Source organism: Triturus cristatus, chromosome 5_2, assembly GCF_964204655.1.
Source record: "Triturus cristatus chromosome 5_2, aTriCri1.1, whole genome shotgun sequence".
Taxonomy (NCBI): Eukaryota; Metazoa; Chordata; class Amphibia; order Caudata; family Salamandridae; genus Triturus; species Triturus cristatus.
The window spans coordinates 503202844-503347022 of NC_140588.1; the positions used below are offsets into that span (position 1 = coordinate 503202844).

Sequence of the window (144179 nt, forward strand, 5' to 3'; positions counted from 1 at the left end):
GGCTCTCCGCCATTTTGTGTACATTCCAAGGCAACACACTGAGGAAAGAAGAAATCATTAATAAATAAAGTGTGAATTCTATTTTAGTAAATTAGAAAATATATATTTTGGATTTATAAAAATGAAACCTATCATTTTCAGGTTACGTTTTTACTGGGGAAAAATACAGTCTGAGAACTGAAGAAACTGAAGAACTTTTTTCGACATTTACGTGTTACTCCACTTTTGTAAGTGATGATATAATTGAATGCGTTTTAAAGAAATAATTAGTAAAGATAGTTCAACAATTTGTTTAGGTATTCAGATGTGTGCTATTACAAAGAGAGTTGTATGGAAATGTCAGTATAGGTGACTTAAGACTGAAGAGTAGCAGTACCAAGGCACATAATTGTTTTTCCCCAGAACAATAAAAAAGCAACAGTGCATCTACACATTAAACCAAGCTTTACCGTGCTGTACTTGAAGGAGGGAAAGCAGCATATACAAAGAAAGACTGAAAAAGGTCAACTTTTAATTTTGAGATCAGTCACATTTGAGTTTTTTGCGAAAGGGAACTATCCGTCAGATAGGCATCTGTTATGTTAGCAGTGCAAATTCAAACCAAGGTCACATTTTAAAGAAAATTAGTCATTGGAAATTTCTGTTGTTTTCCAACCACAAAAAAAATAATGAAAAGGTTGAGAAATGGAGAAACCCATTTGTCTACTGGGTAAGTATATAAATTACGTATATTGGTCTTACTTGTGATGGACTGAATCAGAACAATTATTCAGATTAGTGAAGCGTGTGGAAGTTAATAATAGTCCTGCAATCGATGTAATCAGAGTTATAAAGTAATAGAGGGTAATTTGCTGATAAATGTGCATGCCAAAATGTTATTAGCTTCAGTAATAATTCATTTATGTTTAAAAATATTGGGCAGCAGCCAAAGTTTAATGATGATTTTACTTTTTCCAAAAATTGGAAAGCAGGCCAACCAAGTAGTTTTTAGTCCTGAACATTTTGTTTTTATTTCAGATCTGGAGACAACTTAGGCTTGTATATAAGGTTCACTAATGTCGCCTGCCTGCTGAACATTGTGAAAGAAAGCCACCTCCTTATATAAGTACTTTAAAACAGATAATGTTGTATAAAGCAAATATCTAAAAAATGTATTTTTAATATTAATAAGCTGCAAATAATAAGAAATCCCACTGGGACCTAGGTTAGAATCAATCTGTAAGCTTGTGCAAACCCCTGGGCAGGCGCAGGATAGTGGGCTCTGGGGCAGATGTACAATTCCAACTCTAAGTCAGTTGACATCCATCAGCTGGTGCAGGACAGTGGGCTCTTGGGCAGATTTACTATTCCAACTCCAAATCAGTGCAAACCCGTGGGCAGGCGCAGGGCAGTGGGCTCTGGGTCAGATTTCTATTCCAACACCTGGTCAGTGCAACCCCCTGAACTGGAGCTGGAGAGTGGGTTATGGGGCAGATATACTATTCCAACTCTAAGTCAGAGCAAACTCCTGGGTGGGCGTTGGACTGTGGGCTCAGGGGCAGATTTTCTATTCCAACTCCAAGTCAGTGAAAACCCCTGGACGTGCGCCGGAGAGTGGAAAAACCGCCATTGACACACAGAACGCCATTGAGAAAGGGAAAGGATTCCCGAAACCGGTCTGGCGGAGCGAACTTTGATAGCTGCATTTTAATAAATTGGAGTACTTTTACTTACCTTGTGGCTTCTTCCAGTGGGGCAACCTTTGGAAGTGGATATATATATATGTATATATATGTATATATATATATATATTCTTTCTCTCTTTCTCACACCGACAAAGATTGACGACGCTGTGTTCTGACCAAAAATGTATTATTGGAACAGCTTAGAAGGACGCGTTTCGCCTGCCCAGCAGGCTTGTTCACCAATAGTTTAACCATTTTTGAAATCAGACATTTTAAATCACAATGCATGAGTCCATAGTCACGTGATACGACTACAATTGCAGTATGTTGGAAAAAAGACTCGCAGTTCTCAATAGTGAACAACTGTCGTCTTCACTGATCAATTGATACAAAAAATGTATAATCACATGTCACGATATATTAAGTACAATATATTGACAATTATTAAAAAGCCAAATAGAACATAAAGTACAATTTTAAATTTCATCCGTAATCTTTCAATGTAACTTTATGTAAAAATTTAGGTTACAGGTGCTGTTATCATCCAATCACGCTTACATAGGTAATCAGCCCTCGCAGGAGTGATTAACTTCGAACGAGTATGGGCGTGTTTGCCCTAGTGGGTTTGACTTTTTTTTAATCCTTTCGCCCACTCCAATAACATGTTAGGATTTGGGTCCTCGTATGCTGGTGCTACCAAGATGCGCAACACCCGTGGGATTCGTTTCACTTCCAGATAACGCTGGAGGGACTTTGCCTCCCACCATTTCGAAAGTTCGCTCCGCTTTAGTTTTTCTAAGCGCTTTAGTCGCGTTAAGGTATCAGAGACTTTGGGTTCATTCTCTGTTTTCTCAAGGTGTCAAATTTTTTGGCAAAGTTATAAATCTGCCCTCGATCATAATCATTTTTATCTCTAATAAATGTTAACGCTTTTCTTTCCTTGATTGTTGTTTCCAACTTCTTTAAACGCTCAGACATTTCCTTTGTAAATTTGATGATTGGTTCTTGATCTCCTTCTTTAGACAGCATGTCAAGAATCTGAGCTATTTCCTCCAAAATTTTCTGTCTATCTATGTCAGCATACTTGATTAAAATTGCCAGCATTTTTCGCGATGCCTCTTGGTTGTTGTCTGCCCACTCCAATAACATGTTAGGATTTGGGTCCTCGTATGTTGGTGTTACCAAGATGCGCAACCCCCGTGGGATTCGTTTCACTTCCAGATAACGCTGGAGGGACTTTGCCTCCCACCATTTCGAAAGTTCGCTCCGCTTTAGTTTTTCTAAGCGCTTTAGTCGCGTTAAGGTATCAGAGACTACTTCAGTAGTTCTGTGACTTCCTGCTTGTTTGGTGGGTACACTCGTGTCATCAAAGATAGCAAGTGCAGCTTCCTCTCTCTCTTTCAGTTCTGCCGCTGACATAATTGATTGCAACTTAGGCACTAATGCCTATGGGTTGCATCATTTGTATTCTCTAGAGCAGGTTATACTCACTAGAGTTGAACTTCATATGTCAATGTGAATACATATTGAAAGGACAGGAGTGTCTGTATAAAGTTTTATTCTAAGCGAAAGGATTAAAAAAAAGTCAAACCCACTAGGGCAAACACGCCCATACTTGTTCGAAGTTAATCACTCCTGCGAGGGCTGATTACCTATGTAAGCGTGATTGGATGATAAAAGCACCTGTAACCTCAATTTTTACATAAAGTTACATTGAAAGATTACGGATGAAATTTAAAATTGTACTTTATGTTCTATTTGGCTTTTTAATAATTGTCAATATATTGTACTTTAATATATCGTGACATGTGATTATACATTTTTTGTATCAATTGATCAGTGAAGACGACAGTTGTTCACTATTGAGAACTACGAGTCTTTTTTCCAACATACTGCAATTGTAGTCGTATCACGTGACTATGGACTCATGCATTGTGATTTAAAATGTCTGATTTCAAAAATGGTTAAACTATTGGTGAACAAGCCTGCTGGGCAGGCGAAACGCGTCCTTCTAAGCTGTTCCAATAATACATTTTTGGTCAGAACACAGCGTCGTCAATCTTTGTCGGTGTGAGAAAGAGAGAAAGAATACTACGGACCTTGCCTTGGTGGTCCTTCATGACGACGCACCCGTTGGTTTGGCGAGCGGCGGCTGTACCGAGGGAAAGAAAGTTGAATATATATATATATATATATATATATATATATATATATATATATATATATATATATTTGTATATATATATATATCACAAATCAATTGAAAGACCTGGTGCAAAGTGTTGTGGTGGGATTTAATTTCCAATGCAAACCATGATTAGCATTGAAAAGTTGCCTAAAGTAACGCCAATCAGCACTATGCACTACCTTGCACCAAGGGTGCGTATCATGGGTGGTACCATGGGTGTTTCCATGCAACCACACGGGGTGCAGTATTGTGAGACTATGTGCGCTAGGACCTTTGTGGTTCTGGGTGGACTCAACAAGGAATTACGTAGCTTGCTGGGAGGTGTTAAGGTGTGATTATTAATAGGTATGACATAATAACTGTGCAGTGTGTGATTGTGTGCTGAGGAATAAAGACGTATAATACAGAGCTCTGTGTGTGCCATGTTCATTTGCATGCTCCTGGGCTGGGGAGGACGCTACACAAGGGTTCTGATGCAAATCTCTGCCTACTAAAAAAGGTGTACCAGGATTTATGCAACAAAATTACGGCTCTTGGAGGCAGGTATAATAGTGGAGCACTGTTTAAAAGTCCCTACTTTTTTCCAATTTGCATTTGAGCTGCACTGTACAGCACATTTGCAGGGTGGGAAAAGTATTAAAGCATTGTTTTTGTACCTTTCAGTACAAAACCTATGCTTGACAGAATACACACACCCTTGCTCCTTGGTGCAGGGGTGTATACATTGGTGCATGGCAGCTGAACGTGCGCTAACGCAGGCAGAGAGGAAAACAGCACAATATCTTAGTAGATATAATGCATGGCAGCCTAAAGTGAACCAGCGCAGAAAGATAGGAAAACACCTACATGTCTCAGTAGATGTTTTTATATATTTATTTATTTAATGCAATTTTATATAGTGCAAACTTTACCCAAAGGTGTCAGAGTGCTTTTCAAAAGAACCAGTTACCATACATAAGGACTTCGGAGTACATGAGTTACATAACAGTTACAAACAGGAAACCCTAATTTCACATAAGAATGGTAGTAAGTACATAGGTCTACTATAGATACGAGCGGTTAGAGTTGCATATATACAAGTTGCAAATTCACTGAAGGAAAAGATAGAAACAGAAAAACTCTAAATTCACATAAGAATGATAGTAAGTGCATACATCTACTACAGATATTAGTGGTTAGAGTTTCATATATACAAGTTGCAAATTTACTCAAGATTACATTATAAAAAATGATTGGGGTTGGACAATTATATATTACATATTTACAGAGCATGAAATTCTTACACACATATATATATATATATATATATATATATATATATATATATATATATATATATATATATATATATATATATACCCCAGAGAGAGAAATTATATTTTTTTTGTGCAAAAAATGCTTCTTTTGGCATTGTCCAACATGAAACTTCCTTCACTTTAATTGAAGTCACCGCCACTGCAAGAAAATTTTATGGTAAGACCGGAGGCTCCTATTATGCTTTCTTATCTTGCATTTATTCCAATAGCAGCCAAGATAAGTACTAAAAACTACAGTTCCCAGAGGGCCAAGCAAATAACTGGCCAATGGGAACGCACAGCATCAGAACATTATAACCAATCAGGTCGTTTTAACAGGTATAACGTCATAACAGACTGTGAACCTTCCTCTTTTCTTGCTGCTCGCAGTCAGATAAGTGCCTTCTCTTCATTGCTCCATTGTTATATGCTTCAGTTTTATCGTTATCGTTTTAACGTAGCATTTGCTGTGCGTTGTATTACTGTATTTTTAATATTGTGTCTTTACCTTTTAAAATTTTTTATGCTGTTAGCGTTTTCTCTCCCGTTTACACGCTCAGCTGTTTCCCGCTCGCTCGCATTGACTGCTGTGTCTAACGCGTCGCGCAGCAGCTGTTTTCAGCGCGCGGCGGCTGTTTTGAAGTTATTTATCCCGTTTTCGCCGAGCGTCTTCCTTCACACGACGCTTCAGGCTTCTACTACCTCACGGAGCTGCGTGCTTGATTCCCTTCAGCACCGCCTCTGGGGGAGTGACTTCTGATGGTTTCTGCCTGGTTTCCACGCCCTTTATCTCCCGGTCTTCAATTTTAACCCTTTTCTCCCCGTGTTTCACACAAAGAAATTTATTTGTAATGGAGCTGGATAGCTCTCCTACTTCAGACATGAATAATGAGGAAGGCAAGGCCTTCAAAAGTGATTTAAATGCGTTTATCAACAGTTCCGTAGAGAATGCTGTGGAAGCATCCATGAAACGTTTTTCTAAAGGCATGGAAAATTCAATGCTCAGTCTGTTGTCCAAAGCCTTGGCCCATTCTGCGGGGGATAGCAGAAAAAGGAAGTTGGTACCCTCTGTGTCTTCTAATGTCCCCAAAAGTGCGTCACGGTTGATTGGCGAATCTTCTTCGCTCCAGACTGAGGACTTTGTTCCTCCCAGGCCTCCTTCTAAGGAGGGGTTGACATCCGTTGATGGTAAAAGAAAATCAAAATCCAAACGCGTTAAGGTACCTAAAAAGTTGGTGATATCCACCAGTATGGACACAGACGATGATGTGGGTGACGCAGACGATAATTTGTTTGATGTCTTTGATGTTTCAGACCCTCCGTCTCCTCCCTCTAAGAAATTTAAATCAGACTCTTTTGCTTTTACCACGGTGTTAGACTCGGAAGGTGCCCCCATGTTTGATCCTTCTTCTATCCGCCACCCTAATTCCACGGAGTGGTTTCCGACTGTGCATGTTGGCGATTATATCTCAGCCAGGCTTCGGCTTCCCCTTGACAAGTCAGCCCATTCCAAGTTAAAATCTGAATGTCCTAAACCTTCTTTACCTTCCAACATTACCGTTGTTCCTTCCATTGACCAACCTCTTCTTATCTTTTTCTCAAAATTTGGCAAAGACCCCCGCAAAGGGGTGGATAAAGCTTGGTCCACCTGCCAGGACAAGCTTTTGGATATAGTGGGCCCTTTGGCTCACATTTTTAACCTGGCAGAAGCTGCTCGCTTGGAGGGACAGGACTTGAATGCTGAAGATGTTTCTTTGTGGGTCCAACGAGCCTTTTGTCTCTTAGGTAACGCCAACGCAGCTATCACTCATGAGCGCCGCAAAGGGCTTCTTATCAAGCTTGACCCAAAACTGGCTAATCTGGCTCCTCTTGATCCCGGCCTCAAGGAAGATGGACTTTTGTTTGGGGATTCCTTGGTTAAGGATCTCAGTAAATTTGTTACTACCTTCGCCTCTTTGGATAAGGCTCAACAATCTATTAAAAGAGTTTTTTCCCCTTGGGTTATTGGGCGGGCCGGCAGAGGCAGGAGTCGCTCTTCCGGCCGCTCCTATCCAAATCAAGGCTCCAGAGGCTCCTTCAACACAGGCTACCAGGAGTATAAGCCTCAGTTCTACCCACAACGAGGTCGTGGATACAGAGGGCGTGGACAGAAGAATTTCCGTCACAACAACAACAACCAACAAGGTAGGTCTTCCCCCGGTGGGGGGTCGTTTGAAACTCTTCATCCACAAATGGCGCACTCTCACTGCAGACCCCTGGGTTCTAAACACTGTCCAAGGTTATCTTATAGAGTTTAACCCGCCACCTTCCCAAACAGTTTTCCCTCCTCCTCTAGTCTTTTTGGAAGCCATGTCTCACCTCATTTCTGTGTAAATCCAAAACCTTCTCCAAAAAAGGCCATTCAGATCGCCCCTCTAGATCCTTCAGGTTTTCTCAGTTCCATTTTCCTTGTCTGAAAGAAAAACAAGAAAATGCACCCTGTTATATATTTAAGGTGGTTCAATCAATTTGTGGTGTATCGCCACTTCAAAATGGAAACCATCATTCATTTGCGAGACACTCTTCGCCCAAACGACTGGATGGTTAGGTTAGATTTGCAAGACGCATATCTTACCATTCCTATTCACGCTTCTCCCTCCAAGTTTCTTCAATTCCAATGGTTAGGCGTCACCTACCGATTTTGCTCCCTTCCGTTCGGCCTATCGTCAGCACCATGGTGCTTTACAAAAATCATGAAACCGTTGGTGGTGTCTTATCTACGATCCCTCGGGATCAGGCGTATCATTTACCTAGACGACATTCTTCTCATGAACACGGACAAACAGAACCTTTTGTCAGATTTGAACACCACTCGGTCTCTTCTTCTAGAGCTAGGTTTTCTCCTCAATATCGAAAAGTCTATGCTCATTCCTTTCCAGAGCATCGAATTCCTGGGCTTTCTCGTGGATTCCTCCACAGCGTCTCTTCTTCTTCTAGTCAAAGGTCTCGACCATAAAGTCAGAAATTTCTCATGTCCTTCAGACCTCTCTGATCTCCCTCAGATCTCTTGCTCTGATCGTCGGCCTACTCTCTGCTTCCATCCAGGCCATTTTTCCAGGGCCTCTTCATTATCGCACCCTTCAACGTCTAAAGATCCGGCATCTTCGCCAAGGTTTGGCCTACTGCAAACTCATCGCTCTGGATCAGGAATCTCACATCGAACTCCAATGGTGGATCGACCATTTAGATGCTTGGAACGGGCAAACTATCTTCGCTTCGGCCCCAGATCTTGTATTAGAATCCAATGCAAGCCTATCGGGTTGGAGCGCCCGTTGTGGCCCAATATCGACTGGCGGTACATGGTCGCGCGAGGAGTCGAAATTGCACATCAATTGTTTAGAGATGCTGGCAGGCTCCTTTGCAATCCAATGCCTCACGAAAAACAAAGTGCGCTGTTCCATTCTCCTTCGTATGGACAATGTTTCTGCGATCCTCTACATAAACCATCTAGGTGGCACCAAGTCCAAACCTCTAGCAGAGCTAGCAAAGAGTCTTTGGGAATACTGTCTGACAAACAAACTATCGCTCAAAGCAGAGTATCTTCCTGGAGATCTCAACTCTATAGTGGATTGGCATTCTCGCCATCTTCGAGATTCCAGCGACTGGAAGCTTCTTCCATCCGTCTTCCGATCTCTCTCTAAAGTGGGGCCCTTTTCATATCGATCTGTTTACTTCTCGCCTCAACGCCCAATTGCCTTGTTTCTACAGGTGGAGGCCGGAACCCTGGCTTTAGCGACGGACGCCTTTCTCCAGGAATGGTCCCTTCATCTCAATTATTCCTTTCCTCATGATCAACAGAGTACTTTCTCAGGTTTGTCACCAATCGACCTCCCTGGTCATGGTAGTTCCCTTCTGGCAATCACAGATTTGGTTCCCGCCTCTTCTGGAGATGACGGTGGACTTTCCGGTCTTACTCCCTCATTGCAACGATCTGCTTCTGAATCCTTGGGGTCATCCTCACAGCCTCATCCTGGACAAATCCTTGGTTCTGTCTGCTTGGAAAGTCTCCAGCCTGTCCCTCCTGACCTCCTTATTTCACAAGAAGCTTCTCTCTTCATCAGTAAAGCCTGGGCTCCGGGTACCTCAAAAGCCTACAAGTCCGCTTGGACTTTATGGTCAAGCTGGTGCCTCGAAAGACATATCGATCCCTTTTCAGCCCCTCTAAACTTTGTAGTTAATTTTCTGGCTTCCAAAGCCAGTGCAGGTAAGTCCTATGGAATGGTCAACTTGTATAGATCAGCCATTTCCCTCAATCATTGCCCTATTGATGGCAAGCCTGTCGGAGTTCATCCTCTCATTTGTTGCCTTCTTCGAGTACGATTTTCCAAACCTCTGCTGGCTAAGTATTCTAATTTATGGGATGTTAATTTGGTCCTTAAGTTATTTTCTGATTGGCCAGACAACGCCGCTCTTTCTCTGAAAATGCTCTCTGCTGAGCTTACCATGTTACTGTGTCTTGTTTCCATTAAACATGTTTCAGATGTCAAAGCACTAGATTTTTCCTTTCGCCAGTTTTCTCCTACTGGTGTATTGTTCTAAGTTAACAAACGACCTAAGACAAATTTAAACTCTGTTTTTTGTCCCTACTTCCCTTCCCATCCTAAGCTGTGTGTAGGTCAATGCCTCAAGGTTTATGAGCAAAGAACCTCCGATCTCAGAACGTCCCCTCATTCCCAACTTCTCATTTCTTTCCGTAAACCCCACCTTCCCGTTTCCTCTGCTACCCTGGCCCGTTGGGTCCGTTGGGTCATGTCCCTTGCGGGCATCGACGTCTGTGTTTGGAGCCCATTCCACCAGGGGAGCCATGGCCTTCAAAGCTTTTTGGGCAGGCTCTCGCTTGGAGGACATTCTGAGATCTGCGGATTGGTCTAACGACAATGTATTTAGAATGTTTTAATGTAAACCACTTGTTTCTGCTGTGTCTTTGGTTATTAATATGCTTTGAACAAGCATAATAGGAGCCTCCGGTCTTGCCATAAAATGTAGATTTTCCTAGTAGATTATGACGGAAAGTCTTAATTTTATTAAAGACACGGAGGCGAGTATTATCCCGCCTCACCACTTCTAATCTGTGTTTTTTCTCCCTCCCTACAGCGGCTTCAGTGTTGCCTCCCGAGAGGGTTCATAGTCCACAAGAGTGTTCTTCTCCCCTTCATGACGCCTCTTCTTCCTGTTCGACGCCCTCTTCTGGGATTCCGGCCGCTCGCGTGACCTGGTTGGATTTTGGTCAAGGATTTTTGTTCCTTGACTTTGGCCTTTTGTATTGTGTTATCAATTGTTCCTTTATTTATGGACTCTATCTGAGCTGCTCGCCAGCGAAAAGAGGAAGGTTCACAGTATGTTAGGATGTTATACCTGTTACTACGACCTGATTGGTTATAATGTTCTGATGTTGTGCGTTCCCATTGGCCAGTTCTTTGCTTGAACCTCTGGGAACTGTACTTTTTAGTACTTATCTTGGCTGCTATTGGAATAAATGCAAGATAAGAAAGCATAATACTCGCCTCCGTGTCTTCAATAAAATTAAGACTTTCTGTCATAATCTACTAGGAAAATCTATATTCAATAGGGTTATTAAAAAATGTTCCCTCAAATTTGTTTCCCTCAAAATTTAGCTATACCTAAACATTGGCATGTATACCTACACAATAAAGAACCAATACGCTTCAAGAGCTACCACAAATTACCCCAAAAAATCAAAATCATGTTAACAATCAAGACTAAACAAAATGTATACTCATGTCAATAAAATATTACTGAATTAAAAATTTGCAAACATTCGTGACAAGAATTTTCAATTCTATTAAGGACAAGGAGGCGAGGATTATGCTTTCTCATTTCTTTATTAGAAATGCCCAGCAGCCAATCAAAACCGTTTATGAAACGAAAAAACTACAGTACCCATGAGTACCCGGGTACCACGTGACAACCATAGAGTCTCTCCTATAAAAGGCACAACAGTAGATAGTACGTCCTCTTTCTTTGGTGAGGAGCAGTTCAAATGAAAACATGAAAATCCAATGGAAAAAGAAGCAAGCCAGGAACCAAGTCCATCAGCCACAGTCGGTGATCATCCTGACGTTAGAAACACAGCAAACGCCGAACAGAGGCAGGCAGCAGATGATCCAAGCGGAGTAAACAGGATAAACAGTAGAAATCACTATTTCGGGTCAGAACCTGAAAAGAAAAGTATAGCCGTAATACTCATCCAATAAAGAGAGTGAAGGCAATAAAAGGGAAGGGTAAACATGGAGAAATACAATGCATTGTCATAAATCAAATGCCACTGTGACAATGATAAACATGATAATCAGACATGAATTTGGGTGGGATAATCCTCGCCTCCTTGTCCTTAATAGAATTGAAAATTCTTGTCACGAATGTTTGCAAATTTTTAATTCTATGTCAGGACAGGAGGCTCCGATTATGCTTGTTCAAAGCTGATCCACCACAACAGAAGCAATATGTTCAATAGGCTTGTAATAAAACGTTTTGAACATAGAATCAGAAGACCAATCTGCGGTTTTCATGATGTCCAGTAATGAAACACCCATCGAGAACGCTTTAGAGGCCATGGCCCCGCGAGCCGAGTGAGCACCAAAAATGGAAACATCAATTCCAGCCTCAGATAAGAGCCATCTAACCCAGCGAGCTAATGTAGCAGGAGTAACAGGACGAAAAGGTTTTTGCAAGGCAATAAGTAGTTGACCCTGTGTATCAGAACGTAAAGGTGCAGTACATACCTCGTAATCCTTGACACATTGAACAACGCAAAGGTTGGGATGATGAGGAAAGGAAGGATAAATAACCGAAGAGGTAGCAGTCTTGGTGCGTTTAGAGATTAGAAAAGTGACACCCTCAGGTGTAAATCTTCGACCTGCCAAGTCTAACGCCCGCACGTCAGACACTCGTTTACAAGAAACGAGACATAACAGCATAGTCAATTTAGCAGAGAGCTGTTTACGAGAAAGTAATGAATTAGGAGGCCAAGCCTCCAAAAATCTCAAAACAATGGAGACATCCCAAAGCGAGACATATTTAGGGCACGGAGGGTTCGCTAGACGAATGCCCTTAAGCAACTTGGAAATTAAAGGATGTTCACCCGCCGGTTTGCCGTTAATGGGAACATGGGCGGCAGAGATGGCGGAACGGAAGTTGTTGACCGTACGATAGGCCAGACCAGAAGAAGCGAGAGAAGCTAGAAAATTAATAATCAGAGCCACATCCGCTGAAGCGGGATCAACTTCCCGCTGAACACACCAGTCACACCAACGCTTCCATGAGGCTCTATATCTTTTGTGAGTACTGGGAGACCAGGCGTCACTGATGAATTTGGAAGCGTCGCATGAAAGGCCTGGGAGCGACCAGCGATCCCCGAAATTCGGCACGCCAACAGTAGGAGATTGCCGGATAGAACCAGGGGATGCGGATCGCCTAGGGGATCCAGCAACAGATTCCACTTCTGGGGAAGAAGGAACGGAACCGCACAACACATCTCCAGAAGGTCCGGGAACCATGGTTGAGCTCTCCACAGCGGAACAATGAGAATCAGCTCCGTTTGAAAACGTTTCGAATAGGCCAGAACCCTGGGAATCAACATGAACGGGGGAAAGGCGTAGCACAGAGTGGACGGCCAAGTCTGAAGAAATGCATCTGTGGCCAGGGCTTTCGGGTCCGGCCTCCAGCTGAAGAATAGAGGGAGTTGAGTATTCAGGCGAGACGCAAACAGATCTAGGTGACAATGACCCCAAGTCCGACGGAGAATGCGAAAAATGCGCGGGTGAAGGCGCCAATCGCTGAAGTCGCGAAGATGGCGAGAGTTCCAGTCCGCAATCTGATTGCGGCAACCGGGAAGATATTCGGCAATAACTGTGATCTTCTGTTGAAGACAGAAGTGCCAAAAATCCTTGGCGATCTCCGCCAAAATCTTGGATCGTGTTCCCCCCAACTTGTTGACATACCGGACCGCTGAAACGTTGTCCATGCGGAGAAGAATACAACAATTGGTCTGATGAGGGGAGAAACACCGAATCGCAAAAGACCCCGCTAGAAGTTCTAGGCAATTGATGTGAAGAGACAGTTCCTGGGGAGACCAGCGACCCCCGGTGGAGATTGGTCCGCACCTGGCTCCCCAACCCCAAAGGCTGGCATCCGATTCTATCACCAGATCCGGAGCGGAGCCGAACAGGGCTCGTCCATTCCAGGCCTCCATGTGGTCCAACCACCATTGCATCTCGCTCTTCGCATCCTCGGAAAGAGGAATCAGATCTGAATAGCGAAGACCTTTTTGGAGGTGACGAATCTTCAATCTCTGAAGTGCTCTGTAATGCAGCGGACCTGGGAATATCGCCTGAATGGAGGACGCCAGGAGACCTACTACCCGAGCTAATGACCTCAAGGACACAATTTGTCTGGAAAGAACAGACCTCAATTCTCTCTTGATGTACCGAATCTTTTGGTGTGGTAATAAGAGTTGACAGGATAGGGAGTTCACTTGAAAACCCAGAAATTCGATTACTTGAGTAGGATTCAAGATAGACTTTTGCGGATTGACTAGGAAACCCAGGGATTGTAGAAGGTCGATAGACCATTCCAGATGGGTTAATACTGTGAGGGGTTTGTCCGCCATGAGAAGAATGTCGTCGAGATAGATTATCAGGCGGACACCCCGAGCACGCAGACATTCCACTACCGGCCTCAGAAGTTTCGTGAAGCACCAGGGTGCTGACGAGAGGCCGAATGGGAGAACTGTGTATTCGTACCATATTCCTTGCCAACTGAATTGAAGAAAACGACGATGAGGCTCGTAAATGGGAATGGAAAGATAGGCATCCTTGAGGTCGAGCCGAACCATCCAGTCCCCTTCGCGCAGAAGATCGCGCAAAAGATGGATCCCTTCCATCTTGAAGTGTCTGTAAACTACACCTCCGTTGAAATCCTTCAAGTTGAGGACCAGACGATTGCCACCCCCTTTTTTCTGAACCAGAAAAACATTGCTGATAAACCCGTGAGGGTGGGGGACAGTTGACCTGATTGCCCCTTTGGCGAGAAGGGAGTCTATCTCTGCCGAAATAAACTTTTGGTCCTGAAGAGAAAAATGGAGAGGAGGAGGGGGGAGGGATTGATGTTGGGCCTGATAGAATTCTATTTTGAAACCCTGAACAGTTTGCAGAACCCAAGCATCGTTGGAGATTTGACGCCAGTTCTGGAGAAAAGAACGTATTCTGCCCCCCAGAACCACCTCGGAAAAACAAATCAAACTCACCTGAGGTATTAGAGTCTTGGTAAGCACCTTGGTTGCCACCGGAACGGCCTTTCCGGAATTGACCTCTTCCTTTTCGGGAAGGATAGAAGTTTGAGCGGGTGTTGTAGCCGGAGTCCTGACCCCCGCCTCTCTGGGACTGATAACCTCTCTGGGAGGAGTTATTGGAGCCACGGCCGAACGAGCGTCCCCTATGTCGTCCGGCCCTGGCAAAAACCGGACGAAGTGCACGCTTGATAGAAGCTTGCGCCTTGTCCAAACCACTGAAGGTTGCTACAAATTTAGTAAGTTCCTTAAGGAACGGTTGGCCAAATAAAAGACCCTGTGCCACCGGGCCAGACTCGGAAGTGGAGAGTTCCGCCAATTTCGGGTCAATCTTTAGAAGAATAGAGCGGCGACGCTCACTAGAAATGGCACAATTTGCGTTGCCCAACTGGCAAATAGCCCTCTGAGCCCATTCTATGAGTTCATCTGGATCCACAAGAGATTCTGCTTCCTTGGCCTGAAATCCGAGATCAAGGATCTTGGTGAGGGGTCCCATTAAATCCAGCATTTTATCTTGGCAGGACCGCCAAGATCTGTCCAGACCCTTTTTAGGGTCCTTAGCAAATTTCTTGAGATAAGAAAGCATCGTGGGGTCAATTTCAGGAGTGTCTGCCAGGTGATCTGCAAGATCCGGGCGAGGGCACTCGGAGCGGAGGCGAGCTCTAACCTCTTTTTCAAAAGGTTGTCGGATGTGCGCCTGGACATATTCAGCTACTGCAGGAGAAGGAAGCCATGAAGATGAATGGGGGTGATATATCTCCGAAGGCTCAAAGGTTAGGACTTGCGGGTGAGTAGGAGCGTCCACATAATGCTCCTTGCGAGCTTTCTTGCGTGGTGGAGGGACATCCTGGTCAGATGAGGAAGAAGGAGGACCGTCAGAATCAGTGTGACAGGCTGCCGAGGTAGAAGCGCCTACCAAAGGACTTGAGGAAGCCTTTTCTGAGGCTAGAGTTTTAGCCAAACGTTTGAAATCCGCCCTGTGTGGATTTATGGGGGATTTGGAAGAGCGAGAAGAAGGCAACCAACCTTGCTGCTTTGCATATTGCGTCAAATGACGCTTCAATGGGTTAATAGCGTGGACCAGGGCTTTGGTAACGGAGTGCTGAACTCCTTGGTCCAATGCTTCGACTAAATCTTGCTCAAGGAAACCTGAGCTCTCCTCTTCGTAAGAGTAATCATCTTCATCAAAGTACTCCTCCATTATTCTTAATTTCACTGGAAAAAGTGAAAGTAATGCCCACCAAATGACAATTTAATGTCAAGTAATATTACAATGCCAAAGGCACAATTCAGGGGGAGTGAAAAAACCCCACAGCAAGCCAATTAATGGACAGAAAAAAGGCTGACCAAAAATAAATAATTAAATTAATTGTGGAGGGAGGGCTTGCTGAGTCACTCTAGGCAGAGCCTATGCGTAATTATACAGCCCCAGGCCTTTAACCAGCAAAGGGCGTCGATGGGGCTGAAAAGAAGCTGAGGCAGTGGGCAGCGGTGTGGAGAACAACCGATTCCTGTGCTCCGTGTGAAAACACGGTTTGTAAACAATGAAAATGGCCGCCGCGCATGCGCGGAACGGCCGCCTCAGTTCGTATGTAAATAGAGAAGCACGCGCGTTAGCGCGAGCTTCTCAGCCCCTATTCTCCCACTCCACTGAATTCCGGACACCGACGCTCGAGCGAGCGTCACGGCCAAGGGAGGTGAGCCCACGCTCCCTGCATGCGCGCCGCGCGAAGCGGAGCAAACGAAATAAGTGAACCGGGACAGCGCGCAACAATGTAGCAACAGCTAATACAATTTGAAAGCGAGCGCGTCCCAACAGAAGTGCACAGATAATAATGCAACAATGTAACAGTAATAAAACGAAAAAGGCACTTAACTGGCTGCGGAGCAGCAAAGAAAGAGGACGTACTATCTACTGTTGTGCCTTTTATAGGAGAGACTCTATGGTTGTCACGTGGTACCCGGGTACTCATGGGTACTGTAGTTTTTTCGTTTCATAAACGGTTTTGATTGGCTGCTGGGCATTTCTAATAAAGAAATGAGAAAGCATAATCGGAGCCTCCTGTCCTGACATAGAATTGTATTCTCATACAGATGTTTTCCCTTTCACATGCTCCGCTAGTCTGCTAGAATAAGTATTGCTTGTGGCTACCCAAGTACTAAAGCTCACAATAATCGCATGGGCAAAGCTCTAAGCAACACTGTGCATCAGTCTGGCAGGAGGCTCAAAAATCCCATGATTCTGGCTAATCACTTGGGTCCTGATTACGAACTTGGCGGATGGGCTACTCCATAACAAATGTGACGGATACGTCGGCCCTATTACGAGTTCCATTGGATATAATGGAACTTGTAAAACGGCAGACGGGGTATCCGGAGTACGCCAAACTCGTAATTAAACCCATTGTCTCCCCCTGCCTATTGAATCAAAAAAATGAATGTGTCTATCTGTAATGCAACTGGATCTCATGCAAAGCGCTCTCGGTTCGAGTTCGCGCTATGTATAAAAAGTGCACCCAAAAAATGAATAAAACGAAACCTATGTAGTTTATAACAAATTTATGCCACCCACATCCCACCATTTTGGTTTAACTTCAAGGAGGAGATAGAGCAAAACTTTAAGACCAAAGACGCACCACGTCGATGTTCTTACGTTACGTGCTTCGTTACTAAGTATCATTCCTCTAATGGGAACTTGTCACTACAGCTTCCGCTTTTCTTTTGCATACTGGTCTGCTGCAGGCTTTGTAAGTGTATTCTCTGCCGGTTTTTGCGGGAAGGCGATATGGCGGTGAACGCAACCACCAATCCCTCACAGCTGTTGCCGCTTGGTAAGAAATTGCCCTTTCTGTTTGTGAGGGTTAGGAACCTTCTAATGATGCAGTGTTTGTTTGCGCCACCCCTTTTATGTGTAAACCATGCATGGTATTTATTCTCTCTTGTACCGCAGACTGCCCCTTTAAGCTTGCTAAAAAAGTGTGGTAGACCATACCCAGTTAAGTAACATGTTACAGATGCTTCCTCTTCATCGTGCACTCTGGTCATCTAAACAACGCACGTTAAAAGACTAACAGTCCTGTTCACTAAGATATTGATGTTAGAATGCTCAAAAAAGTTAATCGTAGTACACTAAAGCCTTTGCATGTGCCACAAACTGTACTACTGAATCTTGCCTGTATTCATTTGTAGCAATTATATGCACTTAATACTAGGGTGACCAGATTCTCAAAACAAAAAACGGGGACAGGTCATAGACATAGAAGTAGGACTACGGTTTGCAGTAACCATCGACATAAAGGTAGGACTATTTGACAGCTGCCATGGACATAGAAAAAGGACTATAATGACAGCTCCCTCCACAGACCGAGATGAAGCATTACAGACGACAAATCAAAGGTCTTTTATTGGCTGTAACCATTAATTCCATTTAAACAGACTTTGCCTCAACATTTGCTATAGTTGGTGACCACGGCTTTAGTGCAGGTGGCGCCCTGTGCGACAGTGTTTGTTGGCGCCCCCCCAAGACCACCTCCACCACGGATTCTCTCACTAGCACCCTTTAACAGTGACCAAGTCTCCATAACCACACTCTCTCAGATGCATTGAATTAGTTATATAGCGCCACTCATACCAGTGTAGGGTGTCCGAGCACTTCGCATCACACACACATTACACAGAGACAATCAATCATGCATGTGTAATCAGTGTATAGGAAATGTTACATAAGCCAAAGGACTAAAAGTGTAGGGAGTCACATGTCATCCATACTGGTAGGCAGTATAGTTTAAGAGTGCTTTGTGTGGAGAAGCACAAACGCAGAGTCGAAAAAGAAACAGCATAGTTGGGAGTTTTCTTTAATAATAAGAATCGATTTCTAGCCAAATTATCCCTTTTTGCAACATTAATCAATGCTCTAATAATGTATACTTTGCAGTGTGTATGCAGTTCTAGGATGAAAGTTAATAGCTCACTATTCTATATCAGGACTTTAAGTTATAAATTGCAAGTAACAAAAGGATATCTCTTTTGAAAGCAGTTATCTGCTGATCTGTTTACATCATACGCACTCTGTAATCTACTTGGTACAGGTTCTTTGCAGCAGGCATGTTAACCCTCTACACTAACTTCACCGAAGTCAAAACCTCAACTATACAAAATGCTGATCTCTCTCCAGGAAGATTATTAATCACACGAGTTATCTTGACATTTATGTGAGGCCTGGTAATTGCTGGGGGTAAAGAAACGCTGCAGCAGGTGCTTCAAAAGCATAATAAACTTTAAAACACGGCGCCCCCAGGAAGCCAGCACCCGGTGCGGTGGCACTCGCACCGCCCTAAAGCTGGCCCTGGACACGAAGTACAAACAGGTTACTGTTTCTAAACAAGGATATAAGCAGGTCCTGCAAGTAGGCTTTTACAAAATAAAGACATTCAAAGACGCGCTGCCATCAGTAGCTGTTGGAGCAGGAGCGCTGCATTAACAAAACAAAGGTATCTCTGGAAGCACCCTAAGTGACCGGTATTCAGGTGTGAATGTATGCAGATTGCATCCTTTGACTTCTCGGCCTGGAGACAGAGGTCACATTCAAAGCGCTGAACCTCGCGCTGTGGAATGAAAGGAGCACCTCTCCCCACCCCCCATCCCATTCAAAGCCCGATTTCCCTTACTGCTACAACGCTCACCTAAACGTCACGCTTTAATCAGTGCAAAGAGAGCATGCACGCGCATGCTCCAAACAACCGAAACAAATGAAAAACCGGGACATTTGTATGTTTAACCCGGACACTGTTTAAAAACCCGGACGTTTCATTGAATTGGAGAAAAGTGTCGGGACACGGGGACACTTCTCCAAAAACGGGGACCGTCCGGGGAAAACCGGGACGTCTGGTCACCCTACTTAATACCCATATGCGGGATGCTGAAGTGCTTCCCTGCCTACATAAGTTAGACTCGCTATGGCGGGTGTGTGGTTGGAAGGGTGATGTATTTGTTATGATTGTATACATAGGTTGGGATCTGAAGGGCACGAGGTGCCCATACTTTCTAAATATAAGAACGACAGTTCGCCTTCTTTTTGTGAAAACACACCGTTCGGTTAATTCCGACAGTGAAATGCCTCAGCTAAAAGTGTAAGGCAGGTAGGATCCTGTGCTGTGAAACTGAAGGCGGGGCAGGCAGCTAAACAAGCGTTCTTGCCAGCGTGCCTGCCTGCTACCTGACAAAAATGTAAATGTGCACAACTGGTCAATCTGTAACATAATGGATGCTTGAAAGCTGGTATTTGCTTTAATTAATGGAATCACTTGAAGCTTTCTGATGACACATATTTACTCTTTTTGAGTGGTATTGCTAGGGAGTTACCAGCTTAGCCCTGTTGTGTGCTTTTAAAGGAGAGTTCTAAAAGTAAATTGCACTGTGTACAGTCTGAGTAGTGCTAAATTCTATATTTTGGAAGCATTTTTTTTTTTTTAATCTTAATAGGTAATTTTATGGTCGCCTTCAACTAAGCTGGTTACTGCATAGGGTTGTCCATTCTGAGATTTGTTGATATTTATGATTTTGGGCAGGCATAGATCTGTCTGCATTGTTTTTTTTTACAATAATCCTGTATGTGATTGTCATTGTGAGATGTCAAAAAGGGATCATAGTATGCAGTTAGTTGGGATATGCAGTGGTAGCCTACAATAGGGTTCACTTGCGATATGAGGCAGATCTCAACTGTTATTCTAATTCTATTCAGTTGGTGATTGTTGCTGCAGAGGGATACAGTACTGAAGGACAAATGTAAATTGTAGTGGCCTTCCATGTCAGTGCCAGTTCAGAAACTTACTGAACAATATGTATGAGTTGATAAAAATGAGAATTAAGATTTATTATTGTTTGGTGTAGGGAAAAGCTATATTATTGTTTTTTCAATAGTGTGGTCTTTAGTAGGGTTTTACAATGCACTTTACATTTTGTGTCTCTGCGCATAGGGCTCATTCTGTGTTGCACAACATGCTACAATGTATATAGTTATGATATACTTTTGCTGCTGGTTTAATATACTTTTGCCTCTGCGCAGAGGATGCAGAATTCATTTTCATAATCTAATGCAGTCATACTGAGGTGTAAATAGCTAGACTTGTGAGGGTGGTTGGGTACTGACTGCATGGCAAGTCTGTCTGGCTATTAGAGATAATCCTTACAGCCGACTAGTGTGCTGCTTAGTTATACCAGATGAAGCTAGGAAACTGGTTATTTCGATTTCGATTTTTTTTTTTTCTCGGAGAAATAGCATTAGTTTGTTTTTAACACTTCTAATTGTCACTTTGAAACTGAAGCGATTTATTGAAATTAAGTGTAGTGTTTACTGTGAAAAACAACACTTTTTTTCTCATATAAATAGGCTAAAAATAACTTTAATACTAGCCTTAAAAAAAAAAATACTTTTCAAACTGTGATGCTAAACGTGTTCTAGTGGTTAACCCTCCCTGTGCCCTTAACCCTACACTCAAAATTCATTGCCTTATACCTTTAACCCTATACCGTACTCTTAACCTCCCATCCCTAACCCCATACTTCCATACCTCTATATTGAAAACCCTGTATATCGTAACCCTATACCCCAAACACTATATCCTTAACCATTTGCCCTAAACATTTGATCTTCTACCCTTAACCTGTAACTCGTACTGCCAACGCTATACCCCAAAATGCTACACTCTTATACCTGTACCCTTACCTTTAACCCATGTACCTTAGCCCCATACCATAGAACCTTAACCCTGTGCTCCAAAACAATAACATTGTTCCCCAAACTTTTAACCCCATACACCAGACCTTTAATTCTAATTATGCCAAATGTATAAGCCTGTACCCTTAACCCCAATCCCTAAACCCATATATTTTACCCTGTTACGTCATATCTAGTATCCTTTTAAGCCTAACCCCAAACCCTTAACCTATATTATCCGCCTATTCCCTTAAGCCCTAACTCTAACCATAAACCCTTTTATCTGTAACTCTTAACCACTGAACCCTAACATCTAGATGCATAATTCCTTTACCTCAAACCCTTAATTTGTACCCAAGACCCTCTACCCATAACTCCTACTCTTAACTGCTTTGTCTTCAACCCGTTAGCCCTGTTCACACTGTCCTTACTTTAATCTATTTTCAGAAATAACACTTAGGAAAATGTTCCTTTTTTGAGCATTTTCTTAGAATCAAGCTGAGAGACTTGAACAAAGAATTGAGGCAAAAAAGCATGTCATCCGCAACACATCTTAACAAAGAAGATGAGCTTTCTGCCCACCCACACATAGTGTGTTTAAAACTGCATCTGAACGGAAGGCCGTGCAACAGTCCCTGTTTTGGTGGAGGTCAACTGGACCTAATGCACGTAACAATGAACAAGATTGGATGCCTTCCCTCACTATGAAGCTGCACCTTTTGAAAAACATCTCCTGAAAGATTAACTTTGTGTTGATTGATTCTCCATAGAAGTATTTAGAGATGCCATTGAATTTATCTTGCCAGTTGGCTTGGGCACAATCACCACTGTTTTCCGAAATAGTAGCTGGCCCTGTGTGCAAGGTATAAGAGTCGATTTTTATACAGCAAAGAGCTCTCTACACAAGAACTGAGGAAAGGACTCTGGTTGACCTCTCCTTCCCTGAAGGAGTAGGGACCATACTGTAAGACTAAGATTGAAAAGCCTACTGTTACTGGAGTAGCCTGCTTTGTGAGTTAATAACAAGCCATCTCTCACTGAAAGAACCACCTTCTTCTGATGCTCTAAGACGGAATGCCCGTGCCGCTGAGCTCCACTCTCCTCCTCCAGCAGAGTTGCATTGCAGCAACCTATCAACCATGTGTCTCTGCATTTTTCCTCATGCATATGGAAGACCCAGCTACGCCACTGACGAGAACTCAAGAATCCTCTACCCTGATGATGTTCCTTTCCCCATGGTCAATGTTGAATGCTCTTCCCAGAGTGTAATATTCTGCCATGTTTGTGCCTTACAAACTGCACCACCAGCCATCTATCACACCAAAGTGGGAAGTGGCACAGAACATTAAAAAAAATAATTAAGACCAAAAGATCCAATGTCTCGCAACATTTAGTCACTCGCCACCAGCCTTAAAGATACACCTATGTGAAAGTCACCAAACTTCTAAGGCAGCGCCAAAAACCTACTGCGCTTATTTCCCCGTGCTTGTTTTTTTTTCCACTTGCTGCATCTAAGTGACATGTTGGAGTGTAACATTATCAGCAAGCATCCAGTGAGGTTGTATATCGTGTGAGGTCAGCATGTATATGGTGTACATAGCTTGAGGGAGGTGTAATTACCTACTTCCACGGGCAGCAGAGCATGGTGCTCAGAAGGTTGGTACTATCCCTGAGGCTGCCAAAGTGAGGGGAACTGTAGGTGCTGTAGGACATTCCAGTGGGATCGGGCTAGTCCATCCAACTTGGAGGTGTATTACTTGGCGACCTTGGTGATGTTATTTGTACCATGCTGCCTTTGAACAGTAAAGTAGATGGTCCAATGTAATGGGGTGGGTTTAGGCTGAATGGAAAACAGATCCTTATTTAAAAGACCTGGTTACCTTTGGAATTCAGCCAATATGCCCCGTATCATCAACCAAATAAAGTGCCCCAATGGAGCTTATGGGCCTCTCTTTTTACATTCTCTCTGCCTCTTTCTTGTTGGGCGAACACAAGGAGGTGATGAATGGAGCGTTGAAATTTTTCAGACACTCACCCCCAGTCACTATTTGATCTGGGTTGAACTCATCGTCGTTCTTTAGCTCACGCCTCCCCCCAGTTGAGACCCAGCCATATGCAAATCAGTCTTGCCCTGTTCCTCGTGGGAACAGTCCAGCCCGAACTGCCTTGCCAGGTCTTCCCCAGACCAGAAACAAGCCAGGCTAGCTTGAATCCAGTGGCAAAGTGAGCGAGGGACCCACATCTGGGCATACCCTGCCAACTTAGGGCGAACAAAGCAAATACAAGGAGTTGATGAATGGAGCGCTGAAACTTTTCAGACACTCACTGTAGTCACTATTAGATCTGTTTGAATCAATCATCGTTCTTTCAGCGCCCCATCCATTATCACCGTGTTTTCTTTCTTCATCCTAAGTTGGCACGGTATGCCTAGACGTGGATCCCTTGCTCACTTTGCCACTGGATTCAAGCTAGCCTGGCTGATGAGGGGTGTTACCCCAAAACCGGTCCCAGTATGCTTGTTTCTGGTCCAGGGAAGACCTGGCTTGGTAGTTCGGGTTGGACTTGTACCTTGAGGAACCGGGTCAAGATTGATTTGCATATTGCTGGGTCTGAACTGGGGTGGCAAAGTGAGTTAAAAAACGATGATGGATTCAACCCAGATCTAATAGTGACTAGGGGTGAGTTTCTGAAAAGTTTCAGTGCTCTGTCCATCATCTCCTTGTGTTTGCTTTCTTTCTTGTTGGGGACCTGCTTTTTACTCAAGCCTACGATGCAGAGTCAACACTTTTATATGATAATGGACTGAGATGTTAACCAGGATTAATGGTGCCAACAACGTTTTTCATGTAGCTATTCTCCAGAATCCTTTTGCAGCTTCTGAATAGGTCTGAGTTTACCCTACTCCAACTTATTGCTGCCATATCTCCAGCACTCTGGAACAAACACGAGAAGGGTTGCATTAACTTGAAACCTTGGTATCAATGCTCCATATAACAGCAACCATTCTCAGTGGTTGTTTCAGAGAGAGAACACTGGTTCTCAACTCAAAGGAATGATAGAATGTCAAAGCAAAATGAAAATAAGGGTTGGGTAATTAAGGCACTTCAGTTTAACACCAATTTTCTGCCCCGGGTAGTTCTGCATTGTGGGGCCTGGTCACACCGCTTTGGCTCAAGTGATGTGCATAGATGGAGGTTGCATTGCCAGAACATAGCACTGTGAATCAGGATGCCCTGTGCTTTCTTTGATGCCAGGTGCCTCTAAAATGGACCCTTTTTTCAGAAAAAGTACAAACAGTTACTTTTGAGTGCATAACTGAAAAGGCAAAAAGGAAGTTTTTATAAATCACTATTTATGCCATTTTTGAAAAATATTTGGGTAATTTAATATGTACCCATGTAGCTTTTTTCAAAAGAGTGGTTGTTGCCCTTTGTTAATTGTATCTATGTATAAATTAGGTAGAATATGGATGACCTGCTTTGAAACCTCAGCATACTCTTAAATTATCTTCTTTAGTGTCCTATAACTTGAGAATATTTACGGCACCACAATAAGACTTCATCTCCTTCATCAGAGAAAGTAGCGTTTTGCTCCTTACCCTCTGCTGCCTTGGCCCCCCACCAATGGTAAGGGAGTGTTTTTAAGGTACCTGTCGGTTACCGGAGTACTTCATCATTGCTGATCGGGGTACTGCATTTACATTGTGTCAATATAGTGTACTCTGCCTTTGGGCCTGCCTCCTGCTAGGGCAGCCTGCTGCTGCAAGAGCACCCTCTTCATCCAGCCTGCAACCCTTGTAGCTGCTGCAGGTTGCCAGTGGGTAGGCGTAAGTCTTGACTCCCAAGTTCCTGCCTCACAATGGTGGTACTGGCTGGGATTCTTTATACCGCCATGGGCACCACCCACTCATGTTTGCACTATATGGTAGCACTGCTCCTGTCACCCACAGCACCTCACTTATCCATCTGCCTGATTGAGGCCTTGTCACAGTAAGGGTCATCTTGGGGTCTGGCATTGGGTTGTATTCTAATGAAACTGTGGCTTCCGTTTTAAACCAGCAATGCAGTTTTTTATTTGACTGGGTGTAAACTGATGATTTTGTTTCAAAAGTCTATGCGCAATGTCACTATGTTTAACTGATGTGACAAGGAAACGTAGTTAATTTGTAAAAGGGAGAGAGTCAGATGTAGGTTGAGGCATCCTCTCAGTGGCCCCAAACCATGACTCTAGGCTCTTTTTTTCACTGGATGACTGACCAGCAGGTGTAACACAAAATAATATTCGCAGCCATGTTTGCGCCCTAGGCATAACTGAGAATCAAGTTTTTTCTGGGGATTTGGATATCACAGTCCTTAGACCTTCCAATGGACCTTTTTGGAAAAGATACTCTACAATACTACTGGCTGTGCTCCCTAATCACACAAAGAGAAAGGAAGTGAAGGCCTGATGATTATGGTAATAATGATAGATCAATATCTGAATCATCCGATCCTAGTTTCTGACCAAACCTGAGCCTCATGGTCACCTTGGAGAATATCAAGCTAAAACAAGAAGATAACCATATTCAATAATTCTGAATATTAGCTTGCAAGTAATCCAGAAAGTAAGGCTTGTCACAGCCTGTGACTTATGCAAATATTCTGGTCTTTAGAAGGATGTGCGTGTACTGGAGAGTAAACTAGACACCTTGTGGATTGAATCTTCAGCTTAGATCTGTGAAGAACCACAAATGTTAGAGGAACATCTAACTCTGGAAAGAAAACTCGATGGACAAAGAGAAAACATCCTCCATCTCAACAGATAATGTGCAAGGCATTTGAATGAAGTGTTGTGGAAGTAGTTGAAAAAGCATGCACACTGGTAATGAGCAGGGTGTCGACAAGTAGATGGAAGGTTGTGTAACATTGTAGCCAAATCAATGTTCCCCACCATCTACTTTTAATTAATTGCAAACAACGATCATTAACTGTGGAGATAATGATTTTATATGGCCCATTCTCAATCTCATTTGTTCAGAAACATTTGGTGACCCCTCAGTGCTGTTGTTTTCTTGCACTTCAAGCATCCTAATGATTAAAACAGTACTTTATGTTGGCCCCATTATTTTTAATCTGTACCACCCTGTTCCACTCTTTCCTTGTGATCTCTTATAAATTGACCAACCCCTCTGTTGGCTTGCAAAGACTCTTAACAGCATTAGTTGAATGTAACAAGTCAAATCTATTCACAGTGAGCACTTCAAAAACTAAATTGAGGTTTATAACTGACACATTGTCTCTCCCCTGGTATGTAAAACACTTTTAACTTGAAGTGGTGATAGATTTGACCTACTAGAGAATGAAGGCAACCAATTCTTTGTAGTGATCTGTGCGTTTGACAGAGCAGGACTTTTAGAAATCAGGAAATGTGTGGATCTCTAGTCTTTAATGCCATTTATGCTGGGCATCATTTTTTCCATACATGCCTGCCTTCTTGGGTAATATTACTATTTCTCATCAGTGTTGTGCATTGATAATTTGTGAAAAACCTTATTAAACTGGATATGTTGGAATGTAGATTCCTATGTAATTTACAGCTAATGTTCCTCTGTTTGCTATGACTGGAACTAATTAAAACTGTGCGTTCAAAATCTGCTTTACAAACCTAAATTTTGCACATTTTCCACTTCCGTGTATTGATGAGACAGTCTTTGTCTATAGCGGGTTGGCTGGAATTCCATGTAACTTTAAAACGTTACTGGAATGCCTCTACGGAGGTCCTTGAACGATTTCAAGCAGTGGATGTCTGTAATGACTTTACCCTCTGTCTAGAAGTTTTTAGAAACTGTTTGGGAAAGATGAATTCAGTTGACCCACCAGGTAGGTCGCTCCCCCTCCGCACAGCTCCGCCTGTGTGTCCCTGCCCCAGCTCCCGCTCCTGAGGAAGTTTGAGGCCCTCCTCCACCCGCAGGCTACCACCTACGCCTCATCCCTGGTGGCTAGTGGTAGGCCGTAAGTTTGGTCATCTTCCGCCTTATTGTTTTACTGTATTGCCTGTATTTTCATTGTGTCTGTGACTGCAGTTGTCTGTCTTCCCCCGCTGCCTGTACGTGGTCCTTGCCCGTTTTCTTTCCTTCTGTACCCCTCGCTGCCCCCGTGTCCCTCTGCCCGGTTTTGCCTTCTGATTCCTAGCTGCCCCTGTATTTCTGTGCCCTTTTTGCCTTATGTGCCACTCGTTTTTAATTGATTTTGTGCCCTTTGCCCTCTGTGCCACTCGTTTCCCCCTCGTTTTCATGCCCTTTGCCTTCTGTGCTACTCGTTTCCCCCTCGTTTTCGTGCCCTTTTTGCCTTCTGTGCCACTCGTTTTCCATTGATTTTTGTGCCTTTTTGCCCTTTTTCTGTGCCCTTTTTGCATGCTGTTCCACTCGTTTTTCCCTCGTTTTTTGTGCCCTTTTCCTTCTGTTCCCTCCGTCGTCCCTCACCGCCCCGCCGCTGTGTCACCAGCCTCCGAACTGACGAACCACCCGCCAAGAAAGACCGCACCCACCTGCGATGCATAATACTGGACACCCGCTCCGCAAACACGCCGTCAAGTTATGGGACTTGCTCAACACAACATCCCCAGACGTCGCCTTCCTGACGGAGACCTGGTTGAACGTCTCCTCCGCACCCGACATCGCCATATCCATCCCAGACGGCTACAAGATCACCCGCAGAGACCGCACCTATGGAGTCGGAGGATGAATCGCCATCGTCCACAAGAACAGCATCAGGGTCTCAACTAGCACAGACGACGCACTCAGCACCGCCGAACACATGCACTTCCAGATCCACACAGACCCCAACTCCACCCTCAGAGGCACCCTTGTCTACCCCCCCCCGACCCTGCCCCCAGTTCAGCGACTCCATCGCCGACTTCATCAGCACACACACCCTGACCTCCACCGACTACATCCTCCTCGGAGACCTGAACTTTCACCTTGAGAACAACAACAACTTCCCAACGCTGATCGATAACCTCGCCAACCTCGGACTAAAGCAACTCGTCACAACGCCCACCCACTCCGCTGGCCAAACGCTCGACCCTGTCTTCTCCTCAAGCCCGCACATCTCCGTCAGCCACACCACCGAACTCCTCTGGACTGACCACCGCTGCATCCACTTCACCTTCCAGAAACCCACCGCACACCACCGCACCCAACAGATCCCCACCGCTGCTGGAGCAAAATCACCGAAGACCAACTACATGCAAACCTCGCTCTCAGCCCACCCACCGAACCCTCCAACACCGACACTGCCCACAGCCTCAGATGCTGGATCGAAGACTGCGCCAATACCCTCGCCCCGCTGAAGAACCCCCCCACAGAGACACCAGCAAGAGGGCCAGCTGGTTCATCCCAGAACTCCTAGCCTCCAAGCAAGCCTGCCGGAAACTAGAGAACAAATGGCACAGCGAACAAACTCCAGACAACCCCGCGCAGCACACAAGGACGCCATCCGTGACCACCACCACCTCATCAAGGCCGCCAAGAGAACCTCGTTTAAAGACCGCCTCGACGACAACACACACAATAGCAAGGAGCTCTTCAACATCGTGAAGGAACTCTCCAACCCCAGCTCCAACACCAACGACATCCTGCCATCACAAGCCCTGTGTGACTCCCTCGCCACCTTCTTCCACCGCAAGATAGCAGACATCCACGACCGCTTCAAAACCCAGACAGACCCAACAGACAGCAACACAACAGACCCTCCGCACACCATTGACCACTACCCCCTGCAAGCCTGGGCCAGCGTGAGCATCGATGACACCATCAAGACCATGAGCACAATCCACTCCGGCTCTCCGTCGGATCCCTTCCCGCACCACGTCTTCAACAAAGCAAGCAGCTCCATCGCACCCCACCTGCGCAACGTCATCAATCTCTCTATCGAGACCGCAACCTTCCCAGAGAGCTGGAAACACGCCGAGATCAACGCCCTACTGAAAAAACCCAAGGCTGACCCAAGAGACCTCAAGAACTGCCGGCCCAGCTCTCTGCTCCCCTTCCCGGCCAAGGTCATTGAGAAAATCGTCAACAGACAGCTAACCCGATACCTCGAAGAAAACAGAATCCTGGACCCTTCCCAGTCAGGGTTCCACAGCAACCACAGAACCGAGACCGCCCTCATCGGCGCCACCGACTACATCAGGTCCCTGCTGGACAACGGCGAGACCGCAGCACTCATCCTCCTAGACCTCTCTGCCGCCTTCGACACCGTCTGCCACCGCACACTACGCGCATGCCTCCACGCCGCAGGGATCCGAGACATGGCTCTGGACTAGACCACCTCCTTCCTCTCCGGCAGAACCCAGAGCGTCCGCCATACCCCATTCTGGTCCGAAGCCTCCGAGATCATCTGTGGCGTACCCCAGGGATCCTCCCTCAGCCCGACACTGTTCAACATTTACATGGCCCCGCTGTCACACGTCGCCCGACAGCACGACCTCAACATAATCTCCTACGCCGACGACACTCAACTGATCCTCTCCCTCACCAAGGACCCCATCACCGCCAAAGCCAACCTCCATGAAGGAATGAAGGCCGTCGCCGACTGGATGAAGACCAGCCGTGTGAAGCTGAACTTGGACAAGACGGAGGTCCTCATCCTCGGCCCCAACCCTTCAGCCTGGGACTACTCCTGGTGGCCGACTGCACTGGGAGCAGCCCAAACACCCACCGACCACGCACGCAACCTGGGGATCCTCCTCGACTCAACTCTCTCAATGACCAAGCAGGTCAACACAGTCTCCTCCTCCTGCTTCAACACCCTCCACATGCTCCGCAAGATCTACAGATGGATCCCGACAGATACAAGAAAGAAAGTCACTCAGGCCCTCGTCAGCAGCAGACTCGACTACGGAAACGCCCTCTACGCGGGAACCCCGACCAACCTCATCAAACTACTACAACGCATCAAAAAATGCCTCGGCACGACTAATCCTCGACGTACCACGCCACGGCCACATCACCCCCCACCTGAGGGACCTGCACTGGCTCCCCGTCAGCAAGAGGATATCCTTCAAGCTCCTCACCCACGCACACAAGGCACTCCACAAGACCGGCCCAGCCTACCTCTACAGATGGCTCTCCTTCTACATCCCCAACCGCCAGCTACGCTCCGCCGATCTCTCACTCGCCACCGTCCCGCGCATCCGAAGAACAACCACCAGCGGGAGATCCTTCTTCCACCTCGCTGCCAAGACATGGAACACCCTCCCACTGAGCCTACGACAGACCCAAGACCTTCTGACCTTCAGGAGGATGCTCAAGACCTGGCTGTTCGATCAGTAGGGCCCCCCCCCCCGCGCCTTGAGAGCCTCGCGGGTATGTAGTGCGCTTTACAAATGACTGATTGATTACATGAATAACCAATTAAATCTCTCTGAATTGTACAGTAGCATGCTGCTGCCCTCTCACTTTTTTGCTGCTCCAGTCTCAGCATTTTCTTTTTTCTAACCTAAAGTCATGTTCACCAAAATGTATTAAGATTACAATTTAATCATATCGACATACAATCCAGAAAGCAAAAGAAAGTGCAGACTTTATCAACTTGGTGAAAGGTTTATTTGCCATCGGGTAATTTTATGCTCTAGTCTTGCTTCTGTTATCTTCAAGAGAACTGTTTATTGAACAACACTACTTATTTACAGCTTGTGATGCACTGCAATTCATCCTTGAGGGAGGTAATAATAGCTGCAGGGTAGTAAAATTATTTGGCTTAGCAATGCTTCTCTTTTACAAAAAACATCTACATAAAACACATCCAGATTAACACCACTGAGGACGCTGTTCTACTCGTTGCAATGGTGGGGGTCTAAATACAGTTTTGCCTTCGGCTTTTGAGGGAAAATCATTATCATGGCTATTTTCTTTTTCTTTCTATTCCTAGCTGTGGGGAAATGGTGATGCTGCTCTCATAAAATCTTTGAGGCAGTCTATTTTCGCTGCCGTGAAGTGATTACCTGTTGTAAAATTTCGGTTTCTTTTTGACTGGCTTATGACTGTGCATATTGATCAACTTTGGTGGTTTGCCAATTTAATACTTTCTTCTGACTATGAATTGTATATACTGGTTAATTATATTGTTAATGGTTTGAAGTGAATTTAACATTAAATTCTTCTTACTTGTTTGTCTCTACAAATTTGGCGAGACTAATTTTGATCCTCCCACAATACCTAATACAAGTTGGCAAAATGTTGATAAAAACAAGTGTTATTGCGAGCATGTATGTTCACTAACTGACCTTTATTTCATATTTTTGTGTTTCTCTATAGAACTGGTGGACAAGTGCATTGGATCGCGAATTCACATTGTAATGAAGAGCGACAAAGAAATTGTTGGCACATTGCTTGGCTTCGATGATTTTGTCAGTATCCTTTTCAAGTATTTCAGGTCTTTTTTTAGTGCATATGTGTCAGGGACTGTCTGGGACACAGTCAGGGACTTGGGCAAGGATTGGGAAAATGGGTAGTAAAAGTATGCAGAAAGAGCGCTACTGCGCTGCCCAGGATCATACAGGGAGTCGGAGGAGAAAAGGGATCCAAAGGGTAAGCCTGCACGAAGTAACAAGATGGCTAAGACTGATAAAGGACAGGCACTCATGAGGTGATTTAGCATTCAGAAAAAATACACCCAGGAAGAATGTGCAAGACATATATGAAACAACATTAACAGTAAAGACGAGTGTGAGGTAAAGCACTCAGGAGCTCCACACGGTAAGACTGAAGCTCAGTAAGTTTCTCACCCACAATTGCTATTACAGATACTGACTGCAAATACCCACATAAAGGATATGCATGCAAAGGCAGGGTCTGTGGAGCTTATACCTATGGTGAAGTTATAAATGTAACTCAAAGACAATACTCAAAGTGAACAAGAAACACCACCTAGGTAGTCAGCTGTGCCCACGGATCCTGGCGATCAAACAGGAACACGCAAGGCAGTAACAGCAAAGGGGTAGAACTAAACACAAGCACAATAGACAAGGAGCTAGCAAGCAGGAGTGCTTAGCAGGAAAAGAAGGAAATCACAGGGCACACTTGGCAGAAAGCAAGTAACAAACATACAAGGTAACAGAAGCAAGACAGCAGAATAGAAAGACCGCAAATTAGGAACTGGAACCAAGGTAATGGGAAGAAAGGCTGGGACTGGAAACGGATATACAGAAGGGGGAGGCTACAAGGGTATACTAGAATAGTGCTGGATCAGGAGTCAAGAAAAAGTAGCACTGAAGGCTGTTCTGGAGCAAGACAATAATTTAGCAAAATCTTAAAAGCCAAGGTAGAACTGCAGGCAGTGCTAGTTCAGGAACAATTAAAACTGCTGTAGCTCAGGAACAAGGAATGCTAAGGCTCAGGAGCAGGAATTAGAATTGAGCTAAAGCTCAGGAGTCAAGTTAGCGCTGCAGGCAGTGCTAATTCAGGAACAAGGAATACGAAGGCTCAGGAGTCAAGGTAGCACTGCAGGCAGTGCTAATTCAGGCAGAAGGGAAACTGCTGCAGGTCAGGAACAGGGAATGCTAAGGCTCAGGAAACAAGGTAGCACTGCAGGCAGTGCTAATTCAAGCACAAGGAATAGCTATAGCTCAGGAATTGAGGAATATCAAACAGCTCAGGAAACAATGATGGGTGTCAGTCCCTCCTTTTGCTTTTTCATCCCCTTATCAGGAAACAAGGATCAGTCTCACTGGAATACAGCTACAATGACCAACCTTGGCCTGAAGGGAGCTGGGGCTTAAAAGAGCTCACAGTAATCGCATCCATCAGGTGTGAGCAGGCTAGCAGCAGCCAGCCACAGGTGAGCTGAATTCCTCCACTCATCCTTGGCTTGCAGGGGTAGAGACGAAGCAGTAAGCAGGGAATTCTAGGTAATGGAGTTTCAGGCATGAGCAGGATGGCTTCCACAAAACCTGGCATGGATTGGGAATGGATATGAATTCCCAAATAGTGTCCAGATGGCTGGAAGTCAGTATATACATCAAGGGAAGGGGGGGGCTCTGGAAGCTTATTAGAACACTGGTGAGTCCCACAGTTCAGCCCCCTGGTGGTGGACACGAGAACGCAGGGAGCAAGTCGAGACAGTATGTTTTTGCTGAAATGTATTAGATGCCAGTCCTATGGGAGAATCTCCAAAGCAGTTTTTCATTTGCTGGGGTTTCCCATTCTGTTAGTCACTTAATTGATGAAAGTGAAATAAATTTAAATTAAAGGTACATTTTACGTCGTTCTTCTGATGCACAGTCTTCTCCATATCCACCCTAACCCCGTGCTTTACCTTCACCTTGGGGACTGTAGCTTAAACGTCTCCTATGGAAGTGCTTTTACCCATTCCTGCCTTTCGAAGGTGCTTTTCTTTCTGATGGGTGTCAGTTACTCCTTCTTTTGCTTTTTCATCCCCTTATCCCATCCTGTAAGGCGAGTGTGTGCATTCGGTGAATATTCCCCATATGATCCTGCTTTTATGAGTTCAGTGGTTCCCTGATGATTTTTCTTCTGGATTGTTGTTGCTTCTCAAGTTGTTATATGTTGGGGCCTAGGGACAACTTCGGCATTGTCTGATCTCGAGCGGTTCAATATTAATGTTTTAGTGTGTTTTATCATTGTTTTTTCTCCACTCTTTTAAACTTTGTTAATTCATGCCATGTTCTGCTATCGGTTCCTTATGGAGAATTTCTTTTCTTCTATTCGGAGGACTGTAGCTTCCGTGTCTGCACATAGCATAACATCCTGTCACTAATTATCTAACGTGGGAATTGTGGACCCTTACGCTTCATTGTGATGGCTCTCTTGGCTAGTACCAATCGCAAGTCCATGTATTTCGTCTGGACTTTCATCTTTTTGGGTCTGCTGCGTATGCCAAGTAGAGCAGCTTCGGTAACCTCCATCTCCTATCATCCCGTTTTCTATTCACTGGTGTCAATAACAGCCTTTCAGTAATCTTGCAGCTTCGGTGAATCCCAGAGCATGCGTGAACGATGTGTCTTCGCACGTTTGGGGCAGGATGCCATGGCGCTTGAGTAAATTATTCTGAAATTGCTATGTGTGCCATATGCTCAAACACGGTACACAAACCGGGCATTCAGGATATCTTCTTTGGGCACTTTTAAACCTAGTGGCACTCTTTCTCATGAAAGACTTGACCCGCCATGTCCTCCCATTTTTCCTACAGAGTTTACACAGGATGTGCCCGTATGTTCCTATATGGCTCCAGCTAGCTTTCACTCTGTAAAGTATTTGAATCCATGCATGTGATGCAGGTTCTGCGGCATCTACATGCGGCAGTTTCGTGAGTGTATCTTGTAGTACAGCAAGAACTGGCCTTGGGCGTGGTCCCAATCGATGACTTTGGTTTCGGAAGACTAGTATTGTATTATTCCGTACTAGGTGCAGCACTGTAGTCGCACCCACTGCTTCCCAGCTGTGCAGGTTTTGGCGTGTAATGTATTCTCCTATATCTGGGAGTCCTTTCAGGGGTATTGCAGACGCCTATGGTGATACACTTTTTGTATAATTTTTGCTGGGCTTCAGCGGAAAATTATCAAACATCTGTAGCCTAGAATAAAGTTTCAAGACATTGCCAATGGCCCAGTCTTTACATTTATCGATTCCTTCCAATATTTCTGCTACACAACGTTCATTGTGTTCCAGAGTTTGTATCTTGCTAGCTGACTCCGTTTGTCATTCTAGCCATTTCAAGTGGGCTGAAAGACTTCCATCTCTCCACACTTTTCAAAGTGACTTCAACATTAGCCGTTTTCTGCAAGAGGTGAATGTGTGTTGTTAATTAAGCGTAACAACAGTCCCCGTCTTCTTCATCAGAGAAATCGCGTCATCTCCTGCCTCCCTTTCTCTGAGTAAATACCCAGAGTTTGAGGAATTCTAATTATTTCTTGTGCCAACAATAGAAGGAAGAAACTGCCACCACCAGCTTAAGAATCAGTCACTCAATAAATGCTCGAGTAAAATCCATCAAGGCTGATGGTCACTCAGGAGCTGAGACTTTCACATCTGTGCCAGCATAGTGCCCCAGCCAGATAGGAAGGAAGCTGTCCCTCGTGACAGTGGGGCAGCAATGAAAGTCTTCATGTCCCTGGAGTTCTAGGTGCTATCTTAGTCTTGACTAACTTTTGGTCAGCTGTGGCAGTCCATCCGTTCTTTCAGCTGCTGTAGCCTCAACATGCATTATTCCTTTACGGCATGGCAACTGATTCTCAGCAAAGTCCTTTGCTCGGGGGCACTACTATTGTATCTTTCATAGTTTGTGTCCAGCTGCACATCCTCTGCTTAATGGATTGGGTGATGGAGCAAACCTACCAGTGCGTGTTAGAAGAGCGGTTACATGAGACCTATGGGTCCTCTGCTGTCGTTTCTCAGAATTCCTGTATCAGCCTCTGAGCATTCCAGTGCTCGGGGTGGCCTATTTACGCTTAGAGGAAGTCCATGTTGAAAACGACTCATGAGACAGAAGATAATGTATTCATTGTGAATCTTGATTGGTTACCCCTCTCCGCATCCTCGAATATATTACACCAGAACGTCTTGTTGAAGAATGCCTCTTTTGCAGGCCAAGAATGCTTCCTTGTAGTCAGACTATCCTAGAAAGTCAACCAGTAGCTGTCACTAGAGAGCCCCTCCAGATTGTCCTCCCATCACAAATCTGATCTGTATGAAATCCACATTTTTTTTAATTGAAACGCATCCTTTTGTAATGCTCCCGTATGACAGGATTTAGTGGATTGCCTCTCATTCTATAAACTAGGTAGTGTCTCACACCTATTGCACCATGATAGAGCTAATGGTTTATCCGTTTTTTCGGACAACTAGAAATGTGATTAATGTATTAGAAGGACCGTACAATAGGGCAATCTGTTCCACTTGCATTTTTCACACCAGCTTGTCTTCTACAGCTCAGTAAGAAATTGAGGTGTGCACCATTTATCTTCCCAAATTCGGCAAGTGTTCTTATTGTCATTCTCTTTCAGAATTTTTGCTGCACTGCTAGGCCCGTGGCCTGCCTTCATGGAAGTGCAGGGGCTAGAAGATGACGCGTGGTATATCCACATCAACGACCCTGCAGAAGATACAGACACATGGGGTCAGGGGAAGTTGTGGTTATCTGTCTGTCATTTGAACTTTAAAGGCAATCTTTAAATGTATATCCACAAGCCAAGATTCTGGGCTCTAACGTACCTAATCGGCATCTGCAATCTAAAATGTTTTTACGTATAATGTATGCATGTTTTGCTGTTAATCAAGCTAAAGCAATGTTAATAATAATGTCATATATGGAGCAAACCAGTATAGCGAGTTGAAGTGACCTGGTTCCATAGGATGATGTGACACAGCAGACGTAGCCAGTATATATCTTTAGGTTATTTATTAAGATAGTAAAGTCCATAGTATAGCCCCACCAGGAGCAGCCTGCTAGCTGCTCAGCCCATCCTCCTAACTGTCTCACACCACACCAATACCCAACATTCCAGTCACGTCAACATTCCACATGGAACTTTCACACTGGCTGAGCAGCTAGTTACAAGATACAGTAATAACCTTACATGAAGATACTACAATATCTCCCTTCTTTACAATTGATGATAAAACAAACAATACTAAAAGTACAAAGCAACTAAACACAAAATATAAACAAGAGATAAATAGTCCAAGACCCAAGGGTAAGATGAATAAACAAAACCACGAAAGGGACCCAGACTATAAAACGGCAGAAAAAGGATAAGAAAAAGGATGAACAATAAGAATGAACTATCACCATCCTCCTCTTATGATAAGAAACTAAAGAGAACATTAAACTCACACACTATCACCAACCTCCTTCTTTAATAAGACACAAAAAAAACGTTAAACTACCAAACGGAGATTGGAAAGACACCACATAAGATACATATGAAAGAAAACACAGAGAATCACGATAGAGAATGACAAAAAATACTCTAGAAATTGTAGAAACATACAGGAAGAATCACTCCCAAACAAATAAACAATGGGTGGACGTCACCCATCACTAAAATGTAGGTGGGACTAACACCCCCTAAACTCTGAGTATAAGGGACTAACACCCAAATATACAGAATACAGAAATGGGACTAAAACCCACAGACTAATGAAGCAAGCATAAAAGAAATGCAGCACAGTGAGGCATCAAAAGACAGATACCCACACACACAACCGCTAATAATTAAATGAAGGGACTAAAACCCAACACTAACGTGACAAAGGTGGGACTCACACCCCCTTAACATTTAGTGAAAAGGACTAATACCCATTACTAATAACATAGGAGGGACTAACACCCCCTGTACACAAGGTAGATGAGACTAACACCCATTACCAATAACGTAGGTGGGACTACCACCCCTTAACAACTGAGTAAATGGGACTAACACCCATTAACAATGACCTAGGTGGAACTAACACCCACTAAACAGTAAGTATATAGGACTAACACCCATTACTAATTTAATAAGTGGGACTCTCACCCCCCATAACTGGGTAAATGGGACTGACACCAAACTCAAAAGCTACACCTAAGTAACTAAACAGTAACTTGCGACATGGAAATAGGACTAAAACCCATTCCAAATAACTAAATGTGGAGCACAACATCCAGAATGACCAATGTGTAGCATAACATGACAAAAACATACACACTAGAGGACCAATATGCAGCACAAAACAGAACAACAACGCAAGCGGGAAAAATTATATTAGTGCTTCAAAAGCTCTAACACATAGCTATTGTGAAACAAACACCGGTGAGCGACCTCTCACCCAAACAATGAGATACAGGGTACACTCTCAACACGTGCACTCACAGCTTTGAAAAATTTCACATATAATATAGCTCTGACTAATGCTTTTAAAAAAACAGAGACAAATCCCATCCCCATAAAATGAATTGGTGCCAAAAACACAAATTTGACAATACCACAATACCTTAAATAAGGGAAAACAGATCAGAAATACAATAATTTGTTCCAGAATGTAAACTGCAAACTTGAAATAAAATCAAAGAAGAAAAAAAACACTCCGATGCATTAAACTGTGAGCCAGTTGCGAAATGTAAATACCACAATATGGGATCATGTAGCTACAAATTACAAGGGACTGTTGTGCAGCATCACATAAAAAAACGGCATGTATATAGTTATGCAACCGAGTACAGAAGACAAACGTATAACCGACTTAAAAGTTCAATCTGGTCATAACCTCCGATGTAGCTTGTTCAAACTTTATTGCATCCAAAAAAAATGTGGTTGGCAAAGAGCAGTACGGTGATTACGTGACTGCAATACTACGAGAGAACAAACTGCAGATGTCAATCAAAAGATGGCGGCACGCCTTATGACGATAAGCCGAATGGCTAACAGCACGTCAGTGCATACAACGTCCAGAGGCAGCTAAGCACAGGAAGCAAGGTGGAACGTCACAAACGATCCATGGAAACCGAAGAAGCAGGCAAGGGTGCGCGCAAGCTGGAAAGTCACAAACGATCCATGGAAACCGAAGAAGCAGGCAAGGGTGCGCGCAAGCTGGAAATGTCACGTGCATCCATTTTCAAAGCATCCTCATGACTCGTGCCACTTTTAAAAACTGTGACGGTTGACTCCACACACTGAAGGAAATGTCCAAAATTCAAACAGTAACCAGTATAATGCCAATGCCGATGACTACAAATAACGTGTAATTTACCACCTCTGGAAGTATTCACGCAAACCCAGTAACGCTGTCTCCAAACTCAAGCCTTTCGCTCAGGCGCACAGCTCCTCGCTCTTTGTCCTCAGTCAAGCTTTTCCAAAGCTGAATTGAACCCGATCCTTGCCCCGATCACCACATCAAAAGGTGCACAGCATCTTCGAACACTCACAGTTAACACAAGGGCCCAATCCACACCCTTGAACAACCCGATGTGCTCCTTACATGGTGTACGTCATGACTGCAAAACACAATAGTTTAACACCGGGGCCCGATTTTTGCCCCCGAGCATATTTTACCAAATCAACATCACCCATTTGTTGAAGCTAAATGATTAGCCATTTCACTAGTGGGTCCTCTGGGGAACTTCTCACGATGGAGACACTCTCCCCAAGCAACAAAACAGCACAGGCAGTCACTTATACCTAGTTTGCAGAGGCACATTGTCCTTTAATACTGGAGCCTTGAAAGTTGGTTGATGTACTGGCCCTCCACAGACCAGCAAGTACATATCCTTCACGAGTGTCACAGGGCCAGCAGCAATCATAAGACACCCATCTTGGTCATGAAAAAAACAACAAGACGGCTCAGGGACCCAACACCTCGTAGTAGACACAGGATTGAGGCAAACCTCTGTGCTTCGCTAGAAAACATCTAGCAGCTCCACTCCTCACTCCAACTGGCACATGGAGGTTTGGGCGACCGGTGTTGTGGTCACTGGTGGGGCTCACGGTGCCAGGAGGTTCCGCCAGATGAGGAGTTTCTTTTCTTTAAGTCAACATCTTCAAGTCACACTAGATCAGTTACACACCAGTCTATTCAAGTTCACGCATGGTTTCTTTAGTCCAACTCGTCGCCAATTGAAGTGACCTGGTTCCATAGGATGATGTGACACAGCAGACGTAGCCAGTATATATCTTTAGGTTATTTATTAAGATAGTAAAGTCCATAGTATAGCCCCACCAGGAGCAGCCTGCTAGCTGCTCAGCCCATCCTCCTAACTGTCTCACACCACACCAATACCCAACATTCCAGTCACGTCAACATTCCACATGGAACTTTCACACTGGCTGAGCAGCTAGTTACAAGATACAGTAATAACCTTACATGAAGATACTACACGAGTGTTAGCTTGAACATTATGGGCCTCATTCACAAATAGCTTTTTAGCCATAAACCTGAGATTATAGCGAAAAATTACTTGTTTTAAGCCTGACTGATTTTAGCGGAAGGATACTTGACAGGTGTGAATTGTTTTACTACTGCGTAAATCTCTGCCATGTGAGCTTGAAATTATACAGTAGTAAACTCCACACAAGGGGTAGGGAGTGGTAGGAACAACATGTTTTGTACGTGTTCATGTAAATTTATAAACACCCACAAACATTTGAGTTTTTTAAACTAGTTTATGGTGATTCACAAACTGTGATCCTTGTCTTCTGAGGAAATAGTTTGACTGTGGCATAGGGCTGGAGTAATTCCCCCTTGCGAAGGGGAACAGATCATCTCCGAACTCTGAATGAGGAGGCAATGTAGGGGAAGGGATTTCCATGGCAGAGAAAATGTAATTGTATTTTTTTCTGGCTGCGTTTCCCAGGTACTTAATCTTGTGCTATGCACAATTATGCATTGGGAAATGGGAACCCAATGGACATGTCATGTAACACTCCCAGTGGTACTTTTGGAAAATGTGCACCTGGTGCAGCTTTCCAGAAGCACTACATGTGTGTGAATTTCCAAAAGTAATACGTCTGTACTCATTTATAGGAGCACCACTACAGATGCAGATTTACTATTTCTTTGGAAATTTGTCTCCATATATTTGTGTGAATATCATTCTATTTTTGTACTTCTTTCCTTAACTGCAAACCTAAGATATGGTTCTAGAAGATGTCACAGAATTGTAAGTATTTCATTGGGGTTTACATTCCGTATGAATTTTAGCAGATAAAGACAATGTCTTGTGGGGTTGTTTCTTTACCCGAGTGGAGTATTCAAGCTCCTCATCTCGAATATTGCTTTTGAGACTAGTACCTTGGCAAACAGGCCCATGGTTTGATAATAATTGTGCTGGTTCAGAAAACCAAAATATGAATATGAACCTTTAGTCCTTGGAGAGAATGTCTACGTCGCCATCATACTTTCTTTCAGTACTCCTATGCACTTTGATTCTTGATTGCAGATCACATGGCCTTTTTAGGTCTCGCCTACGCAGCGCGCATGCGCTGCATAGGAAAAAGACCTTTAGCCATTGATTCCCTTTTTCAGGTAAAAACGTGCACGCGTTGCATTGCTTTGAATGGCAACGCATGCATGTTTGGTGATTAACTTGCGGGAGCGAGCGGCGCCATCTGGTAGCAATTATCGCGCTTCCTCCCGCAAGGGAAACACTGCGCCTCCCTGCTCTTGGCCGCACTCCCCCACGTGTAAGTGCGAGGTGCGTGCGCTTGTTTCCTTTTATGTGCGTGTGTTTTTATTTTTTCTCTCTCATTTATGTCTGCTCTCCCATCACACGTCCACCACCTACCCCTGCGTTCTCCATTTTGTTCTCTCTGCTACTCCTCAAGCATCTCACGTCCCACTGTGCTTTTGTTTTATTTCCTCTTGTCCCATGCTCCTTCATTGCACCGCTATCCCACCGTGCTTACTGCCAGTATTGTTGATGTGCTCACCCTACCACACGTTCCTCTGTTGCTCCCTCAACATCCATTTAAAAAAAAACTTTTAAGGAAGACCCCGCAGCTGCAATTTGGTACCAGCCTCCTTCTCCTAAACGCTTCGTGACACATACTTGTGTAGACGTCATTACACTGGGACCACTGTAGCATCAAGATGCATATATTTGCATGTGTGGTGATGGAAGTACATACATACTGCACCTCACTGGGACTGAGGCTTTTTTGCTGATGCTGAACATAAAAAGTGGACTTTCTTTAAGACAATTTCTTTCAACGGTATTTGCTTACTTATATATTATGAAATACAAAATGCAATACTTACCCAATAACACTGTTCCTTGTGTATTTTTTCATGGTTATTGTGGGTCATATTCACAGGGTTTGGTCTGGAGTATCCATGTTTTACTTTATAAAATCGGCTAGTAGTGGAGCAAATCTAGGTAGATCTGGAACACCATTGAGAGGTTTAATTGCACATTTTTGGTCATTTGCTTAAGAAGATGCTGTGTACAGTCGAAGATTTGCTTCTGTGCCTTTCTTTGTGGATGCGAGCTTACTGAAGTAAGGGTCCACAGTGATTCTTCCACTTCAGATACTGTTCATGATGGCAGGTGCGTGATCTTGAGGATAATGCTGGAGAGATGCGGGCAGCATAAAAACAGATGTTTTGGCTTTGTCTTGAAGTTCAGGTCATTGGACATGAGCATTGTTTTTTTTTTTTTTTGTTCCTTACTCCGCCTCTCGGTTTACTAAACTGTATCACTGCCACTATTTCTCCTCCCTTCCAACCAATTCTGATGTCACCTCAGTCCGTGGCCAGCCACCTTCCTGTTGGTGTCTGCGGGCCCACAACATTGTTCTTGTGGAAGAGGGACAAACCACTGCTCGCCTCAATAGCATTGACTCCTGAGTGAAGTTTGGACCAGGTGGCACTGGCACAGGTGGAAATGGTACCACTGCCGTCTACACTGTTGCTACTGCTCTTCCCTATAGCATTGACCCCCCCCCCCCCCCGTCTCCTGTGAGACATCTCGACTTGGTGAAGCTGGCACAGGGGGGGATGGTACCACTGATGTCCGCTGGCACTTGAAACTCTCCCTCAGGTTCAAACTCAGGAACTCTCAAGTTTTACATCATTATTTTAAACTTGCATCACACACAGTATAAGATGGGCAAGTACAAAATGGGCAAAAAGGTTTATGATAAAGTGCTTTGAAAATGCAGATTTAAGTAATACCTAGACTTTACATAGTGCATCTTTTTTATAATTGTATTTTAAAAGCACATACTTCACAGCTTAGCCGGTGGTTCCCTTATAATACCGCTCAAAAAATAAATGCGTCAGAAAGCTTCAAGGGATTCTATCAATTAAAGCCAATAGGGCTTCCGAGGACCCTTTACGTTTGCAGATTAACCAGTTGGGCACATTCACAGTTTGATCAGGCAGCGGCACCCAGGCAAGAAGGCTCTGTCTGCGCCTCCCACAGGAGACCCCTTCCATGCCTTACACTGCAGCTGAAGCAGTTCAACTCGTGGAATTAATGGCCCCGGGCGGTTGCCTTTTCATTAAAAAAAAAAGAAAAGCATTGGCATAGCCAATAAGTCTCGTATTTGGGACCTTATAAGTGTTTAGTTATCCAGCACAATATCCTTGGTGCAACAACATCAACTGTTGCATCGCTAAACACTTATAAGGGCCCAAAGTCGAGACCTATTGGCTATGCCAATGCTTGTTATATAGGCGTACACCATTCTTTAGAGCTCTATTGATGGGGATAGGTGGGCAGTTATGTTATGTTATGTTAATAGGAGCTTATAAAGTTCGCGGTCACCGATAGGTTTCCTGGTGCTAATTGTGTGATGTGTTGGGACGGGCTAAGCGCGGATTTGCGAGTACAGCCAGGTCTTGAGAGCCTTTCTAAAACCCATCAAGTTATCCTGCATCCTGATGTCCAATGGTAAGGAGTTCCAGAGGCTTGGAGCTAGGTAAGAAAACCTGCATCCACCTTGGCGTTTGAGTTTGAAGACTGGGATGGTATGTCTTAGGTGGGCGGATCGAAGGTTGCGGCGTGGGACATGTTTGACAATCAGGTGACTGATGAATTTGGGGCTCCTGCAGTGCAAGGCCTTGAATATCAGACATCCGGTCTTAAAGACTGCACGTTGGGCGATGGGTGGTAGCCAGTGCAATTTGGCTAGCAGGGGACTGGCCGAAAGCCATTTGGGATGTTTGAATATCCGTCTCGCCGCCTGGTTTTGTACCATTTGAAGACGCTTGAGTAGATACACAGGCAGACCGAGATAGATGGAGTTGGAGAAATCGAGACGCGATAGTACAAAGGAAATCACTGCCTGAATGAGAGCCGATTGAGTCAGTAAGTGGCTGATTTTCCTTATTTTCCTCAGTTGGAAAACGCAGGATGAGACCATCGACCCCACCTGTCCTCTGAGAGAGAGGTCAGAGTTAAGGGTGACTCCCAGGCTTTTCACTGAGGGCGATTGGGTGGGGGGTGGTCCGAGGTCCTTAGGCCAGAAGTGTGGGCCCCATTTGATCTCGCTCCTTCCCGGCAAGACTAATTCTGTCTTGCCGGGATTGAGTTTAAGATGGTTAAGGTTCATCCATTGCTGGATGTGGAGCATGGTGGCTTGGAATTCTAGAGCAGAGTCCGGGGAATCCAGTGTGAAGAGGAGTTGGAGGTCGTCCGCGTAGTTGAAGGTGGTTATCTTCCTGTTTTTTAAAGAGTTAACCAAGGACTTTAGATAGAGGTTAAATGGGTGGGGTGAGAGGGAGGAGCCCTGAGGAACACCGCAGGAGGTGGCGGATCTGGGGGCAGTAAAAGGTCCGAGGCGGACCGCTTGAGTACGGCCGTCAAGGAAGGACTTGATCCAATTGTATGTAGAGCCCTGAAGGCCAGCCTACTCGACGTGGGCCAACAAGATGTTATGGTCGACCGTGTCGAACGCGGCCGACAGATCAAGAAGAACAAGGGCTTGGGGGATTCCCTTGTCTGCGTTTGCTCTCAGTAAGTTGAGCTTGGGTAGACAGAGACTGCTGTTCATGATGCCTAGCTTTTATCACTGGGTATTCATTCTTTCTACTGTATTGCATCTATATAGCTTCACATGCTTTTCATTTATTTTCCATCGTCCGCCTGGGAATTTGTGGTAATTTCTTTCAGTAACACCCCCACCTAATCACCCCCTTGCTCCTTGCTGTCCCTTTGAAATCAGACATTAATACATTTTTATATAGTGCTTCATACTAAACATCTGCTTTTTATGAGCACTGTAAATAACAGCTCTACATTTACCCTGTTTAATAGCAGTCAATTTATCAACTTCAGAAGGTTGGGAAGCTTGCATTTATTTGTACTGTGATGTGCAGATCTCTACTAATCTCAACAGTAAATAATATTTTGCTCTGAGCACGTCTGGAAAAGTGGAGATGACTCAACAGGCCTTATTTAGCCCTTGTAAAACTTGTGGGCTGAAGAAACCTATTAATAGTGGCTCTAATGAGAAGCCTGTCTATCTGTCCCTCACCACATTTTTGAAGATATCTACTGCTGCAAGATCTCCCATCCTGAGATCCACAGAGTGAGACAGAAATGATGCTCTTATTTCCCTTTTTATGGGGAGCATACCATAGTTACTTCTCTTTGTTAGCAAATCTTCTTATGTGTATTAAAAGGAAACTGGTCAGGTGAAGGATAAAGGTTTGACCCGAGTCGGCAAATCTATCTAGAGAGGCCCTTTTTATGTTTCGCTTGCACTGTGCTTGTGAGATCTATTTTATTTAATATAAAACTCAAAAGGGGCTTACATCCCGCCCCTTGCTTTCCTTGCTTTTCTTTGGTTCCTCTGTTTCTATTGGCTGTAGTATACGGTTTCCTGTTGTTCCTTGTGTTTTCTTCAAGTGCTTCTCTTATCAGTTTCCTGTCGACCAAGTACTATTTCCATCCGCTCTTGTGGAACTATTTTTAAAGATTTTGCATGCACAGCGTTTATTTTGGGTTCTTCTCCCTCGCAGCTGCTTCCTCTGTTGTCCGTTTGCTCTTGTTGTTACTTCGCTCTTTTTTTCTTGATACCCCGTCCCATGTGGATTGTTGCTGGTTATCTTCCGGTGCTCTCACGTATTCCTCTATTGCCTCATGTCTTACTCCACACTACCCGGCCCTCCTCCTTTCCCCCTCTGCTGCATCTCTAAGCACCACTCTGTAAACATGAGCTGAAAGCCACTGGTATTAACGCTGGTAATTTGTGAACGTCAAATGTCAAAGCGTACACAATGGTGACAATTGGATGCAATGGAGCGCAAATTACCGTTAAAGATGTGATTTAGGGATCGCCTCTAGCCAGCAAATGTCCGCATGATGACTTGGTGCACTAGAAACAGCACTATGTAACGCCTTGGTGTAATTAACCTGGTGTGCAAACCACCGCTAATGACTTGCAGACATCGCCGCTTACCAGCAAGATGGCTTCGAAAATGGCACCAAAAGAAAACCAATAAAACAGCTGTCTCAGCGCAGGTCTAGTCTTTTGTTTCACACTTCGACAGTAATGCTTCAGAAACAGTGAGAGCTCCAGATACTGTAGCTGCCTTACAATTGCTCTGTTGAGCTCCAACACAAAGTACTTTCTTATAAATGTTCAATAACCTTCTGCCTTTCTGGTTTTGTTCGATTTTACTTTGATGCACAGACCGAGATACTGGTTCTAATTTTGGTTCGCCTCATGTTACGTTCTTTGGTGAGTTCAGTGACTTTCATTGTTTTACACTTTTGCACGCTGTAGGCAGCGATGTATCTGCCTGTTCTGTTGTCTTTACGTACAATATGTTGTTTTTAACTCCCAAACACGCTTTATGGATACAAAGCACTTTTTAAGCTGCAAGTGTTATAAGTACTCAAACGGCACTATACTGTTCATTAATTATCTGAAGCCAACGTTTATTCGCAAGTATTCTTATTTCTTTCAGTTCTGTTGCTTTATTACAATATGTTTTTGTTTGCTTTGCACCTTTAGGCTATGATGTGCTTTCTAATTATAAGTGGATTATGTTCATAAATTCGATTTCTTATTTAAACCACACTAAATAATGTATCCATTAATCGTCTGACAGTCGCAGACATTTACCAGTAAACCTGACACCTTTCCGCTATATTGCAGCACTCTTTTATTTAAACTGTAGGGTCCATCCTTACCCAAGCGTCGTACAGGGAAACATCCTGCTGCTCTTTTATTTTATTGAATTCCTTTGGAATGACTCGGCCTCCCGGTAGCTGATGGGTTTAAGGTTTCTTGTTTCACACACTTTTTTTATTCTTCAACCCAGCTGCCTATAAAGAAACTGTCTAAAGTGTTTGTGATATCTTCAATTCATATTGCAAAGGTTAAGTACCTGCCTTGTTTCCTTCAATGTGCCATCCCTGCCTGCTTTCTTGATACTTTATCTTCAAAGTGATCCATTCCTTTGCATGCTTGGATAATTCGATCCACGCCCACTGACTTTTTCATTTTCAATTTAAATAAGCCTCTTGCCTTGCACATGATTAATTTCCTATTTAGGCAGTTTCACCCTGCACTCAGACACTTCTCAACCTTCAATCATGCACCACTCACCCTGCACAGTGAGCACTCACACTATTCTACCTGCACACATACACTGCTCCCACACCTCTTATTATTAATCACATAGGCTAAACAAAATGCATTTATCAACGCCTTCTCATTGGCATCTAAATAGTGACAGAGCCTGACCCTGCTTGTATGTCTAGGCCTACCTCATAGACCAGCTTGTTGATGATGTTCTTTATTCAGCCATCTGCTGGCCTTTTAAATGCTATTCCTTAAAGGAGCAGATGCAGTTTTCCCAGTCTTTCAGGCTTCAGCTTATTCGGCTACGTTGTCCCTGTTTTTTGTGACCCTTCCTTTATAACAGTTTTGTGAAAGAGTTTTATTGTCGTTGTTATTTGTAAGATATTCCTTTTTTGTATTTTAAATAGATTTTTTGTTTAGAGAAAATAGCTGAACATTGGCTAATATAGGCTTTGTAAGGCTGTTAAAAATACTTTAATTGGCTTTTTAGAAGAAAAACGTATTATATATTTATAAAAATAAATGCCCCTGGTTCCTTAGTGTGGGCGGCACAATTCAGTTCTTTTGGTTATAAAGGAAATTGTCGTGGTGGACGACTTGGATTACAGGTAAATAGCTTTTCATTGTGTGTTTCAGATTACGATAAAGAATAAGAAGGTAATCTTGCACAATAAATGCCAGTTCATAGCTTAATTTTAAATCTTTAAAAAAAAAAAATACGTTTTCGTTTACAAATATGAAATTAATGATGGTTAAAATAAGGTTCATTGAAGAAAACCAGTACTTGATCTGCAGGGTTTAGGCATGACCATAACCCAGAAATTATTCTGCAACTCGTGGGTATCCTAAAGGGTAATCCTTTATTAGCTCATTTAACTTATTTACAAAAGTAGCTTACACATATAATTGGATTAGTATAGTATGGACAAAATCATAAATTCAATTGCAAAGTAATTTAAGGCTTTAACAGTGCTGTTTATATTCCTTTATTTGTTATATAAGGAGGTGTGAACAGATATATTGTGATACAGTGTTATAATAATTATATTCTTTATGGTAAGAATACTGTTGTCTCAGGACAGGTGTACAGCTATGCATATTGAATAGTCTTGAATGTGTCTGTTTTGGAGTATGTGCATGTGAACTAGTAGGACCAGCCTCACAACAACAGTTATTATGCAATATCACCCATAGTCTTACATTGTGAAGATTGGATTATGGTTAATTGGTTAAGGCATGGAAGATGACAGGTGAGCAATTATAAGTATTATAAACAAAGTCTTGCTGTGTAAGAAGTGGTTTGTTGGAGTCCGATCAGTGCACTGTCCCAAGGACGAGTATAAGATTTGCACATTTCTATATCGAGCATGAACCACATAGTTATTCTCTGTAATTATAAAGTGAAATCTGGTTTACCAAGTCAAGTTAGTCTACCAGTATATCCAGAAGCTGTCAGGGCACTTCAGGTGTTTTACGATTGAATCTGTGAGCTTACTGAAAAACAAGTAAGGTAAAGGAAAATTGTAGGAAAGCACTTCATGGCTTGATGATGTACACAGCAGTACATTTTGAATTCCTGCATCTGAAAATCAGCATTTCAGTACGAGCATAAAGGATGGATTTGAGGTGAACAATGACCATAGAAAGATGGCTCTGTGAATGCTGTTGCAACAGTAAACTGATAGTTAATCGATTGAATTCAATCGACATAATAAAAGAAATAGCTGGAATCTTAAAATTGCAACTTGCCAAAGATTTGTAAGTCTCTGTGACAGACGAAGTAAAATGCATTCAAAGTACCCTTTGAAACTGATGCATTCAAAATCATGCTTTAGAGAAATTAGAAGTCCACAAGTACTCTCGCAAGGGTGAGGAAGGAACAACTTCTCAGCAATTCTGGTCTTGAGCTTGGAACTTGTGCTTAGTTCTAGGAGTGTGCAAGGCTCAAAGATTATTTGTCTAACTGCATATGCCAGAAGATAGCTGCTAAGGAGGAATAACAAGATGGTCAATACTTTCCCAAGCAAAATAAGGGCGCATAGTGGAACACTTGTTTACGCTAAATAGCATGCCATGAGGCTGTTGTTGACTGTACTAAGGCAAGTGTTAATATATTTTCGTTAAAGGTGGGTCACAACTCAATTGTGCCTCTTTTGCTTTCTTATATTATCACCATTCATTCCTTGTCACTGGGTTTGTGTTTTTTTTTTTTTACATTGTGATGCTCCGCGTTTGTGAGAGTAACAACTTTACTCTTCAATATCGGTGATCTCACCAAAGCGAAGAGCGGAAAAAAGTGCTGAGACTGATATTTATTTTCTTAGTTTTTCTACTGACCCACTCTGATGCCAGAGATGCTGATCTTCTGACAATAGTTTCGGCCACCTATGGCTTTATTTGACCTCTGATTAACCCTGCAAGAGTAAGTTACCACAGATCTAAAACTTCGCTTCCCCTCAGATGATGAATGAGATGGTCCTCTGCCAGTGAATGGCTGGAATGACTGAAGCTTTTTATATTCACTCTATATTAAATACAGGAGACTAGCTATTAGCTCTTGGTAGTTGCAATTTTGCCAGATTAGCATTGTAATGGTGATCTGGTTTTACAGCCGCTTCTAACTAATTTTACATTTTCTGAAGTGGCGATATATCTCTCTTGGAATCCTTATTTAATCACAGTTGTTAACATTTTATTAGGGTCTAAAAGATGATAGAATATTTCCTTCTGCCCGACAGTTGGGCGAAGTCTTGACTGTGCTAAAATTTAAATGTACCCATTTGTCCATTGGCTTCCTTAATAGCAACGTCATATTGACTTAATGTCGTTATCTGCCAAGGAATTTGCTCATATTAAAAATACAAAAGGAAATGGATCTTACTGAAATGTCGTTTTTACCAACGATATCTGGTCTCGGGACTACTCTCGGGTGTATGATTAAAGACCAATATTGCTAATGACCAAATATTTAAAATGCCTCTATGTTGACTCCTATTTTAAATAAGGTAGTAATTAAATATTTGGTGTTGCTGATATTTTCTTAAATCAACCCCCACCCCGCCTCAGTCAATGAACCTATGAGGTTTGGACTGATAATAGCAATTTCCTTTAGGATACTCTGCATGTGCATCTTTTTTAATTTAGATGAATAGGCTGATATTTAGATGACCCAACCTGTTCATGAGGTAATTTTACCTGATATCAGTAATATTAAGAAATGTGCATATTTGTGTTTGGCTAATCAATAACTTGTCAAATAGTATGGGAACGGCTGAAAAAAAAGGTTCAATAAAATGCAGGTTTGCTAAGGCAATCTGTGAAAACTTAAATGGGGGCATAGCATTACCGCAAATGAGGATGGCTGCCTAAATTGTGTGTGTGCTCTTGCCTTTCATCATTTTCCGTAGCTAAAATAAGACCGCCCATGTGGTCCAAGTGGACCAGACTCCATAGTGTAAGGACAGCCCAGTGCAAAGAACACAGCTGACAATGACTGAAGATGCCTGTGCACCCCGCAGCAGACCTGTGGATTCTGCATTCCCCTGTGGATTGGCATAGGCCCAAAACTGTGTTCGGTCGACAAAGCAAGACCTGTATGTTTAGCATGTTGGGGGTGCAGTTTGGTGGGAGTTGCATGCTTGGCTTCAAATCAAGGACTGGTGCATGTGTACCAAAAAACTGCCAAGCTGGTGTTAGGAGACCATTAACGATGGCCTTGAAAGGTCCAGGACCTTAATTACGGGAGTCGGATTGAGACGTTATTGCAGAAAAGTAAGAGAGTATAATTGTACAGTCAGCTCACAATACTATGCAACAACCATCACACGAGTATCAAGACCGGCAGACTCCCTGGCGCGGGGCACACAGGGCAGGAGAAAAACGTGAGACGGAAATTGACAACAGATCGTTCAATTGTCGTCTGTACGGGGTGTACAGATGGCGAAACATGCCAGGGTAAAGTAACCAGTCTGGTTGAAATTGTTTCTTTACCCCAGAAAGACAATAACCTGGAACAAGTTTTGGAAGAGCTACCTGACAAAGCATGATCTCCTAGCTATGTTACAGAAGACACTCAAGACAGAGCTCCATAATTATGTGGAAGATGCTGCACGCCCACATCGTTCCAGTGGCTCTGCTTTCAGTTAACAAAGTACGCACTGTCTACAGACCGAAGGATTACATTTGGTCGTAGGCTGTGCTTACTCGGACATTAGCACAAATTCATGGCTGCAAAAAAAAATACATAGAAAATGAGGGGGACTGATATAAAATAGAAACAAATTGAGGTAAGAGCACACATTATAAATTACAAACATGTTTTATTTACAGTGTATAGAAAAACAGAAACAACAGTTTTACAGGCAGCGTTGGTGAACCTAATTTACCACCTTCCCTGGTATGATCATCTGCTTGGTATTTTAATTAAAAAGCATGTCAGTTTGTGACAAAAGAGAAAATGAGTTATGTGTAATTATAGGTCATATTTGACCACTCAACCCTCCCCCCCCCCCCCCCCCCCCCCCGTGTGAGTACATTTATTTATGGCACTGTTGTGCTTGGAAATTTGATGATGGCACAGAACGGGTGGGGGATAACCCCATAGAAGATGCAAATAATGAGCTGGATAGGCAACGGGACTCTCCTATCCACTGTGTGCCTTTAATGCTTCTTCATCAAAACTTACTGAGAATTGCTAGTCGGGATAGAGTGCACCTAATTCAGAAACATGCAGTCCATGAAAGCTAGTTGGATAAGTGATGATAAATGTAATAGCTTCTTTTTCTAATTTTTATTTGTCATGTCGGTTTTACTGTTTGGAGTTTTTCAAACTCGGTTATGCCTGGTTGTATTTTCGACAGAAAAGTAGTTAATGATTCTTTTGATGTAGATGTTACCTGTTCAATATTTAGTGCTTTCACCTTTGCCTGTGTGCAAAATATGCCAATTTCTGATTCGGACAATGTTACCTAATTTCAAATGCCCCCCACAAACCTAAAACCACGTAACTCACTTTCTTGGAAGTTTATCATATTTTTTTCTTCTTTCTTTTTTATGGACGTCTATGTTAACGTTTTGATTCTTTTATCTACACTCTTCTGTTGTCTGGATTGGAAACGGTATGGTTTTATTTTCGTCACCGTAAACCTGTTCCTTCTTTTTTGAACAGCGAGATCACCCCTGAAGGAAGAAGAATCACAAAACTCGATCAGATTTTGCTAAATGGGAATAACATCACTATGGTAAGTAATGATGACTGAGTTTTATATTCATTTTTAAAGCTGCACTTGAACAATATTTTGTGTGAAGGACGATTTGATATCTTGGGTCTGATTAGAAGATGGCCATAAGAGGCACTTGCACTCTTATGCTTAGCTCGTTTAGCCTTGTTCCCTCCATCTGCCTATTATTCCCTTAGGTCCCTCATAACTACTCTCTTTATCCATGGTGTTAAGAATATGTGTTGGAGTCAAATTCTTGAAGTGACCAGCGTTTATGTGAAATACTAACTCTGCTCATATGAACACGTAGACATCATATTACGGTATGCTTGACAGCATGCATGTAGGTACATCGAAATGAAGTACACCCGTTTCGAGAATTTACAAGAAGCCATGTCGAATTATACAGCTTAACTCCACATTCTTTTGTTGCATTCCTCGTCTCAAGCAATTTGAAAAATAACACCACCTACAGGGATTTTTTTAAAGAAGTAAAACCTAACATTGCAGTTTATTCAGCATGGGTATGCAGTTGTAATTTATTGGCTTTAAACCACTTCTCAGAAAAGCTAGAAAGACGCTGCGTTTCTTCTGGAAGAAATGTTTAGGTGTCTTATGTTATGTTAAAAAGTATTTATACAGCGCACGTTCACCACCGGTTTCTTGGCGCTAAGTGGAGTCGGTCAGTTGCATAAGAAAGAAAAAAGGAAGGTTCAGCTGTATGCCTGGACAAACAGCCAGGTCTTGAGAGAGGTCCTAAACTGAGCATAGGAAGCGTACAAGCGCAGTTCAGGGGGAAGGGAATTCCAGAACTGTGGCGCCAGAATCGAGAAGCGAAGCCCCCCTGTTTTTGCGCTTCAACAGACAAGGGGTTAGATTCATGTTTGCAGAGCGCAAAACTCGAGAGGGGGCATAGCTTTGTAGTCTGGACATAATGAAAGCCGGGCCGTAGTCCGAGAGAGCTTTATAGACAGTGCAGCCTAGTTTGAAGAGACTGCGTGACACACGGGAAGCCAATGTAAATTTTTCAATAGCGGTTTCACTTGATGAGATTTGGGTTGACCATATACAAGCCTCGCGGCTTGGTTCTGCACCAGTTGGAGTCGGTGTAGTTGGTAAGCCGGGATACCGGCGTACAAAGAGTTAGCGTAATCAATACGCAACATCACCAGTGCAAGAACAGCTTGAATCCGGGCCTCAAAAGTCAAATATCTGCTTATTTTACGAATTCTTCGAAGATGAAAAAAACAAGCAGATACCACAGTATTAATATGTGCCTTCATCGTAAGGTTGTTACTGATTACGATTCCCAAGCTTTTGACTGATTTGACAGGAGATTGAGGGCATCCCAGAGAATGAGGCCAAAAGTTGGAATTCCAGGGATTCCCTGAGCCACCCGTAAGGATCAGCTCGGTTTTATCTGGATTTAACTTGAGGTGGTTGGCACTCATCTAATTGCTGATGAATATCATGGTGGACTGGAAACTTTCAATAGATGAGAGAGACAAATCGATGTTAAATACTAATTGGAGGTCATCAGCATAATTAAATGGAACCAACTCTCTCTTTTGAAGGGCCAAGATCAAAGGAAGAATGTATAAATTAAAAAGAAGGGGAGAGAGTGCGGAGCCCTGAGGAACCCCACACGTCAATCTCCTTTTTTGGGCCAAGAAGCTGGCGAGACGGACCGCTTGAAAGCGGTCACAAAGAAACGAGGAGATCCAATCCAAGGGAGGGCCGCGAATCCCGGCGCTCTCGACCAAAAGATGGTGGTCGACCGTATCGAACGCAGCCGAGAGGTCTAGGAGTACCAGAGCTTGCTTAGCGCTCTGGTCGGCCCCCCTTCGTAAATCATCAAGGACTGCTAGAATAACACTCAGTGGAATGTTTGGGTCTAAACCCAGCTTGATGAGGGTCCAAGTAATGTGACTTCTCACCAAAGGTGCTGAGACAATCAGCCACATGAGTTTCCAAATTTTTTCCCAAAAAGGGCAGCAATGAAATGGGTCGAAACTTGCTGAGAATGGAAGGATCAGAGCCAGTTGTTTTTAAAATAGGTACCACTTCAGCAAGCTTAAAAAGGTTGGGAACAATGCCCAGGGTGAGGGAATTATTAAGGAGAGACATAGGGGGTTCAGGACAAGAAAGGAAGATTTCCCGAAGAATAGAAGGAGGACAACTGTCAGGGGGGGATCCTGACCTAACCTTCTTGAGTAAGGAAAGGAAAACTTCTTGGGTAATAAGAGGGAAGTGGTCCAGGCGATGAGGATTGATATTTGAACTACAAAAAGCCACAGATGCAGGGGGCTGAGAAATTCTTGATTTGATGTTAACAATTTTCTCGATAAAGTAGTTATTAAGTGAGTCACATAAAGATTGTGAGGGAATGGGTTTTAAAGTAACTCAATCGGGTTTGACGAGTTTGTCCACTATTGAGAAAATATCTTTGGTCTTGTTGGTGGATGCCAGGATTTTAAAAGAAAAGTATTCAGATTTAGTTCTGATAATGGCATTTTTATAATCTTTAAGTGCTGCAATGAAAGTGAGCTGTTTATGGGGGCAATAGTCCTGTCTCCACTTCCGTTCAGTTTAACGCAGAGCCAGTTTCATGGCCTTCAGATTGTCTGAAAACCAGCGTTGTGCATCATGGGATCTTTTATTTTTAATTGTCCGTAGCGGGGCAATACTGTCTCTAGCCGATTCTAGCCAAATGTTAATGTTTTCTGCCTGGGAATGAAGGGAGACCACTGTACCGAGGGGTTGAGATGCCGCTAACATAGTACTGTATTCTTTGGTATCGACCCGGCTCAAGTTCCTGGCCATGATAGAGGCAGGGGGAGAAAGTTTAGGAGCAGGGGAACTCAAGATGGTAAAAGTAATGAGCAGGTGGTCTGACCATGAACAGGGGGAGATACCTAGGTTGGCTAATTCTAAATTAGAAGTCCAAACCTGGTCTAGGGTATTTCCCTTGGCATGAGTGGGGGCTTTAATATGCTGGGTGTAGTTCATACCTGTCAATAAATCAGTAAACTCGACCGAGTGAGGGCTTTCCGGTACATTGTTAGGCCAATAATTAAAGTCGCCAACAATCCGTACACTCGCATGATTTATGGCCAGATCAGCAATGGCTTCACTCAATAACTGCGAGAAAGTAGGCATAAGTACAGGAGGCCTATAAAATACGGCACAGACGAAGGAAGAATAGTCGTACTCAAGTTTGAACAAAAGATAATTAACTAATGGGATACGCCGAGTAGTAAAATAATTAAATTTGTGTTTGTGGGAGATAATGGCTGCCACACCACCTCCGATTCTGTTTTCTGACCTATTAGACTGGAGGATATAGTAGTTATCTGGGAGTGCAGCTAGAATGTCAGGACTAGATTCTTCCGTCAACCAGGTTTCAGATAAAAGGAGAATATCATGTTTATTGGAATCAAGAAAATAGAAGATCTCAAGTTGGTGTTTCACCATTGATCGGGTATTAAGATAACAGATGGACAACTGCTCCTGTCCCAAACATGTAGGACTGGATAGAGGAGTAGGGGGTGCGTTGGGCGTACTAAGGGTATTCAGGGCGGAGGGGATAATAGGAAATATACAATCGGCGCTTTTAATGCTTAAGATCCCCAAGGAGTCTAACCTGTTCTGAATGTGAGAGTCAAGAGCCCAGTTTCCCCAAAGGGCTTTAAGGTCAGAAGAAGAGTATTCCAGTGGGCGGGCAGAATCTGGGGCCCCAGGCTCCGACCGGCCGCGGACGGGTGTAGACGGGCTTGCCTTTGGCCCGCTGCGCGCTCGCCCTTCCATATGGTTTTTATGCTTCACCCCCCCACCCCCCACCCCCACCCCCACCCGGAAGTTAGAGGCTTTCCCCGGCTGGACCGCCAAACACCACCAAGATGGCGCTGTCCCAGCGAGAGCCCCGAACAAGCTGAATCCTAGTGACAACCCTCTCCGCTCAATCGGAATAACCGGACACACTTATTTTTAGGTCTCGCCTGAGCCAGCGCATGTGCTGCTCTGGCGAGACCTTTAGTGAGTTGGATTTTAAAAGTCCAACCACAGCTTTTTCGGTGGCATCGAGCGTGCGGTTGCGCGCACAGGCACGAGCGGAGGTGCCATCTGGTTTTCCTCTCTTGTCAGGGTGCGCGCACATCGCATAGCTCGCGGTACCCAAAAAGCTGTCGTCAGGCTTTTTAAAGCCCACTCACAGCGAGCGATAACTTTCCCGGCTGCTCACTTTCATTTTCTTCCCGCGGCCGCGTCACTTTTTCCTATCTTTTCTCTTCCAGTCGCCCCACTTTTGCTGCATATATATACTCTTTCTCCCTATGCCTCCTCTTTCTGTATCTGTCTCCTTTTCCTCGCTTGTACACCCTCCTTTCGTCCAAACTCGTTCTCCCCTCTCTCCCCCTTTCTTGTCTGGGCCTTTTACTGCCAGCAGTAAGCTAACGCCAAGCAGTCGTTGGAGTGTGCTTCTTCTCAACCTTCATATCCTTCAATAAATACATGTATTCCTCGAAATAGCAGCGTTAAAACGTCCTGGACACCTGAGAAGCCTTCAAAGCCGGACTAGGCAGCTGAGTTTGGAATCTCACCTTTCCGTGGTCTCTAAGAACGGCATTGTCTGTGTGAGTTTAGCTCAGAGACAGGCAATTGATGCCGTTGCTAAGGTCTTTAGCTGTGGTTACTTGACAATTATGGAAGTGTTGAAAATCAATTCACAAGCCACGTGGCGATAATTGCTTCTTTCTAATTAAGTGCCCTGGCAGTTTATGATAAATTAACATTTGGATCTTTGCAGTTATTGCATACATTTTAAAGCCTGTGCAATCAATCCTCAGACTCACAGCTGAAAGCGACACAGCGAAAACGATAACACTTCGCTGGTACTGTTCTTGTGCACTGTACAGTGAAGCGCTTCTCCGTGACAGCAGCAGCTTGTTTTATTTTTAACATCGATCCTCTCGGACACGTGCACACGCGCACCAGAACTACTCCGTGGTTTCCTAGCAAAGGTGGTAGGGAGACACTCGGCCTGCATGGAAGTTTGGGGGCAGTGCATCGAAAAAGTGTAATATGATAGTAACTTTTTGAAAAACGGATTCCTGTTACCATGAGCACAACGCTCCTCCCCCTCCCCCACCACAGGGCGCGTCCCGCTCCTCCCTCTGGCTGCTGCTGCTCCCTGTGCCATCTGGCTTTCCTCACACTCTCCTCTTCTTTCACTTTCCCTCTCTATTTCTTTCGTCTCTGCGTATGTCTTCTTCCTGTCTCTTTCGCTCTGTCTCTTTCCTCTTATTTGTCGTTCTCTCCGCCTCTGTCTCTCTCACTTCCTTTTCTCTGCCTACCTTCCAGTCTCTCTCTTTTTCTTTCTTTCTCTAGCTCTTTGCTCGCACTTCCTTTTTTCCTCTCATACTTGTTCTACTGAAGCGGTTTCCTATTTCTATTTGTGTTATCTATGTCCTATTTGTGCTCTCTCATTATTACTCGCCTATCTTCCCATTTTATTTCTCTCTAGAACTTGCCCCTCGGGTTGGCACCTTTCTTACCAGCCTACATTTAAAACTGCATGCCAGGCCTCTAAAAACAAGCATTGGCATAGCCAATAGGTCTCGCCTTTGGAACCTTATACGTTTTTAGCCATGCAACAGTTGATGTTATTGCACCAAGGATATTGTACTGCATAACTAAATACTTATAAGGTCCCAAAAGCGAGACCTATTGGCTATGCCAATGCTTGTTTGATTAGGCACGGTTGAAGGTCAAAGCATTTTGAAATCACCAGAGTCTGAGCATTTTTGTATTTGTTTGCACCTAGAAGACGGCTGATGGCATATAGCAAATCTGTTCCATTTTCTACACTCGATTCTCCAAGGGTAACTAGGTAGAGCAGACCAAGTTTACTCCCAAGTGCTGTTAGTGTATTTGAAACTCTAGCAAAATAAGATGCAACAATTACAGCAAGAAACTCAATGTTAATACAGATCCGCATTGTTTAAAAATAGTATATATTTATATGCATATCCTAAGAAATCGGGTTATTGGTTGAGGGGTTGTAGAAGCCGTACTCGGGCAACAACCACATTCCTTGTAAGGGTGAATCAGTGTCACTAAATTAACCTGAGCTTAACTCTCAGGTAGCTTAGCATAAAGTTGTAAGGCTTAACTTAGAGGCAATTTGTAAGGTATTTATGCAGACTGAAAGGTAATAAAGTGAAAACACAACAAGAATCCCAAACCAATTTAGAACAAGCATTTTCAATGCAATAGGTCTCACATTTGTTGTAGGTGGAGCTATTGACATTGTAAATGGCAATGTTTTTTAGGTATGTTTTTTTAGTGGAGTGATAATTTAAAGAAAAAAGTGCACACTATACCATACTATAAGCTTCTATAGCAACTGTACAGTAAAGCTAAGGCTATTTTAACGTAAAGGGGTGTAAATGGATGAATAAAAATATGAAAAAAGGATCTTAAAATGCAAGAAGGAATGTATAGATGGTGAGCATGCAGCACCACCACCCCCAGCGCCTTGGGCGCCAGGGTAGGCGCAGAACCCCCACCCCCTTGAGTGCCAGGGTAGGCGCAGCACCCCCTCCTCAAGCGCAGCACCCCCAGCGCCTTGCGGGCCAGGGTAGGCGCAGCACCCCCACCTCCAGTGCCTTGGGTGCCACGGTAGGCGCAGCACCCCCGCCTGCAGCACCTTGGGGGCCAAGGTAGGTGCAGCACCTTGGGTGCCAGGGTAGGTGCAGCACCCCTGCCTCCTGCGCCTTGGGTGCCAGGGTAGGCGCTGCAGAGCAGTGATGGACGGATTGGGGCATGCTGGGGGAGGGCCGGTGTCCCTGGGCAGGGAGAGGCTGGGGTGGGGAGTAGTGATGGGGGAGGCTGGGTGAGGATGTGGGGCAGGCTGGGGATGGGCCAGGGGATGGCCGCTGTCCCTGTGGAGAGAGAGGCTGTGGTGGGGAGCAGTGACTGGGGAGGCTGGTTGAGGTTGTGGGGCGACTGGGGATGGGCTAGGGGAGGGTCGCTGTCCCTGGGGAGGAAGAGGCTGCAGGAGGAGGGAGTGGGAGGGAGTGCCGGAGGAGGCTGGCTGAGGATGTGAGAGGAGAGCGCATTCCTCGCCTAGACCGGGGACGAGCCGGGGTCCTGCCAAGGCCGACAGACTCACAACGCAGCAGGCTGAGACACACACACACACACACACACACACACACACACCATACCTTGCACACACGCTGACTCGTGCTTACACACATTAACACACACACACAACTTGTACACAGGCTGACGCTCTCCCACACACAACATGCTGACACACACGCACACCATAACTTGCGCACACACACATACACACACGCTGACACACCCACCATAACTTGTGCACACACTGACTCGTGCTTACACGCATGCTGACACACACAACTTTCACACAGACACACACAACTTTCACACAGGCGACACTCACACCCACCACTTAATCACACGCTGATACTCATGCACACACCCATACTTACACAAGCTAACTTAAGCTTGCACATACACACACACACCGACGCGCTCATGCATGCACCCACAACTTCACACACACACTGACTCATGCTTACACATACGCTGACACACCCACATTTTGCCTACACACGGACTCCTGGAGGGCACTCTAACTACTTACTGCTTTACGTGCTAACACTTTGAAATAATGAAAGCAGCGATCAATAAAACAGCAGCACTGTCCATAGGTGGAAGCACAAGGAGAGCTCGATAGCCAATTATAAATCAGCACCAGCATTGCTGGACAATTAAACGTGAAATAAAATACAATTGTAAAGTAAGTGTAGCAGCCAGGACGAGTTTGTGCTCTGCTCACAAGAGGCGCCTGGTTCTCTTTGAAGGCAGCAAGTGTGATAATAAGTGCACGAGGTAAATAGGTTAGCGCAGGCGGGCTTGCTTAGGGAAGCTCTTGTACACCCATCCACTCTTCAACCCATCCTACCACTGATCCATTCACCCTTTCACTACTCATCCATCTACAATTCTTCCCTTTCACCCATTTATCCTTACATCCATCCTGTCACTCATTAAACCATGCATCTATCCATCCAACCTTTCACTCACCCATCAACTATTTTATTCACACATCCATCTATTTACCCTTTCACTCACCCAGCCATCATTTCACTCACCCATCCATACCCCTTTCACTCACCCGCACATACCCCTTTCACTCATCTGTCCATCCATTCACCCTTCTGTCTACCCATCATCCAGCCATACATCCATCTACACTCCCTTTCACTCTTCCATTCATAATTTCACACATCCACTCTTCTTCCCTTTCACTCATCCATCCTTTCACTCACACTATCCATCCTTACACCCCCTCGAATTAATTATGAGCTTTTGTCTACCGAGGCCCACGAGGACGCCATCCACGCTGTAGCTGATAAAGAGCGGGCGTTGACGCTCCTGAACTGTGGGCCAAGGAGGGAGATGCACAGATGGGAAGGCAACATGCAGGAGAAAGGATAGAAGCACGCACCCAGGGCAAGGAGTAAACAAAGGAGACTGCTGGAATTACAAAAATACATGTCCTCTAGATGAGTACTTAAAAAGCACCAAAAAATGGGAACATTGAAAAACCAAGTAGTTAATCCATCCTCCAGGGACAGGACAAATGTAAGATGCGTTACTTGAAGTCCACATACGGGGATGCTGGTTGAGGATGTGGGGCGACTGGGGATGGGCTAGGGGTGGGCTGCTGTCCCTGGGCAGGAAGAGGCTGTAGGAGGAGGGAGTGCCGGAGGAGCCTGGCTGAGGATGTGGGGCGACTGGGGATGGGCTAGGGGTGGGCTGCTGTCCCTGGGCAGGAAGAGGCTGTAGGAGGAGGGAGTGCCGGAGGAGGCTGGCTGAGGATGTGGGAGGAGAGCGCATTCCTCGCCTAGACCGGGGAAGAGCCGGGGTTCTGCTGGGGCCAACAGACTCGCAACACACACACACGCACACGCACACGCACACACACACTCGTGCTTACACACACACACTGCCCACACGCTGACTCGTGCTTACACACACACACTGCCCACACGCTGACTCGTGCTTACACACACACACACACACACTGCCCACATGCTGACTCGTGCTTACACACACACTGCCCACACGCTGACTCGTGCTTACACACACACACACACACACACACACACTGCCCACACGCTGACTCGTGCTTACACACACACACACACACACACACACACACACTGCCCACACGCTGACTCGTGCTTACACACACACACTGCCCACACGCTGACTCGTGCTTACACACGCACACACTGCCCACACGCTGACTCGTGCTTACACACACACACTGCCCACACGCTGACTCGTGCTTACACACACACACACACTGCCCACACGCTGACTCGTGCTTACACACACACACACTGCCCACACGCTGACTCGTGCTTACACACACACACACTGCCCACACGCTGACTCGTGCTTACACACACACACTGCCCACACGCTGACTCGTGCTTACACACACACACTGCCCACACGCTGACTCGTGCTTACACACACACACACACTGCCCACACGCTGACTCGTGCTTGCACACACACACTGCCCACACGCTGACTCGTGCTTACACACACACACACACACACTGCCCACACGCTGACTCGTGCTTACACACACACACTGCCCAGTGCTTACACACACACACTGCCCACACGATGACTCGTGCTTACACACACACACACACACACACACTGCCCACACGCTGACTCGTGCTTACACACACACTGCCCAGTGCTTACACACACACTGCCCACACACTGACTCGTGCTTACACACACACACACTGCCCACACGATGACTCGTGCTTACACACACACACACTGCCCACACGCTGACTCGTGCTTACACACACACACACACACACACACACACTGCCCACACGCTGACTCGTGCTTACACACACACACACTGCCCACACGCTGACTCGTGCTTACACACACACACACACACACACACTGCCCACACGCTGACTCGTGCTTACACACACACACACACTGCCCACACGCTGACTCGTGCTTACACACACACACACTGCCCACACGCTGACTCGTGCTTACACACACACACAAAACTTGAACACACGTTGAGACTCTCCCATACACAACATGCTGACACACGCACACCATAACTTACGCGCACACTCATACACACACACACGCTGACTCGTGCTTACACACACACACACGCTGACTCGTGCTTACACACACACACACACGCTGACTCGTGCTTACACACACACACACACACACACGCTGACTCGTGCTTACACACACACACACACACACACACACACACACACACTGCCCACAAGCTGACTCGTGCTTACACACAAACACAACTTGAACACACGTTGAGACTCTCCGATACACAACATGCTGACACACGCACTCCATAACTTACGTGCACACTCATATACACACACACACACGCTGACTCGTGCTTACACACACACACACGCTGACTCGTGCTTACACACACACACACGCTGACTCGTGCTTACACACACACACACGCTGACTCGTGCTTACACACACACACACACACACACGCTGACTCGTGCTTACACACACACGCTGACTCGTGCTTACACACACACACACGCTGACTCGTGCTTACACACACACACACGCTGACTCGTGCTTACACACACACGCTGACTCGTGCTTACAAACACACGCTGACTCGTGCTTACACACACACACACGCTGACTCGTGCTTACACACACACACTGCCCACACGCTGACTCGTGCTTACACACACACACTGCCCACACGCTGACTCGTGCTTACACACACACACACTGCCCACACGCTGACTCGTGCTTACACACACACTGCCCACACGCTGACTCGTGCTTACACACACACACTGCCCACACGCTGACTCGTGCTTACACACACACACTGCCCACACGCTGACTCGTGCTTACACACACACACACACACACGCTGACTCGTGCTTACACACACACGCTGACTCGTGCTTACACACACACACACGCTGACTCGTGCTTACACACACACACACGCTGACTCGTGCTTACACACACACGCTGACTCGTGCTTACAAACACACGCTGACTCGTGCTTACACACACACACACGCTGACTCGTGCTTACACACACACACTGCCCACACGCTGACTCGTGCTTACACACACACACTGCCCACACGCTGACTCGTGCTTACACACACACACACTGCCCACACGCTGACTCGTGCTTACACACACACACACGCTGACTCGTGCTTACACACACACGCTGACTCGTGCTTACACACACACACACGCTGACTCGTGCTTACACACACACACACGCTGACTCGTGCTTACACACACACACACGCTGACTCGTGCTTACACACACACGCTGACTCGTGCTTACAAACACACGCTGACTCGTGCTTACACACACACACACGCTGACTCGTGCTTACACACACACACTGCCCACACGCTGACTCGTGCTTACACACACACACTGCCCACACGCTGACTCGTGCTTACACACACACACACTGCCCACACGCTGACTCGTGCTTACACACACACACTGCCCACACGCTGACTCGTGCTTACACACACACACTGCCCACACGCTGACTCGTGCTTACACACACACACTGCCCACACGCTGACTCGTGCTTACACACACACACAACTTGAACACACGTTGAGACTCTCCCATACACAACATGCTGACTGTTAGACGGCGACCCCAGAGGAGCCCGGAAAGGGGTCCTGACTTCCCTGAGTCCCACCCGCGTAGTATTGTAGCCGGGCACTGGCGAGAGATTCCCCAGGGGGAGGAATCTCGCAACTAGGATCGTACTTCTGGCACCACACGACACAGAGAGACCACACTGGGTATTCTCAGAAACAAGCTTTATCAAATAGGTATCACTGCAAATATGTACAAGGTGAGCACGGGCTCAAGAGTCTCGGAAAGGTAGGGGGGTAGCGGGACTGTCTCTGGTAACGGTTCAAAGCAGGGACGTATCCGGCGCACAGCTCACAATCCTCGAGCTGGGGGATACGTGGTCGGAGTCGGGGTCCGGCGGGACCGTGAGAGTCTGGGGGAGCCGCGAGTCACTCAGCAGGGCTCAGGTACAAGTTCGGAGGTCTTCCGATCTTCAGGGAGCCGCGAGTCACTCAGCAGGGCTCAGGTACAAGTTCGGAGGTCTTACGATCTTCAGGGAGCCGCGAGTCACTCAGCAGGGCTCAGGTACAAGTTCGGAGGTCTTACGATCTTCAGGGAGCCGCGAGTCACTCAGCAGGGCTCAGGTGGGTTCCAGTTCCAGGAGCCGCGACCACGTCAGCAGGCTCTCGTTGTTCCAGCGTCGAATCTGCCGGACAGTCTCAGAGCACCCCTTGTTATAGGTCGACCCCGCTTTGATGTCCGGAGTCTGCGCAGGCAGGGGTCTTGTCACCTGGGGGCCGCTTCTCGGGGTTTCCTGCTATTGTCTTTTGATCCTTTCAGGGCCGGGTCGGGAGGAGTCCCAGACACCCAGCAGGCACGGAGCCAGCCCGCAGGGAGGCCGGAGGGCCGATCGAAACCCATCGTCCCAGGGGAGTTCAGAGGTGCGATAGAAACTGCTCCTCCCTCTCTCATCCCCTGGAAGCGTGATGTCCTCCAGCCGGAGTGGCGCCTCGAGGCCCGGGTCGCGCTGGGGCCGGACGGCCATCTTGTTGCAGGGAGTGGGCACGCGGCCCCGGGGTGGCCGAAAGGAGAGAGGCCATGGACGGGGATGTCCGGGGTTGGTGCAGGTGTCCTGGTGGGAAAGGTCGGCTGGGCCGCGTGCTTGGGCTGCAGGCACCAGGTTTCGGTGGTGCGGGGGCACGGAGGGCCATTCTACGAGGCCGGGTCCAACACTGACACACGCACACCATAACTTACGCGCACACTCATACACACACGCACGCGCACACACTCACACACACACACTCGTGCTTGCACACACACTGCCCACACGCTGACTCGTGCTTACACACACACACACTGCCCACACGCTGACTCGTGCTTACACACACACACACTGCCCACACGCTGACTCGTGCTTACACACACACACTGCCCACACGCTGACTCGTGCTTACACACACACACTGCCCACACGCTGACTCGTGCTTACACACACACACTGCCCACACGCTGACTCGTGCTTACACACACACTGCCCACATGCTGACTCGTGCTTACACACACACACACTGCCCACACGCTGACTCGTGCTTACACACACACACTGCCCACACGCTGACTCGTGCTTACACACACACACACACACTGCCCACACTCTGACTCGTGCTTACACACACACACAGCCCACAAGCTGACTCGTGCTTACACACAAACACAACTTGAACACACGTTGAGACTCTCCCATACACAACATGCTGACACACGCACTCCATAACTTACGTGCACACTCATACACACACACACACATGCTGACTCGTGCTTACACACACACAAACATGCTGACTCGTGCTTACACACACACACACGCTGACTCGTGCTCACACACACACAGACACACACACACACACGCTGACTCGTGCTTACACACACACACACACACACGCTGACTCGTGCTTACACACACACACACACTGACTCGTGCTTACACACACACACACACACACACACACTGCCCACACGCTGACTCGTGCTTACACACACACAACTTGAACACACGTTGAGACTCTCCCATACACAACATGCTGACACACGCACACCATAACTTACGCGTACACGCACACGCACACCATAACTTACGCGCACACTGACTCGTGCTTACATGCACGCTGACACACACAACTTGCACACAGGTTACACTCACACCCACCGCTTAATCACACGCTGACACTCATGCACACACCCGATACTTACACAAGCTAACTTATGCTCGCACTCCGTGATGATATTTGACTACTGATCATTATTTGTCTTATTTTGAAGAATTAATAAAGAATTGAGATACAAAAAAAAAAGGCATCAATGGACAAGGAAAAGCGTGTTATGCATTGTGGCAGGAGCTGACCATTCTCTTCCCCAGGGCAGCAGGAGATAAGTTGAGAAGTAAAGTGTCCATCCGAAAAGGAAGGATAAAGTTAGAAAAACACGTCATCAGAATGTGCAACCGTTTATACTACATTGCATTCCATAAGCACCAAATGTTAAGCAGAATTTAAACATTGGTGCTAATCCACACGGGGTGAAGCAAGCAATGACGCGCTCCTCTGAAGCAGCAGGAAGTGTACTGCAGAGGCTGCCAATTTTGGCAAGTTGCGTGAGTTTTTTTTTCCCCAAGTACGGTAACCTTCAGTACAGACAGTGAGTCACCGTCAGTAAGGCTTACAGATGATGAACAAACCCGTGTTCCCTGGAACAGGGAAAGGGAGTGCGGGCAGGAAGTAAGGGCAAAGGTAAGGAAACTAAAATCAGGCCGATTGAAACAAAATACAGTGCAAAATGACACAAAGAAGGCATCCGCAAAAAAGAACAAGTGAAAGCACGATGTTAAAACAAGCATCGATCTCTTGTCTTTATGGGGCCATGTGTTTCTAAACACATGGCACCATAAAGATAAGAAAGTGATTTGCGACACACGCAAAGAAGGCCACCGAGCCGGCTCGGAGGCGAAAGGGCGTCCACAGACAACCCTCATTTCCAATGGCAGGCCACTGTTTAGCATAAACGTGATGCCAGCCAATAGAAATGAGGGGCGGGGCTTAAAGCCCTCTTCTGAAAGTCCTCTCTTACAAAATCTCTCGCGGAGGCAGAGCAGGGGTCTGCCCTGCAACACCACGTGAGACCTAAAAATAGAGTACATTTTAATGAATAAATTATACTAGAAAGACAAAAATCCAATAAGTAGAACCAGAGATAATAGCTCCTGAAAGCACTAAGTGTCACTGGCATCATCTGATCACAGTAGACTGGGGGAAGGTCACAAGTTCAGGCCGACTGCAATGGAGTGCGAATTGGATACATGGACCCGATTAGTCCTGCTGAAAAGTTATCTTCTATTTCCAGCGTGTTGGAAAGGCGTTCGCCGGAGGGGGGTTCGATGCCCGTCTTGCCCACCCCTTTGACCCACCTCTCCCACGTAGGCCGAACTAGGCGCGCACACCCTGATATACACTACGAACAGAGTGACACCACACGTATTCTTTGTAGGACGATAGGTTCTTTTATCGATGATTTTCAAGGGATCTTTATGATCCAAGATGCAAGTAGTACAGCAGTGGCACAAAGTACCACAAATCGGTCGTGGGGAATGGGGGTAGCGGGACAGTCTTTCAAGATAGTGTCTCTGCGAAATACCCTGCGGATAACTCACAATCCTCGAGCTGGAGGGTGTCGAGTCTCTGGGCGATCTCTTACCGAGTCGTCCTCAAGGGGGAGCGCCGCGAGTCTCTCAGCAGGCACAGGTGGTTGGAGTTCGGGAGCCGCGATTCCGTCAGCAAGGCTCAGATGGTTCAATAGCTGGGGGCCGCGAGTCACTCAGCAGGCCCAGGTGACTTCAGTGTTCAGGAGCCGCGACAGCGTCAGCAGGCTCGGATGGTTCCAGGTCTTCTCTGCCTTCGTTTCTCCGGCACCCCTTGTTATACTCCGCTTGCTCTTTGAAGTCCGGGGTCCTCGCAGAGGGGGGACTGGGGTGACGGAGGGGGTTCGGCGGGATTTCCTGCCGCTCACTTCTTTCGTCTTTTCAGGTGGGTCTGGGAGGGACCCCAGACGCTCGGCAGGGGAGGCGCCTGCTCCCCAGGGGCCTGGTGGCCGATCGAGTCTTCCCGGGGAAGGCGACCCGAGGTGTGACTGGGCTGGCGCCTTTGGGTCTGGCTCGAGGGTTCCCGCTCCCTCGGTCGGACATGCGTGGTAGGGTGTCGAGTCTGTCAGGGCTCTGGCCGGCCCTCGGATCTGGGTGGCTGGGGCGGCCGGAGTCGGAGATGTCGTGTCTTGAGGGTGGTTGCAGGTTGGCTGGATGATTGGGAGGGCAACGCCGTGAGGCCGGTCTCACACAGCGCAAAGAGTTTCAGTTGTGGTGTAGGAGGCTGAGTGTTGCTGATTTTCATTGCTGTAGTCCGGAGCCATTCTGGTGCTGCTTACAGTTGTTGTTGTTGCTGTAGCTTTGATTTGGTGGTTGTCACAGGCTGTTGTGGCTGTAGCGCGAAGGGCAGGTCTTTCATTGCCGTCTGTTGCTGGTGATCACTGTCGACGCGAAGAGCAGGTCTTACTGGAACTTTGCGTTAGAGGTCGTCGCAGACAGCAGAGTCTTTGCACGAATTGGCACAGTTGCGAGGAGCCCAGACTTTAGGATATTCACCTTTTCTTCAGGAGGAGTACATTCTGATGCCATGCCAGCGAAGAGTCCAGGACCTGGAGTGGCACGTCGTAGGCATCAAAACTCGCTCCAGCAGGGCTCATGCAGGTCCAGTTGCAGCATGTCAGCTCGCCAGTTGCTGGGAGGCCTTTGTAGCTTGTTGTGTCCCTGTAGCTCACATAGGTCAGACAACTTACCCTTGGAGTCACTCTGGTTCGCCTGGGATGAAGGCAAGCAGTTCCAGTCTTCCTCCTCAGACAGCAAGGCAGTCCTTCTTCTTTAACTTTCCCAGGTCCATGAGTGTTCTGATGAATGGCTTTGGAGATTCAGTATTTATACCTGATACCAGCCTTTTTGGTGGTGGTCGGGAGGGGGTGGATGGAGGGGAGGTGGGGGGTGTCGCACACATTCCCTGTCCTACCCCACATCAGGTTCTGGAATGTTCTTGCCCTTTCAAGGCACCAAACTGTCTTGGGGAGACAAAAATTAGGGCAGGCCAGGTGTTAGATGTGTTTGTGTATGCAGGAGACAAAGTCCTCTGAAGTGTAAGTTGGTTTGGGTGCAGTTCTCCCTGGTCATCCTGCCAGGATGCCCTATCCTTTCCACACTTACGACCCCTTTGTGTCACTATCTGGAAGGAATACACAACCCCCAGCAGCAGAGCCATTCACTGCCATGTGACCCAGGTCACTGGTAGAAGTCACAGATGGCTGGTACAAGAAAATGCAATTTTCTAAAAGCTGCGCTTTCAGAATTGTGACTTAAAATCCGACTTTACTATTAAATAGGATTTTGAATTTTACTTCATTTGAGTGAATAGCTCTGCTCCCAATCCAAAGTTGGCACTTATTAAATATAATGTAACACAGTGTTGGTCAAAGGGAGAGTCCGGCCTTACAACAGTGAAAAACGTCTTTAGGAGTTTTCTACTGCTGGTCATGTAAAACTTAAGTACACATGCCCTTCCTTATCAGTACATTTCATCCTCCATGTGAGCTTTTAAGGCCTCCCTTGTTTTAAAAAAGGAAAGCTTGGGATTGGCAAAAGGTTTATTTTGCTAGGTCAAAATATTAATTTAAAATTGCCCTGCAGGACGGAATGCCACACCTCAAACATGTTTTTTTCTTTTTTTTTTTTTTTTTTGAAAACCTTTATTGACAGTTCAATCAAGAACAGGTATGGGCCTACAACCCCCCGGGGCCGGCCGCTAAGCAATCAGAGCAAAAACAGGCAAATGTAAACACAGGCAGCACTTCGGGGAGGAGAATCGTAATGCTAATACTGTGAACAGCGTAGGTAGGGCACCAGGAGAAAAAGGTTTTCATTTTATAATAAAACAAGGCAGAAGGATCAGGTGCCAGACAATTTTCAAACAGCAATTACAGATATGCAGAGTAATAGACAGAGACGATTTACAGCAATCTGTTAGGTCAATGGCGCAAACACAATAACATCAGGATGGGGAAGAATATCGTAAGCAGTGGCGCCTGCAGTCCCCCGCCAGAACTCCCGGAGAGCACCCCGGAAATTGTGGTACACATGGAGCGGCAGCGAGTCATAGCAAAGGAAGTGTATCACGCTGATCCCAGAAAAAGAAAAACAAAAAGAAACAGAGAAGAAAAAGGAGGCCATGGAAAAAGAGAGAAAAGACTAAAGAATCCCCTCCCCCAACCCCCCACCCTGCACCTCTGCAGATGAGTACGGCCCCCCCCCCCCCAGCAGTGTGCCTGTCGCCCTGGAACCAGACCCGAAATATAGGAGAATAGGGAAAAAGAAGTAGGAAAAGAACCCCACCAGACGGGGGGGTAGAGAGAGTATTAATAAACTGGAGGAGGGCCTTCAAAACATACCCCCGGCTTCTCCCTCCCGCACGGTAAGTTTCCCCCAAGGTGAACAATAAACAGCACAAAATCGATCTTCTCAAAGAAAGATGGGGAGCATTATGCACCTATTATGCTGTTAGCTATGCCAGGAGAGCACGCAACCCCTGAGCCCGCCCGTCCACTAGATGACCACCCCTGAAGGATCAGCCTTATCCCTGACCACTCTTTGGAATTCTGCCCATGCCTACCCCTCGACCCAGCACCATATCCGATGTTCCAAGGTAGAGGATTGTCCAAAAACGTCCGAGAAGCGACGCATACAGGTGGGATGGAAGTCTCTGAGCATCAACACAGTCCGCAGCGTGGACTCAAACATGTTTTTAAAGTGCTACTCTAGTGAGTGGCACAATGAGTGTTGCAAGCCCACTAGTAGCTTTTAATTTGCATGCCTTGGGTACATGTATGATTTACAAGTACAGCTGGTCGGAGGCTTTTCGCCCGATGACATGATCGGGCCCGTAGTTGGTTCAAGTGATTTTGGAATACGTGGAGAGAAATATTTGAAGAGCAGCTGTTGTGGACAAACTTGGTAGTTTAACATATATTATTTGAGGATGGTAATTCAGTATCACTTAGTGTGCTCTGCTCAGTGCTTAATCTGAGCCAGTGGTTACAGTTGGGGCCCGCCTGCACTGCTTTGGGGGGACCAGGACTTATTTTTAGTCATCAGTGCTTGAGAAAATGTATTAGAAAAGGGGGGTAAAGCAGGGAAAGAAAGGTGGGGAAAAAAGTGAATAAGGGAGAAAGAAGGGCAAGAAAAAGAACATGCAAGAGTGAAGGGGCAGTGAGAGTTTTGGTGAGAGTTTTAGTTTTGGTCAAATGAATAAGCTTGAGGTGGAATCGAGAGTAGACGGCCTTGGTATTTGGCAACCTCTACGTTGGGCACTGGCAGGCTTTTGAGGCAAAGTTGGGCCTGGCACTTATTATTTTACAAATTAATCGCAGACTCTACTAGAGGTGTCATAAGGGCAATGGGGAGGTGAAGTCTAAAGTTAAAAAAATGGTCAGGTGTATGGGCTGCTTATTGAATGGGAACTTAAAGTACCGGTCATGTAGAAATGTTTATTAAAAAAAAGTAATTAGAAAATTGCTTTCACAGATATTGCAGTCAGTAAAGATTGTTAGCTGGTGATGTCCATCCCACAATCTAGCCAGTGCATTGAGGATGCAGAAGGGTATATACGTTCTAGATTTTGGGGGCTAATATACCACTTGCAAACATCTTCTTACCATTCTTCTGTCACCTGAATGAAATGTGGAGTGATAGCCACCTCCATCAGGGACTTGATTGGTTTGTCTTAGCTTGACATAGTTTTTGGTTGCACCTTCACATGTTGTAACATTTTCAGAGCATTTCTCTTTCTTAGTGCGTTTCTGTATAGTGGACGGTGTTCTTGCATCATTACACAAACTATAGAGCCCAACTCAATTTGATCAATCTAAAAACCCTCAGTTGACCTAAGATGAAACGAATCATTTTGCTTTAAAGAACTCTCACCCACTAGGGGTGCACCTTGGTGCCTTTAGGCCCCACCACGGGTTCGGGAGGGGCCCCTACTGGATCCACGCCTTCAGTTGGGCCCAAGATATCCATACATGGATCCGGATCAGCACTGATCGTGCCATGTTGACCTTCCCTAGCTTTTGACCCGAGGCAGATACTCATCCTCATCCCCATTGTCCACCCCAACTCTGACACAGAGCCCTAGGTGCGTCGTCCTACACCGGCACCCGCGCCCACTGCAGCCATGCCTTCAAGGATGAAGCCTGAGCCCTAATCCTAGGGACTAGCACTCTGGGGAAAATGGGAGGGGTTGCTGTACCCAGAGGAATACCAGCCTACTGAATCCTTTGAATGGTGTGAGGATATGGGTTAAGCCAGTGGACTAGACACTTCTCCAGACCCTGGCATGCTTTCTACCCGTAACATGACTACGGATGAGAAAGTTTCATTCGCAATGGTGGTGCGGAGAGTGGCTGAGGTCCTGTACCTTAATTTGCCCTCGGCGGCAGGCAAGACTAATGTTTAGACGGAAGTGCTCTAGCCGGGCGTGTCCCCTTCTGAACTGCTTCTCCCATTTAAGTTAGCACTAACTGATGTCCTGCTTGGGACCTGATCCAAGCCCAGCACAGGGGACCATGAACTAAACTATTGCCTGCCGCCACCATCCCGCTCCTGGGGACCACAGATTCCTCACGGGACACCCTACCCCTGAGAGCTTGGTTGTCCAAGCCTCTATTTCTCATATAACTCCTGGTACATTCCCAACCGCCCTTCCGGATCGGGAATCCAAGAGTCTAGACAATTTAGGCAGAAAAATGTTTTCTTCCACCAGCCTGCTTTGCGGGTGGTGAACACCACATGCCTTTTGGGCTGCTATTTCCACGCCCTGTGTGGTACGGTTGCACAGGTGCTGCCAAAGGTCCTGGCGGAGACCCGGACCGTGCTCTCTCAGGCTGTTGCCGATGGGAGGGGTGCAGCTAAATTCACCATTTGCTGTGCACTAGACACCACTGACTTACTTGGCAGAGCGGTTTCGTCGACAGTAGCCCTACTTCACCATACTTGGTTGAGAACTACTGGCATTTCTGGTGATTTTCAGTCCTCACTCCTGGACATGTCCTCTTTGGAGATGAGGCGGATTCAGCACTGGAGCGCTTTAAGAACAGCAGTGCTTCGGTTCAGCCCTTGCCCCTTTCTATGGTCCATTGTCACCCTCAATCTGCCTTTCTTGGCCACAGAAGGGGCGTACAGACATGTCCTATCTCTCCCCCCCCCCCCCCCCCCCCCACCAATCCACGGTGGTGCACAATGTTTCCGCCCTCAGCGGGTCAGTCCACCCCCACCAACAGCTGCAGCCACCAAACTCTCCTATTCTGCTCATTTACCATCATGGACACCCAGTGGGCAGCAGGATTCGCAATCGCCTGCTCCGCTGGCAGTTCATAACATCGGACAGGTGGGTTTTGCAGATTGTCCAAAGAGGCCACATCCTCCCCTTCGAGACTACCCCTGCCTTCATACCAGCTACTTGCAACAGGCAGATGGAAGATCGCCTGTATCTTCTCTGCCAGGAAGTGAAGGCTCTTTTTGTCCAAGGGAGCCATAGAGAGAGTGCCGACGCCAGAAGTAGGTCGTCGTTGCTATTCCTGCTACTTTCTGTTGCCCAAGAAAAACGGAGGCCTTCGTCCTGTCTTCGACCTGCTCTCCCTCAGTTTTTTTATTGGGAAGGAGAAATTAAAAATGCTCGCTCTTGCTCTGGTTCCATCTGCCCTGGATCCCGGAGACTAGGTGTTTGCGTAGGACTTGCAAGATGCATGTTTCCACATTCCAATCCTGCCTGCCCACATGCATTACCTGCGGTTCACAAGCACGTTCAGTACCCTTTACTCCTTTTGGCCTCACCAGCGCCTTCACGGGTTTTCACCAAGGTGATGGCTGTGGTTGCAGTTCATCTGCGGAGATCAGGGGAGCCAGTCTTCCCCCTATCTCGACGACTGGCTGTTGAAGGCGTGCTTGCCCTAGCCTGTCGTCTCCCACCTCCAGACTACTGCAGACCTCTTGCATTTTCTGGGGTTCACTGTCAACGTAATGAAGTCACACCTGACTCCCTCTTAGACACTCCCTGTCGTCAGAGCTGTTCTAGAAAAGGTGCAGTTCCGGGGCTATCCTCCCGAATAGCATGTCCAGGATATTCAGGCTATGATACCGCCTCTGTTGTTGCAGCCTATATCCTTGTCGTTGGTGAGACTGACTCTGAGGCTGCTGGGCCTCCTGCATCCTCCTTGTGACAAATGACTGCTGACGTATGCGGGCTCTGCACTGGGACCTGAAGTTCCAGTGGGCACTGCATCAGGGGAGTCTTTCAGAGATGTCCAGATTTCGGAGGGAACCTTACATTGCCACAGTAGCCCCTGACACTGAACCATACTACTGTGTGTGCTGATATGCTCCTTGTGAAAGAACTGAGTGTTATTCACAGTGAAACCAGCCTATAGATAGAGAGACAGAATGTTGATCAAAACAAAAGATCTTTGTTAACTCAAGACCTAATTATGGGCCCAATTCTTAAATTGTCACAAACGTTCACAGATTGTATATATGTCCTTGCAGTAGTGTAGATTTATAGCGGTCATGAATTCACAATAATTTAGAGAAGTAGGCCCGGAAATCCTACTCCTAAAAAATATTTGCGATCTGCATATGAGCCCGAGCAAATATGCATGTGTAGATTTCCTATTATGAAAATCTGTTAAGCGTTCACTTTCTGTCCAACCACTTCTTTCCCAACCTGGAAGTAGTTTTACTTCTGCCCGGGTCAGGAGTAAATTTTCAACCTTTCTTAATATGGGGAAAGATTAGAGAAGAGCTGGTGAAAATCCCTAAAACATGCACGGTAGTAGGTTTGCACAGTCAAAAGCGCATTCAAAATGAGGAACTGTTGCTTAACAATACCTCCCGTCACAGTATGTAGATCTGTGGAAAAGTGGCAAAATATGGGAATTGATAGAATTTAAAATTTACTATAGTATTATACGTGGCATAATCAGAGTGGCTATTATCAGAGCTCTTCTATTAAGAGATTGCTGCCATAATTGGTAGCCGCACTACATGGCACCAAAGGGACAAGAGTTTTTTTTCTACTGGACAAGTAGATGTATGTAGCAACCTGTATATAGTTTGCAAAATTCCACACCCCTGTTAAGTTACTTATTCTTTCGGTCATAAAACAGCTGCCTTAATTATGCTCTGTGACCTGACCTGCTTCTCCTCACGGCTGCTGGCTCTGGCAGCAGTCATTTCGACGTCAAAACTGAACGTCTTTACTCGGTGACTGGGTGCATCACAAGTCCCTGATTTATAAATAAATTGGAAACTGGTTTTTATTCAGGGATTGCAGAATCTCATCTATTGAAAATAAATGTTGTATTGTGACGTCTATTTAGCACGCTTTATTCTTTTGTGGGATGCCAAAGCAAATTTTGGATGTTTAGTATACCATACTGTGGGGGAGTGACTGGTTGGTAGATTGTTGTAGTTGTTGTGATTCTGTACTGGTACTAATTTAGTGTTGAAGCAAGAGTGACCATAGAGGTCATCTTATTTGGTCTTTGGGTGCAGAACCTAGCAGTGTCATGAAGGAGGTGTGAGAGGCACGCACATATTATAATTTTAGGCGCCAAAGTTATTAGCAAAACAAAAATGATTTTCCTATGAAAACACTGGGCAGGCGAATGCCGCTGTGCAAAATGTATATAATTATCTATATTTCATACGGTTTCAATATTAGACTATTAGGCCCACCATCTGTCAAACCTCCCTAGTCTCAACTTGGTTGCAAAGCCCCTTTTCCATACAATCCTAGATCAAGGGGTGAAAAAGTTGATTAAGACTTTTTTCCCTGAATTGTTTCGGTGCGACCGTGTTGCAATTGTGTATTCTGATGATTACCAATTCAATATGTACTTCTTGTAGAGCTAAATTCATTTTCCTAGTAGCGGAATCGTTTTCTTCCTACAGAATCCTCATTCTTGGGATTTTAAGTATTTGACTTGACTCACCACATTCCTTTTTGTTTTGTTTTTTGTTTTTATTTATTGAACATTTTTGCAATGTCGACAACAAAAAACCACCCAACAGAACCTGCCAGTTTTCATTATAATGCAATCACATACAGTATGCTTCTAGGTGTCATATATAAACAGGAAAAATTGTAGTAGTCAACATGGCAATTGTACAGTAGGCAATGCTTACAATTTCGTTGGATGTGGGAGATCCCGGGGTCACCACACGAAGCACCCGCGCCTGCAAAAAGCAATTATACAGGACCACACAGGCACTACACAGAACTATTCTAGTGGCAGAAGCGCTACACAAGTTCATGGGAGGAAATAATGGATCCACTCGCTCTATATGCCGCCCCCACAGCCCAACCCCCCCCAGATAGATCAGCCAGTCAAGACACCCCCTTCTGATTCCAAGCTTTGTCGTTCCCGAGCCCAATTCACAAATACCAGATATCGCGAGGACGCGATGCAGGAGGCATCAGCTCCCAGAACGTGTTGAGCTGCGTATAACCATATGTGACATCAGCCAACCAGCCTTTCACTGTGGGCACCCTACGTCTACCCCAATGTATCGCCACTTGTCGTTTAGCAAACAATAGAAGCAACGCATGCAGCTTACGCGATTTCGGCGGGGTATCTCTGACATATCCCAGTATCCCAAGCATAGGGGACGGGACGGCCGAGCGACCCACTATCTGGTTTGTCATATTAAACACTTGAGACCAATAACTTTCCAACTCCGGGCAGGACCATGCTATGTGTAGAAAAGAAGCCGATGTCTGCCCACACCTCCAACACTCATCCGTCTCACGAAGCCCCATTTATCTCAGGCTAACGGGGGTTCTATAGAACCTATGCAGGTATTTAAAGTGGATTAGACGTAACTTATAGTTGGGCGAGAGCTCAGTAAGCTGCCCACAGCAGAACTCCCACTGCTCGTCAGAGATCACGGGTTGGAGCTCTTCGTTCCAATACTGTAGGGACTTGGGCGTTACCACCGGCGCCATGCTTTGCATTTGTCGATATATGCGAGTGACCAGCTTACGGGGGGACGGGGAACTCACCACCACCTCCAAAGCTGTAAAGGTTGGCGGTGCATCAGGGAAGTCCTCACTCAATGCTCGGCAGGCTGCTCTCAATTTATGATACAAAAAGAGTTCGGAGAAGGGCACCGTTTCGCCCTCCGCAGGCACCGGGGGGGGACATGAACTTGCCCTTAGGGAAGAGGTCTGCAAAAGTACGAAGATGTAGCTTCTCGACAAGGCGCCCCTCCACTCCATCCGCCAAACACGGCAGCATCGGGTTATGCGACAGTGGGATCGAGGGGGCATACATCAATGGAACCCCAGCCCTTTTACGCAGCCCCTCCCACGCCCATTGTAAGGCCCCAGCCGTGTCCACATCCGCTTTAGCGCGTTTTGCCGCATCGCATATTGCCACATTCAAGGGGAGGGGCGCCACAGCGTCCCGCTCCACCGCTACGTGGGGCTGAAAGGGATTAGGATGGGTCCAAAAATGTAGGAATTGAGCCTGAGCACAAAGGGCATATAGCCTTATTTCTGGGGCTCCCAAGCCGCCCTGTCTCAATGGCAGTGTCAGTACATCCCAAGCCACTCTAGCCTGTCCGCCCGCCCACACCAGCGACACCAGGTTGGATCTCAGAGTTGCAAAGAAATGCGACGTAAGTGGAATGGGTATATTGACAAATAGATAGAGGAACTTGGGTAGTATAATCATCTTAGTCAGCGCAATCCTCCCCGTGAGGGACAGCGGCAGGGAAGTCCAGAGCCTCCCTTTCTCACCCAGCCACACCATCGCTCTGCCAAAATTAAGATTCCAGAGTGCCTGGAGGCTTCGACTAATCCAAATCCCCAAGTATTTGACCTCATCCGCCTCCCAACGTAGGGGATATTCGGAGGCCACCGGTGTGGTACCATCTGTCAGGGGGAATATCACCGACTTAGACCAATTCACGGAGATGCCCGCAAGACCTTCAAAGCGGACAAACTTCCGCAATATGGGATCCAAGTTTTCTGCGGGATTGATAAGGTACAGAGTCACATCATCTGCGTACAGCGATATAAGGAGATTCCTAGAACTGAAACCTATCCCCCTCGCTGTATGATGTTGGCGGATTCTGGCCGCCAGTGGCTCCATAGCGATAGCGAACAGCAGCGGGGAGAGAGGACAACCCTGCCGCGTGCCCCGCGAGATGGAAAACGGTTCAGACACCAGGCCATTCACTCGCACCCTGGCTTTGGGTAAAGTGTAGAGCAAACGGATTTTCCTGAGGAGCAGTGCGCTGAAGCCCATCCTCTCCAATATAAGTAAATAAGTAGGGCCACTCGAGAGTATCAAAGGCTTTGGTGGCGTCCACAAACACCACTGCAGCCCTGACATCGGGGTGCAGGTAGTGCAGAGCGGAGAAGATCGTTCGCAGGTTGTGTGAAGTCGATCTACCCGGTATGAATCCCAATTGATCGGGGAGTGCTATCACTGGCAGCAGAGGCTGCACCCGGTTCGCGAGCAATTTAGCCAGTATCTTTACATCAACATTAATCAGGGAGAGGGGCCGATAGGAATCCAGGTCGTCGGCCGGCTTGTTCGGCTTCTGCAGTGTGATGATTAGTGCCTCACGCATGGTCGCGGGCAATACCCCCATCTCTAAGGCTTCCTCATATACCGCCAGTAACCGGGGCGACAGCTCATCCACGTACGCCTTATAGAATGCCGTGGTCAGACCATCAGGCTCCGGCGCCTTGTCGGGCGGCTGACTCTTAATGACCTGCGCCACGTCACTAGCATCTATCGGAAGGTCCATATACTCCATATGGCGATTATTAAACCACACCAGTGCAATCGAATCCAAAAAGGATTCCAGCCCCTCGGGACACTGCTCCTGGGTGCTAGTATATAAGCTGGAGTAAAACCCATAGAATGCCTCCACAATTTCTCCTCTGTCATGAATCGACTCGCCAGCCTTAGTGCGCAGTTCGTGAATGTAAGTCGCGGGACGCCGCGGTCTTATCATGCTGGCCAAGGCCTTCCCTGGTCTCCCACCCTCACCATATCGCCTAGCTTCTGCATATTTCCCTAGGAACTTCACCTCCCTCATCGCCTCCTCTTCATATGCCAAGAGCTTAGTTTTCAACAGCCCCGCCCCCTCAGGCTCTCCAGTAGCAAAGAATGCATGTTCGAGCTGTTTTATGTCCGTTTCCAGTGCCGCCAGGGTACCCCGTATTGCCTTCAGCACCCCTGCCTGTCTGGCTATACATTTGCCCCTAATAACGACCTTAAAAGCTTCCCACAGAGAAGCCTCATTGGCCACTGATCCCGCATTGAGTTCGAAGTAATCAGTGATATCCGTCCTAATCTCCTCCCTAAAGGCATCATCCAATAGAGCGTGAGGCGGGAGCCTCCACGAGTATGCCGGGCGCGAACCCCCAGGGATCAGCAATTTCAACATGCAAGGGGCGTGATCAGATGGGGAACGGGGCATATGCTCGACCTGCACAGTCCACAAGGCAACGTCCCGCGACACTAGCCAGTAATCCAGGCGCGACCAAGCGCCACAATGCGCCGATACACAGGTGCCCTCCCTTAGAGCCTCATGCCTGCTACGCCACACATCGACCAGTGCACCGTCCGCTATCCTCTCCCTCAATGCAGAGCTAGCCAGTGGGTTGAGTGTACGGGCCGCCCCTTTTCTATTTGCTTTGTCATCGAGTATCGCATTGAAGTCACCACCCCATACAACTGTACTGCAGCCAGTAGCCTTCTCCTGCCCCAAAGCTTATGAAAGAACAAGGGGGAGTCGACGTTGGGACCATATACCGCCACAAACACCACCGAGACGCCACATAGCAGGCCCTGCACTTAAACATATATGCCTTCCGGATCACACCGCACAGAGCCCTCCCTCCAGTCTTGCCCACGTCGGATCAGTACCGCAACCCCGCGGGCATAGTTAGAATAAATAGCTGAATAGACATTCCCCCACCTAGTGTGTCGCAATCTCTGAGCCGGAGCGGTATTTAAGTGCGTTTCCTGCAATAGGCAGACATCCACACAGTGTCGCACCAGGTAAGCATGCACTAACCGTGCCTTACGATGATCGTTTAACCCCCGAACATTCCAGGTCAAACACATGTCGACGATGACCACCCCGTAATTAGAGAACACCTGACTTAGAGCATACAATGGAAATTCTGGCATTCAACAAACTTACGTCCCCAACCGTCCCGCCCGCACCCATTCCAACCCCCCAACCGGGTTGTAGAATAACCATCCCCCACATTAACCCCAAAGAGACATGAAGAAAACAAGGGAACATTCCCGAGGGGGTGCAGCTATGCCGGCTTCAGCCCTGTATATAACATGGTGCCCAGAAGATCTGCAGGGGATACGAGCTGCCCAAACCAGGAGGAGTGGAAATAAACATTATATCAGACAGCATTGATTGAAGCTCCAGGGTGCCCGAATCCACACCCCACCCGGCCATACAGGAGCCCACCAAGAGTCAGGAGTAGCTACCCCCATAAATGCACCGTACGAGACTTATGGTCAATCATTGTCACTCAGCCTGCCCTCAGCCGCCTCCGCTCCACCACGGGGACGTTTTGTGGCTTTACCACCCACATGTTTGGCGAACTTCATCGCCGCTTTGGCGTCCGTGAAGACGTGGGCGGTCCCCTCAAAAGACACCTTTAGTTTAGCAGGATAGAGGAGTGAGTACAGAATCTGTGCCTGCAGGAGAACACGTTTCGCCGGAAGAAATTCCCGTCGGGCAGCTTGCACCGCCGGGGTGAAGTCAGGGTAGAAGGAAATACTATTGCCTTTATGCGTGATGCTTTCCTGTTCCCTGGCCAGTTTTAGGATCAAATCACGATCTTGGTAGTTCAATAGTCTCGCAATAATAGGCCGGGGCGGCGCCCCCACCGGGGGTTTTTGACCCAAGGACCTGTGCGCCCTCTCCACAACAAATATCGCAGATAGGATAGGGTCAAACAGCTCGTGCAAGAGATCAGTGATGTAAGTTTCCATTTTAGATATTGCAGTTGTCTCCGGAATACCCGTGACGCGGAGATTATTTCGCCGGGACCGCGCTTCTAAATCTTCGTTTTTAGCGCGGATTATACTTAACAATTTATCCATGTGAAGTAGCTGGTCCTTAGTTTCAACCTGGAAGTCATGAAACTCCGATTTGGCTAGTTTCCAATGCATCCAACCGAGTTTCATGTGTCGCTACCTGCGTCTTCACAGAGTCTAACTGACTGGTGAGGTTGTCCAGTTTAGTGTCAATAGTACGTAAGCTAGAACGCATTTCGAGCATAAGTGTGCGCAAATCTTCACCATGGTCCTCCGCCACCTGGTCGCGCCGCTCCTCCGGTCGAGATTCCGCCTCCGACTCCAACTGCCTCGTGGCTCGCTTCTGGTCAAAGTTCAGCTTCGGCTGCTTAGTCGTGCTTTCCCATTGTTAGTATAGCGCCTCCGTAACTTGCTGCGACTCTCCAGCAAGTGTCATCCACTATTTCCCCGTCAGGCGCGCTACGGCAGGTCTCCGCCACCTCGCAGGAGCCTCTCACGTTCTCTGTTCCCAACTATGGGGTCGGGAGGCGTAGTCTGCAGCCACCCCACAGCACTCTCGGTAGCAGGTCGTCAACAGCTGTCTCTGCAGCCAGCGCTCACTCCACCATCAGACAAGCACAGAGCATCGCCATCCACCAGAGCCAGGTCGCAGTCGAGCTCCCAGTAAAGCGCCGCCTAACCACACCGCTTGCAAGGGGGGGGGGGGGGGCAATATCTCATTTCCCTCCTCCAGCCGAGAAGCACCAGGCAGTGCCTCCGCCGACCCCAGCGACGTATGTGCCACCTCTGAATATGCAGCCCACTCACCGCCACCTGATCCACGAGGCCTCCGCCCAGGCCTCCAGCCGCTTCTATTGCTTTGCCCGGGTCCCAGCCAGCACAACTCGCGGGCAGCGCCGCAGCAAAGCTGAGCCACACCGGTAATCCGCAGAGTCTCCAAATCAGCTGGTATCGCCGCCGCCTTGCACACCACGCTCCCCGCAGCCGCGCCTCGGGCTCTCTTCAGGCGGCCACGCCGTTGACAAGGAGCCGCTCCGCCCCACCGTAGCCGCCCCGGCTCACCACAAAATGGCAATCACCCACTCCTCCGGTCTCCAATCACAGGGGCACAGCAGATCCCCTGCCAGCCTCCTGTGGATATCCACTCAGCACCCACCGTGCTCTCCTCGTCTGGCAGTGGGTCACGGATCCGGGCTGCTCAGCCGAGCCACGCCGCCCGGGGCAACAGGCAGCGCCCACCGGGTCGATCAGCCGCGGATCTTCGCCTCCACGGATAGCCCGCCAGGCGCCAGGCTGGGGAAACCGGCGCTATGGGCCTCCCAGGCAGCGGCAGTTAGCTTCTCCCCCTCCACACGGCCAGGGCCTCACCCCTCGATGCAGCCACGGGCTAAATTTCCTGCTCTCCGCATTCGCGCTCCTCCAGGCTCCGCCTCCAGCACCGTCCACAGGCCTCGCAGGCTTCGGCTCAGCTCCGACCGGGAGAGGGCGAAAACAGCGCACCCCTGCCGATGCCCCACCGTCTCCCCTGCGATTTCTGCCAGTCCGGGCAGCTCAGCATCGCCCCGAGTGCAGGATAATTGTAGGATCGGTATCCGGCCAGCGGAGCTCACTCAAAGAGCGGCCATCTCGCTGCACAGCAGGCCACGCCCCCCTTGACTCACCACATTCCTTAACTTCTGAGGGATTATTCTTTGTAATCTTTGCACATAAACTCTCTAATCAAATTACACCACCCTCTCAAGAAAGGACACAGCCTCCGCGTCCTCTTACAAGAATGGACACGGCCTCCGCGTCCTCTCTCAAAGGGCACAGCCTCAGTGTCCTCCCGCGAAAACGGGCACGGCATCTGCGTCCTCTCGCGAGAACGGGCACATCCTCTCGCGAGAATGGGCACGGCCTCTGTGTCCTCTCGCGAGAACGGGCTAAACTTCTTCCCCCAAAGTGAAATGGATTTGCTTACTATCGGAGAGGGTGTAAAGCACAGCTATTTTGATTTCTTGGTGGGGGGGTTGCCATTTATCAAATACATGACATCTTACTGAACACCTGCACTTCTGTATATTCACCCTGTTAACCATGTGTAGCTCTTGTCATGCCACTTACTTTGTTCTTAAACTCCATTGCAAGTGCTGCGAGGCTGAGCAGGCTTCGGAGTCTGCACTGGACTGATTGAACTAACGTATATTCAGTAATACAGTGACAGTCACTTCTACATCCGTAATGTTTTAGTCACTTTTGTCCTGGAGATGTCAAAGTAGGGGAAGAAAGGAGGGTCCAAATAACCATCAAAGTATACTGTGGATAGTTTTACTGTTTCGGAGGCGATGGCATATACAATGATTTTATAGTTATCTGATAGAGACTACTACCCTCAGATTTCTTAACATAGAATTATCCCCAGGCGTGAGACTGGACCCGGAAAACTTTCTTGTCCACCGAGGGGGTCCCTGTGGTGTAGCGGGAGGTTGCCGGGACTCGTGGCTCGTCCTAGAGTCCTCCTCTGTCCTCTGGGCAGGCGGCCTCATCGGAGGTCTAGTCGGCGCCTTTTCGGCGTGGTACTTTAGCCGCCCCAGTCCCGCCACATTCCCCCACTGTGCCGGTGGTGGTGGAGGTTGTCTCGGCATCCCATTCAGCACCGGTCGAAGTCGAGCTGGCGCCTGTTGCGGACTCCACGTCGCCGGGTCGTCTATTCGTCTTCGGAGGCCCCCTCTTTTCTCTAGAGGTTCGGCAACTTTTTGTCTCTTCTTCCCCGGGGACGGGACGCCGCGTCTTCCAAGGAGGCCTCTTCGCCGTCCCCGCACCCTCAGTCTTCCCCAGAGGTGCCTCAGGCTCCCCACTCATCTGTCCAGCATTCTCCTGTCCACGCTTGGCAGTTTCTTCCTCCGGTTGGGCTTGGGGATTCGCCGGTTTAGCTTACAGCAGTCTTTCCCACCGCCTTGCGAGTGCTGCCTTCGCCCTGGCTGTCTCCACGGCCGCTGGGATTTTGCGCATGGGCGACCCGGCTGCCCATTTCCCCGCGGACCATTTGCTTGAAGTTCTCCATCAGGGCTCTGGTGGATGGGAGCTGCTTCTTCCTTTCGAAGCTTTGCTTCATAATTCTCTCTTGGTAGCCTGGGGGCATCCTGCCCCGAGGGACCCGGTGCCCCAGTCGCTCCTGCACTGCCACCGTCCTGCTCCGCATGATGCTGTCTGCCTTCCCTTCCACCCTTCTACCAGGGGCCCACTTCTGCAGACTATCTTTCCTTCTTTGCCCTCGGTGTTGTCTCCTCCATCACGGGAGGCCCGGTGGTTAGATTCGTGGGGGCGTAACCTCTTCGCTTCCTCCAGTGCTGCCTTGCAGGCACTCAACACACTTTGTGTGTTGGCCAGAGCCACTTCCAGCTTGTGGGATTCCGCGGAGTCCCTTCTGTCTTGTGATTCTCAGGAGGGTGCCTGCGCTGATCTACGGCACCATGTGTTGGATGGCTAGGAGCTGGCCGCGTTTATTCTTCGCTCGGCACTGGATGTCTCTGAGGCTCTTGGTCGCCCTATGGCTTGTTCGGTGGCCCTCCGTCGCCATGCTTGGTTGAGGGACAGTGTTTTTCCTGAGAATGTTAGGGAGCGTCTGGTTGACCTCCCTTTTGATGGCACTCTTTTGTTTCATGCCCCGGTGGATTCTGCTATTCAGCGGTTCCTTGGGGGCTTCGTCCTCCTCCTCCCCCTCAGTAATCCTGGATGTCGGTCCTCTGCTGTGCTCTGGGAGGTGTTCTCCTCTTGTTATTCTGGGGTCTAGTGTTCGGTAGCCCTGGTTGCGTGTTCTGTCTGGTTGGTGTGCCTTCAGGGTCCTTCAGTTGGCCCTTCGGTGCTGTTGACTGCTGGTCCGGTACTTTTTTTGACTTGTGGTTTTGGCTGTTGGTCAGCCCGTGTAGGTCCTGAGATTAGGCCTTCTGTATCTTCTTTATTGGCTAATTGGCAAGCTGTCTGCGGTTCTACCCAAAGGTCTTTCTGTTTGTCTTCTGCTGTGGAAATTTCTCCTAAGAGAGTTCCCATGTTTTCTTGGGACGTAACATACCCTATGTGGGGTAATTGTAGCTATTACATAGCTCTGTCATGTGCTGGGGAGGTGTAGTCGCCCTTTTTGGGCTCCTTGCTCTCCGTGGCATCATGGAATGTCGCAGGTGCGATCTTCTTGCCGATTGTCTTGACGCAGCGTGCGTTGAGCCCAGGTCCGTCCTTCTCCATGTTAGCTATGTCGCTAGACCAGTCTGTCCTGCAATCTGCGGCATCGTGTTGTGGCGGTTCTGCACTTCTGTCCAGTGTCTCTCTCTGTCTCTCTGTCTCTCTGTCTCTCTGTCTCTCTGTCTCTCTGTCTCTCTGTCTCTCTGTCTCTCTGTCTCTCTGTCTCTCTGTCTCTCTGTCTCTCTGTCTCTCTGTCTCTCTGTCTCTCTGTCTCTCTGTCTCTCTGTCTCTCTGTCTCTCTGTCTCTCTGGCTCTCTGTCTCTCTGTCTCTCTGTCTCTCTGTCTCTCTGTCTCTCTGTCTCTCTGTCTCTCTGTCTCTCTGTCTCTCTGGCTCTCTGGCTCTCTGGCTCTCTGGCTCTCTGGCTCTCTGGCTCTCTGTCTCTCTGTCTCTCTGTCTCTCTGTCTCTCTGTCTCTCTGTCTCTCTGGCTCTCTGGCTCTCTGGCTCTCTGGCTCTCTGGCTCTCTCTTGCTCTCTCTTGCTCTCTCTTGCTCTCTCTTGCTCTCTCTTGCTCTCTCTTGCTCTCTCTTGCTCTCTCTTGCTCTCTCTTGCTCTCTCTTGCTCTCTCTTGCTCTCTTGCTCTCTCTTGCTCTCTCTCGCTCTCTCTCGCTCTCTCTCGCTCTCTCTCGCTCTCTCTCGCTCTCTCTCGCTCTCTCTCGCTCTCTCTCGCTCTCTCTCGCTCTCTCTCGCTCTCTCTCGCTCTCTCTCGCTCTCTCTCGCTCTCTCTCGCTCTCTCTCGCTCTCTCTCTCGCTCTCTCTCGCTCTCTCTCGCTCTCTCTCTCGCTCTCTCTCTCGCTCTCTCTCGCTCTCTCTCTCGCTCTCTCTCTCGCTCTCTCTCGCTCTCTCTCTCGCTCTCTCTCGCTCTCTCTCGCTCTCTCTCGCTCTCTCTCGCTCTCTCTCGCTCTCTCTCGCTCTCTCTCGCTCTCTCTCGCTCTCTCTCGCTCTCTCTCGCTCTCTCTCGCTCTCTCTCGCTCTCTCTCGCTCTCTCTCGCTCTCTCTCGCTCTCTCTCGCTCTCTCTCGCTCTCTCTCGCTCTCTCTCGCTCTCTCTCGCTCTCTTTCTTGCTCTCTCTCCTCTCGCTCTCTTTCTTGCTCTCTCTCCTCTCGCTCTCTTTCTTGCTCTCTCTCCTCTCGCTCTCTTTCTTGCTCTCTCTCCTCTCGCTCTTTCTTGCTCTCTCTCCTCTCGCTCTTTCTTGCTCTCTCTCTCGCTCTCTTTCTTGCTCTCTCTCTCGCTCTCTTTCTTGCTCTCTCTCTCGCTCTCTTTCTTGCTCTCTCTCGCTCTCTTTCTTGCTCTCTCTCGCTCTCTTTCTTGCTCTCTCTCTCCTACCCCCACGCCCCTGGTTCCACTTCTTTCATGGGTCAGTGTGTGTGTGTTTCTGGACCGGCCCCTCCTTTGGGGTGTGTCCTGGCCCTCTCGGGCCTCTGCCTCCGGCTTGCGTCTGGCTTGTTCTGGGTGCGCTGTTCCATGGTGTTGCCTGCTGCGCATGCCCGTGCAGGCCTGTTTGTTCGATCCACCGTTGTACCCTTTGATGTGTTCTCTTGTGCCCCTGCCTCTGGTTCCGCTGGGGCTTTGCGCACATGTGCCTTTCTTCTTACGCTTGCGCTATTGGCGGTGGAGCCGTTCCTGCCTTGTCCGCCGCCTGCATCCGAGGTGTGTTCATCTATTTTCTATCGCTGTGTGTGTGTTTCTTACGGTGGGCCCTGCCTCCGGTTCTGCATCTTCTCCCTGGGGTTTGAGATAGTCATTTTGTTCCTTGAGGCTTTTCGGGTGTTGGGCGGTTCTCCCTTGGTTGGGCCTAGGCTATCCTGGCCTTTCCCTTGTCCCTGTGACATGTCCCCTGCTGGGGCCCTGTGTCTCTCAGGGTGGGGAGGCTCTCTCGCAGGCCCTCCTCCGTTCTGCGTACGGTTAGGGTATCTATTCTACGTTAAGGAATCTGCGGCTAGTAGTCTCCATCTTATGTACAAGTTACTTACCTTCGGTAACGATGTATCTGGTAGAGGCGATTCTAGCCGCAGATTCCTTCATGACCCGCCCTTCCTCCCCGTTCTGCGAGGGCCCTCTGCTTGGGTTTCTGCACTCTCCTCCCTCGGGGTGGCTTGTCTTCTGTGGGTGTCCTCTTCGTTTTCTTCTGGTCAGGCATCCCTTCAGCTGGTTTCTCTCCAGTGTAGGGGTCTTCTTTTGCTCTTTTTCCCTCTGATGTTGGAGTTTCTGATCCCCTTGCGGTCTTTTACGTTGGGGATTCTTTTGCCTGTCCCTTGGCCTCCTGCTCCTTTCAGGGGATATGGCCCTCCTTGACAGTGTAGTCTGGGGGTGGATTGCTGTTGCTCCTCTGTTCCGGGCTTGTGGCCCTTCACTGTGTGGTGTGTGGTTGCCGACCCTCTCTCTTTCTGTCACGGTGCTTTCACATGCTTGTGCCTCCAGGATGGCTATCGCCTTGGCTTGCACAGTGGTTCCACGGAGTGGTGCTTTGCACTTTCCCTGCTATAGCTTCGCTGCTATGGACTTCTGGTACTTCAGTGCCAACTGGTGCTATTGCCTTGGCTTGCACAGTTGTTCCTTAGAGTGGTGCTCTGCTCTTTCCCTGCTCTGGCTTTGCTGTTGTAGCCTTCTGGTACCTTGGTGCCAACTGGTGCTGTTCCTCGCCTTTTGTTTCTCTCGGTTTTGTTTCTCTGTTTTTTTCGCACCCTGTTCCCATGTTCTCCTCAGTTTTGTTGTGATGGCTCTGCGTTGTGGCGCGGAAAAGTTGTCCGAAGCAAACTGACGTCAGCGCGCCGGGGTGGGGCTTATGTGACCTCGCTGAAGTCACGCCTGCGGAAAACGTCCGGGCGGAGTCGCGTGGTACTGCCCCCCGCCCCCACCCCTCCCGGCGCGCAGAGATGCTGGGCAAGAAAGTTTTCCAGGTCCAGTCTCACGCCTGGGGATAATTCTAGGTTAAGGAATCTGCGGCTAGAATCGTCTCTACCAGATACATCGTTACCGAAGGTAAGTAACTTTTACATTAGGAGAAAATGTGTTACTCATTCTCGGGGCCCGATTAACTGTTTTCTTGATTTGGGGGTTGGGGTCGCACTGCACCGTTAAAACGTTTGAAGACTGTTAGTGTATAATGTGAAATATCAAACGGTAAAAATATATTACCCAGTAGATGGCGCTATAGAATCACCTATTTGACTCTCTAAGCCTGAGATGATTGACGATTTACATTAGAATAGCTTAGATCTGACAAACCGGGCTGAGATAATACTGTTGAATCAATGATTAAACATAAAGAGCAGATACCCCTGGTGAAGTGTGCCGATAAATAAATGTAAAGCTATACATTTTATTATTATAACGTATACTCAAAAGAGCATTCCTAGATTATAGATATCATTGTTATTAATGCTTTTAGTGTTGAAAATATTTCGATGACCTCAATATGTGTACAATATGATGGCTTCTTGATAGCTTAAGTAACCTGCTGAATAACTTTCAACATGTAAGTTACAGTGGCAATTAATTAACAGTATCTGGGTTGTTTGTGTTTTTTTTATTTGTTGTTCACTACTTGTCTTTTAGCTCTCTCGCCTTTTTTTGGGCTGGGCGATTTTGAAATGGAATTAACCGAGCATCATATGTAAGAAGAATACCAATTTAGTGATGTAGGAACTAGGTAGTGATTTTGTTTATTTACTGTTATGCTGTTTGGGAATTTCTGGCTTTTCCCAGTCCGTCTCGGAGCTGTTCACAAGTATAATAAAATCAGTTTGCGAGCTCAGGGAAGGAGGGACACACCATGCTTGGTATCTGCCGTGGCCCAGCTCCTATCCAACCTGTTGAGGGAGACCACAAAAATCAAAAGGTCCTTGTCAGAACCCCTTTAGGAGGGCCACAGGGCAAGCAGGCGCTACTCTGCCCAACCATGGGGGATGAGGCCGCTTACTCCCAATGTCCTGGGGCCCAGCCTACTACGGATCCTGAGCAGCTGGCCAAGTACTCCTTCAACACTTGGTTCTCAGTAGAAGTGCGGGTCAAGGAGTCCAAAGCTTCTGTGATGGTGGGGGTTGGTGGGAGGCAGGGGTTAGATCTGGAGGGGGGCGGGGGCAAACACAGGCTCCCAAATCAAAGTACGTTCAGTAGCAACAATAAATTGTCTAATCAAATATGGTCTTTTATGGCAAAAGTAGTAATTATATACGAACACACCGTGAAATATGGCATACACAAACAATGCACTCCGCCTCCTCAGTTAGGTCACTAGGCGAGCCTCTGAGTCCCAATTTCCTCTCACTATCTGTAATGGTTATTCCCCATCACTATAGATGCCATGCAGGTTAGGCCCCACTAGCATTAGTCTCAGGAGTCCCACCCCAACTCTTTTTAGAAAAGCAAAAGTGTTCCAGCACCGAAGCGCTGTCTGGTAGACAATCTCCCCCAGGTACTTCTGGCCCTTTGCTCAGTCTTACTTGATCGAGCAGGATTGCATGACCGAAGTCTCCGAGATCGTCTCACTCGCGGAGGCTGCCTTGGCAGCCTTCAGTGGGTACCACTTGCAGCTCTGCAGCGGTAGTAGCTGGGTGCCCTTGGTGCTCCTCTGGTGCAACAGTAATTTTTCTATGATCCTTCCCACAGAGGTTGGGTGGTTTGACCTCAGTCAGGACTCTGGCCCGCACGAGTCACCACGGCAGCCTCTCCTCTTGACGACTGAATCATGAGCCAGACTATGACTTGTCCATTTTGGTTGACCCTCTGGCATACAGGATCACCACTCCTACTCCAAAGTCAAACATTGGCACTGCAGCAAGTTCCTCTTCATGTAGCCCTCTCAGGCATACACACTGGTGAGAGCTTGATCGGCACGGTTAACTTCACCACAGCTGCCTCTGGCATACAGGGTCGCTAACTTTGCCATCGTACATGGGCTTCCGCCAGTGATTTCCTTTTCCTCACAGGGCACACTGAACTTGGCAAGCAGACAGGCACTGGTGTTCCAGGGGCAGATGGTCTTAGATTCTCCTTGAGTGATGTCCCCTCACTCAGCTGGTAGACTGGCAGGCCTCAAAACCCAGACCTGGTCACAGGAAAAAGTCTTTCAGAACTCCTCTTATTCACACAGCCCGATTGGCTGCTTGGCAGTGACCGTTTTGGGGGCCAGGAGCCTGTAGTTCATTTCCAGACATCAGATGTGTTTTAGGGTCTAAGTCTTTGAAATTTGTGATCATCTGCTTCCTTTTGATGTGCCCTCTCCTCTGCCCTTCCTCCAGAAAGCAGGCTGCCACAGCAGGAGCAACTCCAAATCTGATAGCTCATAACACAGGCCATGAGAGTGGGTAATGGTTGACACCTAGAAGTCAGCCACAGTGATATGTGTATCAAAATATTATCCCAAGGCCTCAGCCTTATTCTTTGATGCTGTTATCAGCCCCACCTTTAATGAGGTGTGCCCATGCCCTTTTCCAGTGACCTCTCCCTGAATCAAAGAGCACCCATTGAAGTGTATTGAAGAGCCTGACTCCTCGAGATTGAGAGATCACGAGGGAGGGAGGGGAGGGAGGGAGGGCGAGCGAGGGGCTGGGAGATGCAGCTATCCACAAATCTGTTTTTTGTGGGGGAACGGGGGGTGGTTACTATGCCTCCTCATTGTCCTCCAGTCAGCCCTGGGGTCTCTGAAAATGGAACCCAGAATAGTCAATGTATTGTACCATTCACAGGTACCCAGCACATATGCACTGCACAGCACTGCATACTAACATGATCTAGGTTAACTATGAGTTAATAACATAGCAGCAGTGAGCCTGTAAGCCTTACTCCAGTGACACAGGAAATGAGCATTGGCATAGCCAATAGGTCTCGCCTTTGGGACCTTATAAGTGTTTAGCCATGCAACAGTTGATGTTGTTGCACCAAGGATATTGTGCTGGATAACTAAACACTTCTAAGATCCCAAAGGCGAGACCTATTGGCTATGCCAATGCTTGTTATAGAAGCTAGTCGCCACTGTGTAGTGGCCCCGGTGCCACTGCACCTGCTGCACTGTTGATGGCAGTGCCTGTGGCGAGCTCCCTGTAGCACTTCTCCCCCCTCGCATCAGTCCTCTGATGCATTCCAGCTGCATTGGAACCCCGCCCCCGTCATTGTGGCACTGCAAATAACCGTCCTAGTACCTTCTGATGAGCAGCTCTTTCTCCATCTCTTTGATGCTGACACCTCTATAGACCGCTCATTTCTGAGCCTGCCATCTTTCTTTAGCTCAGATCATACTCTTGTTAGCTGACTGCCCTAAGTGGAAGGCCGCAGATCTCTCTCTGAAGACGACGCTTTGTTTGCTGACAGGTACAGCAGGGCATGAATGGAGATTATTGCATGCCACACAGTTCAGTTTTCAAACTTGCCATGTTTCTGCCTATCTTCAGAACGTAACCTTTCCACCAGAGAATGGGGCTTACTAACACTTGGGGTCCGTCTGGGTTTTGAGAGCGCCTATCGTAAAATGGACGCCGAGATACATTTAAGACAATTGGTATTTTCATTTTGTGACCGCCTTTTGTGTAGCGTTTCAAACCAACCTAGGCGCTATGGCAAGCAACGGGAATAGACAGTGACGGCGGAGCTCCAGATATCACGTTTCATAAGTTAATGCATAAGTAATCCATCAAGTCTATTTTTATGGCTTTGCATTCTGGGACTTGTATTCCTGATTAGCACTCTATAAATTCAGGATTACAAGCTCCAGAGTGCAAAGCAGAAACTTGGACTGAAAGGGCTACTCGCGCATGGACCTGGGAATCATGAGCGCTCTGTGTACGATTGACTAGAAAGGTTTCAGCTTGCAATCACCAGAGATCAACCACCCACTCGCACCTCGGATGATTCCAGGAAAAAGTCTGATAATGATGTGACGTAAACGCAGTTTGTGTGTTACCTTGACATTGTTGGAGGGAATCCGACATGTCTCGCTGATGCTCAGCAGTCACATTAGTGGTGTGAAAGCAATAGAGACTAGAGTGAGTAGGTCAGTTAGAGCGGTGCGGGAGAGTTAGAGAGAGGTTAAGAGACAGTGTGGGTGACAACAGAAGAGAGAAAGTGTAAGATACAGGGAGAGGCACAGACCGAAAGGGCACAGGAGAAGAAACTAGGGTGACAGGGAAAACAGTGATAAGTATGGTGTGTGTGCGAGAGAGTTGAGAGCGAAAGATGCGGGAAGAGAGAGAGGAACACTGACTTTGAAAGATTGAGGGGTGACAACGAAAGAGAGCATGAGTGACAGAAAGAGGAACAAGGAAGAGCTAATTAGTTCATTCGGGCTGGTTTTCACAGACACTTGTGGTTTTGGCATGTTGCTGTTAACGGCCACAAGGTGGCAGCTCATCCCTAGTTCTGGATGGGGAAAGCTAAAGGTGCAGCTAATACAGCTAATGGCCGTATTCATGGGTCCAGCTGCCTTTTATGCTCCTGTACAGCGTTTACCTTGCGGGAGCGAGCAGCGGCGCCATCTGGGGCGCGATAATTGCAAACAGATGCCCGCTCCCGCAAGGTAAACGCCGTACATGCACGCGTGCTAATTGAAAACCGCCCAGTACATGCATGAGTTGCTGAGAAAGTCCGGAGTGTTTCCAAGAGGTCACTCCATAGCAGCGTTTGCGCGTTGCGTAGGCGAGACCTAAAAAGGGCCTGTCCACTTCTGCTAATCACTACACGGTATGCTGCTGCCACTGTGCTCATGCTGCTTAGCTACTGTCAAAGGCAGTAGCCTTTTACCATTATGAGGGTAGCGCTTTGGGCACCCCTCCCGGTCCAAAACGACTGCAATTAGTGAGACAGACGTATGTCATGGTGCTTGTGCGTGATCCATGTTGGCCCACAACAATGAAAATGAGCAACAGGGATCCAGGCATCCTTGCTGCTGGGGCAATCGGGGCATGGGTACATGCACCTCGCCATGCAAGGGATTTTTGTATCCCAACAGCCCTCTGGCTCAATTTTGGAAGCTTTTCAAAGTACAAAAACGAATCCCTTGGAAATGGCGGGTACGGCTGCAGTTTAACATAAGAGATAACTAACTGGAAATGTTTTGGATAATAGGTAAGTAAAACCTACAAATTTTTTTGAATTAAAAATGAGACCGAAATTAGGAGAATCGTAGCTTAATCTATTTGGCTAAAAATAGGACAGATTAAAAAAACCTCATCTGTTCAAAAGTAATTAAGATTTTCTTTTAAAAAACAAAACAAATCTTGACCCATTTCCTTAACAAATGAATAAGAAGTGTAGAGTTTCAAGCTCAGAATGAAAGTGTCAAATAGTGAATCCCTGTACGCCACGATTATTAGGCCTCGCAGGTCTCTGGGACTGGGACGCAATATGTACTTCGGTACATGCAAGTGGTTTGTACTGATATTGAAGCCTTTTCAGTAAGCATGCTGGCACTGCAGCCTACGATTGGGCCTAACAAACTCGTCATTCCGTGTCAGAGACCACCCCAGACTGTAGCAGATACAAAGGTTCCACACAAAGCCACGTTCTGAAAAGAGATTATGCCTTTTGTCTAGGTGAACGCAGCCAAATGGCCGTTGCAGAGGTGCCATTATTCTTCTTCTTTTTTTTTTTTTATAAACTCTTATGGCCCAAAAGCAGAGTTGCAAGGAAGTGCTAAAACATAATAATAATAAGTTTTGGCTGAAATGCCTATACTACACATGCACACTCGGTCACAAAAACAATATTGTGGACAGGCAAAACCGTTTTTAAGAAAGAGGAAGCATTGCACCACTCCTTTAGATATATCGGCCACAGAGCTGCACCTCACCTAAGCCCATGCTGGCTTGCAGATCTGAGGAAACCACCGACCTTTGGGACCTGAGAGGACATTCCATAGACTGGATCCTGTAACAAGTGAGCCCTTTTGCCCCTCAGACCGAAGAGGATGCAATACATTAGAGGAGTTCTCATTGCTAGGGTAGCATTCCCCCTCTCTACTACCTACTTGGTCTGCTTTAGAAGTTATTCCTCCCTCAGTGACTAATTGGGAGTTTATGGCGAGCGAAGTGTCTGCCAGAAACTAGACGTATCTTAAGGATTGAGTGGATCCAAATTCATATTATACAGTCCCATGGTATGTAACTCTACCAGGTGCAGAGAATCTTCTTGAGACCACAGCATGCAGGAAACGTGTGTCCACAGTCACCACGTAAGTTGCCCTCTAGGCCTATGCCTTACCCCTGGACTGGGTACACCATACTCGTTGCGCCTGGCTGGCACATATTGGGACAGCAGAAGCTGTACTGGAATTGTACGGACGGCATTCTAACCACTGTGAAGTTGCCTATTTATATATATTTTTTTTATTTCAAGCTATTTTTGAAAGGTGTTCTCGCTCCACCAAACAGAATCCTTGCACAGATTGCACCTTCACAGTGGTCAGTAAAAACTCGCTCTTGCTTTTGTTTTCTGGTCAGAGCCTCAGTGTTCTAGGTGTAGCACGGATCCTTCATTTGCCAGTCTCCCAGAAGAATATTCAGAAAGGGTCGACCTCTGGTTGGCACTGGGAATAGTGGTGCCGGATTGTGAAGTAGCGATTGCATATAGCTACTTCACCCCCGAAAAATACACAATCTTAATCACATTAAGGCAGTAAGCATTCTTTATCTAAGCAATACTTTTCGAAAAAGAGAATTATTTATCATGTTAATTTGTCTTAGTACTCGACGTATCTTCGGGTACTAATTTGATCAGAATTCCCATTAGAATTTGAAAATCAAAGCTATTTCTCATTTCTACATGCTGTAGCTTCCTTCTAGTGTGAGCCGTTATTTCCAAGTGCTTTGATTCTGTAGAAGACTTGCTTTTTCCCACCAAATCTCAGCTTTGACTTCGTTTTTCTATCATTGTACTTGTACGTATGCTTTTAAAGGGCAAACCTAGCTGGAAAGGGGGTGCAGAAACTGGGTGCTGAAAACACCGTTTGAATCAATTAAATTATATTTATTCGGGGTTGAAGAACAGTCGTGGGTGCTGTAGGTCAAATTACTTTTACACCTGGTGTTCCTTGAAAATGTGTCTCTTCAGATCCTTTTGGAAGTGAAGTCAACACTGTCTTGTCTGTTGTGTATCAGAATGGAGTTCCAGATTCTGGCTCCTTAGCAGGATACAGCTTGTTGCCAGCCCTTCTCCTTTTTACACGTCTTAGCTTAGAGCTTGGCGATGCCACTACTGTGGGTGCTGTGACTTCTGCTACAGATCTGAACTTTACTTGTCTGATAAGGTGATGTGTTGGAGTTGCCGGCCTTAAATGTGACTTCGCAGACCTTCAGGTCGATGCAGATGTTGCCAGTGAAGTTCTTTAAGTGTGTGGGGGAGAGCCATCTGGGCAAACTATATTAGATCCTTGAGATGTCTCTCCAACGAGGATGCAGTTCACTCTGGTCAGGGGAGAGTCTGGGCTGCTTACGAGGAGGGCATTCTCTCTATACAGGTGAAATTGGTCTAATGTTTTTACTGCTCTTATAAAGACTAAAAGACATATGGCTTGATTCAGCTAACCATGAAGAGTTGGAGTCTGTGTGTTTCTAATGGTGTGTCTTAAATGTGTGACTGCTTTTGCTAAGGAACCAGAGGCCCGTGACACTGTCTTCATTGTAGGTTGAATCGTAAAAGGTTCATTCCAGAAAGCTAGCATCAGTGTACATTCCTTTTTAGGTCTCGCCTGACCCAGCGCACGCGCTGGTCTGGTGAGACTATTAGTAAGGGCTTCAAAAAATGCTACCATGGCCGGCCTACAGCTTGCGTGCATGTGTACGGGCGTGCGCTTACGAGCAGAGACGCCATATGGCTTTCCTCGTCATGCTCATTAAGCGCATCGCTCGCCGCGCTTGATCGCAATCACTTTCGCTTTTGCGGCTGCGCGGCCGCTTTGCTGTTAACAGCGATTTATATACTTTGCATTGCATTGTTTCCTTCAGCTCATGTGCGTGAGATTCCCGTGTTTTAAAAGCAATAATTACCTCTGGCCTGTAGAGAAGCTGATATAAGCCTTAAATGACAAAAACAGTGACATGACAAAAACCGTGACGACGAGTAATCACTTGGATAACCCAACATGTAAGTTTCCACATGCGATTCCAAACACAAAGCATTGCTATACTCTAGGCTCATAGCAATGACCTTTAAACTGAGCCAGAGCTTACAAGACAATGTTTAAAACCAGCAGCATCTGAAAAATTGTCCACTGGCATGTAACGGGTATGGTAGTCAAGTTACCTATGATACTCTACTTAAAAATGCACCTCGTTCACCGTCTCATTTCAGCTCATCCAAAAATACAGAGTGGAGACATCCGACTCCCGACATCATCCCAAACTGTAAAGAAACAGACATGACAGACTAGTACTCTTAGGACACCACTAGCTCGCACTCACCAAAAATCAGTTCGGTACACCTTTCCCAGCCTAATCCAGATTAGCCTAGTGGTAGTTTAAAACGGGGATTCGGGGGCACACGCCCTTGTAACAGGGTCTCCCTTTCACTCAAAAAGCCGTTTTCCTGTCACTTGGAGAGAACAACAAATCCTGCAAAAGGCAGCAAGGAGGCAGGGGCACGCTGAGATGATGTTCTCAGGAAGCAGCCGCATAACTGCTTCCGGGTCATGTCCTGGCTATAAACGTCATAGCTGTCTTTTCCCTTCCCTCACTCTTTATGCGAGGATGTAAGGCACAGATTATGTAAATTTCGCTTTGGTTTGTGACGTCTGCATGGTTCCTATCCGTTCACCGCCTCGGGAGATTTCGAGGCCTTCGTGGTCGCTATAACGATAAGAAGGGTGATTTAGCAGGTTGCTTACATTTGTCTTGCATCTAATTATTCTTAAATGTACCAGTAAAAACGAGACGCTTAGTTTTCTATCACATCACTTGTAAGAATACTATGATAATCCTTAGGGTTTTCTTTTCATGCTAGTGATCTATCTTCTTAAGCTTTACTTTGGTTGTTCTTCCAAGATGGCTATTTTTCAGGTGGGGTGCATGGATTGAGTGAACATAAACGGCACAGTTAGGAAAGGAAAGGTAACCTGGGCTCAATTTACGAGTTTGGTGGTAAAAACTACTACATATGCGTATTCGTAAATGCCGATTAACTGGGGTTAGATGAATAACTGCACTAACTAAAACAGATTATGATGTTTTTCCGCATCTCGACAGAATTGGTATTTACCCCATGCGATAACAAGCATTGTCATAGCCAATAGGTCTCGCCTTTGGGACCTTATAAGTGCTTAGCCATGCAACAGTTGATGTTGTTGCACCAAGGATATTGTGCTGGATAACTAAACACTTATAAGGTCCCAAAGGCGAGACGTATTGGCTATGCCAATGCTTGTTTTAGATGTTTGCACTACAAGTATGCCCTTGACGTTCATGATTGAATTGAGAAGTGGCATACCTTAGGTGGTGAACATCCGTGCCAGAAGAGACCTTCAGATTGACTTGGGTGTGGTCCAGATAATGACTTGCATGATATTCACCCCTGCCAGGAGTACTCCTGGGAGGTCCATGTGGGGGTTGAAGATGGTGAGTGACTTAATAGAGCCTTGGGATATGCTGCACCACAGTCTCAGGAATATGCTTTATTTGCACATGTGCTTGCATATGTTGGTCCTTTGCTGAGGTAGGTAACAAAGTCGTCACATCTGTCATTGAAACCCATTAATTCTGACAGTCTTGAGCACATATTTATATTCCGGGCAGTGTTGGACTCAACTGAGAGGTCTAGAATGATGGCATTGGTGGGTGACTATGCCCTGTGGATCACGGACAGAGTAGAGTGTGCTTTATAGAATGATTCCAGACTAGTAGTTCTGAAGGAGGTCACTGGCCTCGAATTTCTTGTGTAGCTGCTTGGCGACTTATCAATTATTTTGCCATGAAGGGAAGATAATTGAGTGCACAGTAGTTGGTAAATCATCTGGCCGAGGGTGGCCTACTTCAGTAACTGGGTAGGAGAGGTTTCAGGGCAGATGGTTTGAAATGATGAAGCTGATCAGAGGTCTGAGTTATTCACCTTTGATGGATCTACTATGGAAGAAAGGTATTGTATTACTGTGATGGCTGCTTCTGGAGAGTCTGGAATCTGTAGAAGTCATTGATGGCCTGGATATTCAGATGTGTTTATTTAGGTTTGCTGCTTTATTGTGTGAGGTGGATGGCTGGAAAAGTCTGGGCATAGTTGATGTATTAATTGATTTTTTTGGGGTCTATTTTCTCATTCAGGTTGTTAATTAAATGGGATATCTGAGTACTGCACAGTTGGAGGGGCCAGTATAGGGATGGCACAGCGCTTGATGACCCTGAGTGGTGGTCTGTGTTTGCTAGAGACTGAGTGGATGATGGTTACATAGCGGGATTCCTCCACTTAATTGACATCCACAGATTGTGCAGGGTTTTAAGGGCCAAAGTTTTCCTGGATGTGTTCTCAATATCATTTCTTTTCTTATCCTCTGATTGTGTGCTTGCTGAGTTAGGTTAAGAGATGACTTTAAGGTTCTTTAGGTCATAGTGTAAGGCGTTGATGGAGAACGCTCTTGAAAGAGTGTTATTGCTTATTGATGGCTTTAGCCTGGGTACAGTTATAGGGTCTGATGTGTAGGATGTCGAAGGAGATAACTACTCTTGGCAGTCTAAAGGCCCAGATACATGGCATGTGAAAGATTGCATAAATGAGCGGAAGAGGTCCAAGATGTTGCCTTTCTTGCTGTTGATGATCAGCAGTGGTTCCTTCTTTTAGGGAGCATATGAAGCAGTCTATCTGAAAGGCAGAAAAGGGGAGATTCTGATGTAGGCGGGAACTGGTTCGGAGTGTACAGTTACTTTATAACTTAACAGAAGTGCAGATATGTTTTTCTTTACTACCTTGGCTCAGCAGTTCTTAACCTGTGGTCCGGGGACCCTTGGGAGTCCGCAACGCCTAGTAAAGGGTCTGTGACTGTTTAGAAGATTAATAATAATATTAGCACATTAATACAGTGTATAAAAATAAAGAAGCAAAATGTAACATTTAAAATTGTAAAACGTTCTATAAATGTGAAAGAATTTTAAATGTGAGTCTAAAAATTAAGTTGGTGTCCTCTGATTCATGGGAGCTGTGTTAATGCTCAAACAGAATATAGTATGGACGATGTGTGCTGTCAGTTGAATTTAGGAATGTTCCAACCTTCCCATTAAAATTGAAATGTAATTTTATTGTATCTGTGGATCAAGTAAAATATTTTAATTTGTTTGAATGCTTGTTTCTGTATTTTTGTGTATTGTTTTGAGTTTCAAATCATCAAAATTTCTTACGCCGGATCTCTCCAGCTTCCAGTAATGACTCAGTGGGGGTTCCCTAATCCAATAATGATTCAATGGGGGTCCCCGGATCCCAGTAATACATAAGCGCGATCCACAGAAGACAAAAGGTTAAGAACCACTGCCTTAGCTCATCATACAAACTTCCAGGTGTCAACCTTTGTTTTATTACACACAACTTTTGATTATCTTCATTTCCCATGACGCTTAATTTGCGATTTGGAAAATTTTATTTTAAAAAATGTTACATTTATTGTTAACATTAAGTGTACAGATTGTGTTTCTTTGCCCGTGCCATGGCTGTTGTTCGTAGCTCAACTGCTTTAAGCATGGGAATTGTGGGCAAATTTCTTAGAAATAACTGTGTCCATTTGTGGTTCTGGCCTACTTCCAACCAAAAAAAACCTCCACTCTAGCTGACCCATCTGGTCTTTTTAAGTAACACTGCTTCCCCCACAAAGTCAGACTCGCAAGCTCTTTTTAGAATTAGTGTGCTAACCTGTGCAATAACCTCTCTTAATAACAAACCACCTTAAAACTTGTTTAAGGAGAGGTGGGATGGGAAGACTAAAGGCGCATTGTAAATCTCTACCTTTTCTTCTTTTGCAGTTGGTTCCTGGAGGAGAAGGACCCGATGTGTGAACGTGTCTAGTTGCAAAAACATTTTTTTTATGAAAATGTATATTTTGTAAAAATGCTCAGATTCATATTGAGCGAACATATTGTAAATGATTTTTAAGTTTAAATCGAGTATTTTTTTTGTTTGTTTTTTGTTAAGAGCAACTTTCTGCTTTGTGGAGAACAAAATTGCTTTTTGAGTGTTTATATTCTCCCTCTTCACATACCTTAAACAAAAAAGTAAAACAATGTACCAACACGCCGGTGTTTGCTGTGGTTGTTTCATTAATGTGCTTAAATATTTATTATGCCGGAGGCCTCTTGCTAACAAGAAAACGTAATGAGGCCAAGTTTGTCAAGTTCAATGTAATTGGGTGCTGAGAACAATTTCTGTTAACATATTTGCATACTATTACTAAAGATTCCATTGCAAGAAGATCGGGAATATAGAGTGTTTCTGCTCCCAAATTTACCAATACCACAGGTATCTTATGTATTCGGGAAGCAGGAGTACTGTGGTATTCAGACTTTGACAGTGAGGGTGCTCCTAGAAAAAGGATATTCCCATGGGAATCTGAACTGCCATTAAGGTTCCTGTCGTAATTCTGTATTTTTGTGCTGTTTCAACACACCGAAATGTCACCAGCTTTTAACCAGTTAAATGTCCGCTTAGGAAACACCGGGATCCGCTTAGGAAACACCGCGAATGAAGTAGTCTCGCATTCGTGCTAATTGCGTATTTGCTGGTAATTATATTACCGGCTACATTGCGAATTACATGGCCTTGGAATAGGGAGGACCTTTGCATTTTGAGTGTGCCATATAATGTATTTTACGAATGTCCAGAACTGCACTGCAGTGGGTGTAACTCTTAAGGGCAAACCTCCACAGCAGCTTCTACAATACTCCCTTCTTCCAGCATCTGGCCCTTACAGCAACTTCCCCGCTCGCGACAGAGGTCACAAATGTGGCCTCCACTTGCATTTCCTTGTTTTCAGTAGCAGCCTCTGTAGCATCCTTCACTGTCCTTGCATCGGACCTTTTGGCACTTCCAACAGCTGCTGTCTTTACAAAGCTTCCCTTCCCAGTGAGTGCTTGAACTGTGGAATCCCACATAATATGCTGCCTGCAGGTTTAGCGCTCAAAACTATTTTCTCTGTTTTGGCTCTTGACTTTTTCACCATTTCATGTCTTTCTGGCGTAAACGTGTCTAGAACTATGTGTGTAGTACAGACAGCTGGGAGCACAAAACTATTTTGATCCAAGTGCTCTACACTGCCTTTCAGCTTCTTTTTCACTGTTGGACCAGGCTTGAATTTCCACATAAAACTAAGCTGTGACACTGCAAAAGAAAAGCAAGTTTGTTTTTGTGCCTGGCAATTGTACCTTGGCGAATCTTCTGCTCAAATTCTGAACTCTGACATTATGCTCAGGGCTCCAATCGCCTTCCTCCTTCGTCCTTCCTACGCTCCAGTCAACTGTAGGGATGCTTTCTTGTTCTGAACAAAACGTGCTGTACCTGGTTTTCCTTTCAGGAAACTGGATCAGCGCTAATTTGTTTACCTTCTCTCTTAGTGTATATTCCTTTATTGGTAATTAAAAAAAAAAACACAAAAAAAACGAAAGCAAGGTTACAAAGAAAGGCAAACCAGCCACGCTACTTTGACTATGCGTTTAGTGTACTTTCTGTGAAGACCTTCATTTTTAGGTCCCTTGTGCCATTTCAGCTATCTGAAAGGCATTTTATCAGTTCTTTAAGATATACATAGTGAGCTTTGTCTCTGCTCGAGAGATTACCCTTTCACCATATGCTATTGACTGGTATATCAGTTCACCTGCTGTGGACTTATTGTTCCATGCAGGAAGGACTATTTTACACCTGAAAAACACACTTCACAGTCACTCATTCGATTATTTCTGGTGCCTATATTGTCAAGACAATGCAGTCCGTTTCTATGCAGTTTTATTTACCACCACTGCCCTGATCGCCAGAAACCTTTATCCCCACAAACGTTGTCACCACAGGCCCCGCCACCAAAGTATTTGGCATTCCAGTGTTTGCATGTTTTCGCCTTGTTCTCCTTGGTTGTGCCAGTGCTGGTAATTCTGAGCTTCCTAAGTAATGCATCTTTCCTGGTGATGTCTTGTCTTCACCACGTTTGGAATATGCTTTCTTTCTCTTCTCAGTGTGTACCCAAGGTACTTAAATATATTTATCATATTTACTACTTTCCTTCCTGTTAGACCAAACAAATACTTGCATCCTTCTCCGTAAAACGTAATTCAGTCTCATTCACACCTTTTTGAATTCTCCGTTTTGCGAAGAATGTAGCAATTCCAATGACTTTTAATACTCCCCTTTGATTAAACCATTGCAGAAACATCCAACTCTTAAAATCGAGGTGTCGGAGTGCCAGGCGGCGTACTCCATCGTGTTAATAGATTAGAAAAAATGCACTGTGTTTAGGTAAAAGCCAAAAAAAGTCACTTTATTGTATTTTGTATACATCCATATATTAATTCAATTTTATGATTACTCTTCCAGTCTAGCTAAAGACATTGAGAGATCAAACAAAGACGAGTGATTCTATTGCGTTTTAAAATGTTAACCTGGGCGCTTCCATTTTTTGGGCTAAGATAAAAAATACTTAATTTATGAGTAGACGCCACTATTTTCATTTTCACTCTGGATAGTTATGGCAAGTGTGGAGTGCTTCTGTGTAACACATATATTCGTTTAAGACAAAAGGCTACGTCTACCTGCCAGAAGGCGTGCAGTAAATAAGCAGAACCTTTCTTGTTGGCCATGCTGGGAGACGGCGATCTCTTCAGAGCATTTGACACTAAGTAGCTAGAATATGTTGTAGGTAGTTTAAGCTGAGGCTGATAAAGGAGGTAAATAAACTGTATGCCAGCAGTGAAGGGCAGGGTACAAGGAGATTATTTTGCAGTCCTTTGAGTTTGCCCACTGGTAAGGTCGAGGTTGCCAGCTTTGGACTTGAAAGTTAAGCCATGTGCATCTGAAAAGCACTTGTGGTTTTCAGTGATGTTCAAGGCAAGACAAAAACATCATCTGACTTAGTTGCATTTGTTTTGGAAGACGTAACTGAAATCTGTACTTAATGCTGGGTGCCACAAACAAACGTGCAGTCTGTTTCTCCCACAATGCATTGTGCAAGTGTGCTGTAAGACCTGAACCACAGTCTGCCTTTTCAACATTCCATATGTGACCATGCAGGCAAACTACAGTTCCCAGGTCTAATTGCAGAGAACTTCTGTTATCCACATATCGGTTACCCACACTGTTCAACATTCCTGAAGCTGTAAACATACAACCGAAGGCTGAAGCTCACAAGATCCATTCTACTGGGGAATCTATATTTCCAAAGACTTCCAGATCCACCCTGAGGCAGCACCCTTCCAGACTCAGCGGTGCACCTCTTCTAGACTGAGACCACCTGTGCTCTTAGTTGGCTCTCTAAAGCAGGGGGCTACTTGAGCCAGTATTTTAAATCATCTGTTCTGAGTTATTGCGTGTTTTCATAAAATAAGCTCAGGGCTTTCTTCCGTCTGATACATAGATTAATTGTGCTTGTTTTTTTCATCAAAAAGCTTTAGGAAACTATTTTATAGCACTCAGTCTGCCATTAGTATGCCATCCTGACTTTCATGAAATTGCATTATTGCAGCTTCTACTTTGCACTCTGAGTTTTTTGTTGCCACCTTACCAGGGTTTTGTGTGGACTGACATTTTTTGATATTTTGTGTTGGTGCACTTCCAGTGCTGATAGTTGCATTCCTGTTGCGTCTCATACCTAACAATATACTGCCCATTGTGCAGTAACCCTGTTAATAGATTCCTAAAACGACATTTCTGGTGCTTTTCTGGCCCTGTGCAGTAATTTTCTCCTTGATTAAATTGCAAATTCTGATGTCATAGTTTCCCTTACAGTTGGATTACTATACTTCCGAAATTATTCAACGATTCAAACTGTATAGTAAGCTTAAACTGTGCCCTATAGTATTCATGTACTAATTCTTGTTCTAGGGACCTTTACATTTCATCATAGTTCCCCTTTATGGATGTAGACGTTGGTTCTTTTGGACTGGATGGCTTTCTAGTGTGTTCATTGGTGTGCTACATTTTGCATTTAATATTTTATATAGTGGGGTTTGCTTTCTGGATACAAATTTCAGCCATAGATTTGCGTAGATGGATTCCATACTAATATATTCCATACCTGTCACTTCAAGGTATTGGATAAGTCACAAGGAAAATAAAGGTTTTCCTGTTGGCCTACACATCTTATGTTTGTACATGGACTGAGCTAGTCCTTGTATTAGTACCTACATTCATGCGTGTACTTCACCAGTGTTGCTTTTCAACACCACACTACAAATCTGGATAGTTGTTGTCGTCTCTGAGCTATTGACCCAAAGTCCCCCGCTTCCTCAAAGTGATTCACCTCTGAGCGTAGGATGCTAAAGGATCATACTCATCAAACTGGAATGGCATGGTGAGCAAAAAAACGATGGATTTAGGCCCAGATCTCTGTACTAGGCTGAATGTATGACATCGTTCTGCATTCTGTCCATCAATTGTTCTTTTTGCAAAGGATCATACTCCTAGATATAGGCATGAATCTGAAATTGAAAGTGGGCCATTGCTGACCTAACGTCTGGGGAGCCGTATGTTAAGTGCCATACATCGAAAGTCTCCCCTCCGAGACACTCAAACATATTCAATAAAGAGATCCCCAGCTGTGGTTAGGTCACTGAGACTGATTAAATGAACAGCTAGTGGAAATGTAAGGGAGTTCTCCGGGCACTCAATCCCTTCTGATGTCGAGGTCGTGGTAGAACATCCAAATAATCAGTTTTTCTGCCACAGTTTTTTCTGCTATTGCTAAGATGTTAATAGCAGACTTCATCCGCGCTGGAATATAAATATGTTGATGTTATAGGGACGAAGGTCGGGAAGTATTTGTAGTCCTGTTACCAGGGTCAGTGACCCAAAAGACACCCATTGTGTGTCAGTGCTCGGAGTACAATATATTATTGTATTGGAAGTAATACGTAGAAAGAAAGTGGGGAGGAGTAACAAAGGAGGTTAAAGGTAACGGTGGGAGGAATTAAGTGAAGGTGGTAAGTTCCATAGCCATCCCCAGTTCCATTATTGTTTTGTTTCCATAGGTTTATTAGTGTTGGATACTAGCTGTCCAGAACTGAACCCATCAGCCTTTCCCTACTTAAAGAATTGCCCAGAATGTATACTTAATTCTTCCGTGATGTGAGACCATTTTGCATGTTTTTTTTGATGAATACTTCTAACTACAGAATCTTCACCTATTGAATTTCCCAAGGCGTCATACTGGAGAGTGAACCCAAAATATTTTCCATACTTCCCTGCTGTGTTACGGGATAAAAATGTGTTAAAGCATTTGGGCAAGAGGGTATTTTCTTTTGCCTGTTTAGCATTACGGTCTTTACACAAGGTCCATTTATTGAGATAGCCAGTGCCTCTGGATGAAAGAGATAGAGCATCCACCATGAAGAGTTACCGAAGGTAATTAAGCTGTTCTGCCTTTGCAGATAGGGCAAAAGCGTGTTTCTGTTGTGCGGGCATGTTTACCAAGCTTTTGAATATCTGGATCCAGGTCGATCTGTTTTCAGCTACTACTTGGGGAAATCTCAAATTTCTGGTTAGAGCAGCAATTCGTAAGCTACTAAGCTTTTATCCAGGCTTTTCTGCTATGCACCTTATGGCAAAGCATATTGATGCTGTGCCATTCAACAGCGAAAATCTAGGTCTGCTAGCCACGACCCATTTACTTAATTTTCATTTTCGCTAATGCTACACTCTTTATTCCAGTGCCTTGACAACCTACTGAGGTGTTCAAAAATACCTTTGTTTCACAGATCTCTCAATACCCAGGAAGAAATTGCCCTCTAACAACATTTTATTTCGGACAAACTCCATAGGAAAAGTTGTATTCAAAGCACTACGGGGTTCTTAAGAGATGCCGATGTGAATTGTTACGGTCTGTCAGTGTGTGGGTAACACATCTGTAACCTAAATATTGGAACAAATCTATCGCTGTGGTGGCAAAGATGGTGCCAAATGGTAAGATTTGAACACATTTATCAGGAGCCCAGTACTATCTTAAATCGTTTATCCTCTTCCAACTTTAAGAAAAACATTACCTTTTAAAAAAGATTTTTCTGTTCAAATCTTCCATATATACAACTGAAAATCTTCTTGTGGGATTCTCTGTCTAGATTTTAACTACCTTAGACTGCTTCTAATAGAGAATAGCCAGCATAACTGATATTGAATTTAACTCCAAAGTATATGATGTTTAAAGTGTTTTTTAGGTAACCTAAGATCACAGTTACTTAGTCCGGCATGTGTAATCTTTAACTCAATTTGTACCATACTCTTGTAACATTAAAAATGATACCTCCCAAGCACATTGACTTTTGTTTTAGCTTGTTAATTTTCAAACGGTGTTTATAGTTGTGTCCCTCAAACTGTCCCGGATCTCTGTAGTTTAAATGACAGGACAAAGTATCCGCTTCTAAGCTTTCTTTGAGCCTTTCATAGTTTAAAGTCCTAAACGTGTATTATAACTCGCTTTTCTCATCTGGATCATTTGGTGCAACACCACCACCAAATTCACATACCAACTGATTCAGATCTACATTGAATTTAGTTTGTTGTCAACCGCTGCACGATAGATGACATAACTGCTCATCTGTTCAAGCTAAATATCGATGGTCCATGGAAATTTTCTTATGTCAAAGTTCTGATAATGCAGAGTGCTGCCTTTGCTGTGGTGTGAATTGTAACAGGAATATAACACAATTCTAGAAGGATTTTTTTCTACATTGTTTATTGCTTTGGTATTAATACCTCTGTTATTAGATGCAGTGAGAGAACCCAATATATGTGACAATTCATTACTTAAAAAGAAATAAGTGCATGATAAAGATTGCAGAAGCACTCTTTTTTTTATGTTACAAATGTGTTAAAAAAATAAACAATTAATGATCACAGCAGATGGAATTTGTTTTACAAAAGTGTTCTAGTGAAAGGGTGATAGCACATTGTTGGTGTTTTACACAATGTATAAAGAGACATTTAGGTGATGAGCACAGGTACACATATTGAAGAAATGGTTGCTTCAATCTTAAATTCAGGGAATTTACAGCTTGTACGTTTTAGATAACTTGTGCCATGGTTTTCCAGCACAGGGCTTAACTTGGACTTTCCACAGCAGCACTGTTCACTGGTAGACATTAGTTTGTGCTGTAGGAAGATATGGGAGAAAGAATCTGAGTCTAGTTGTGCAGTGGACAAAATCTACAAAAAGACTTGTCTTTGATTGCAGTGTGTCCTAGACATCGGGGGATCCTGTAAGATCTTCCTGGGAGTGAGATGTAAAGGTGAGGGGAGAGTAGAATGATCTGCTCCCGAGCTGCAGCCATTTGAACGCGCACGGGTTACCAGGGGCACAGGGGTCTAATACTAGTATATGTGGAATAAGTGAAAAAGAGGGATTTCATTGAGAAGGCCATGAAACCGGTTTCATAAATAATAAAACTGCCCTCAATCTGCTAAGCGTTCTCTTGAAAACATAGTAGCTCCGAGACAGAAGCTCTGAATCCCCGGAACAAGCTAAAGATCACTTCTGGATCAGCAGAATGAATTGCAAGTATGTGAAGACTTAACTCAAGCTTCCTGCCACTACCTTTTCTGCCTATTCAATATGGATGACTAAGAAGGAGAGGAGCAGATGTCCAATCCTCAGACCTACTTGAAAGTCTGTCAGCGACAAACTCTCCTCTGAAAGCACATGCTTTCTCCCCTGGCTAGTTTATACATGCTTTCATGATATTGTTTGTCTGAACCATCATCCTCTGGCCTTGGCTACATCATTGAAAAGTCAGAAGACCTGATGATCAGCTGATATGCAGGGGTTCTACAAGCTTAAATTGAAAACTTCACCACAGCCACGTTTAATAGGCTTATGAGATACCTGGAGCCCATGATTTTTGTTTTTCTACTGTGCACCTTCTAACGAAATGCTTCAGGTTCTCTAGCTGACCCATTGTCTTCCAGGAGATCAGAGAAAAGACCGGTTGAGAATTAAATCATGATAAAGACCTTGAGGATTCTGTAAAAGACCAAGGGAGGCAGGAAGGAGTAAAAAGATGTTTAATATATAATTCCACCCAAATTAGGATTGCCTCTTGTCTGCAAACTTAAGCCAACACTCTGGCAATACTTATGTAAGTGGAAACGCATAACTGAGACCATTTCTGAGAAAGGTGCCTGTCGCTGTGGCGTATGGATCTGATCTCCAGTTGAAGAAGGAAGATAAATGAGCATTGACATAAAGCAAAGAAGTCTATTGTGAAGGGCCCTATTTTAAAGAAAGTTTTCTGACAAATGTAAGGGTGTAAGTACTACTCTCTAATCTTGTAGGAACCTTGAATGCCAGTCTGTGCCAATCTGCTACTACAGTGATATTGCCTGGAAGGAAATTCCATCTGGACTGAAAGTGTGCGTTGAAGGTGAAATTCCTACAAACTTTTGGCTTGTTCCTCTGAAGGTCTGGATGTGGCTCTGCCCAAATGATTTATATGTATATAGGACAGCTGTCAAGTTGTTCATTTGTGTAATATTGTACAGTTCGCTATGTTTTAGGCGATATTCTGAACAAACTATCCTGCAAGCTCGCTAAACAGTGTATGTGCATAAATGACTCCTGAGCAGACCATGTGCCTCCAGTCGAGAACGGATTGAAGTTTATGCCCCAACCAGTCATCTTGGCATCTGATTCTAATAGTAGATTAGGGGAAGAAGTGAAAATGGTCTTCCATTGCTAGGCCAAAGGGAAGACAAGTAAACTGATAAAAATGGTTGTGCTCCACACAAATTGTAGCTGCGCGATAGGCATCTTTTGAGAACCAAATGAGGCATCCGGTTCCCTTGTAAAATGGAATCTCAGAGATCGAGAATGATCTCCATCTTAAAATGACGATACACAAGAAACCAATTGAACGGTTTGAGATTTATTACTGGATGCATTTTCTTTTGGATGAATGAAGTTGCACCTTTCCAAAGAAGGAAATTTACTACTTCAGAAACTAGAATGGAAAGTTCTTCTGAAAAATGAAGTGGATGGGGACTTTAATTTGTAAAAGGCTCTGAATAAGGTATATTGTAGCCCTGAATCATGGAAAACATTCAGGGATCTGTGCTTATATTTTGTCACGCTGACAAAATATAACCACAGATCCCTGCTAAACATCCTGTATTAAAACAGAGCAAGAAACTGAACTTACCAAGGTTGGCATTTTTGCTCTTTCGTACCCCTTTGTCTGAAGCCTCTAACTCCTCTTTGCGGAAAAAACTGAGGCTTGAATTCCGACTTTAAACTATAGGAAACTCTGGAGAAAGCGTAAGATCAGAACCGTCCAGCACAGCAGTTGCTACCTCTGCCTGGCCTCCCTCAAACCCATTGTTCAAAAAGGTCCTTAAGCGTAAGCTAAGCTTTGTCCAGTGATGTGAAGGCGGTGACATAGTTACATAACTCAAATAAAATTTGCATCAGTCTTTTAGAATTGACTTTTATAATGTTCATAGGCCATTAAAGAATTTACGTTATCTAAAAGGCAGATCACTCGGGGTCAATACCTGTGCCTTCCAACCTAGCCTCCTCTGCAAGATCTAAGATTCTTGCCAAATGATCATTAATGTCAAGTAACTTTTCTTGATAATTTGACCTGGCTTTATTGATTACCTTTTTCAGGGACTTAGCCAAAATTAGAGAAAAAGACCAACATGACATGATCTATTACAGGAATGGATTTAATGTTATTGGAAATTACTGGGCGAGGACATCTCCATTTCAATCTGCAGGTAGTTTGTCTAAGTGCATGCTATGTCTACTTGTAATGTTTCCCCCACAAGTTTGGAATGGGACCATTAGGAAGAATTCGGGTGGAAAATTATTGTGGGGTCAAACATGAGTTCAACCAAGGAATCCAGAACTATAGTATGTGAAGCATTTCTGACTCTGCTTTTGACAATTTACATTTCTTTCCTGAAGAGGAGGGGAGCAAACCAGTCAGAATTTTTGCCATCATCAGTGATGCTAATTATCATAAGTATCATTGAGCCTATCCACGCTAATTAAGGGTTTGGGGGAATGTACCGCACAAACTGGCGGTCTTTAAGGACGAACCCTTCCATATTGAATGAGGAGTTGTGGTCAGCTACACTCAGATTATTTGGAAACCTTTTTATTTTGTCTGCCCAGCCAAGCGAAACATTTGTTACTAAACTATCAATTCCTTGATTAAAACCACCGGATTCAGTGTTTTCAGGAATGCTTTGTAAATTTAATGTCATAAGACTTGGTTTCCACAACAGGACTGGCAAAACATATGGGGCAAAGACATTTCAATATTTTCTCTCTAAAGAACTTGCTTCCCCTGAACCTTAGAAGGCTGAAGCATGAGTTAATCTATTTTTGAATTCTATAAATCAATATAGAACCGGAAAAATGCTAAACACTTTTTCAAAAACTTATTTAAACTATTTAAAGTATGGTAGGTTGAGAGGCACAAGGACCAGCCCGAATACTTTGGAAACCAAAAAGTTAACAGGAAAGGAAAAACCTGACAGAGCTCTCCCAGAGATGTGTGTAGTAGAAATTATACCACTATAGCTGCAACCACAAGTCTAACGGCACAAGTGCTAACGGCAAAATAGCTGAAGCACCATAGACTAGTTTGAGGAGAAATCCACTCGCTCCTCTGCAAGAGGTGTTTATGGAGCAGTCTTCAATACTGAAGAACAATAGAAGATAGTGAAGGATGGGCGTTTGAGGTAACGGCTGAAAGGAAAGAAAGTATCGGAACTGCTTGAGCGATAAAATAACCTGAGAAACTCGCAATATAGGTTAGATGCAAAATAATACGGTTTTACCAATTTCTTTACATAACTACTACAAAATACTAAATAGTGAAGTGTGGCAGTCCAACATTTAATAAAAGACACATGTTGTCCATGTGCTGTGAGGATGGACTTGCTCAAATTGCAGAAGTTGTTGGTGCAACATTGCCATAACCTATATTAACCACATACAAGGCACAGTCGATGGGGCATTCCCCGGCATAGGTTATTTCCAACCATTGATCCCATCATTAATCAAAGGCCTGTATATGGGCATTTATTTAAGCAAAGCCTATAAAAAGCTTGTCACGTAAATTCGTGACTTGGTCGTTTCTCAAGGCCTTGTGGTTACAGTAAAAGTACAGAAGTTCAAAAACAGGTCTATGATCTTGGCACATTCACAAGGTTTGTCTATCGAGTGTAGCAACATGGAATCTGAATTAAATTGGATACCATATTTCCCTACTCTGACACTTAATAGTGTAATTTACTGTGTTTTTATTGCCATAATTATTTTTTCTTCTTCATTTACAATTGTCAGCCTTCATTCTCCCACAACTAGGCCTTGTGCTCGCCTCCGTGGGCCCTGGTAAATAACATTCATCTCTACATACAGACCTATAGCTTGTCTTAGGCAACCTAGCTGGGCAGCAATAGCAGAAAAGTGTTGGGGAACCACTATGCAATGGAGAACCAATATTCTCAGACCAACTAATACTGCCTCCAGTATCCATATACCCCATCCACCAGGTCAAGAAGTGAAGTAATTCCACAGCCCTTCTTCCTGGATGTCATGTGTTTCTTTTGCTACATCATACATTATAATTAGGGCTCCTGGTTTTCTGTTTAAACGGATTTTTACATATAAATACAGACGGAAAACTATTTTTCCTTTGTCTGTATTTATATTTAGAAACGGCAAAATACTTAAAATATCTATACTAAATCTCCAATTAAGAGACAACACGTTGGACACTGTACTCGTAAAAATGAGCACCCCCCTGAAAAACATATGCAAACCAAACCAGCGTTAAGGCTTTAATTTTACCATCCTTTGAAAGATGAAAGACTGAGGTGACTCTGCCGACATTTGAGCTTACGATATGTCAGAAACCACCACTTAACTTACTGAGCCATCTGATAGAATGGCCTTACAGCAACAGTGCTGGGCTTGGAACAGAGCACTGGCATATTAGCAGGTTAGGCTTCAGTGTGCTGATTCAGGGAAACTGCATTTGTGCTTTCCTTTGCCTCCATGTGCTATCAAATTAAAGACAGCCCCGTTGGTATCTATTTTGTTTTAAACAGCTGGATTGTGTGCCTTTACTCGTGTGGGGTTGTTTGTAAGCCTATTTTGATGCATGGGTGTGTAGCTTGCGTATGGTTCCTTAGGGGGGGGGCTTCTGGTGTCCCTTTTGCATTGTGATCGGTGTGTGTGTTGAGTTGCCATTTAGTTTGTTGTTCCCTCGGCTCTTGTGTCAGTGTACAAGCAGTTGCACATGTGTTTTTTGGGACTGAAATAAATGTGGAAAAATTCTAGCTGTAGCGTCGTCTTTTGCTTGTGACAAAAATAAATGCGGATAAATACAGAAAAAAGCCCTCAAAAATAAATATGGATAAATACAGACTGAAATGGCAAAAAAATAAATACCATAAAACCGGGAGCCCTAATTATAATATATCTATGGCATTCCAGATGTTTCCACTATTGTTATGAATGAACGTATAAATATTTTGCTTGACTAAAAGACCCCGCCTTCTTTGGCTGCGATGATATCTAGGGCCATTCTATTTTGACTTGCAGCACTTTTTTATAGCCACCATCCCATCTGTGATGTTTCCAAATACTACAGTATTCTTTTCTGACATGTCTTCTATTGATTTTACTAATTCATTCATCTAATTGCTATTATGTGCTATTCAAAAGGTGGTACAATCACCACAAATACGGTCAGTGCTTTAATAACCCAGGTAGCCACTATTTTTAATATTATTTTGTCTCTAGTAATTGCTTTATGTGAAACATTCATGGCATGACAAATGACAGATAACCGCTACCATACCAATCCTGTGGTAGATGAAGATAGGCCCATTATCCGCAAATGAAAAATATTCCCTTATAAGCTATTACCGTTGGAAAACATTACAGTCCGCCCATACTCTGTGCTGGGAGGTGGCAAATCTATGTACACGTGGCAGGTGCTTTTACCCAGAAAGAGATAATTTTTGATATAATTATCACCTCTTTGTGTTGACAATCTGATGATTGGTGCAATTCGGGCACATAAGAGGCCCATATCCTATTTTTCTATTCTTTTTTTTTTTTTTTTTTTTTTTTTTTTTATTCTTTTTATTAACAAACGTTGAACAGAATGGTCACGTTCACATTTGTAGGTCATTAGGATAACAGTGGTACACCATAGATCATTTGACAAATCTGTAATGCAATATCTTACAGAGGCGCAAGAGTAAGCAAGTCCACGTTCACACTTCATTGGGACAACAGGTCTTCAAGGGGCGAGGAGATTGGGGGCTCACAGATATTGCCTTGGTAAGCATTCCAGGGCGACCATATCGTCACCCAACTCTTGGGGCAGCCTCTCGAGACATATACTGTCTTTTCCTGCAGCATGCACCAGTGCATGTCCTTTTTCCATTCTCCAAGCCGTGGTGGTGCCTCCGCCCTCCACAGGCGGGCAATGTTACGTTTCGCCACTGCAAGCCCCAGTGTTGCCCACTTTTTGCCCCTTACTGGCAGATCCGTGGGCTCCCAAATATTTAAGAGGCATCGTTTAGCTTCGGGCCGCAACCGAATTCCCCACACCTAACTTATACAGTCATGTATCTTTGCCCAGTATGCTTGAACCCGTGTATTTTTCTATTCTTAAATACCACAATATTGGTTTCCCATCCTTTATTTTTAAGGTATTATTTCCAAAGCCAACCCTGATATTCCTATCCTAGTGAGCAATGAGCTGTTTTGATATTCTAAATGGTATAAATAACCAATCGTCATTTTTTCTGATTTCTTAATCATGTCCAGTTTCTTGATAATGGAGGGATACTACCTGGTATTATGCAACATTTCATATAAGAAGGCACATTCTCCATCTTTAGACCGTGGTACTACACTAGAAGTCATGTCATCCTGAGTACTAGTTGGGCGGTGTGTGCAAACATAACATTCTGAAACATTTAGTACTGGCACATATCTTGCCATCAAATTGACACAATAATTTCCTTCATATATGGGCTTTGGTTTAGACCAATCCTCAGCTGGATCAACAGTGGCACATTATGTTGTCTTTAGAGTTGGATCTTTGAAAGTTCCTTTCTTTCCGTTTCTAGAATCCTTATGGGTTCCTTAAAGACCATGTTATTATTATGCTGGGTCTGGTGGCTTAGTGGACTAATGCATCCACTGCAGGGGCCTGTGTTCGATCTAATGGTCACCGGTTCAATTCCTGGTGGGTCCACTCAGCCTTTCATCCTTTCTGAGGTTGATAAAATGAGTACCATTGAGTTGGATAACAATAAACATCTGTTATTCAGCGCCAAGAGGCCCCTTGGTGGTGAACGTGCGCTTTACAAATACACGTTATGTTGTTGCCTGTTGTAGTAAAACGGGGCAGATACCTCTTGCTTAGCATGATCAATTTGTTGTGATGATGGCTCCTCTAGTGGTGTTTTCTTGGTGTGGGAGGCATGAGTCTAAGATTTCAAACATGCACACTTTAAAGCTGTCTTTGTTGTCATCAAGACTTGTCCAACAAGGTTGTCGGTAGTGACCTCTGGTCTGGGCCTTGACATAGACCCAATCACCAGGTTAAAGAGAATGTTATCCATGGGTCTGGATGCGCTTGCAACACCTTCCGGAGAAGACAACTCAATGTCTCATTAAGCGTTTGCAGTGGCAAGTCATCACTTATTGATAGTGGGGCAGTAGAGACATGCCCCGGTATATTCATATGCTGTCCCCACAGAATGTCATAAGGACTTTATTTTGTCTGGTGATCAGGGGTGCTTCTCATTATATATTTATTTTATTTATTCACTTATAGAGCGCTTGGTTACACCTATCGGTGTGTCCCCGCGCTTTGACATCATAGGGGTAGACCTGATAGAGCCTGAGGTTCTGGACTTTTAAGAGTCCAGAGGTGCCAGGGAAACAACACCCGAAGACCCCTGAGTTCCTCCTGTCCCGGTGCACAAATAAACAGAGACACGGGCTTCTCGATGGCGGCGTTAAAGACCAAGGTTTATTTACTGCAGGGACACAGAAATCATAGGAACCACACAGAGGCAGAATCTACGAGACTGTTCAAATTGCATTAAGTGGGTTACTCTTTAAATACACGAAAAATGTCTTTAGGCTACATTACACGAATATTTCTCATGCCTAACCCGGTATCCCAAACAAACAGTAAATTTGACATCAAACAATAATTAGTCGTAGGTTTTCGGTATTCGATCAGGTCCTCTCGACAGTTTTCCATTCTTTGCCCGATCCTCCCCATCATAAAAATCGTAACCTCCCCATTGTAAAAGCCCAGAAGGTAAGGAGTAGAGCCAGGTGCAAAGGATTGAAATGTAGGATAAGAGGTGTTTATGGATCATAAACGGGCATGGCTACCATCTTCGGCCTTTCAGTCAGGACAACGGACACGAGAACCAGTATAGCAGGAGTGGCCTCAGGCAAGGAAGGTAGCTTGATTCTGCTTAGTCATGCAGCGTCAACCTTTCTCGGGGCTTGAGCTTACGTGTCCTTAACAAGGTGACTCTGCCGGGGTCATCGTCCGTTCATTGACTATGTGAGGGCAAGAAACAAAATGGATGCCGTAACTAAAATGGATGCCATGACTTTTATGACAGAATGCCCTATTTTCCAGTGAATTCATGCTAGTTGCGCAGCGAAAACACTGTCATGTATATAATGGATCATTTGCGGTTCATTGGTACCAAAATCGTGTCGGTACTACGATACCGAATTCACGGGTTCGGATCGCTACAGAACCTCAGACCGTCCTTTTGCCCTTACATAGGCAATAACTCACTCTATGTCAGAGTCCATCTCTATGTTCCTCAGGTCACTGATATGTTGTTGGAGCATTACTTTATCCCGTGGCGTATCTCTAAAAACAGGTGGTCTTCTTACGCATGTAGAAATGCAGATATTACATAAGGCAGGACCACACTGAACAATGAGACAGCACGAAAATAAAAATACTAATGTAACACCAGTGACTATCAGAACCTTCCATCCCCACGCAGACAACAGGCTCCAGAACCATCCCATTAATGACCAGTCACCTTCCTCTACATGAATAGAGTCGGAAATCTTGTGTAACTTAGAGATGGCCTGGTATACTGTTGGCGCATTATCTGGAATAAAAACGCAGCAACTTGATTGGATCATCTTACATACTCCACCTCGATCTGCAAGTAACACGTCAAGGACCATACGGTTCTGTAACGTCATGAGGCGATCGCTTGAAGCTCAGCTGTCAGGTTACTAAGAGCACCCGCCGTTTCAGTGATAGTGGATTCAACTACCCGTGTTAGTTGACGTAAGTTTCTACTGTTGGCCATAGGCCCCCAGAATGGGAGGAAACCCTTGAAAAAGTCTCCTGGTTCTTGGCCAGCAGTATCCTCTTTACTGAAAACACCTCTCACAACTCTAGTTTTGTGATAGTCCGGTGCAGCAGTATATGTCGGAGGTAACAGTTGAGCGATGTAACATGAGCCTGAGAAGTCAGCAGGCAGCCATGTGTATGCTCTGTCTTGACAAACAAAATAGGTACCCTTAGCAGCTAAGAATGCCGGGGAAGACTGTGACGGAAAAACATATGTTTCGATACAGTCACTCTTCCCTAGTCGAGCTTTCGGATTCCTCCCATTTCCTTGCAAACAGACTTGACCTTGGTGGGGTACGACCCAGATCGGAGTTGAGCTCTTACGTTTGTTCTCACCCAGAGTAATGCCATATTCCGTAACATTCCAACCCATGTATTATTGACATCTCTCACCATGTCGGTGATTCCTTTTACCAAGGCTCTGTTAGCAGAGTTATACCGGGTGGAACGCGGAGGTCGTGGAGGATAGGTCTCTAGGGCATAAGCGAACATGGTCTGAAATGCCCAGAATGATCCATTATAACTAAAAGGCAGAACCAAATAGGGGATGCCCTTGTCCATGGTATGTGGTATCAAACCACACACCCAGCAGTTTGTTGTATTAACCACTAATTGATGTTGGTGCAAGAGTTGAATGAAAGTGTTATTTATAAACTCAGAGCGTCGAGCTTGTTCGTGGGCAGGAAAAGGATGGAAAGAATGAAGAGAAACAACAGTCGGAGAAACAGGAGCATGGGGAGATACTGTAGATGCAACAGGTGTAAAGATCAACTGAATACCAAAAATAATTCCGCCTGCCAAAGTTATTAAAACAATTAGAAGTGTCAGAGTACATTGCATTAGAAAACATTTGCTATACAATATGTCATATAGCTTTGTTTTGTGCACATTTATGACATTAACCCGTCGTAATTCAGGAAGCTCCATCTTCTACAACCGTTCGCAACGGATGGTTTGTACCTGTTAAAAACTTGCCTCTGTTTATCCTGGGAGTTCCCAAGACAAACAGAAGAAACCGACCTATTGTCTGATTCCCTGCAAATTAAAACAAGGCACACGTTACGACCCTACGGTAACCCAGATGGCAAGGTGAGAGAAATAATAAAAAACAAAAAAATAAAAATTTTGAGCAAACTTCCTGACTGAATGGGATGCAGTAAGATCAAAACAGTTTTCAAACAGAATGGTAATTATGTAATGTCATTAGTTCATAACATGAGAACGTAGATTATATCTGCACTTTCCGGGTCTTGTCTGGTCTTGAAATAGCTGGTCTACAGGTGCAGAAATGTTCGACTCCACAGGTGACAAATGTTCACTTTGTACAGTACTTGGTTCGGGATTCAAAGGAGTGGTTCCTGCTGGGGTGTCAAAGTTCTGTGTTTCCGTTCGTGGGTGGTCCGTTATGTACTCTGCATCACTGAAAGGGATGTGCCTAGGAACAGGTTCTGTCTCAGATATACCAATTCCCTGTCTAACCCAGTTATCATAGGGGAGTGGAAGGGGGACACGCTTCGTATGGCTGGCGTGCACCCAGTTTTTCCTTCCAGCTAGGCGTACTGCAGTTCTTGTTGTGAGGAGGACCTGTAACGGACCCACGAATCTTGGCTGGAGGTTCCGGGTACGTTCAAAGTTCCGAACCACCACTTGGTCGCCTGATTTCAACGTGTGGCCTGGACTCTCCGGCAGTTTAGGCAAGGATTCGAATACCTGTTGATGAATAAGGCTCAATTTAGCAGTCAGATCATGAAGGTAATCAATCAACATTGGGTATTCAATCTGTTTGAATTCCTTTGGCCTAGGGACTCCCCAAACATTAGCAGGGTGGCCGAACACAATCTCATATGGGCTAAGCCCTACTCGAGAGTGTACGGTCGCTCTGGTGGACAGTAAAGCTAAAGGCAGTGCGTCTGGCCAAGAGAGACCAGTGGAAGCTTGAATTTTCGCAAGTTTCAGCTTCAGGGTGCCATTGTACTCTTTAACCAAACCCGCTGATTGTGGGTGATTCGCACTGTGGTATTTTTGATTAATACCCAGACCCGCACACACACTCTTCATAACTTTCCCTACAAACTCACTTCCATTGTCCGACCAAACAATCCGTGGCATACCATACCTGGGGAAGTATTCTTTTAGGAGGATTTTGGCAGTGGACATAGCAGTGTTGTCCTTTAACGGATATGCCTCAATCCATCTTGAGAAGGCACAGACTACCACTAGGACGTATTTGAGATTGTTACATCTATCCATGTGGATATAATCCAACTGAATCACTTCAAAGGGACAAGAAGGGGGAGCAAAATGGCCAGTTGGGGTTGGGGTTCCCTTGCCAGGATTATGCATCAGGCATACCATACAATTTTTCACCACTCTTTCTGCACATTTTGTAATTCCATCGTTCTTCCATACTGGAGCTAACATTTTACAGATCCCTTTCGAACTGATGTGCGCCGCTCCATGCGCCATCGTGACTACTGCAAGTACATACGCATCAGGTAACCTCCAACGCTGCTGCTTAGACAAATCGACCCAACATCCACTTGAATCCATTTTACCCGTTTTCTCCTTCCATTCATTCTTCTCATTTTCAGTTGCTTCATTCTGGATTGCCTTCACACTTTCAATCGTATTCTCACACATTCCTGATTCCGCAATCCATCTTGCAGACATTGCAACATACATTCGGCTCGTCATGTTCTTGGCCGTCTCTTTGGCGACCTCATCAGCAAACGCATTTCCACGGCCAACATCATCCGTAATCTTCCGATGTGCACTGCACTTCACAATTGCAACTTCATTCGGTAGAGTCAGGGATTCCAATAGATCGCTGACTAACTGTCCATGTTGGATCTTAGTCCCATGGGACGTGAGAAAACCTCTTTCTCTCCAGAGACGCCCAAAATTGTGGGCAACGCCGAAGGCGTATTGGCTATCAGTAAACACATTCACTCTCTTTCCCTCAGCTAAAACACACGCTCTTGTTAGTGCAATTAATTCTGCAGCTTGGGCAGAATTCTGACTTATTCTTGCAGTCTCAACAATCGTACTCAAAGTCGTAACTGCATACGCGGCCGTCACATCACCATTCTGTAGCTTATAACAAGATCCATCGACATATAAAGTGCCGTCTGGATCTAGTAATGGAGTGTCTTTTAAATCAATCCTACCTTTTGTTTCTTCCTCAGTTCTGAAACAACAATCATGGGGCTCTGAATCACTCGACTCCTGAGTAGTCGGCAACAGTGTTGCTGGATTCAATATGTTGCATCGTTTGATCTGAATGTGACTTGCCAAAAGCGTCAGCTCATAGCCTGATAGTCTAGCACTGGTGAGGTGCTGAGTTTTCGTTCGATTCATGAGTGTATCCACAGCATGTGGAACCATGACTACTAACATGTTGTTCATGACTAGTCCAGCAGACTGTCGAATAGACACTGCAGCTGCCGCTGTAGCTCTCAAACAACTTGGCAATGCTCTGGCTACTGGGTCTAATGTGGATGAGAAATATGCACAAGGCCGCTGTTTGTCACCAAATTGTTGCGTTAATACACTCAATGCACAACCTTCTCTTTCATGGACATATAGAGTAAATGGCTTACTGTAGTCAGGAGTACCCAACACAGGAGCTGAACACAGCGCATCACGTAAGTCAGAGAAGCTCTGTTGACATTCATCAGACCATGGCAAAGGGCTTGGAACACCTTTTCCAGTCAGGGCTACCAATGGTTTCGCCATGAGAGAAAAATTTGGGATCCATTGCCTACAGTATGACGTAATACCCAAAAACGCACGCACTTCTCTTTGTGTGCTTGGTACAGTCATCTGTGAAATTGCTTTGATTCTCTCTGGGGTCAACCTTCTTCCCTCCTTTGACAAAAGATTACCTAAGTAGGTCACTTCTTGGCAACAATATTGCAGTTTAGAAGGTGACACCTTGTGATGTAAGTCTGACAAATGACGTAATAAAGAAATTGTAGCTGCTTTGCAAGTTTCCTTGTCATCAGCAGCCAGTAAGAGATCGTCTACGTATTGGATCAGAGCAACACCATGAGGTAGTACAAGAGCATCTAATTGACTCTTCAATGCTTGGCTGTAAATTGAAGGGCTTTCACAATAACCTTGTGGAGCGCGTTTGAACCTGAAGCTGCGACCTCCTAAGGAGAAACCAAAAATGTCTCTACTTTCCTCGGCTATGGGAATGCTGAAAAAGGCATTTTTCAAGTCGATCACTGTAAACCATGAAGCTGAGGCAGGAATCAACGTCAGTAATGCGGTGATATCTGGGACTACAGGAAACTGTGGAATCACTATTTTGTTAACTTCTCTGAGGTCAATCACAAATCTGTAAATTGGAGGTTTGGAAGGGTCAGTACGTTTCAAAATCAGCAGAACAGGACTATTGCAGACGTTCCCTCTAGTTTCCTCAATCACATCTTTCTGTATTAAGTCTTTCACAATCAATAAGAGTGCTCGTTCCCCTTCATTCGAAATCCGATACTGTGGGATTCGTGGGAATTTAACATTAGCTTTTAGACTTACCACATAAGGGGGAATTTCCAAGAGGCCTACATCGTTAGGACCAGTTGCCCAAAGGGTATCAGGAAGAGAACGCAGCTCCGGTGGGAGCTTATCCATCGACATATACATTGGAGAGATGACTCTTTTGCCTAATGTGAGCTGTACTCCTGAAGGAGAACAGTACAGTGTCGCATGCAGGCGTTTCAACCGATCTAAACCAAGCAGATTTTCATTACAACCGGTTGTTAAGATAAGGGGTGCTTCTAGTTCGCATGGCCCAACAGATATTGACAAAGGACTAGAAACAGGATTGTGAACAGGGGCGCCTGAGAATCCTACCGAAGTGTTCGTTAAGCAAGACAAAGGTGCGCCAGGGAGTTTCGCATGCATAATTGAACTTTTTGCCGCACCAGTATCCAACAGAAACGGTTCGACCACGCCTGAGGTAACTACTGCGACATAAGGTCCACTCTGATCAACTGGAACTGACACTACTCCCTCTCTTTGCCTGCGGCTGTCCTAGTGCTCGCTTCTTTGAATCTCCTCATTATGATCATAGTAATCTTCAACATGGTACTGTGGAGATCTACCTGTTTGCGCAGATTGTGCATTTCGCTGATCGAAATAATTCGATTGGCGATCAGCCTGTGGTGTCATCGTACCACGTCCTCTACCTCTAGGAGCTTGCATAAACCCAACATTACCTCTCTGGGCTGGGACACCACTAGTTTGTGGGTGCAGTACTGGACATTCATTCTTATAATGACCCTCCTTTTTACAATATGCACACTGATTCCATGCTAACTGTTGTCGCGGAAAACTATAATTAAATCCTTGGGCCGTCCCTTGCTGGAATTGTGGTTGTGGCTGAAACTGGGGTCGCTGCTGTGAATCTGACTGATTCGAACGAGGCGGATACGCCTGTTGCAAAAGAACTTTAGTCTTTAAATCTTTTGTTTTCTTTTCTGACTTTTCCTTCTCTTCTTTCTCTCTGTTCTCGTAATACTGAGCAGTTGCAAGTATCTGTGCTGTTGTCGACACTGCCCATGCACTTTCAGAATCCTTTAACTTGTTACTAAGCTCAGGTAATAAATTAAACACGAATTTGTTGACAAACAATCTCTGGCCTCCCTCAGTACTCATATCTTGCCCACTGTGGTCTACGAAGGTCTCTTCAAATCTAGTAAAGAAGTCAGAGACGCTTTCGTCCTTTTTTTGCTTGCATGCCGATAATTTATCCCAATTGACTCGTAACGCTGGCATCAGCGTTTTCATTAGAGTAATTATTCTGCCAGGTAAAGCAGCAATCAGAGGTTTACGTTTGGCACCGCCAACTTGTTGCGCATCTGCCGCTATAATAGCTGCCCAGTCACCTCCTAAGGCGACTGGGTGGTTCTCTTGCCGAATTTTAGCCCATATAGGCTGTGGCACCACATTACCAAATAGCATTTCAATATCTGCTAAATTCATGACACACGCTTGAACTGTTTGCGTTAACTCTTTGTAATAACCAGCAGGATTTTTACGCGGGTCCGGTAACGCTTGTTTTACGGCTAATACTTCGGCCCGTTTCCAAGGGATGTGTATCCACACTCTCTGGAAATGTGCCGGAGCAGCTAAAATACCCAAGTTCCCATCAGCTTGAACTGCATCACGCCATATCGGTGGAACTTCCCTCATTGGATATTGTCCTCGTCGTTTCCTAGTAGCAATCGGTGAACCATCAGGGTCTCTTGTCGCTCGAAGAGGGGACTCATCCCTATAAGCTAAAATCAGTTCTATCGCTCCCCTTACTTCTGGACCTATCACCATTCCTGCGGCAAATTTCTGTTGAATATTTATCAGGTCAGAGGGGACGGAGTCTAAATCATCATCTTCCCATTCTTCACGCACAAGAGAACACATCACGTCAAAAACATAACGTTGGGTTGGTTCATTCCATTGCATAAAGGTATCTAACACTCTTCGTGCATCATACTTCGCAGCTTTCGACATCCACCTAAGAGCTGTCGAATCTAACGTGTCTCGTTCCTGGGGACCAGGAAACTGGCTACGTCTCTGTATAGAGTCAGAAAGGGGGTCTTAATTAAAGACCTGTAGAGAGGAGTTAAGATATTAGTTACAGAGTCGGTTATTTTCCGACGAACGGAAAGCGGAGTCAGAATGTTCAGAGGGTTCGGGGACAGAACAGATGAAGCAGATGAAATAGTAAGGGTAGGAGTAGCAGGTAAAGCAGTTTGCGAAACGACAGGCAAAGGCGAAACGGGCGCCCCAGGAAGAGGGGGTGCCGAAGGAACATTAACCACGGGAAGGATAGGAGCTGGAATCAAAGGAAGTGGAGCAACTACTCCAGGCTGACCAGCAGCTGGCTGTACAACAGGTAGCAACTGTGGTACTATAATACCCTGTGCATACGGTGGGGGTGAATTCAACAGGTAAGACAACAGAGGATCCTTTTCATGATCCTCCATCGGCTTAATAGGACATGATGGCAATACAGGGTAACATTTATCAATTGCCAAATTATGTTTTCTATTCGCCATCTCCATTGCTTTCTCAGTCTCGTTGACATGCAGCTGCCTAGCAGACTCCATTAAAGTCAACCCTTTCTCTTTCTGTTCTTTCTTCGTTTTCCTAATTTCTCTCTGTTTGGCTTCTTTGCGCCATACGCGAAAAGAATCAAACATTGCCGGCCGGGCTTTTTTCTTGAACAACTTCATTTCTAGATTGTCTAGTATTTCCGTTTCGAAACTACCATGCGGCGGCCAACTAAGGACACCATCATTTTTGGTATAACGGACCCATACTTCATTAAACGTAATAGGACCAACACCATGTTTACAATAGAGCTCATATGTAGGAGTTCCAATCGGAGGGACCAAACACGAATCCTCCAACCGGGAATCCCCGTTGCAACGTAACCAGGACAAAAAACAGTTACTACTGGTAGTCATGACAACAAAGACAAAATTTCAACCAAAATGCGCAGAGAACTTAGGCCTACCAAAATGAACCAATACCAAAACAAAGATTATCTAAACAAGAGCAACCAATGATAATCTACGAATTAAACCAAAGCAACAAGGAACAACCAAACTGAGCGTAGCCCACTTAATACTTAACTGAAATGTGGAAGACGTCACCAAGGAGAACCCGTCTACGTCTCGCCGTACTAAGGTCTGCACCTCGGGTCCAAGACAGGGCGACAGTCAAGGCAGCAGTCCTCTGTAGCCGTCTGGGAACGGGAACCCTCGTGGAAGAGATCGTCGGGCCACTTTTACGACATGCAGGGATCGATGAAGCGGGGTACCTCCCTCCGGAATCTTCACACGAAACTTCTCGAACTTTTCAGGCTTTGGACCGGTACCGGATGACGTCGAGCCCCACGTTGGGCGCCAATTTGAGGTTCTGGACTTTTAAGAGTCCAGAGGTGCCAGGGAAACAACACCCGAAGACCCCTGAGTTCCTCCTGTCCCGGTGCACAAATAAACAGAGACACGGGCTTCTCGATGGCGGCGTCAAAGACCAAGGTTTATTTACTGCAGGGACACAGAAATCATAGGAACCACACAGAGGCAGAATCTACGAGACTGTTCAAATTGCATTAAGTGGGTTACTCTTTAAATACACGAAAAATGTCTTTAGGCTACATTACACGAATATTTCTCATGCCTAACCCGGTATCCCAAACAAACAGTAAATTTGACATCAAACAATAATTAGTCGTAGGTTTTCGGTATTCGATCAGGTCCTCTCGACAGTTTTCCATTCTTTGCCAGATCCTCCCCATCATAAAAATCGTAACCTCCCCATTGTAAAAGCCCAGAAGGTAAGGAGTAGAGCCAGGTGCAAAGGATTGAAATGTAGGATAAGAGGTGTTTATGGATCATAAACGGGCATGGCTACCGTCTTCGGCCTTTCAGTCAGGACAACGGACACGAGAACCAGTATAGCAGGAGTGGCCTCAGGCAAGGAAGGTAGCTTGATTCTGCTTAGTCATGCAGCGTCAACCTTTCTCGGGGCTTGAGCTTACGTGTCCTTAACAAGGTGACTCTGCCGGGGTCATCGTCCGTTCATTGACTATGTGAGGGCAAGAAACAAAATGGATGCCGTAACTAAAATGGATGCCATGACTTTTATGACAGAATGCCCTATTTTCCAGTGAATTCATGCTAGTTGCGCAGCAAAAACACTGTCATGTATATAATGGATCATTTGCGGTTCATTGGTACCAAAATCGTGTCGGTACTACGATACCGAATTCACGGGTTCGGATCGCTACAGAACCTCAAGCCGGGCAGCGATCAGATATCCTTTTTAAGAAATAGCCATGTCTTCAGTGATCTGCGAAAAATATATTCGCTAGGTTCTGTTCTCATGGTCCTTGGCAGTGTATTCCATAATTTGGCCGCCAGGTACCTAAAGGAGCGGGCTCCCATTCTGGCTCTAAATATTCCAGGGACAGTCAGTAAGGCCAGATCCCTGGACCGTAGATTACGACCTGGGGTGTATCATGACACCAGTGACTGAAGATAGAGGGGGCTTTTTCCTGTCAGAATGCGATGAACGTAGCACATAGCCTTGAATAGAATTCTCTTTTCTATGGTGTAGGAGAGTAGGGTCTGCTATCCTATGGTCACCCCAAATTTTTGCTTTTTGCTTCACTGGTTTTTGACATATTGAGGCTGTGGGCCTGCCAATCAGACCCCCAGCCTGCTGTTCTCTCTACTAAATTACAACTATGCACCCTAGGTGCATAACCAATTGGAAGTGGATCGCCCTGTCAGCCCCTGTACCAGTGTACACTAGGTACCCAGGGCATTGGTGTACCCAAGGCGTGCCAAGGGCTGCAGCATGTATTATGCCACCCCAGGCTTGGCCTAACAATTTGACACAACTGGCTGATCACTCAGCTGGGGTAAGTTGGTGTAATCACCTCTTACTTAGGTGTAGTATACCTATACCTAACCTTAAATGGGACACCTGGTAACCTATAAGTCACTCCTATGGCAGGCCTTAACAATCCTGAAGGCAGAGTGCTTGGTTCCATGTGAGAGGGTGCTCTGGCACGAGCTGAGCCTGTCTGCAGTGGTCGGAACGACTTCCTTCTACTGTTTCCAGATATCGTCATACCATATACTCTTAAGTGCATTATGAACCTCGCGGTTAAATGCTATCTTTGGTTTGGCTTTATCAAAACATGTCGAGTAAGGTGTCATACGAATTGGAATACTAACCCCTCGCCAATTCTGGCGACGGGGTTAGCATTCCACCCTTCTAGAGGGACACGACATGTACAGTACCTGAAACCCGGGTAAAATCAGACATAGCCTCAGCTCCACAAAATGGATGCTGCCACCACAGACACAAGTCTGCCCTCCTGCTGCTGGGAGTCCTTCCAGCTTGGGAGGTGTGGACAAAGGGTTTCCTGCCAGGGGAGGTGCGTGCACCACCCCAGACAGGATTTTGTGTATTGGTCAGGTAGGGCTTGAAAGAAACCAGACATGCCTGTGGCTCACAAGGAGCCTCGGTGCATATGCCAGTTCAAACCGGTCCTGGGGCACACCAGTCCCGGGCCTGGGGCGAGCTGGACAAAGGATTGGGGGTGTAACCACCCCCCTTCCTGGTCCCACCCATAGGGAGGGACCTAGCAGGTAGTCCGGCCCCTAGAATCCGCTTAAAGGTAGGAGCTGTGTCCTAAGACTTCAGACATCCTGGAATCAACTTGAAACTAAGAAGAAGACGGGAACTTCGACGCTCTGCCGCACAGAGGACTGAAGCAAATCTCCCCTGTGGTCAGGGAGTGACCACCTTGCTAACGCAAGCACCATCCAGCGCATCAACGTCTGCTTTGCCGCCGCCTCCCGCCGGAGCCCGAGCCCAGAGACTGACAAGACCTGGACCTCCAGACCTCTCACCGCCCGATCCACAGTCCCTGAAAAGAGGAGACCCGTGGAGGCACCGAGACACGTGGAGCCAGCCATCTTGGAACGACTACGACAAGCTGACAAGTGCAACAACCGAGGCTCCCTCCAAGTTGTGCTTTGGGATCTGAGAAGCCCAACACCCGAGCAGCATCTGCACCAAAGGTGAGCCCTCCAGCATCTCCACGATCTGCGTGGGGCCCTTCTGCATTTTGCCACTCGACGCGCCTAACCGGTTGCTGGCCCGCTGGCTAGTAGCCATCTTGGCGACGAACTTCAAGAAATACACCGCTGGTCTGGTTGCTCCAGACTGGCCCTTGCTCCCCTCCAAAGGAGCAGTCCTTCTGACCTTGCTGGTCAGAACCATCAGCTTATTTCCTTTTCCTACAACAATTGCTTTTGCCAAGGCTTGTTTGCTTCGATCAAGTCGCCGACACCGCCGACAGCGAGAGCCTGCGTGGGACAGCTCGTGACTCGACTCCTGGACGTCGTCGACCTCCAGGGACCACGTGGCTGCAGAGACAAGCTACACCTTTCTTCCTGTTTGCACCCGACATTGCCTGGTACCCACCTGGTGCCACGCTGGTCACTGGCTAGTGACTGTGAACACTGTCCCCTCTGCTTACAGGTCTTCAACATCTCCGATCCACTCTTGGATCCACTGCATCTCTCCCGGACCGACCGCCTGCAGCATCTTTGTCTTCAGGCTCCACGGAACAGATAGAAGAAACCCGACGCACTTCGAGGCCTATGCACCCGCTTCCTGTGGGTGAGGTAAAGCTGGCACACCTGTGCCCAAGTGTAGTATTACATCTCTAGTGCCTGTGTTCCAAATCTTGAGTTCCTAGTCCATCCGGAAGATCCTCTTTGCAGTAACTTTGTACTTTTTACGCACCCATTGAAACCTATGGGAGCACGCGTGTGACTATTTGCTCTGCACACGCCCCCCGTGGACCTCCTGGTCACTAACTGACGTTAGCTCCTTGTAGGCCCAGCGATTCTAGAGGCCCTAGGCCTTTTCCCTTTTCCGTTCGTGGTACTTATACCACTATTTTAGTATATGGTTTGAGTGGCCACCAGGGCCTATCCATATAACGTGCAACTTCTGTGTATTCTGTGATAATCTTGTTTGACGATTTGTGCTCCTGTGCTCATAAAGAGACTAGGGGTTACTTTGAGAAATAAATACACATATATTTTGAATATATATCTGTGTGGTGTCCTTTCATTGGTATAAAAGGGGGTTGCATTTGGTAAAACAGCTGGCTTAACACGCTTCACGAGTTTAGCCTCAAAGACTGCTTAGCCTACGCTACCACTAGGGCTGCTAGTCCGAAAAGGTTGACTTACAACCACACCATAAGGGTTGCTTGGCATGGTACAAGGTGATCACTTTAACTAGTGAGCAGCATATACCAGGCCAACTTCTCACATTGGTGAGCAGCGGTTGGATTTGAGCTTGCTGTGTTTTACCATTGTAATCTCTTGGTTACCAATTGAAAGATCACATAGGTACATGTAGGTACATATAAAACAAGATTAGATATACATAAGTTCTACTGAACTTAGTTGTTGTAGAGCAAAGGGAGTAGCACACCCTGACTACAACTACTAGATAGGTTTAGTAGGTAAACCCAAGTGTAGGTAGATTGCAACACATCCACCCACACTTAAGAGCAATGGCTGGGGCAGAGGGGTCCACTGTACCCATCTCTGTCGAGAGTGACCCCCAGAGGGCACCATCCATCTTTGCTACCCTTAATCAGAAGGAGCTCAGGCATTTGGCAACTCTTAGATGCCTTAAACAGCCCAAGAACCCTACCTCTGCTGTGCTCAGAGAACTCTTGCAAGACGATGAAAATCAAAGAGAGCTCAAGAAAGCTTCCCAGTTAGCCCCCTTAGGGACAGGAACAGGAGGCCCCCCTTCTGAAGATGCCACAGAGGTACCCCCTTCCAATAGTCACCCCTTAGATGGGATGCCTACCACAGAGGAAGAAAGTGATGGGGATACAGATGTGAGTGGGGATGAAGGGAGAACTAGCCCAGTGCCAAGTGTTATACTTGGCCCAGCTAAACTAAGGCTATTGGGGACTGACAGTGGGTTCACCCCATTGGATCTCCCCAGTGGACTTAACACAGGGCTTGGAAGGCAAAGGAATCGCTCAGGTGACTCCAATGCTTCCCATGGCTCTAGAGGCTCTCAAGGTCACTCCAGAAGGAGACTGACCACCCCTCAGAGGAGGGAACATGAGGCCAGAATGCAGGAAGCCCAGCTGAGGATCAGGAAGCAGGAGCTAGAAGTAGCCCTGATGGAAGAAAAACTGAACAAGGCTAGGCAACCTAGAGAGAGTGGGTCTATACCCACTGGTGGCAGCATTGTCCCTAAGGACAAAGATAGGGTCTTTGATAATAGGAACCTGTCTAAGGTTGTGCCCCCCTACAAAAGTGGGGATGACATCCACAAATGGATAACTGCTCTTGAGAGAGCCTGCAAAGTACAGCAGGTTCCTGAAGACCAGTGGGCAGCAATCCTCTGGCTCTCCTTTGAAGGAAGAGGCAGAGACAGACTCCTCACTGTTAGAGAAGAGGATGTCAGAAACTACAGAGTCCTGAAGAGTGTTCTGGTAGATGGGTTAGGCTTAACCACTGAACAGTACAGGTTAATGTTCAGAGACACCCAAAAGACACAGACTCAGGACTGGTCTGAATATGTTGAATGTGCCACTAAGGCTTTGGAGGGTTGGTTGCTGGGAAGTAAGGTATCTGATTTTACAGGATTGTATAATTTGATGATGAGAGAACAGATTTTAAATAACTGTCAAAACCAGCAACTGCATCAACACTTGGTTGACTCTGATCTGACCTCTCCCCAAGAATTGGGAAAGAAGGCAGACAAATGGGTCAGAACCAGGGTTAAGCAAAAGAACCAGAACCAGGGCCAAGGGGGTGATCAGAAGAAAACAGACCAAAAGGGTGGAGATCAGAAACCTAAAGACCAGAAGTCTTCAACAGGGCCCCAAACTACTGCTAAGGAGGGTGGGTCCCAACAGTCCAAGAAGAAGAAAGAAGGTAGGTCAGAAGAAACCCTGGTGCAATCATTGTAAAAATACTACTCACTGGACTAGTGATTGCAAAAAGGGTGGAGCCCCCAACACTGTTGCCCCTAAGGCACCTGCTCCCAGTACTACTGTTAGCAGTGTTGGTCCCCAGACAAAGGGTGTAGTGGGAATCACTATGGGAACTGAAGGAGATTCTGACTTAGACAGAACCCTTACACAGGCAGTCTTGATCTGTGATGGGGACATTGATTTGTCCCTGACTGTGAGCCCCAGTAACCTGGGCAAGTACAGACAGACTCCTTTAATTAATGACAAAGTGGCTCAAGCCTACAGGGACACATGTGCCAGTGTCACTATGGTGACACCAGGCTTTGTGGACCCTGGACAGTACATACCAGGTGAGAACTACCTGGTGACCAATGCCAGCAATACCACTACTTCACATAGGGTGGCAGTTGTTAACTTCTCATGGGGAGGGGTAACTGGCCTCAAAAGGGTTGTGGTTAGTGCAGACCTCCCAGTAGAATGTTTGTTGGGCAATGACCTAGAGAGTTCTCTATGGTCAGACTTGGAGTACAGGACTCATGCAGAGATGTTAGGTATATCATCACATGTCCTTGCTGTGACCAGGTCACAGGCCAAAAAGTGCCTCACTGAACCTCAGGTCTTGGATCCTGGAACAATGGACCAAGCACCTACCAAGAAGAAGAACAGGAGGGTCAAGGCTGTGCCTTCCCCCCTGCCTCAGAGTGATGATCAGCCTTCCCAGGAAGCTGATCTAGAGGACCCTGAAGGAACTGTCCCTGAAGAGCTTGAACCTGATCAGGTTGAGTTTCTGGGGACAGGGGGACCTTCAAGGGCTGACTTGAGGCAGGCTCAGTTATCCTGTCCCTCTCTTGAACCCCTCAGACAGCTGGCTGCTGCTGAGGCTGCTGGGAATGCTCAAGGTACCCATAAAGTGTATTGGGATGAAGGGCTCCTTTATTCAGAGGCTAGAGACCCCAAGCCTGGTGCTACCAGGAGGTTGGTCATACCTCTGCAATTTAGGGGCTTCCTTCTTACCTTAGCCCATGATATTCCTTTAGCAGGACACTTAGGCCAGAACAAGACTTGGGACAGGCTTGTCCCTCACTTTCACTGGCCTCATATGAATGAAGATACCAAGGAGTTTTGTCGCTCCTGTGTGACCTGCCAAGCCAGTGGCAAATCAGGTGGCACAACAAAGGCCCCCCTAATACCACTACCTGTGGTGGGGGTCCCCTTTGAAAGAGTGGGAATAGACATAGTGGGTCCCATGGATCCTCCCACTGCATCTGGGCACAGATTTATACTGGTGGTAGTGGATCATGCCACCAGGTATCCAGAGGCAATTCCCCTTAGGACCACTACAGCACCTGTTGTGGCCAGGGCCCTGCTGGGAGTATTCTCCAGAGTGGGGTTTCCTAAGGAGGTAGTATCTGACAGAGGTACCAACTTTATGTCAGGATACTTGACAGCTATGTGGAAGGAATGTGGTGTCAACTACAAGTTCACCACCCCTTATCACCCACAATGCAATGGGCTTGTTGAGAGATTCAACAAGACCCTAAAGGGTATGATCAAAGGATTACCTGAAAAGCTCAGGCGAAGATGGGACATCCTTCTACCCTGCCTTCTGTTTGCTTACAGAGAGGTCCCACAAAAAGGAGTTGGCTACAGCCCCTTTGAATTGTTGTTTGGGCACCCTGTGAGAGGCCCACTGTGTTTGGTGAAGGAAGGATGGGAGTTACCTCTCAAAAAGCCTAAGCTAGACATAGTGGACTATGTACTTGGTCTCCGCTCCAGGATGGCTGAGTATATGGAGAAGGCATCCAAAAACCTTGAGGCAAGCCAGGCCTTACAGAAAGCTTGGCATGACCAAAAGGCTGTCTTGGTTGAGTTTCAGCCAGGACAGAAGGTATGGGTGTTGGAGCCAGTGGCCCCAGCAGCACTCCAAGACAAATGGTCTGGACCCCATACAATCCTGGAAAAGAAGGGAGAGGTCACCTACTTGGTAGACCTAGGAACTCCCAGGAGTCCCCACAGGGTACTCCATGTTAACAGGCTTAAAGCATATGTTGACAGGGCAGACATGGGCTTGCTCATGGCTACAGATGAGGGACAGGAGGAAGAGAGTGACCCTCTCCCAGACCTGTTGTCTCAGAACCCTGAAGATGGCTCAGTTGAAGGAGTGACCCTTGGAGGCAACCTCACTGCCCATCAGCAGACTGAATGTAGACAGGTTCTACAATCATTTTCACATATGTTTTCCTTGATACCTAGTCAAACTGACTGGTGTACCCATGTTGTGGACACTGGTGACAGTCTGCCTGTAAAGAACAAACTTTACAGACAACCTGACCACGTCAGGGACTGTATAAAGGCTGAGGTACATAAAATGCTGGAATTAGGTGTCATTGAACCCTCAGAGAGCCCCTGGGCTAGCCCAGTGGTTCTGGTCCCCAAACCTCACACCAAAGATGGCAAGAGAGAGATGAGGTTCTGTGTGGATTACAGAGGACTCAATGCTGTCACCAGGACAGATGCACACCCTATTCCAAGGGCAGATGAGCTCATAGACAAACTAGCTTCTGCAAAGTTTTTGAGCACATTTGACTTAACAGCTGGCTATTGGCAAATCAGATTAGCTGAGGAGTCTAAGGCCAAAACAGCATTCTCAACCCCCGGTGGGCATTATCAGTTTGTGGTGATGCCCTTTGGTCTGAAGAATGCACCTGCCACCTTCCAAAGGCTGGTGAACCAAGTCCTTACTGGGTTGGATGACTTTTGTGCAGCATATCTTGATGACATTGCTGTCTTTAGCTCCACCTGGGAGGATCACCTGATCCACCTGAAGAAGGCTCTTGAGGCCCTGCAGAGGGCAGGCCTCACTATCAAGGCTACTAAGTGCCAGATAGGGCAGAGTAAGGTTGTGTATTTGGGCCACCTTGTAGGTGGAGGCCAAGTTCAACCACTGGAGAGTAAGATACAATCCATCAAGGACTGGTCCCCTCCAACCACCCAGACTCAAGTTCGAGCTTTCTTGGGCTTGACTGGGTACTACAGGAAGTTTGTTAAGAACTATGGGTCCATTGTGACTCCTCTTAATGATCTGACATCCAAGAAGATGCCCAAAAAGGTTCAGTGGACAGTAAGCTGTCAAAAGGCATTTGATGACCTGAAGGAGGCCATGTGCTCTGCACCTATCCTGAAAAGTCCTGACTACTCCAAAGAGTTTATTGTCCAAACAGATGCTTCTGAGTTGGGTGTGGGAGCTGTGCTGTCACAACTTAATGTAGATGGTCAAGACCAACCCATTGCTTTTATTAGCAGAAGGTTGACCCCCAGAGAGAAGAATTGGTCAGCTATTGAGAGGGAGGCCTTTGCTGTGGTGTGGGCCCTGAAGAAGCTGAGGCCATACTTGTTTGGCACTCACTTCAAGATTCAGACCGACCATAAGCCCCTCTTGTGGCTAAATCAGATGAAGGGTGAAAACCCCAAACTGCTTAGGTGGTCCATTTCCCTACAGGGGATGGACTTTACAGTGGAGCACCGGCCAGGTACTGACCATGGGAATGCAGATGGTCTCTCCAGGTACTTCCACTTAGGACATGAAGACGAGACTGGTCAAGGCTAGTTTAATGTCCCAGCGTTTGGGGGGGGGGTTGTGTAGGAGAGTAGGGTCTGCTATCCTATGGTCACCCCAAATTTTTGCTTTTTGCTTCACTGGTTTTTGACATATTGAGGCTGTGGGCCTGCCAATCAGACCCCCAGCCTGCTGTTCTCTCTACTAAATTACAACTATGCACCCTAGGTGCATAACCAATTGGAAGTGGATCACCCTGTCAGCCCCTGTACCAGTGTACACTAGGTACCCAGGGCATTGGTGTACCCAAGGCGTGCCAAGGGCTGCAGCATGTATTATGCCACCCCAGGCTTGGCCTAACAATTTGACACAACTGGCTGATCACTCAGCTGGGGTAAGTTGGTGTAATCACCTCTTACTTAGGTGTAGTATACCTATACCTAACCTTAAATGGGACACCTGGTAACCTATAAGTCACTCCTATGGCAGGCCTTAACAATCCTGAAGGCAGAGTGCTTGGTTCCATGTGAGAGGGTGCTCTGGCACGAGCTGAGCCTGTCTGCAGTGGTCGGAACGACTTCCTTCTACTGTTTCCAGATATCGTCATACCATATACTCTTAAGTGCATTATGAACCTCGCGGTTAAATGCTATCTTTGGTTTGGCTTTATCAAAACATGTCGAGTAAGGTGTCATACGAATTGGAATACTAACCCCTCGCCAATTCTGGCGACGGGGTTAGCATTCCACCCTTCTAGAGGGACACGACATGTACAGTACCTGAAACCCGGGTAAAATCAGACATAGCCTCAGCTCCACAAAATGGATGCTGCCACCACAGACACAAGTCTGCCCTCCTGCTGCTGGGAGTCCTTCCAGCTTGGGAGGTGTGGACAAAGGGTTTCCTGCCAGGGGAGGTGCGTGCACCACCCCAGACAGGATTTTGTGTATTGGTCAGGTAGGGCTTGAAAGAAACCAGACATGCCTGTGGCTCACAAGGAGCCTCGGTGCATATGCCAGTTCAAACCGGTCCTGGGGCACACCAGTCCCGGGCCTGGGGCGAGCTGGACAAAGGATTGGGGGTGTAACCACCCCCCTTCCTGGTCCCACCCATAGGGAGGGACCTAGCAGGTAGTCCGGCCCCTAGAATCCGCTTAAAGGTAGGAGCTGTGTCCTAAGACTTCAGACATCCTGGAATCAACTTAACACTAAGAAGAAGACGGGAACTTCGACGCTCTGCCGCACAGAGGACTGAAGCAAATCTCCCCTGTGGTCAGGGAGTGACCACCTTGCTAACGCAAGCACCATCCAGCGCATCAACGTCTGCTTTGCCGCCGCCTCCCGCCGGAGCCCGAGCCCAGAGACTGACAAGACCTGGACCTCCAGACCTCTCACCGCCCGATCCACAGTCCCTGAAAAGAGGAGACCCGTGGAGGCACCGAGACATGTGGAGCCAGCCATCTTGGAACGACTACGACAAGCTGACAAGTGCAACAACCGAGGCTCCCTCCAAGTTGTGCTTTGGGATCTGAGAAGCCCAACACCCGAGCAGCATCTGCACCAAAGGTGAGCCCTCCAGCATCTCCACGATCTGCGTGGGGCCCTTCTGCATTTTGCCACTCGACGCGCCTAACCGGTTGCTGGCCCGCTGGCTAGTAGCCATCTTGGCGACGAACTTCAAGAAATACACCGCTGGTCTGGTTGCTCCAGACTGGCCCTTGCTCCCCTCCAAAGGAGCAGTCCTTCTGACCTTGCTGGTCAGAACCATCAGCTTATTTCCTTTTCCTACAACAATTGCTTTTGCCAAGGCTTGTTTGCTTCGATCAAGTCGCCGACACCGCCGACAGCGAGAGCCTGCGTGGGACAGCTCGTGACTCGACTCCTGGACGTCGTCGACCTCCAGGGACCACGTGGCTGCAGAGACAAGCTACACCTTTCTTCCTGTTTGCACCCGACATTGCCTGGTACCCACCTGTTGCCACGCTGGTCACTGGCTAGTGACTGTGAACACTGTCCCCTCTGCTTACAGGTCTTCAACATCTCCGATCCACTCTTGGATCCACTGCATCTCTCCCGGACCGACCGCCTGCAGCATCTTTGTCTTCAGGCTCCACGGAACAGATAGAAGAAACCCGACGCACTTCGAGGCCTATGCACCCGCTTCCTGTGGGTGAGGTAAAGCTGGCACACCTGTGCCCAAGTGTAGTATTACATCTCTAGTGCCTGTGTTCCAAATCTTGAGTTCCTAGTCCATCCGGAAGATCCTCTTTGCAGTAACTTTGTACTTTTTACGCACCCATTGAAACCTATGGGAGCACGCGTGTGACTATTTGCTCTGCACACGCCCCCCGTGGACCTCCTGGTCACTAACTGACGTTAGCTCCTTGTAGGCCCAGCGATTCTAGAGGCCCTAGGCCTTTTCCCTTTTCCGTTCGTGGTACTTATACCACTATTTAGTATATGGTTTGAGTGGCCACCAGGGCCTATCCATATAACGTGCAACTTCTGTGTATTCTGTGATAATCTTGTTTGACGATTTGTGCTCCTGTGCTCATAAAGAGACTAGGGGTTACTTTGAGAAATAAATACACATATATTTTGAATATATATCTGTGTGGTGTCCTTTCATTGGTATAAAAGGGGGTTGCATTTGGTAAAACAGCTGGCTTAACACGCTTCACGAGTTTAGCCTCAAAGACTGCTTAGCCTACGCTACCACTAGGGCAGCTAGTCCGAAAAGGTTGACTTACAACCACACCATAAGGGTTGCTTGGCATGGTACAAGGTGATCACTTTAACTAGTGAGCAGCATATACCAGGCCAACTTCTCACATATGGGTAGCCAGTGAAGGGTGGCCAGGGCCCTTCTAGTATTCGTTCTCCTAGGGAGGCTGAGGACCAGGCGGGCAGCAGCATTTTGCACTCTCTGTAATTTAATGAGTCCTCTCTTGGAGGCACCCAGATACAATACATTGCCATAGTCCAGTTGAGATGTAATTATAGCGTGGACTATGGTTCTCCTGGCCTTTAATGGGAGCAGGTCTATGACTTTCCTCAAGGTTTTCATTGCTCCGTAACATTTTCCTGCAACCTTCCGTATCTGGCTGTCGAACGACAATTTGGAATCTACCCAGATTCTTAACTTCTGTTTTAGGGAGGGGGACTTGTCCTAGTGTTTCAGGCCACCAAGCAGAAGACCAGATGGTAGGTGTTTTTCCTACTACCAATACCTCTGTCTTATTTCCATTCAGTTTGAGGCAGTGGTCAGTCATCCAGCCTGCCACTTCTTCAAGGCATTTTGTAAAGCGGATAGCTGCCTGTTCTCTATTTTAGGATAATAACACAATTAATTGGGTATCGTCCGCATAGGATACGATCGATACCTCATGCTTTTGAACACACTCAGCCAGTGGACCCACATAAATATTAAACAGAGTCGGGCTTAGAGTAGATCCCTGAGGGACTCCCTGCCTTAATGGATGACTGTCTGATATATGTGAGAGTTGTGCTACTTGAAAGCTCCGTTGTGATAGGAAAGAGGTCAGCCACTGAAGGGCATATCTCCTGATGCCACAAGCCTCTAACCTTTGTAGTAGTAGGGGATGTGAGACGGTGTCAAAAGCTGCGCTCAGATCCATAAGGATGAGCGCAGCTGTCTTCCCTTCATCCGCATATTTTCTTAGGGTCTCTGTTGCCATTAGTAAGGCTGATTCCGTGGAGTGCGCCTTTCTAAAACCTGATTGAGAGGGGTGAAGGATAGCATTTGCATTGATGTGATCCACTAGTTGTTTATTAGTTATTTTTTCTGCAATCTTTGCCATCAGAGGTAGTAGTGAAATAGGACACAAGTTCTCCAGTACGGAGAAATCCAGAGAAGGTTTCTTCCTCGGAGGTTTAACAATGGCCTGTTTCCAACTTAAAGGAACTATCCCAGTCCTAAAAGAACGTTGGATAAGTTCAGAGATGTACGGTAAGTTCATGTTGAGCCCCACCAATATTCTCTTAGGTCGTGCTGGATCGCGGGGAGATCCCGATTTTATTCCATTAATAGTGGCAAAAAATATCCTGATTTTTCTGACGTACTTTTACTAACTTATATTGTGCACAAACTTTACAGCTTTTACACAGACTTTACAGCTTCCTGGGTAAATTTTGGACTATACCAACATTGTGAAAATAACCTGATAATTCTATCTCGTCCTACATGGGAAGGGCTATGGAATAAACATGCCATTGATATAAGGAGAGACATAGGCAGGCATATTTTTCCATTGGGGCCTACCCATACCCCCTCCTCTGTTTGCACACACCCAGCAAGAAGCCATGCCTGAATTTCTTCTCATGTAACTTGGTTATGAATGGCCTGTGGGTCAAAATAAACTTCAGTTGGTGTAGTCTAGATGTTCTAAGTAGCATGTTCTGGGTACAGCTTGTCAATGTTGTTTCTTTGGCTTTGCTGTTCGACAATGTCATTACCAATGGAGACCTCTTTTCTAGCAGTGTGTGCTGAACGTTTTATTAATTTAAATCGCAATAACAGAGCCTGCAGAAGGTTACATATTAGTTGGACATGTTAGATTTGTTGACCAGCCTCATGGCTGACCCAAATCGTGGGCATCCCGAATGCGTACTGGCTATCAGTGTAAATATTAACCTTCATTGAACCAGCGATGCGACAAGCTCTTCCGCTGCTGGGCACTTCTTACGCCTACCAGCTGTTGGCCTTCTATTAAGTTTTGTGCAATGCAATTGGCATAGGAGGCTTACACGTTGCCCCAACGATTCCTTGAGCACGACCCATCCACAAAGCGGTCTCCATCAGCATTTAGGAGTGGGGTGTTCTTCAAATCAGGCCTTATTTGTGTGTGACGATCAATAGCCAGTTAACAATCATGGAAAGCATCATTATTCAATAACTCAGAATCTGTAGGCATTGGTGTGGCTGGATTAAGGGTGGTGTATAGCTTTATCTGTATATGTGGTGCTAATATCAATTTGTACTTTACAAGGCAAGCGCTCACCAAATGCTGTGCTTTAGTAGTTGTTAATAAAACCTTTAATGCATATGGAACATGCAAAACTAGATCATACGCCAGCGCAATATTCTCTGATTGTTCAACGACGACAGCTGCTGAAGCCACTGATCGAAGCCGTGGGGGGATCCCAGCGGTAACAAGGTCTAGTGTTGCAGAGTAATATGCAGCTGGGTGATAGTGAAAAGCATGTTTCTGTGTTAAAACAACCAAAGGACAACCTTGTCTTCTGTGGCAAAATAAGTGAAGGTCCTTAGTATATTTAGGTAAACCTAAGGCTTTTGCCCTACATAATTATTTATTTACGGTGATAAAAGCACATTCATATTCTGGGGCCCAAGGAACTTGGTCAGCCACATTCTTGTGGGTCACAGCTTGAATTGGACGGGCTATCAAATAAAGGTGGGAAATCCAGTGATGACAATAGCCTGTCATGCCAAGGAAAGCCCTGACATCTTTTTGGGTTTTCGAATGGGGAATGTTCATGATAGGAGATACCTGATTAGGCATCAGTTGTCCTTTCCCTTCGGATAATGTGTGGCCCAAGAAAATCACAGTAAGGGAACAGTATTGTAACTTCTTTGGTGGTGCCATGTATCCCATGGCAGCCAAATGACAGAGAAGGGCTATGCTGTCAGTCTTACATGCCTACCTGGAGGGGGATGCTTGGAGCCAATAGTCTATATATTGTTTTAGGGAACACATGCAGTGTGAGAGAATCCTTTTTAAGCCTGTGAGAAAATTGAGGGACTATCTTCATACCCCTGTGCCAAACAAGTGCATGTGTAACTTTTTATTTCGAAATTGGAACGAAAACCGGTATTGGCTATCAGGGTCTAAGGTATATTTGTAGTGAGAGAGGGTAGGCCTGGTAGAAGAGAAGGAGAGATACGATTTACTATCGTATTCTTTCAGCAATAAAAAAGTGCTCCACCGAGTGCTGTGTGGATACAGTGGAGGCTCTCCTACATCAATACAAGGTAGGAAAGAGGTTGGATATTGTCGGTCCACTTAGCTACTGGATAACGGATATCGCCTGGATTATGAGGATTTTAAGAGGTTCCCCGGGTTGGTTTATTGGATGTTATGAGTTTTTGGCAGTTCTGTGACAGTTTCCCTTTTGTGCGTGCGCCATTTGTAAATAGGAAGCACGTGTCCTATTTTTGTCCTTCAGAGGGCAAGGTATGCAGTCATTGTCCGAGAATAGACACTCTGAACGTGCCTGACTTATTTCTTTCGTGAAACACATGTAGAATTTCATGACTGCATGACTTCAGGTTACCGTCTGATAATGCATACAGAGGCTCATTAAAGTGAAGCAATTGCACTTTATTGTGGTTGGTGCTTATATGGGCACTGCAGTAAGGGTCACTGACTGACACAGAAGCTGTTTTTAGTAAGGCCATATTATTTACGTGCACAGTTATTTTGTTATTTGTATTTTTTGATGATATATTTTATGATATGCAGATTTGATGATATGTTTTATGATATGCAGATGTATATTGAATGTATAAGGACATGATGTTAAATTGATGTTGACTGGTCTGTATCGTTTTATTAGGATAAGACCTGCTAGGTAGGGTTACCATTGTAACAGAAGATCACTGCCAAATGCAGAAGATTGGTTTGTTAGTGAGATTCAATAACTAGGGAGGAATGTAAATGCTTTTTGTACTCCCACATGCATTGATCTGCCACTGATAACTGAAGTGATCTGACTTCTCACCAGAAGGAGTTTATAACGGCCCAGATAAACGGGAGATTAAAGAGGCATTTTATTTAACCATCAAAGAGGCATTCGGGGACAAGCTTATATTTGACCACCCTGCCTCCTCCCTAACTATTGACACATAAGGAGAGCAGAATATATATATATATATAGTACTAAGAGATACAGATGAGCTATAGTGAACAAGAGTCAGTTGGGGTAGTTCTGCACATACTAGATGACAGAATAATAGCGGTACACAATCCTGGCGCACCGACCTTTCGTGTATTTAGTAAGACCAATAATAACTAGGATTGTAACTGTTTTTATGTATTAGAGCTGTTGCCTTTTTTTTGTGAATAAATAGTATTATATCATTTTCCTTGCCCCCTAGCCCCTGTCTGATCCATGTGGCTCAGCACCACATTTAATTAGCACAGGTCATTTTCAGATGACTGACCACGTAGTGCACAACAATATATCTCGAATTGTTTAACTATTTCCTCACATTTATATTTTTATGCATGTCCTCGGCAACAGGAGGTTGTGTCTGGCGTCTCTCACTTTGTGCCACAAATATTTGTTTATGGGACTGCATCTGGCAGCTCACATTCGTTTTGAATTTTGATTAACTTATTTGGAGTAAATTGTATTGTTTGAACGTTTAACAGTGTCTTCTTTTTGCAACTGCGAGTTTCCAAAAGCGGAGCTACTTTTCTTCCTTCCTCACGTTGCATTGTGGTTTTCTACCTTAGGCCTGGCACTAGCCAACGCCTTTTTGACTTCTCTCTCCATATTTGTAATGGGTGTCCTCTGTTCTTCTCCTTTTTCAGCTACGTGCGGTGTACTTGAATAGATATAATGTCTGTCACCTTCTCTCGATTTGCAATTTAGTGTCTCTCCCCTCGCGTACCTGGCTTATAAGCCTTTTTCCCAGAAGTGACTACAAATGCGTCATGTCCTGTAGGTCAGAGGCACCTGATAATGTTGTCCTTTTGTGGTCAATAGTTCATCATTAAAAGAGTATAAAGATCTGCTCCTTAATGCATTCAACGGACTACCCTGCTGCAGTGACCTCTTGGGTCACTGACGCCTGTGTGGTCTCCTTCAGCCCTCTATCTGAGCATCTTTGGCTGAAATTCTAATTTCTTATTGTGCTTTGAAATGGTCTTTTTCTCTCTCCTCTGCATTGTCATTATTCTAAATCATTATTGCAAAGCACTAGTGGTTGTCCCTCCTAACTTAACATGTGCATTCCTGGCATTGCAGTAAAGTGTATGTTGCATTTTGTAAGTATTTGCACTATATGAGTTCGTTCTTCGCTTCAGATATGTGTCTTTAAATGCCAAGACTTTGTTAAGACTTCCAGGCTATATATTGAATTTTCCTTAAACAAAGGGGTTCTTCTTTCATACAGATAAGACAGCTATTCTTCCCTGTCGTTTACACGTCTATTTTGGCATATTTTTGCAGAAGCACCCCCTCAAGTTAAACTGCCTTGGTGCAGTGCCCCAGGACCATGTAATTTCACCCTTTCATTGCATTTAAATGTATTTTGAAATTTTAAATCCTTGCACGATTACTTTTCTCATTTAAGGGTGTGTCTTCTGGATAATTGAGCGTCATAAACATCTATTTTTGTGTCACTATTTTTGGTGAATTACAGTTGTAGTTTTGAATAGCCTTTCAGGAGTTAACAAACTGATGAATATATTCTCTGCTTGGTTAATGATTTGATAAATAAAGGTGGCACTTCAACGTAAGACCTTTGTTTTTAGAAGGGAAACACTTTCTCTTATTTTTCTTATGGGCCCTCCTCATCTCTTTCTCTCACAGTGGTGCCACAGGAGATGTTATATGTAGGTGTACTTCTCTTGTGCACTACAGTAAGAAGTGATAAGCAGGAACATCTGGGTTCGTGCCAAGCACACCCACTTTAACTGAGACAGGTTCAACTGGAGACCACGCAACTGGTGCGCGGTGCTACCAGTGAATACTGTGTCTAGCTTCCAAGTAGCTGCCTTCACGATTCTTAATTTCGTCTTTTTGTGCACAGTTTTGAAAAGACTCCCCTATTTTGACTCATTACACACTAAATTAAGTATATTCTGTTCCTTGACAGTGACACCTCACGCTTCTCATCTCACCTTTCTGGCGTGCTTGCACCCATAGTAAAGGTTCCTTCCACTTGAATATTCAGTAAGGTGCTAGTAAGAGGGAGAGGAATGCTTTTTGCATGCATTTCTCACCACAAGACACAGCAACTTTTTGCGTTTTCTGGTTGCTGTTACACCCTAGACTAGGCCCAGCATCAAATGATAGAACAGTCACACAAAAGAAAGACGGACATAATAAGATGAGGTTAAGGACTGCCGTCCCTTACCACCCAGAGCACAATGATAGAAGTTGTGATACCAGGTAAAATGGAGCTGTTACTTATGATATTTATGGGTCATGGACTGCAATATTAAAAGACTAACAAAAAGCCATCAATATAAGTAATATAGTTTCCTGGCAGAAAAGGAGATACTTTCAGTTTCAAATGCATATTAATATCTCTCTTTGGGTGGCCAATTATAATTCACACTGAAGGTTGCACTGAGTGCTGTAGTACTGAGCAACCAAGTACAGAATAATTTACTCCTACCTGCGTTCCAAATTCAGCAGCAAGTGAAGCAGGCACAAGCAGTAGCCCATCATGCTAGGGCAGATCCAGTAAGTGCTGCCACAAAGAGCACACAGTTGGGATTAGTTAACAGGGAAAAATCCTGAAATTGTGTCTCATGGCCAAGAAAGTTAGTGACACTTTAGAGATAAAATGATGGAGTGGAATGCATGCTAGACATACCCATGGTTTGACTTCATGAGCACACGTCAAGTGCTGCCAGATCTCCTCAGCCTTTCATCTTTCCAAGTTGGATAAAATTAGTACCATTGAGTTAGGGGAACAGTAAAGATTTGCTATTTTGCGCCACAATACCATTCTGAGTAAACGTGCGCTTTACAAAAAAAGCCATATTATTTTAAAATAAGCTATATTTTACGTACAATTAAAGACAACACGTGTCTGGATGTTACATGGTGTTGAAGGGTTGACAGATTTTTGAGGCTGCCTTCAGAAGTAGCAGTACTGGCTGACTACAGATTCTGGGCGTTGAGCCAGGCAGGAAAGGTGCTTCCTGTGTTTGGAAGTGAACATA

The 144179-nt window shown here is 45.8% G+C and overlaps 1 protein-coding gene across 1 annotated transcript; it reads left to right on the top strand.

Moving 5' to 3' along the window:
- The first annotated feature begins 17168 nt into the window (after positions 1-17168).
- Positions 17169-100791, top strand: LSM5 (LSM5 homolog, U6 small nuclear RNA and mRNA degradation associated). The gene is made up of 5 exons (XM_085607512.1): positions 17169-17324; positions 31506-31601; positions 40815-40842; positions 52386-52458; positions 100524-100791. The coding sequence occupies exons 1-5, from the start codon at positions 17279-17281 to the stop codon at positions 100554-100556; spliced, it is 276 nt and encodes a 91-aa protein (XP_085463638.1). The 5' UTR covers positions 17169-17278; the 3' UTR covers positions 100557-100791.
- Positions 100792-144179: the final 43388 nt, after the last annotated feature.

Bases quoted from the DNA above. Each gene is read 5' to 3' on its own strand.
- LSM5 (XM_085607512.1), top strand. From the start codon at position 17,279: ATGGCGGTGAACGCAACCACCAATCCCTCACAGCTGTTGCCGCTTG. The intron at 31,602-40,814 runs GTATCCTTTTCA...TGCAAACCTAAG, and splicing joins TGGCTTCGATGATTTTGTCA to ATATGGTTCTAGAAGATGTC. The intron at 52,459-100,523 runs GTAAGTAATGAT...CTTCTTTTGCAG, and splicing joins ATGGGAATAACATCACTATG to TTGGTTCCTGGAGGAGAAGG.